The sequence below is a fragment of the Onychostruthus taczanowskii genome, unplaced genomic scaffold (assembly GCF_017590055.1).
Source record: "Onychostruthus taczanowskii isolate IOZ18803 unplaced genomic scaffold, ASM1759005v1 scaffold20, whole genome shotgun sequence".
Classification (NCBI taxonomy): domain Eukaryota; kingdom Metazoa; phylum Chordata; class Aves; order Passeriformes; family Passeridae; genus Onychostruthus; species Onychostruthus taczanowskii.
Window position 1 is genome coordinate 3,186,733 of NW_024499240.1, and position 144,179 is coordinate 3,330,911.

At 38.6% G+C, this 144,179-nt stretch overlaps 2 protein-coding genes across 3 annotated transcripts in view; one reads left to right on the plus strand and one right to left on the minus strand.

Annotated features, from left to right (window-relative positions):
- Window positions 1–1,296: 1,296 nt before the first annotated feature.
- Window positions 1,297–80,938, minus strand: STK39 (serine/threonine kinase 39). The gene is made up of 17 exons (XM_041403423.1): window positions 80,752–80,938; window positions 64,973–65,085; window positions 59,947–60,055; window positions 58,482–58,623; window positions 58,047–58,102; window positions 56,318–56,427; window positions 56,118–56,219; window positions 55,799–55,932; window positions 52,475–52,523; window positions 52,302–52,367; window positions 38,029–38,151; window positions 37,873–37,905; window positions 35,860–35,927; window positions 21,684–21,736; window positions 19,767–19,835; window positions 5,438–5,502; window positions 1,297–1,416 (listed from the first exon to the last, which is right to left on the minus strand). Exons 1-17 carry the CDS (start codon window positions 80,870–80,872, stop codon window positions 1,342–1,344), a joined length of 1,488 nt encoding a protein of 495 aa, XP_041259357.1. The 5' UTR covers window positions 80,873–80,938; the 3' UTR covers window positions 1,297–1,341.
- A 32,876-nt stretch (window positions 80,939–113,814) lies between these two features.
- CERS6 (ceramide synthase 6) overlaps window positions 113,815–144,179 on the plus strand; it is a 94,380-nt gene continuing 64,015 nt past the window's right edge. For both annotated transcript variants that reach the window (XM_041403646.1, XM_041403645.1), the window contains exon 1: window positions 113,815–114,373. In XM_041403646.1, coding sequence (XP_041259580.1) covers window positions 114,204–114,373 — 170 coding nt within the window. In that variant the 5' untranslated portion in view covers window positions 113,815–114,203. The remainder of the gene's footprint in view (window positions 114,374–144,179) is intronic.

A 144,179-nucleotide genomic window follows, 5' to 3' on the forward strand; every position in this document is an offset into this window, starting at 1 on the left:
ATCATGTAAACAGTAGGATGGGATGGGATTACATTGAGTCGAATGCAAATAGTTCTAGAACACCTCAACGATTATGACAAGGCATTATAAATAACTTCTCTTAACAATATATATTTGCCATTTTCAGTACATTAAAGAGCTGCCACTTATCTAGGATTAACTAGGAAGTAGTTTAAAGTGTAACCTCTGAGAAACATGTCTCCAAATGTGGAAGTCGTTCTAAGGTTCCCTAGCTCCATAACATCTATGTCACAGGTTAAACAGAGGACTACTTGGGTCGAAGTGTTTTCTTTGTAACAGAGTTTTACTTGATCATTGCACAAATCCCTATTATTTTCACTCCACCTTGGTATTTAGCAGAACTTCAAATAAAGCTTTAGTTCCATTCTTCAAGTTTTTATTCACTTGTATAAAACTGGTTTCTATCATTTAGGGTAAGTCAGATCAGAGATGGACACAGTAAGCGTTCTACCTTAACAGTTCACAGTAGCTCTAGCTCACAGACTCCCCAATAAAGCATAGTCAAAATACTCTAACACCTCTGCTACTGTATATCCCCTCCTCGCTCAGATAACTATATATATTTATATTTATTGTACCATATGTATGGTACCTCTAGAAAATGGAGATTATTTATATAAGCAGCCTCAGGCACATTCTTAAAACATTAATATCTGCAAGGCACCTCCCACTCCCTTGAGGATCAGTTTGTGGACTGTGACACACAACCAACAAAACCTTCCTAATGCCAGATCAAATTATTTCAAAAAACCCCTAGAAGTTACCAAATACTTCAGACATACCTGAAACTTTTTAAATAGTGGGAGATTAACTGCAAATAGCACATAATCAAGTCAAATAATTTTCTTATTACTAGTGTGTGTAATGCATAAATATATGAAAAATAAAATTCACAGTAATTTTTTAAACTAGAATTCAAGTTTGGCTAACATTTCTAAACTTTTATATGTATGTTAATTTCTAAATGTAACAGAACAGAGGCAGTATTATCAACCACAAGTACAGGTAAAATAGTATCACTCAAAGTCTGTGAAAGAAGTAAGCTTGATAGAAAGTTCCTTTTTTAACCAATAAATAAAGCCACCTGAGAGCATTTCCACAGGCTTTTCACTTTGGGAGAATCCAAATCAACTGCTAAGAGACATTTAGGAGCATTTTGAACCTTAAGAGCAGCGGTGTAGCTGTGGGCTTTGCTTGTTCTGACTTTGTGAATTGCTAGATAATGAAGCAGAACTCAGTGTGTGGTGCATTAATTTTCCTTTGCATCTAAGCTGGCTTTTTTGCAATCTCACAATTCGGCTTGGGGTCAAGGGACAGACATCAGCTGACACTTAACTGAGCAAAACCAATCAGTTTCACTTCATCAGGAATCTCAGTGCCATCACAGCCAGAGGCCTGCAAGTACAAACAGAAATGTTTAGTATATCATGCTACAAAGGAGCATTTGACAGCCAAGATATAAAATTCCCCATATCACCCAGTCAGCAAACAGCTTGATTGAAGGAAAGCTTTCAGACTGCTTCAAGTGGCCTCAGTCAGCATCAAACAATTGAATCCGTAATTTTAGCAAACTCTTATAGTCAGCACTAAAAATTATGGGAAAAAAATACTGAAATACCCCAAATCTTTAATCCAAACTTTCCAGACTGGAGCCAAATTTGCTCTTTCATTGGAGTAAACAGATTTCACTCATGAAGAGCATCCCATATACATGTATAGAACCCACTTTTTACCACTGTGCTGTACACAGCAAATGTCTCATGAGTTCAGCCAGCAAGTTAGGTCACCAACCAGATGAATTTTTAAACAAGAAACTGAAGCAGTCTTCAGTAAAGGAGTAAATACTAATATTTGCAAAAGGACAGTTCCCCCCTGACAGTACAATCCAGTACTTAAAATTGTACAGTTTAGATTCTTCAGTAAAGCCTGTCACAAAACAAATTAGCACAAGTGATCAGTTCATTTTTCATATATAACAATATAACACCATATATAAGAATATAACACCACTTTGCTCAGGACTAAACAATTAATTTAGGTCTGTTTAAAAAAAAAACATGCTGGAGGCAGAATATTTCTGTTTTGATTTTTAAAAACAGAAGTTGCTTCTGTAGGACAAAAGTGACATTTTAAATAAAGGGGTTTATACATTTTCATCTGTATGGTAGATAAGTCAAAATATTAATAGAATTAGATTAAAATGTGCAATGCTAACTTACTTATAACAGGATGCCTTCAGATTCTTTTGCGTATCACAAAATACCTCCAACACAACAATTGGTCCACCCTATAAAAATTCTTTTGATCCTTTTTTGCATTAGTAGCAGTTGACTCCTTTAATAGAACTGGTTCATGAACATGTGCTGTAAGGTTAAGAGCTCTCAGATTGTGCACAGAAGGTGCACTGACACATTCCATTGAATTTGCATGACCAGAAATAAAACTCTGTTGACACTCGTGGAATTATTACATCAGGCTACTCCTTCAAATTTACTTTGAGCAGACACAGAGGACAGAAGTTCTCTCTTCAGACAGTATTTCACATCTCTTATTCCACAGAAGCAGCAAGTTAAAGGTCTGAGATCATCACTCCTGGTTACTATTCAGATATCTGAATGGTAATTTGGATTGGGAATTTACCAAATAAATGGAGTTTGAATTTTGCATTTAAAATGTAATGCTAAAAAGTGCTACTACTACTACCACTGTTCTATACTCTAGCTAGCGATCAATCTCCTCAAAGCCATGCTAAGTAAGATGTCTAGATGCATATAGATATTTAAATGCTTCCTTATCAATAAATATTATCTTACCTCTATTTAATGCACCTGGAATCTATTAACTTATATTTTGTGCCTAGCATAAATACAAATACTATACACAAACTGCAACATAAAAGTACTTGGTAGAGACTGAACACACTCTTTCATTACTGGGTTTCTTTCCACCCTTTTTCATCAGCAAAGTCCTTACACAAAATGCAAATTATGCCGTGCAATGATTTTGTGTTTTCTTGAGTGTTTCCAGGATTATTTGTGCGTTAAAGCAGCCTCCTTCCCAAAGTGTGGACAGCTGGATCCTACAGGGAAGTTTTCATTCTGTGTTAGCCAAGACAACTAGGAGATATTTAATACTATACATGTTCTGCAGAATTACATAATTTTAAGAGCAAAGATATATTGTTTATAAAATATGCAAGAGAAGGAATCCAACCCCTGACATCAAGACACCTCACTTTAAAAATTTTCTTTACTATTTCTGTAATAATTAGATAAAAAAATAGTTAAGACATAAACTGTTCCTTTTTCACCCCAAAGATTAACAGCTTGCTGTTTGAATAGAAATATTATTTACCAGCAACAGCAACGTGTAAGCAGTGAGATACTAACCAGACTCCTTGTCCAGAAATACTAGCAACTAGTCCTAGACTAAGAAATATTTTGAATTGAATTTTCTGAATGGATATAAGCTACATTTAGATCTTTAATCCCCATTAAATATTTCCCAACAAAATGTATTTTAATCAAGTTTTATATAAGTGCTCAAATTCAGTGAGATCTTGCTAAGAGGTAACAAAGACCCAGTAGTGCATACAAAAAATGAGAGTCCTCATTGGCAACAATTCACTTAGCAACTTCATTATACAATACAGAAATAGGCAGAAGCAGAATATACATTAAATTAATCCAAGGAGAAAAATAAATTGGGATACTTCTTGTTATGGACTTTCCCCATGAAAATAGGAACTAGTGCAGGAAACCCAGGTCAAAAGTATGAGGAGGAAACTAAGGTTAAAAATGAACTTCCAGAATTCTGACCTATCCAGTGGAACTTGCCTACAGCAGGGACAAAGACATTGATTTTGGATTGTCTACTAATTCTGAGTATGGTAAGGAGTAGGATGATAGCAGCATTCAGTCACTGGAATCTGAAATTCTAGGTGACATTGACTAAACCTCAGCAATAAATCCAACTGAATCACCAAAAAATAGAAAAAAATATCCCAACCTAAATTTTCAAGTGGATTTGTTTTCAGCTTACATAACCTGGATACTATGGGATATTACATTTTGGAATCACAGGCCTCTATTTTAAGTGTGGGAATCAGAAACCCAGGCTTCTCAGAGCCTCTGGAGTATCTGTTACCTAAATGCTCTTGGTGAGATGCCATTTACTACACAATAAAGCAAAGTCAGATGTTTAGACAGCAAGAGCACAGATTAGCTGCAAAAAGAAAAGCACTAGCTTTTAAGCTATATTTATAGCAAAGGCCAGAGAAAGAAATGAAGTTGAGTTACGTGTCTTTATTCCCCTACCCCAACCCCTTCTCACAAGGAAGGTGGAAGTTCAGGGGGTTTCACTGGACTGTAGAAGAAAAATGAGTTCAAATGAGTCAGCTAAAACTCCCCAGATCTGTATAAAGAATGACATGGGATGAAGAGTCTTGAATTAATACATCATCATCAATTAGGTCCAAAAATGGCTCTCTACAGCAGCTGCCTTTATAAACAAAGCTGTGATTCTGGAGACCTGCTTATCTAACACATTCAGTCTAGTCTCTCATGTGAGAGTCACTCTCAGCAAAAGGTGCTGAAAGCTAATTGGTATTTACGTAACTAATAATTCAACAGCTTCAGGTATATACATTTTTCAACTTCATTTTAACAATAAATAAAAACACACACAGCACATCAATTCTGGCTCCATTTTTTGCAATTTAAATTTATTAATATTAAATTAAATTTATCATGCTATGATCAATATTGACCAAAATTAAGGACCCATGGTCCAGTGTACAAAATGCAGCACAGAAAGGAGTCCCAAGCCCCAACCCAGGGTCTGATGACATACATACAGAAGATAGAAAGAGGTAGAGAAGGAGAAAACAACAAAATACAGTGGGAGAAAGACCAACATGCAGGTGTGGATGGTCAACTGAAAGAAGGCTGAAAAGAAGAACTAAGGAGAAGCAAGCAGTGGAGAAGGTGACCTGCATGCAAGAAAAATGGGGGCAGGTCTTTGAAAAAATGGGATTGGAACAATATGTCCATCAGCAGAGGACACTTCAGCCAGGGTAGAGCTAAGGGAGTAGGGCTGAAGGAGTGTTAACCTAGCTATTACCGTTTTCTCTGCTTTACTTGTTTCTGCAATTCTTCCCAGGGGTTTTCTTACTGCAGCTTCTCCCCTAAACCTCAGGCTGCCTCAGAACTCATGTGACTGAACCTCCTTCACCATGCAGTTATGTCACTGTCCTTTCAAAACAGGGTTTAAGCTTTTTCTCTAATACATGGAAATTTCAGTCACTTTAGTTGTCAGCACATTTATTCAACAAAGTATCTGCAACTGAGATAGAACCCAGATTCTGTGTGAAAATTGTGATAATTTGTTTGTTTCTTCCATAGATGCTTTTACTTACCAACTTAAAAGTCAATGTTTTCAAGGCCTTTGGATCATCTACTATCTTCTGTAAGTTAGCAGCAACTGTAAAACAAGGACAAAAAATGTGATTTACAGAAAATTGCATTCAACTTGACATCAAGGCTTTTGCTGAATCTTCTACTTAATTCTACACATATATGTGCCTGTAAATTACCACTTGAATCATTTAATCCCTCTCTAGCTGTTGTTTCAGAGGGCAGTTGGGCTGCCATAAATCCTACTTCCTTTCTTTCACAGTCACTGATACTTTGTGACTATGTGAACTGATTCAGGGAGATAATCTGCATGAAAACCAAATTATAGGAAAAAACCCAATTTACTAATTCTCAGTTTAGTCTATTCCATAAATACTTAACAATCACACAAATGCAAGTGCAAGGAAGATGGGAGAATCAGACAGCCAAGGATAAGTTGATGGCTGGCATGATTTATATCATCTTTCTGCTATAGCCAGGGTCACTATCAACATCAGTTTCTAGCAGAACGCTGAGCTCACTGTCCCCTCTAACTGGTTTTATGCATGTGCTTCTCTCCCTTTTTTGGGCTGGCACTAACACAGACTTTAGGTGATATGTTACAGCTCACTAGCAGAAAAACAACAACAAAAAAAGTTAAAATATGAGAGTGACACAAAAAGAGCTGATCTTCAAACTACTCTCTTAGAAAACATGATCAAGATTTGTGATGTAACAGCAATAAACACTTTAACTGGATGAACAGAGCTTGAGTGTCCAGAAAAGGAAGGTGTAACAGAAATATCAGGAAGGAAACAATTTACTCATTGAAACAGAGGAGAATGCAGGAACTTAATAAACACTTTTCTACCAAAACACCTAAGTTACAATTTTTAATTGGTCTGTTTTAAGAATATTGCTACCGTTAGTCTTGACTCCAATCTGCTTTCAGCTTTGTATGTTTACTTAACTGGCTCCCCAACTTTGCACAGTCACAGATCCTTAACTAAATCAGACCAAATCATTAAGGACCTTTGTTCAAGACTGATATATGAGCACAAGATGTAACCAATAGGATATGAGCATGAGATAAATATTTCACACCTGGCAGAGCTGTTTAAACAAGATTATAAAAAGGAAATGAACAGGTATTAAGTAGCAGACATTTCTTAGTACACTGACTAGGTGAGTACTGTAGAGCAAAGAGGCAAGCAAGAAAATGCTGCCCATAAGTAACTCTCTCCACATCATTCATATGGTGGAAGATCACACCAAACATTTGCACATTCCATGTCCTACAGCTACAAGCTTAGGTTTCTGCTTCCTCCACCTTCTAACTTTGTGATGACATTTTCACTCCCACTGTGCCTGATCATGCATGATCCACTGTGTAATAACAGAAATTCACTTCACAGGGGGAGTACACTATCTAGCAAGGGAATTTAGAGAAGTAAACAATTAGGCCAATCTGCCACTGTTAAATGCAAATCAGTTTTCTGTGGGTCTCATTTTCTTTATACAATTAAAATGGCATCAAGGATTGTTTATACACTTGTAATAAATTTAACTGGAGATGAAAGTGTGTATGAAGTTAAAAACAGAACTTAAAAGTAAGCATAAGGTACATTTAGTAGAGAACACTTTTTGTAAAGAAAAGAATTAACCTTCATAGTTAAATGAACTCAACTACAGGCACTACAATAGGAAGTCTTTCCATTTTTAAAGCCTCATTATTAATAAAATTTTTTATTCTACCAGTTACAAACAGTTTTTTATTTTAGTCACACAATTCACTTCCACAATCTTTAAGTCAATTTTATTGCAATACCTCCTACCTGATAAAACACATGCAAATACATATCATTTGTATTAATTACAATTAATATTTAGAATCTTAGGAACATTCAGCCTTGTATCTTCTGAAGCCAGGATAGAATAGCTTCCATTTTTTATGTTTTAAAAATTTATAAAATACGATCATGCACTCAAGAGCAGCTCAGGATTATCCAAATCTCTGTAAACAATATCTTAAAACAAAAAAAAGAAAAAATTCTCCAGCTAGTGCTAGCTGGCTGCACTGAAGACAGTGCTACAAAGCCAGATAGGCATTGGATCCTAAATCCAAAGATTTCTAACTTCACCTAAATAAAATGTTACAAAAATACGAGCTTCAAGTGCATGCATATCTTTTGGAAGGACAGCCTATCATTTAATGTCAACCTGCCGTGGAACAACTAAGGCAAGTCAGCGTGCTGCTGGGCTACTCCCCCAGGAGCAAACCTTCCAGCTGCCCTTAGGCAGTTACTGGTGAAGGTATTATTACTGCTTTTGCAAACAGCAGCCCACGACCAGCAAGGGCTTTAATGAAGTAGCATACATTGGCTAAGGGGCATCAGGGATGTCACAGGTAGTATCGAGTCTTTAAAAACCCTAACACTGCTCATGACTGATTCTTTAGCAGCAAAGAAATTAAAAATTTCCAAGTAAAAATAGCAAAATTGGATTCTTCATATATGTAAATAGCTAATATTAATTACTTTGTTGTTGTTGCTGTTAAACACTGTATCAGAAATGAGTGGTATTTTAGATGGTTCTCATTCCTCAAGAAAGCCAAGAACAGTGCTCAGTAAAAGGCTATGTGACACAGTGTTATTTATTCACTTGTCTTTGCTTTTAATATGAACTCAAGTCAGAAACTTTCACATATTAAATATGCTTTATTTTTGTTTTTTTCTGACGGACCATAGCTAGAGTGGGATATGTGTAATTAAATAGAAGATTAGGAGGGTTTAAGGGCAAAATGTCACATATTTCCAGGCTGTGCTTGAAAATGAGAAAGCAGACCTATACAGAGTCCATAATATTAGAATACAGGTTTACATTAAGAATAATCACATCTGCAGTTTCCTACAGAGAGATCTTTTCAATTTTAATTGTACATACTCAGCATTTTCAAGTACAACCAGCATTTCACCTCTGACTTTAGTACTGTGTTTTACATTTTCTGGCCTTTAGAGAAAGGCAATAGAAATCATTTAGCCAAAATAATGTCATTAATCACAGTCAGTCAAGCCACCTTGAATGTAAATCCTCCCAAAAGCCTACTCTTTCTGCAATATCTGAAAGCATATGTAATTATCATCAACTAAGAGCCAAGTATTTGCACATACTTATCGAGCAAAACCATACCATCCTACTGGTATCCTTTTCATTTTTCTAACTCCTTGCTTTTGTTTTACTAGGTCTTGCCCTTATTTAGACCACAAGGGCAAAAATTAGAGGCAACTGTCTGAATTTGGATACCTAAAGTCAGTATTTCAGGAAACTCTAAAATATGGTTCATTACCTTTAGGGATGAGACAATCATTACTCTTTTCTTCTTAATGCAAGCCAAACCTTGTAGGACCTCAGTAAGTACATAGCTTTGGATGTGTCCCTCTGCACCTAAAATGTTTAAGATCTGTGTTCAAGTGGTAATTGAAATCCTTTGGAGCCTGATGAAGTCACCTAAGAAAAACATAACCCATAAACTGCAGGTGTTCATGGCATCCCTATTTTAGGTAAATTCTCTGGAAACAGAGCCTGCAGCACAAGCAGTAGAAGCCATCCAAGCAGGTGAAAGTACTTCCTGAATGCCTCCAGTCCCTTCCAGTTAATTCTCCAGAAGATCTGGGGATCCCATGCAGAGAGGATATCCTCAGAATTATAAATACAACAACATACTCTACATCTGAATGCTCATCCTACTTTAAATGCAATTAAAGATATAATTTGCAGTAAATGTAACTGACTTAGCACTCTTGTAAATATATTTCTAAAAATTTAGGACTATTACTAAACCTACACAGTTTGGACCACTAACTTTTGCAAATTTCCCCCAAAGACACCAAACAAATTCATGCCAGGCATACACTCGTGACAGTAAAGAATGCTTTCACTTGCAAGCAGTTGCTGTTACTGTTCAGCCCTACACAGAATTACTTGTCACTTCAGGCAAGTAAAAAACCCAATTATTTTTAAGTGGAACTATTAGACTTTATTGATGAAAATCTTCTGCAGCTACTGGATTTAGGCTCCTCTCATTCAGGAAAATTATTTACTAGGCCAAGACTCACTAACCCTCCTAGTACAATTCACATGCAAAGTTCTAATTTGGCTTAAATACGACAAATGAGACTAAAGTTTCTAAATGCTCAGTTTCTAAATTAACCCAATCACATCTGCAAACCACAGTGAGGAAAATAACCATCCCATTCTCACCACCTTTCCCCACCCCACAGTCCCAATAATTCTTGTGTTGCAAGTTGGTGAACAAAATCAATTTAATACAGTAACACTCCCTGAAGTGAAAAGGAGTTTCATACTAGGACTTTCTAGAGAGGCAGGAATTGTTTCCTCCGCTGACACTTAGATTATTTGGAAAAGTGAGGAGCATTGTAAAACATCTCTTTACACCTTATCTCTAAGCTAAGTATATTGCAGTTCCTATTGACAAAGCCATTTTTCTTTGAAATAATCTGAAGTCATGCCTTGCATGTTGTACTTGTGAAATTCATAGATTAGCACCTGCAAGCAGCACTTATTGATAATTAAACTCCTTTTGGGAATTCACTGTTTCTACAGGACCTGGATATCCTATACTCTTTTATTTTGCAGCATTTTCTCACTATGTTATGACCATGCACCTATAAAAGTCAGAAGAAGAAACATGAACAAGAAAAGATTAAGTGGTGATGGAAAAACCTTTGCCAGCAGTAACCTCAGGTAAATAGAGTATACTTCAAATCATGCCTTGGAGCAAAAGCTCTCTTTAGACATTAGTAGCAGTTAGGACAAGAGGCTTTTTGTTGTTTACAACAATAAATGAGGTGCTGTTCACTTTCTTCAGAAGGCTTCTGAAGGACATGTAATCAACCTACACACCACAAATCTTTCCAGGTTCTTTTGCAGGTTTTGCTCAGTGACAAATGGTTGTGCCACTCTGACAAAATAAGTGTCTGCACTTGCAGAACATGCAATAGGAGAAAAGGTCAAACCCAGCATATAAATATACACAACACAGGGTGTTAATTGCAGATGATGTAAATAAAAAACCCCATAGAACTAGAGGCTTTTGCATGTGTGTAATACAAATGACTTACTCTTTGCAATATTAGAATTTTGGCCAACAACATAAATTATTACAGTTTTTAAATGAGTGATTGATATGAGGTAACAGAACAAAAAAAGGCCACCTTCAAATCTTACAAATACAAGATAATAATAAATAATAATCAAATAATAACCAAACTTTGGGCAGTCTCAAATAGCTGTTTTTCTTCTGTGATATGGCAAAGCGCTCTCTCTGGTTACTTAAAATTCTTAGCACGGCATGAAACTTAACCCTAATGGCTTCTGAAGAGGGAAAACTTCTGGAAAAGTTAAAATTAATGAGACAGTAAATAAAGCTATATGAAGTACAGTTAAACTATTTCCAGTACAATGCCCACCCAGCCAACTAAGCCAGAGCCATCTGGCATAAACACAGACACAAGCAGAATCTAAAGCTTGAGATGATATTTCTGGGGTGCTCTCAAAAGAATAATGATTCATCTGCTTTTCCATTTTGCAAAGAATGGATGGGTAACCTCAGAAATAGCTTATGAACTCATGCTTAGGTTCAACAGTTTGCAAAGCTAGTGCATATTGTAATCCTGAAATTCAGATACGAGGAAAGGGAAGTATTATTCAGGCACAAAATTACTGTCACCAAAAAAAGAGAAAAATTATAACCTTGGAGAAAATGAAAAATATTTTTAATAAGTTAGAAGTGAAATATTTTTTATGTAGTCTAAAACTCAGTCTATAAAAAATAGCTACCTTCAACTGCTCCCTACTTCATCAACAGTATGGCTGTTAGAGAAGACAAGCTCAAACCTCCACAGATTTATTGGCTTTCCTGCTGATTGTTTCAAATATTACCTCTTTCCCAACAGCAGGCAGTTATTTTACCATTTTCATCTGATACCTGGAGCTCACCATAATTAACTGCCTTGGGAGTCTGCTGGTTTGAGGATTAATGATGTGTTCTCCTGTATAGGTCTTAGGACACAGGGTGCCTGAGTAGCAGGGAATACTTTTAAGTAGAATTATCACTTCTAAAAATTCAGCTACTGGTAGGGTTTCCCTCCAAAAGGCTGAATTTCTTATGCACCCTCTTGAGGCTCGCATATTGCAAGATGTTCATTGCAATATATGCACTCATTTATATTTCATATTACACAGTTCATGCATTTGCAAGTTCAGAATGAAGTCAAAACTAAGTTTTAAAACCTATATAGTACTGTATTATAGTATATTATGCAAACAAGGAAAACAACCAGTGTTTAGAGCTTTTGGTAACAATTCCTCCAGATCTCTGTCTTGTTATTATCTAACAGCTCACCAGTTGTCTGCCTTGAAAGATTAAAGGGCTCTTCAAAGAGAGATCAAAAAGGTCACTTAAGTGTAATGTGATTCCATTAGTTCAACCATTCACGATGCTGTGAAAAAATTCCTTCAGTTTATGTTGCTTAGTAGCAAGGGAAATGTTAAAGCACTTGAAGATCTGTGGCAGCTAACCAGCAAGTGTTTATTGCTAAAGGACTGCAAGGATCTAGACATGATTCTTGTAAGTAAGAAATAAAAGAAAACAGAAAGATCAACAGCAAACCTGGCTTCTCTTCTGAGAAAGCTATTGGACATTGATATGGCAGAAGCATTAAAAACATTTAGAAATGTATTATTTATGAACAGTGTGTCATTAGGAATTTATCAAAGGGAGATTAAGGCTCACAAATTTGTCTGAATTCTCAAAGTGTGCTGCTGAATCAGGAGGTGTAGATAAAAGACAGTGAAATGATCTATTTCAACTTTCAATACTATGGTAATTTCCTACAGCTCAATTTGCAGCCTCACCATCAGAAAACACAGATTAAAGACAGCAGGTACAGGACAACAGAAGGCCAAAGCAGTTCTGCTTTGAAAGGAACACCAAGACTGGAAATGGTCTCCCACAGCATTCCAGTGAACAGGGACCCCAGTGCACAATTTCCACATGCACTTTCCACAATATAAAGCCATTATTAACACCGCTTAAATTCTGTGGTTCATATGAGTTTTGAACCCCAATACTGGCACCAGGCTATCTTGTTCCAAAAGAAAAAAAAAAAAAAAAAAAAAAAAAAAAAAAAAAAAAAAAAAAAAAAAAAAAAAAAAAAAAAAAAAAAGAGAGAGACTTGGTTGGCACCAAAGCTTTAACAACTAACCAATTACCCTAGGTTATTCAAATGAATGGCAGAGACATCAGGGGGATATATTCCTGATTGACTTCTACCCATAAATAAAGACTTCAAATATTTACCCTTGCTCAAACTGGAAAAAAAAAAATCTCAACACATTTAGAAAATAATAGCAGACCTCAAATGTCTTCACATTAAGTGATTTAAGATTGATTACCATGTGATTACCATGGAGTATTGATATCCAGGAGTCACAGGCAAAAACTGGAAAATTGAGGATTGGTAAAGTAATATACAAGTTGTAATTTTTCTTTAGGTAACTGATGGAAAAATTCACACCCAACAGAAGCAGTATATTTTATGAAACAGGAGTACTGTATCCAAATAGAAAGTGACAGAAGTTAGTGGTAGAAGTCTACCTATATCAATTACAATAACACATTATTAAGCTCCTGAATTCTCAATTACTTAGTATGGATATCTGATTCCAAGGAAACATTTTATATTCTACAGTCTGTGAGAAGAGGGGAAAAAAAAAAAGACCATAACTGTGACAATTGGTTTTATTGATAAATTAAAATATTAATTGTTTCTGGGAAAATTGTAACTTTTCCCAGAAACTTGTGAAAAAAAGAGGGTTGATATTTCAAATTGATTTTTCTTCCCCCAGAGGATGTGAAAAATGCTTAGGGTAGCCACTGCATGTTTAAAACAAACTAAAAGGATAAATAAACAAAGTAAAAGGATATTCTACTTTCCTTTATAGAAGGATAAATTGAATTTATTTGGATAATTAAATACTTATGTATTTCAGACCTTGATTCTTCATGTGCCTAATGGAGTAGACTATTTAGGAAGGTGAGGGATGAGTATATACATATTTCATCACTTCCCCTTCATTTTGAGCAATCTAGACCTCATTCTCAAATGAACATTTATAATAAAAATTTAGACCTGCTGCCCAGCAGCAGGGCTGCTAAATAGCTAGTAGGGCTATTTAACAAGCCTGAAATATTCCAGTAAATTGTTCTCTTAAATTCTCTATACAAAAGAATGAGAGCACGAGGTTGAAAAAATCATTTCCCTGTGACTAAATGTAGAAATCAAGTGCTAGTTTTCAGGCACAGGTTTTGACAACAGTTTCATAATCATCAAGATAGTGAAGACAGCTCTAACAAGTACCTTCATCACACTGGATTAGATCTGAAATATAGGTCTATGTAGAAATAAGGCAGGTCATATTCTGCTATGCATATTATTTGCAATCTCCTTTCCCTATCAGGTCTTCACAAGTACTCCTGTCCCAAGTTCAGCTATGAATTATAGATAATGTTCTGACAAAACTATCAAGAAGATGAAATAGCAGCCAGGCTACTTTGATACCTTGTATCTGAAACTTGAAACAAGAAGAATATATTTAGAAAAGACACCCTGATGTGCCAGAGTTAGGTTCTAATAGAATACATCTAGTTTGAAGAACCTCAATAAATCCTTATTTTGACACACTAGCCCCTGGCAGAGAAGCGAATGCCAAGGAAATAAAGAACAGCAAGTAAATTACTATTGAAAACAGGAACATTACATACATTGCTGCTTTTGCAAATTCTGATTCAAATTTACAATTGTTTTTGTTTTGTTGTGTTTTGTTTTCTTCTTAACTAGAAAGGAAAGTCATTGAAACTTTGATTCAGATCTATGAGGGGCAGAGAGTTTATCACTTACTGTATCAGGCAAAACTCAAACTAATCCCACTAATAACCATTGGATTTATTCTTCATTTGCACATTTGAGTAGGAAGCAGTAGACTGCAGGTTGAAAAAAGGAACTTTCTTTGAAGGCAGTTGCCAATTCTACCTTTTTTTCCTTTAAAATAACTAAAAATTATTAGTTACTTTAATCATGGCTGTAAGACAGGCACATTCACTATGCCACATGAATGCGTGAAGAATAATTTGCACACTTGGAGAATTTCTTATATCACATATTTATAGTTCTGCTGTAACCACAGCCATGGTGATTATTCACCTAACACAAGGCTTTTTGCACCTTGAACCTTTACATTTTCACCAAACTGAAAATTCATCATGTTAGGAACTTCCATGAAACCTGCCAGCTTCACACAATACACTTCCTCCAGTGCACCTTTTACATCCAACATAGAAAGTCTAAAATAACGTAGGTGCAATTAGACACAAAATTCATTAGCTGCAGGTGTACCTCAAGCTTCCAGAACTCCTGGCAGTCTCATCATTATGAGTCACCCTTCAGTGCATTAGCTCCAAATGAGCCAGATGTGTTGAAATATTTAAGTCCTTGTTAAAGCCCCCAGGGATTTTAGAGATATTCTTCCACTTGTAATGTATTTGCATATCTTGCTAAAGAGATACTGAGTTATGTACACATGTTGAAGGCACATAGGTTTCTACAAAATGCCTTAAAATACAGTCAGGTCTTCATTAAATCTATATGTTTTCTTTCTGAATAATATATTAAAATAAACACAAAGTATTTCTCTAATTTATTTGAAATTAATTTTTATGAATCTATAAAGGCATTTTCTCATTACAAAGTTTATGGGTACTGAGCTTTGGAATAAATAAAACTGTGATACATTTAACTAAAGAATCTATAAAGGCATTTTCTCACTACAAAGTTTATGGGTACACTGAGCTTTGGAATAAATAAAACTGTGATACATTTAACTAAAAATTCAGTTATTTCACTCGGTTTGAACCACAAGTAAAACAAAGAAAATTTCTAAAAAATTTCCTAAATATTACAAAAATCAGTGCACCTCAAAATATCACTGATATTACATGACAAACCTAAGGTGCCTTCAAATGGTAGTGTTATTCCAGTTAGCCACCCATCCTACTCTTTGTGCACAAAAACACATGCAGCATGTCTTCCACTCGTGCAGCTCTGTCCCATCTCCTAAGTGCAGTAAGATGAGTTGGAATTAGTTAAACAAAATCATCACTTCATTCAGTTTCAAAGATGACTAATCTAAAAAGACAAAGTAAAACTAGGTATAAGCAAATGCAGAGCAAAACCTAGGATATTTACTGTTTAAGTCCATGGCTTTTCTAGGAATGTGGATTATCGGTGCCAACATAAGCTAACTGTACCAACAAGCTGGGCTGGTGCTTTTTCATCGTTCCATTTTAGTATCAAAGTACCTTCAGCATTAGCAGACATCACACTGTAAGACAGTCAGCTGTTTCAATTTCAAATGCTTTACTACTGTGAGTAATTGGTAACTATATATCATTGCTACAATATGTTATATATATATATATTACTGACTGTTTAGCAACCCTTCAAATAACATTATTCTGGATTTGGTCAGATACATGTTCTCTGAACTCATGGTCATTAACCTATCCACAGCCATGCTGGGCTTTCTTTATAAATGCAGATGCTAATTTAAGTTCTGTTTACTTACAAAGTAATTGTACCAAACTATTATGGTGTCTATTGTATTCACACTTATACGAAAATATTCAAGATATTGATGAAAAAGCTTGCTACTTTCAATATATAACCTTATTACAAAATACAATCTGTTGGGTTTTCAGATGGTTCTTCTAAACACATTAGGTCTTTCAGCAGGAAGCTTTATTTTTAACTGACCAAAAGCTTTTCTTCGGATTAAGTGGATATCTCAAACATCTCCAACAAAGACTTTCAGCAGTAGTTTATGTCACATGTATTTAAAAGTGAAGGTGTATCCTTCCATGATGCTCAACATATTCAGAGATAATTTTTTGACAAAAAAAATCTTTTAAAAGGTACATTAATATAGTAGAAGGCAACTGGACAGTTCTTGCTGGCATGGACATTCAAGCTTTTATTTAAGCAGTATTCAGGAAGGGAAGGGGGTGGTTGTTATGTATATACTGCAATTTAGTAACTACAAATACACCTTCAGGTTCTGAAATTTAAGCAAGGACTCCAGAAAATTAACTGTAGTCTGAGGCTTCATTTTAATTAAATGCACATCGTATATACCAGCGGAGTAGGACTGCAATTACATGATTTTTAACAGAATTGACTGTTGATATGATTTGAGTTTTCTTTATGGTATCAAAACTATAATGAAGCATTATCTGATGAACATTTACCAGCTAATATATGTGTATTACCTACAGAGACATATTATCTCAAAAAAAATTTTGAAAATATTCCAGATCTGATTTACCTGATAGATATTTCAGTACTGCATAAAAATCCCTCATCCTCAAGACACCACTGGCTCCAAGGCTCATTCCCCTCTGCAAACACAAACTCTAGTCTGCTCTTGAACAAATCTCTGTGCTGATTCCCGTGATCTAGGGACCTTCTGTGAAACAATGCTAAAGGAAAAGAAATCAGCCAATCAGAGCCAAAACCAAATATCAAGCTGTGATTTCTCCTTTTCTGCAGAACAGGCAGCTGACCTTCACGTACATCAGAAAGGAAATCTTCCTGGGAAGCCTGTGTTAAGTGAAGCAAATCCAGCAAGACTCAAAAGGTGAAGCGTGCTGATGTTTTTAAATTCTATACACCAACAGCTTCAGCTCACACATGCCATGGCCATACTTCCACAGCATCTGCTGACTCCTATCTAAATGTCCTTTCAGGAGATCGGCCAGTATGCCAACAAATTGTTGAGTTCAACATAACAACATGTATTTTCACCTTCCTCTTTTGTCCAAGTCTACATGTTTTAACATCCATGAAAAGAGTCTACAGGAACAACTTTCATGAGACTATCTCAGAATCTTGTTTTCATTCAGGTTACAGAGACTGAATTTCTGCCTGCTTCAGCTAAAAAATGAAAGGTAATTTATCACATGCTTTCAATCTGGAAAATAGTGGAATCAGTTCTTCTAGTAAAGAAGGTTAACCCTGCTTTTCTATACTATTCTCTTCTTCCTATATAAGATTTTAAACCTTTTGAGTGAATGAGGTGCTAACATAATTTCACACAGAAAATTAATTTTGTAAGCAGATTTACATTTTAAGCACCATCTGCTCTCTTATATGACCTCTGGCTTTAAACTAAAGCACTTCTTAAGATTGCACTGTTACAGTGAAATATTCTAACAAAGTGCAAATTTAATTTTTTACTTAATTAAAATCAAAATCAGATTTTGCAGAAATCTTCCTTCAATAAAATATGAAATCTGAAATAATTTTCTAGGAAGGTAACAATGTCCAAACATATCTGAAAACTTCACAGGTGAAGCAGACACAAGATTATAATACAAATTCACTCGAGAATTTGCACCTCTGGAGCTTGAGGTAAGTTACATCATAAAAAACCCACCATATAAACTAAATAAAGATTAATATAAACTAAAAATAAATTACTGACATTAAATACAAGTTGATTCATTTCATTCCATACAAGAAATTTTATTTCCTTAGATTTTTTTAGTACCACAATAAAAGATAAAACAATAAAAGATGAAAGTACAGAAGGAACCATCATAATCCTAAAAATCAAAGTCTGATGTAATTCAAAACAGGGACTAAGCAAGAAGTAAACTTTTATCACTAACTAGACAGTGTCTCTAACCAAGCCTGATAGGGAAAATCTTGTTTAAATATTTGTGCTTCTTCAAGGACCAAAATGCTATCACTGTGGGATGGGAATTTATCACATGAGGGACATCTATTTTCATTTGCATTTCCTCCACCTTGCTAGGTGATAACAAATCCCATTCATGCTGCCATTTTCACAGAAGTACTGGCACTTTGCATTGAAAGAGAATTTTGCAGCAAAGGGAAAATGAAGAAGGGAAAAGTTCTCACTGGGTCCCAGCAGGACTTGCACTGCAGCATCACCAGCTGCCAGTCAGACCTGACTGCCCAGGAAGTCAAATAACAATTCTTTTGTTATCCAGAAAAAAAAAAAGTCTTATTTTTTAAATGAAAATTCTGCCAGAAATATTATCAGTACTATGGTAATGACATTTTTCATACTGGATGTTTAAACGACAACAAACTAAGGCCAAGCAACTCCTCTTCCTGAACCCTTAAAATAACTATGCAGTAGAAGTGACTTTAAGAGTGCCTAAAGCTTGGATCATCTGCAAGCCTCCCTAAAATACTTTTTCTTCAGAAATAAAGGTAAAAGATCAGATAAGAATTCTAGTTCTTAGATCAGCTAGAGTTAATCTGTATTCTGATCATCAAAAAGCAAAAAGTACTGAATTACTGGCTTCTCTCAGAAGGAGTTTAACTACAAATGCAGTGAGAATGTATTTTAGATCATCTTCCTGGCAAGTAATGAACTTCTGGAGCTGTGAAACACTCTCATACCACTGAGGAGTTTGGTAAGGAAATCTTAACCTACTGATAAGAATTTTTTTGACCACAACACCAAAACTGACTTGGTTGTATCCCTCAATTCAGTTCTCCCTCACCTAGCATATACTATTCCCTCTCATTTTGGTAACTATACATCTACTGGTCTTGAACATCCAGAAGAAAGGAAGAAGACACAGAGAAATAAGCACTTCCAAATTAATCATCTTTATGAAGCACTAAAATTCAAGTAAAAGAAAAAAAAATCAAACATTACCAAGCCTGGAATAGAAAAATAGAGAAGCATCTTTCAGCCACCAGAAAACATTTCTGATTACCTTTTCTTTTTTTTTTTTTTTTACCATAGAAATAACATCATTAGATGCAATTTTCATAGTCCCGAACACTGTCTTACTCCTCCTTCTATAAACCCAAACAGAAGACTTACGAACTTCAGAGTTGCCAAAGCACACTCTGCAATATCCTACTGACAAATCATTTTATTGTTACACAAAAAAATGAAGTTATCACAAAAATGCTCAATCATAGAATTGTCAATAATCCTTCAGGAGATCTACATAATATCACCCCTCTCAAACCACTCAAGAGATCTGACTTCCAAAAGCAATTCTTGGACTGATATCAAAATTGCCTTGTTGATTGAAATATGCATACATGAAAGCAAAATTAGGACAAAAAAGATTTTCTGAAAACCAGCATCAGAGAAAATATTTTTTTTTCACATCCATTAACACAAACTTGTCACAAGAGCATAATTACAAACAAAAATGTAATTTACCTATAACTACATCATGGCCATCAACCAGGCCTGCAGAGAAGAGCTCCTGAGAAACGCCATCTGCTGTGTCTGTCCAAAAGGTGAAAGGAATAAGTGTAAGAGTCCACAAAAACAACAAAAAGTATCAGTCATCCAATGCACTTCAACAAAAAATATATTTTAGTTCCAAAACACCCATGGAGGCAGGATTGAATTCAAAATTATCTTTAATTAGGAGGAAAAAAAAGATAATTATCTTATCAGCCTCAGCACAGCAAATCACATAAGGTAACAACTTGATTCATTGCAAACCCCCTACAGACCTCTCCTGGCCACCAGCACTGCTCTCTTATTTAACTACATCCTCATACACATTTTGCAAGTTCAGTACCTTCACAACCAAGAAAATAAACTATGCTTTAGTGTGGTTTTCACTGTTTTCTTTATGCCCTCCATTGTTCTGCATATCTAGACAGAGATGTGATTGAGTAGGCTTTCTGATTTGTCACAAGTGGTGTAAAGGATTTACATGAACAGAGATTATTTTGAGATCTAGGTTTTAAACAGCTTTTAAGTATTGTGACTCAGGAAATTCAAAGCTTGGATGGATTTCCTATTAACTGCTGTACCTGCGTGGGTGAATTCCTAAGTCCCTGTGACTAGTACTTGCCCTGGATAAAGACCTTAGAAGGCTTAGATGTAAGCAGGCAGGAACAAGCTTAAATTCCAGCTAAATCTCAGCTGTAATCTGGCCCCAGCACCAAACATCCTAATGGAGCTCATGCTTTGAGGCAGTTACACAAAGTTTTATAATTTCCTCAAGAAACATGCACAGGTGAAAAGCAAGGTAGCTGAGCCAGCTGCAGTTTCTGGAGATGAGAGGCACAGCTGCCTTCTGGTTGTCTCAGTGACTGACTATAGGAACAGTCCTGTCTATCCTCTTATTTTTGACCAAGTAGGAATTCTCAAATGGCTTAAGTAACTGCTTCCCAAGTAATTATTTTGGCAAACCAAAATGTTCTGTGCCCAATTAAGTAACAGACCTCTTTTTTCACTCATTGCCAAAATCAATGAGAAAAGCAGGTAGACAACAGAGAATAAATCCATGCACAGAACTACTGCACATGAAAGATACTGCGACTTACTGTGAAAGAGACACCTCTTCCAACCTGGATTTAATTTTAGGTGAAAGCTCTTTGAAGGCTTCTCTAAATAAAGTGAATACTGACTTCTAAGGAATATAAAATAGGTTCATAGTTCAAAGGGTTGCAGTTTAACAAGGATGATACCTTCTTACTCAAAATATTAGCCTTCTGTGCATTTCATCCCAGTTATACCTGATTTTTTTCAAACAAAGGCAACTGTACAAGTTCTCACAGCTCTTAGCACTGGAAAGCCTAGATTTCTATAAGTGTGCAGTAGAGTTTAAAGTTTCAATACCAGAATTTCTTTCTGGTGATAATACCAAAGCTAGAGATACAGCTAAACTTTCAGCTGAAGACAGCATTTGAAAAATGGTGTGCACTTTATACTTGTTAATAGACTGTCTTTTATTATAAAAGGGAAAGAAACTTAAATATTACTACCATCACCACATACACTTTTATGGCTACTATATTCTATTTCGTATGATGTTTTCCAAATGTGAAAATGAAAATATTGCTAGGCAAGATCTTATATATACCATATAGATCATTTCAATAAGACATGAAATTGATAAAAGTATACTGTGAATAAAGTTTTCTAATATATATATTATGCAACCTTGCCACTAGAATTTACATACATTTGCAATTCTTACTCCACTGAGGTTCAGTATAAAGCTCTGCACAGTAGGAAACATTCCAGAGAGGCAGTCTGCATTAAGCATAAGCAGTAATCCATTTCTGAAATGCCTTTTTAAGCAGTAAGAGAATAATTCAGTTGCAGGAGCCTTACCTCTGCCTGGAGTAAACTCAAACCGTATGTCATTAAGTTCTTTCCTGGAGTTCCTGAAAAACAGTCAGTGCATACATTAAAATGTAATGAAGAACAGAACAACTATTCAGTTCCTACACCCAAAGAATACTGCTGGCATTGACAACCACATTTTTGTAGCATGTGTTTCCTTGAAAATACTGCTGTCCCAAAGCACCCAGACTGGAAAGACTCCACTGCATTTTCATGGCAGTATTTTGGGAAAACTAGCAGAAAAATGTGCTTAAGTTGAAAATGCATTCAGTACCATGAAAGATAAAATGAAGTCCTCTGATAAATACTTTCCTTTTCATCTTCAAAAGACATTCTGCCATATTGACTCTAATAGTTAAACACAGTTTGAGTCAGATACCTTATCCTCCAAGGACAACAGAAGATTCAGTTGGATTTAAAGCTCCCCATTTGAGGTCACATTTATACAGAGATGTTTAAGAGACAAAGTATCCAGCAAATGTTACATGCTGAAAAGTAGAAGTGATGCACAGTGACTATTAATGGGTAAATTCTTTACTCCAAATGGTCCACTGACCATCCTTGTCTCAGCAGTGAGGTTCCACCCATATATAAAATGAGCAGTAAAATATTAAATCCCAAGGTTTTTTGTCTTCCTGCTTGCCACAAAGAGTGTTTTAACCAGTTCAGTGTGTGACACAGTCTTAAGGGAGTTAATAGCAATTTTAAAGAATTTCTTTACAGCCTTATACTGTGCCCCATGCCATGCATGCTCCATTCCATGCATGTTTACAGCTTCAAGTTTAGTTAATAATTTCTTCCATCAACAAAACATTAGCCTCTGCAAAACAGACGTCCATCTCATTTTTGGAAATGACAAGTCAACTGAGCACAGGGAGAAAACCTAATTGCTGTAGCCCGCTCTTTTTCTAATGAATAGCTCAATCCACTTGAAATGCTAATAGCAACAGAATGTGTTTTGCACTTCATTATTCTTCTCCTCAGCAAGGAAACTGTATGCAAGCTTCTATTTCAGCACGCCAGGCCATGAAGTCTTGCTGTGGGAAAACTAAATCCAACAGGCAGGCATATTCAGCTGTGACTTACATCTATTACTGCTCACTAAATACTTCTAAGAATATTACAGAGCCAAACCAGCAAAATGCAGAAACACAAGAACCAGAATGATTGGCAACACACACAACAGCAAGATAGCAAACCCTGAAAAATGAGTATGCCACATGCAATGCTTAAAATGAAAAGTACTCATTTACTGAATCTACTAAATGCTTCAAAGCTAAAGGAGTTTCGGGTTCCCAAAATTCTACTCTAAATAAAGAACTATAGCAGTTTAAGATCACTAACACAAAGCTTCAGATAATGAAGCTAGCCAGCTTCATTACCAGCTTCTTTCTCTCTCTCCTAGAAAAAAGGGGATGGCTTTCTGTTAAAACAAACAACAACAACAAATAAATCATATAAAAACCATCAACTTAAGCCCTATCTCCAAGTTCCCTTTTGACAAAAACTGCTTTCCAAAAAAAAAGAAAATGCACAGAAATTTAACATGATTCTTAAATAAGAAATGTTCTGACTGAATGTGTGATGTAACTCAAACATTCTTAAATAAGAAATGTTCTGACTGAGTGTGTGATGTAACTCAAATCCTCATTCCTGCACACTTCGGAAGAAAAAAAAACAAGTGAATAAAGACTTTTGCACCTTTGCAGACATAAACCAGGAGGTAGGAACTAGATGACCTTTAAGGCCTCTTCCAAGCCAAACCATTTGTATTCTATGACCAAGAAACCTAATACATTAGGTTCTCCAATTATATCTTTCCACAGACCTCCCATAAGCAGAACACCTACCATATAAAAAGGCACCAAATAATTATGAACTCATTAAAATTGCCAGCCTTTCACAGCTGTGTGAAAGATGAGCTGCTCCTGATACCCTCTTTCCTCACACAGGATGAACAGGGGTTGTATGTTATTTTTTTTTCCAAATTCCAAAATATCCCAAATAAAAAGTTAAGGAGTCAAATCAGTTTCTTTTAGTCAAGGTGAAAATTCATTGAAGGTTGATATGTATTCAGCAGTCCAACTTTGCTATTGAGAATTACTACACTCTGAACTATTTTGAACTTAGGACACTGCTGCTTTCTCTATAATGATATACAACTATTCAGGAAAGAAAAACAATGAAAGTTTGGCAAGATTAATTTGCTAGAAGCCTGTAAGTGCTTTTGCTTATTGTTCCATTACCTGCCAGACATTTATTGATTTCCATAAATTATGTATCCCAATATATAATCCACCAAATAGCAGATGCACTTGAGTTCTCCCCTAAAAGCTCCTCATGCTCTTTTCCAGCCTTTAGACACTTTCTGGTTCTAGTTAATGTCACTGTAACTGCAAATTAGTTTGCTAGTTCCCCTGGTGAAAACAGTTTGGATTTGTTGATTTATTTGTAGGCAGAGTTTCCAAGCAGTGTTTCATTTGTTCCTTTTTTTTCTTACATCCATTACAGTCTTATCATGCAGCAGCATACAGACTTGATTTCTGCTATATAGAAATAGGATTGGAAAAAAGGCACTTAGTATCTTTGTGATTAATAATTTTATCTTCTTCATCATTTCTTAATGGTTTCTATTTTCTCAAATGCATTTTTGGAAAAGTTATTTCTGTTTTAAAATGCCGACTCAGACCTTTATACCTTCTCTTTTAATACCTCTTATGTGCTTCTAGCTCTGTGCCATTACAGACTAATATACCTTGATTATCATGGATAAAACCAGCCCATCCCTCATCTCTTTTTAAAAAGTAGTAAATTTTAAGTACTTTGTGCATTTTTATTCACTTCAATTTGATTTTCATTATGCACTCACCTCCAACAGGAAGAATTCCAAATGTTTTGAATAAAGGTGATACCAAAGCATGCCATGCTAAGACATTTTGGCAGCCATCTTACCAGCAAAGTAATTTCAGAATCTAAAACTTCCCACTTCGTGAAAGCATGTTCTGCACCTCTTCATTGTTTTTTTGTTTTCATCAGAACCACCTGATGTGCACACCAAGATTGCTACATCTGATTTTCAAGGAAATAATGCTTCCTCAAGGAAGTACAAAAAGCACAAAGGTCACCCACTTAGCCCCTCACCTACAAACTTTGGCAATCTGTCATTAGGATATAAAAGGAAGATATTCTATTTTGAAGAAAGTTATTTGCAAAACAATGCTAATATTGATCAAAATCAGGATTAGAGAATAAACAAATTATGCAACTATTCAGACTGACTTGGTTCTACTGACAAAATCATAAGAGACATTTCAAGCATTTGCACTTAAAAGACTTCAAATAATTACCTAATGGTAGCATGATTCCTGCTACAGTCAATTATCTCTGTTCTACATGATTGACAAAAGATGTGTGTTGTTGAATTAAAACAGAAAATTGCTTGTGTAATGATACAACTGTAAATTAGAGATATTAAATGTCATTATTTCTTTTGTCCTTAAAAGCAGAATGTCTGTCATGTAAGTGCAATTCAAGAAAATGAGATGCCTTGGAATTAAACTTTAGGACTCAAACATGCTGGAATGCTTTGGTTATGTATAAGCAGTAGATTTTCTTTCAGTTTTGCCACATTCTTACCCTCACAAATTTATCCATCATTTCTTATGCAGGATTATCAAAAACATCAGCTTCTATTTCACACAAGCTTCAGCATCTCCCATAGAGCCCTCAGGGAGAGTCTGTGTTCCTGGATGAGATGCATCCTACCATAGCTAAATAACTGTATATTCTTCCTTTCCGGTGTAAGAAAAAACATTTCTCGGACAAAGTAAACCAAAAGAAGCGTGTGTGCAGGTGTGTAAGAACATCCACATTCTGTCTCTGCATTGCTTGCCTAATTTTCAGACTTCAGCTACTCAATTATCACATGTGGTTTCCAGAGACTCATGTAGGGAGCAAAATGTCCAAGAATGCAGGTACTGACAGAATGGTAACCACCACAGCTGACTCATGACTGGAAGAGACAACAGCAGAATGCAGAATATGTATTCTTTTCTAGAACCAGAAATAAGCTCATCTTTAACCAAAACTGTAGAAACTTTATTATGAAAAGCACCATAACAATGGTGCCGCATGGCACCTCCACCAGTCAGTTTTCCCCCTCCTCATATTCCTAATAAGCCCTATTCCCACAGGACAGAAGCTCCCCCACCATCAGGGATTAATGACACTGGCCAAGCCAGTGAGCTTTAAGAAAAAACACATGCTTAAAAAAAACAAACAAACAAAAAATCCCAAAACCCAACAATCAGACCCACAGATGTTCCTACCATCTAAAATTTGAACTGCATTGAAACTACCATGGAAGCAAAGTTAGAATGGAAAAAACAAGACAGCATAGCCTAAGAAGCAAGGGCAAGCAGTTTGGCATTTGTACTACCTCACTGCAGTTGTTGCTGTAATTAAAACCACAGAAGAATTCAAATGACTTGCTCATTTAGACTGCAGAGAAAGCAGAAGTTCACATCAAAATGAAGTGGACTAATCACAGTGCTAGGTGGGTTTTACATCCTAGAGCTGTACTCATCCAATTTTCATTCTACATCTCTGGGGAAAGATCTTGGTGCATAGAATGCAAGAAATATAATTGAGGGGGGGAAAGCACAGAACAGTGGGGTTTGCAGGTTTGTTTAAAAGAAATTTTACTTGCATTATTTTTCTTGCTGAAAAAAAATGCCAGAGAGACAAATGTTTGGCCTCACCAAATGTCACTCAAATTTCAAAAGGTCATCTGCCTTCTCTCAATAAAGTGTCACCCATTTTTCTCTTTCACCTGCTTAAGGCAGAAAGCCCAGGATAAATACAGTTCCCACATGTAGCCTACGTAGCCTTGTTTTCACACTGTTGCTTATTTCACAGGTGTTGTAGTTTTTTATTAAAAGCAGAGTTTTAAGTATTAAATACCTGTACTGATGATCCATAGTACCTGTTTATTATCTCAGTTTTGATTAATTAAAACTTTATCTCAACTTTATTTACAGAACATAGTTAATATATACACAACACTGAAATACAAACTGGCACTTTACTTTCAATATTATTAAGAGGATGAGGGAATTAAATCTTGCAATAAACAAGTAAACATATTCATTCATGCCATATTTGAGGATTAGCCAGGTCTCAATCTTCTATACATTTATGTTCTCTGCCTTACAACTTTTTTATGCTTCAGCTGTGGAATTTAGCTATTAATCTAGGGCAGAGCAAGTGACAATCTCCTACCTAAACAGAAATCACAGTTTACTTTTTTCCTGCTCCTGCCCCCACTTTCTTGATTTCTGAAGACATGATACTATGCACACAGATGAACCAAAGCAGGAATAAGAGGAATTTATATTTATTAATGTAATTTTGTGAATTAGAACTCAAAGGCTCCTGTGGGATCATATAAACACAACAGAACAGAGCATTTGTAAAGAAGCATTAGCCTCCTGAGGATTCACCACATGCTTGTGTAAACCTCTTTATTTCTAACACTTTCATGCTCAGCTGTCATTTACTAATCAATACCCAGGCTCCTCCATTACAAATTACCATACTATCAAAAGCAGATCATGCCTGTTCAGCACTGTGGAGATGGCTCTGCTCTACTCACTTTTAATGACTTCAGGTCAATTCTAAATTAAACCAAAACCAAAACCAAAACCATTGCTGCTAACTTTTGGTAAGAGCAAAAGAGATGCTTGAATTCTCTTCTGCTTCCAGATTCCCACCAAGAAGAATGGGACTAAAATCTCTCTGTATTAATAAAATGTCGTCCCAAATAATTATTTTAAGTTCATCAAAACCTTACCATTTACCTCGGTGGTTCTGGAAAAACTCTATGATTTTACAACTTAGCTCCCTCTATAGATATCACTGGAAGAAGGAAATACATTTAGTATGTGATGTTTCACAATCAAGTTATAGGACTCAACAGTTTAATACACAAAAAAATGCCACTACTATTTAATCATCACATGATCTTGGGTAAAGAGCAGACCCCTCAGATGATGCAAACACTTGTTAATCAGTATACATTAAGAGGCAGCAGCAACACAAACAGCAAAGTATGCCCAAAATGACGCTTTCAAAAGTGGAGAACAGCCAATGCCAAAGTGAAACGCTGTCATTTGGCTGTTAAGCTGTTGGAATGAGACAGCAGAAGTTACCTGTTAAAGACTTACTGTCTCTATGCTACTATACAGAAGAGGCAAGTGCACATTAAAAAATCAGCCACCAAGGGAATTGTTATGGTCCCAGTCACATCAGCTAGGAACACTGTACAAGGCTCCAGGGCAGCTGATAGCTCCTCCCTCAGGTGGGGTCTTTACAACACTTCTATCCATAGCTGATATGTCTAAATTGCTTAAGACTCAAAAGAAACTCTAGTGCTTTCCATCTAGAAAATGGATGGGATATGATAGTGAAACTTAGAAAATGTGTGACAGAAGAAACACAAGAAAACGGATATATTTTAGAAGTGACATATATACATTAAGTCCTTTCTCTCAATCCACTGGTTTACAGCCCCAAGTCTACATATTATGACAAAGAAGTGTTAGAACTAGAGACATTTTAAATATATCTATATCCAAATATGCTGCTTCTCTTTTTCTGCAGTTGCTGATGCCAGAAGCTAAATCAGAAGAACATTAAAAGCCCTTCAATTTTTTGACTTGCTATGTTCATTTCCAGCTAAGTCAAGAAGCAAATTCTGAAACAATATTTTTTGAGTTATCAGTGACTCATTTCACTGTACAGGCAGTGAAAAGCAGTATTCACTTGCATCCAGCAAATTCTGAAACAATATTTTTTGCCTCAGTTATCAGTGACTCATTTCACTGTACAGGCAGTGAAAAGCAGTATTCACTTGCATCATCTTTTTTGAAATTCACACTTCCTACCTGCTCTCATACATCAGCAGTGGGAAGAACTTTGGCAAAAAGCTATCAGGTTTTTTTTGCAGCAGAGATGGCAATATTGATCAGAAGTTTTTTCCTCTGAAATTACTTTGAAGTAGCACAGAAGTTTTTTTTAAGAGCAGTGGTAAAGATTTAACTTCTGAAAAGCATCAGTTTCTAACAAGTACTTGAAATACAAGGAAGGGCATACACAATTATACTTAGAATTTATTAGTGTGGTAAGATCTTAATGCTGGAAACCAGAAGTGATCTAAAAAGGACTTTTTCCTAGAAGGAACTGGAATTAAGTACAGAGAACACCAGTAATGTTAAAAAAAACCAATCACCTGGAAGTATTCAGAGAATATTTCAATAACAGAGAGGACAACATGCACATAATTTGATCACTTTGTTAAACATTGCAGCACATTGTGGCTATAGATCGCTTTCTGGATTTGCCAGTAATTTAACTGATCCCCTCTGAGTGGATCTCTGTATGTTTTGATACCAAATATTATTGATCAGTGCACACTTTAAGGAAACCTGCATGACTGAAGTGATACACCATCTGCCTGACTGATAAGAAATACCAGAGCAACTTAGAGATTAAGCAAAGCCTTGCTTTGTATGCTTCTGCATGCCTGGTGCACAAGAAGAGGAATTATAACTTGTTATTCCAGTGACAAATTCTTCAAATACAGCACTGAAAACCAGCCACAGTGCTTGAAGCCAAATGTCAGTTCCTTAAATCAGAAAGCGTGAAAGGCCAATCATTGCCAGGAGGCTGGGGGTGTTTCAGAATAGAGCTCTAGAAAAGTGATTTTATTTATGAAATCAAGACAAAAGACTTACAACAAGTTCTACAGGTATATGGAGATTTTTTAATAGAACCTTGTAATTCCCCAGTGCACAAAACAGGCTTCAAGGGGAAGGCACAGAGAAACTTTTGACTTTATCCAAATCAAAGAAAGTTTTAAACATGTTGAATCAAAAACTCCCTGAAAGTCTGCATCCTTTTAATTCTGCTGGCTCAGGGTTTTACAGTGCTGATCACCTGTCAGTACATTACTGTCAAACAAAAGGAGACTTTTAGGTAAACCAGAAAGACACCTGGCCACCACAAAAATTACAATCTGTGTATTATCCATCTAAAAGTCATGCATCCTGACTAGCTTATCAAAAAGAGTGGGAAGCATGGAAAAAAGTCTAAGCTTTGTTTTAAAATCTTCAAAGGTTTAATCTGTTTATCCCACCAAACTTTCTCTTTACAGTAAATTCTCTTCATCAGCAAAGTCTGCTCCTGTTCTTGTCACACCTGTGTCCCAGTGCACCTCTTGTGGCCATTCATTTGCCCCACTACAGCAATGACAACTGTGGGGCAAAACAAAATAAATAAAATCGAGTTCATTTAAAATTTTGCCTTCCCCTCAAAAATATCAGAAGCAACAAACCAACCAACTGAAAGGTGGCTGCTTTACAGGGACCAAACACAGTCCTGAACATCCCTACCACTGGAAAGACGGAGAGCCACACCACTAAGTAGGAACACACAAAAAATTATTTCAAATGGTTTCAGCCCTGCCCAATGTACTACACCACCACATTCACAGTCATCTCTAGAGCAGATGGATGGAGATGGAAGAGTGTGATCTCTCAAGGCAAAAGAAATAATCTTAAAAGTATTAGAAAAATATCTAATTAGAATCGAATTTTGAACTATCAAAATGCAAACCCTATTACAGTTCACAATGTACATACATTAGTAATGTACATACTGTTAATAATACAAATAAAATTATTTTTAACACTGAGATTGATTCAAGCTTTAAATTGTTTCCTTTAACATAAAGAAGGTTGGGGGTGGTATTTAGGTTTCATTGTTATTTTTTATTTCTCCTCTTTTTTCTTTTGCAAATAGTACTAAAAAAAAAAAGGCAGAATGGAATAAAAAAGTCTAATGATTTTAAATTTTCACTATAAGCAACATCCCCAGATGCAATTGCCTGCATAATTTACAATCTCAGCTGTGCAGGTTAAAAGCTTAGTCCTTTCCATCTCAATATTTAGACATACAAATCTTCTTGATAACCTAAATTTAATAAGCAGAAAAAATATATTGATTCCTTGACTCAATAATTATAAATTTTACATTGTTTTGATAAAAAAAATATACCATTTTTTCTATAAATGAGTGATGGTACAGCAATTGCATACAGGATTATTTAGGTGATAATTAAAGTAAATTCTTCAATTTTTAATTTATTTTCAATAAAAATACAGCAAGGCATAAAAACATCCTTAAGTAGTGAGTAAGAAATATATAATTTACCATGTTTAAGAAGCAAGTTTTGAAGGAAATAATATATGTAAAAAGAAAAAGTAGGATTAAAATCAATAGTTTAATCAAGGGTTCCTACTTATGATTTCAGTCGTGATTTAATCACAGTTATACAGGGTATTTAAATGACATCTCCATGCTATGAAATAAAATTCAGTTCAGTAACCACATCCCCACACCTCCCAGATTCCCAGGACAAACCCCTTAGATGTGGTGACAAAATACAGCTCAATGCTGTAATCAAAGGTACATTTATTTCAAGAACCATACAAACGTTTTTGTTTATGTTTGTAACTGGATCAATTCCCAGACTATACAGAAGTTCTGCTACTTTACAGTTGTAAATCTACTCCACAGCTGGGAATGTGTTTGTGGATTTTGTCATTAAATACACTTGATAACAGAAGCCACTTGAATAGCAAAAATGTGGGTGAAAAGATATACATTAGCCCCAATTCTTACAAAAGAGATTGAAATGATGGAAGTTTTTGTTTAACATACCAAAACAAACATATAAAAATATTTTAAACAGAATGAGAACTGAGCATTTTGATTTATGGTACTAACCCAATTATCAAACTCATTCTGCCCCCAGCCAGACCAGATTTTGGGATTTGCTTGTTCATAGTTCTTGGGGGTTTATTCCTACAAATGTACGCTTCAAACTTGGGTATTAACTAACACAGGAGTAGCTCTACTAGGTACCTCCAGCCAAGTACCATTTCTTATGACTTTACATGTAATTAATATTGTAAGAAAGGGGTCAAAAAACCAGGCCAACATAAAAGCAGAAAGATCAGCACTTGAGCTTGTGCTCAGACTAGTGAGCGATACTCATCGCCTGTGTCCTGGTACTCACAGGAAATCACATTTGACTCAAGTCCTAACAACTCTGCTGCTGCAGTGCCTGCTGCCAGCTACTCCTTGGACTTGTGTCTGTCCAGATCCCCAGGAGGTATAGTTCTCAGAACTCATCAAATGCCACAGTTTCCAGCTACATTAGCAGAAGAAATATTTTTCTATTATACATACACACAAACATTTACATGCAAGTAATAGAATGACACTACAAACAATTCTGCCTTAGCATTTTCTCTACACTTCATTCAAAATAAGATATACAATAACAGAAATATCCCAATAAAATATTAGCCAGTAAAATATTTGCCCCTTTTATTCTTCCATAGGCTTAATTCATCGAACTGTATTAAATTAGGTCCTGGGACATTCCAAATTACTGTCAATAAATTATTTTCCTGTCATAGGAGCTAATTTAACCATCTTAGATTGCTTCAGATAATTTGTAATTCTTTACTATTAACCATTAACAAGTCTCCTAATTTAACATGAAATCTCTCTGTTATTAATCCAAATAGTCAAACCTCTAATAGTGACCTTCCTAAATATGTAACAGCTTGGTGGTTAGACTGTACATTTCAAATCCAGGGTGGTAATTCCTCCCCACTTGCTTTCCCTGGTGCTGTGAACAGTCCTGTTGCAGGACTAAATCACAAACAATTGCCTTGGCCTCTCTTTGTGGAGCTCCTGCCAGGGTCTGCTGCTGAGACACGCTGTGTTCACAGCCTTACTGGACACAAATTTGGATTACAGATTTCATTCCTCCCTACTCTCAAATACCACTTCCTCTTGAGGGTGAGGATACAGAAGACACAGAAGAATGCATCAGCATTTCAAAGTGACAATTGCTCAGGCTGGGTCAGCGTTGCACACGGTGGTAACAGATCCAGCCAGTGACAACCAGTATTTTCAGCACGCTGCAAAATTCAAGCACGGTCTCTTAACTACATTTGAGCTTTAAAACGCTAATGGCCCGTATTAAGCATTTAATACCAGAGCCTTTCAAGAGCTTTGCATGGAATTACCTAGAACAGCCTGCTGATAATTTCCCTTTTGGGGCAATGTACTCCAAGACACAAGACAGAAAAAGATAGAAAAAAAAATTGGAAATTGCTGTTTCCAGCCAATGAAGTAACCCTGACAGTAGAGAACTTTTTGACAAATTAGCTCACTGAAAAGTCTATGAAAACAGAAAGGTATTAAATACAAGGTAATGACAAATAAATCAGTCTGGATGGTTTTCCCTTTTCTTGAGTAGGAGAGTTAAATACCACCATTTGTATAAAGAGTACCATGGAATTCTTCAAGGATTATTTCAGACTGTGAGATGTGTTTCTGATCCCCAACAAGGCATTTGCAGTAAACAAAGGATGGAGTTAATTTAGCACACCCTACTGAATTACTCAATGAGTCCAACCCTGCTGTGACTGGGAAAAGAATAAAAGAACCTGACCCTCCAGGTAAAGAATTACTTAAGTGCATTGATTCTTTGCCAGAATTCCTCTTTCATGAAAGCAGTTTTTAATTTTTATGGGTAGTATTAACCTTGTTCTGAAACATACTGCTAGGAAAAAAAAATCAAGTTAGCATCTAAAATATGATAGGCTGTCATAGTGTAGCCTCATTGTAGAAGAGGAAAAAAGAACAAAGCAGAGAAGCACCTTCTTTCTGCCCACCTCTTGTTCCTTTTTAAGGTTGCCCATCTCCTTACCCTTTGCCCTGTCCCAAATCCCCAGGCACTACTCTTTAAATCTTATGATCCACAATCCCAAGCCTTTCTGCTCCCAAGTTGTTTCTGCTCAAAAAGCTCTAAATGATTGCATCAACTTCCAGACAAAGTCTCAACAGTGAAAAGGGTCAACAGTGAACAGGAAGCACAACTCAAGTGCTACCAAAGGTACCTTGCTAAAGATAATATATATAGACAGCCAGTGGCTGTCTGAGCTTTGGTGAATGTTCCGTAAGCAAAATAACTCTTGCCTTTAGATTAGTAAATATAAAGGAATTCTAAATATTGTCTCTGAATCTATGCTGCTGGGTGGAGATATAGGCAGCTTGTAACCCTCACGGTCAAATCAGTCCTTCACAAAGTGCCAAACAAAAGAAAAGTGTGTTACTTAGTGCAGCCCACACCCCTACACTCCCCCCAAACACACACACACACACTCTGACCCTACTCACATGCTCAGGCTGCCAGCAGAAGCAAAGCCTGTGCCAAGATTTATAACTCTGCCCCCCTCCTACCACTGCGACCAGACACAGCCAGAGCTCACATGGGACAGAGGTCTGCACCACAGAGCATTCTTCCCTCAAAAGCAGGACAGTTAAACTAACAAAACTCTGCAAAATTACACATCAGATTTTGGTTTTTTTCAATGCTGCCAACAGTGTTCCCAGGCTCAAGAGCATATCTGCTCTTCAAGACTGTTTTTTTCTGTTTAAGGGAAACTTTCTGATTCTTAAAACAGAAATTCTTGTTTTTTCCCTTCCTACCAATAACCACCTATATGTTCATAAATATAAGAAATTAACCTCATTACTACAAACTTGCTTTTAGGAAAGGTAGGGAGAAGGAATTTTTTCAAGCCATGAATTAAAGAGGATCCTTAAAAAGAACAGAAGTTCATTGTGCAAGTAAGAGCTTGGAAACTCAAGTCTCTCAGGATCAGTCCTCCTTCACTTGTGGCTTTGTGCAGCAAACTGAACGCATAATTCCTGATGTTTCACTGTACTTGCAGGTCTAAAACACTTGCCCTCTGAATATGCCAACACTGCAAATAACTGGGTAAGAAGCTAATCACTCTCTGGGATTCATGATAATTTATAGATACCCAAAGCACCTCACTGATACATCCACACAGCAGTACAAATTGGTCTGTTTGTAAATGGTTTCATCTACCTGCCAGCAGAGAGATGGAAAAGAATATTGATAGCATAACTAGGCAGTTATGTAAATTGGACTACTAAAATTATTCCAAATAATCTCTAAGTCTTTCCTATTCCCACAATAAAATTCATTAATCCTCTCTTTTGTATACAACCTTTGACAGCCATGCATTTTTTTTTTTTTGCATCTGCCACTAGAAAAGTAGTCAAAGAAAAGGGAAGAAAATAGATTTTGAAAGTTGGCACTCATTCTGTATAATTTTTTTTTCTGATTACAAACAGTGGAACCAGGACACTAACAATTTTTGATGCTACTGTTTTAAAGCTATTTGTTAAGCATAAATCTGCTATTTGTTTCTAACATACTGGTTGTAATTTTCTAATTATTTCTGACTTCTCATGTTTTTGTTAGCATTAAAAATGGTAACAATTAACTTATCTCCATAGCAATAATTAGGAATTTACAACCTCACATAGATATCCTGTCAACACAAACTGGATGTAAGCAAGTTTTAAAGTGAGTGGTAATAAGCTTTTTAAGAAAAAACATTTAAAAAGCTATCATACACATAAAAAACTGTCAAAGTTTCATATGAAGAAATCGTTTTATCCAAGCACTAGACTGCATAATTAAGCAATTCAAACCTTAGTTATAAACTTATTTTAATTAAAGGTAATCTGACTAATTTCAACTAAGTAAAAATTTAAGTCAGACAACATATTTGTATCCATTTTCTAAAATACCCATCTCTTCTCCACAGTGGCTGATCAAACTTGCCAGTGAAAAACATTTTGAGTAGGCAACTTGTAATACAGCTATGGTTTATTTCTGTCAGAGGCTGACTGCTGAAGTGTGAAAGAAACTCATTAAAAACTTCTCACTGTGATTCTGCATTATACAGAAAAACAGAGAGAAAATACTTAATGAAGGGTACACTTAGCCTGAAGACACATTCATATTCTGCTTTTCATTTTACACTATTTCAGTAAGCAATTAAAAGACAGCAATTAGTCACAGAAACACTATTCATACTGGTCATACTGGGAGATTATACACTTCAGCACTGATTTTATGTTAATATTATGAAAGTAATGAGGGAGATCAAGATAATACAGCTAAATAAATAGAAGGATCTTTTACCTTAATCTTAAGACAAGATTCACCGCACATGGAACTTCACTGTATTCCTCACTAACAGCAGGCTGAGACTATTAGAGAAAAAAGCAAAAAGTCTTGTAAAGGATGCCAAAGGAAAAAACAAATCACAAAAAACTTTCCATGCCAACAGTTTGAAGTTAGCACAGAATATTTAACACATTCTCTAACTCTCAGAAACCCTTTAAACACTTTCAGTACACAGCCTATAATATAGCTGATACCAGTAAAATTCCCATATTTCAATTACATAGAAACAAGGAATAAACAAGGTCTGCATTAAAGCACTGAGTGTAGGAGCTTATAATCCACCTTGCACCAAAGCAACAATTACCTGTCGAATAATATGCACACAGTAATAATTCCAAACTGCTACTCACATTATTTTTGTGTAAGTTTTGGTTGTTAAGGGAGTCTTACATCTACCCATATGCAAGGAACTAGCAGCACATCAAAGCAGGTATCAAGCTCAGACTATGTCTTCCACAGATAAAAATCAGGAACACTGACATCTTCCACCTGATCACTCCTCCCTCACACTGTGATATCCTCCCAGCTCTCAACTAAAATCTGTACGAAGTCTCAAGCAAAAGTGTATCCTACATACAGAATGCACCAGGCTCCTCTAACCTACTATGATTTCATACCCAACTTGGCATATTTTCACCAGTCACAGAACAGCCTGTTCAGATGTTACAAAGGGTTCAGAAGCCCTCCCAAAATAAAGACTTGCATTACAAATTTCATTTGACTTTTTTTAACAGTTTGCCATATCAAAGCTATTTTTTAAAAAAGTTATGCAAGATCTGTATTTTATTATCCGTGTATTTTCAGCAAACATAATTGAATTTTTGGAAAATTCTTTTCACAATCACTAAAATGAGAACGTTGTTTTTCCTGCTTCAATTAAATTCCTTCCATTCATACAAGCTACTATTATTTCTGCATCTTCAACAGACATGTTATGCCAGTATATAAGAACGTGGATCCCAAAGACCCAAGAGGCACACACCAACAGTGACAAAATGCACTAGTCTCAGTTCCAAGTTATCTGCTAGAGCATTTCAGGAAACAAAAATCAAAAATCAACAGAAGACTTCAAGCAAAGGGTTTTTCCTCTTTCATAAACTAAGCAACTCTTTTATTATGAGTTACCTGTATAAACCAGGTCACAAGTAGTAGAACTCTCAACATTTAAGACAGTAAGACTGTGTGGTGAAAGTCCTTTTTTTGTACCCTGCTTACATAAAGTATCTGAGATGCTGAACAGCTGTGTAAATTAGGCTTCCAATGGAGACATTGGGTCATCACAGGAGCTAACAGGACTAAATCTGGCAGGAAGCTGCTAGGTTTTTAGATTTCTCTGACACCAACGAAAATCAGAGAATCTAAAACTGCAGGTGAAGTGGCAAGGGTCATTCACTCCACGAACAGACATTTTTAAAGACCATTTAGCCTGTAAGCCATAATCCTATTAAACAATTTATTATAGCAGCAATGCATCCCACACTTAGCACAGGCCATGAAATCATATATAACATTTTATTATTCTGAATTATTTAATATGCTTCAGTACTGAACTATTTTGCTGTGTATGGAAGGAAATTTTTAATTATAAGCTACATGTCATGATATAGATACTCAGAAGAAAAAATTATTTGGAGATGTTCTGGCTACTCCTTCATTACCCTTACAGACAGTAATTAGTGTGATCTAGTTACAAAGATTCATTAAAAACAGTCATATTACCTATCTTCATAAATTTTCCTGGGCACAAACATAACGTGACTTTTAAATTCCTATCCATCTTATCCACTGTGTGCTGAAGTTCATTGTTACAGGCACAATGGCATAACAGCTCTATCCTCACAAGCACTTGCCATACAAGGCTGCAGAACAATACTCCCACCTCAATTCACATTTTTAACAGTAGACACGAAAAAGAAATCCTTTTACTCAAATGCTTGGAAGAAAAAAAATTGATAAAGACATTTTTACCTCTACGTTCTCCTCCTCTTTCAGTCTTCGTGACTGGAAAACAAATGCAGTGAGATATGAGCTATGCAGCTTTATGCAACAAAGATCCATAAATACTAACAATTAACATAAAGACAGAATGTCTTATAGAGTATAAATGTCTTGGCACAAAAATACCTTTTCCTGAGAAATAGCAGCTTTGCCTTCCTCACTCTTCTCATCCATTTCATCATCACTCCACTCCCAGTCCCCATCTTCTGTTTTATGGAGGTGACCACTGGAACCTGGCACTCGTCTGACCTACCAAAATATTGTTTACTATTACGCAGACATCTTCAGTCTTTATTGGTGTTCTGGTTAATCAGCAATTATTTGCAATTTTTATTCTGTGTGCTCTCATAAATTTGCTGCAGTGACATACATTAACATGTTCTAATAGTATCTGACCTCCTTAAGCCAATTGTGTTTCCATGCCTTGCATCATATGAGCAGTGATCAACTTGGCTCTACATTCTGTTGGTTGGTAGCAGTGATGGAAAACACAAAACAGGGAAAAAAACTAAATACAAAAATCTGAGTAGAAAAATTACCATGTTTTTCAGCATAATGAAACTTTAAAGAAAGACTAAACTGGTATTAGCCCTGCTCTAAATCCCTGTGGTTTCCTGCAAACCATAATGTGTAGAGAGATGCATCATGAAACAAATTCCAGCTGCTTCTAAATCCCATCAGGTACCACAACAGCAAGATGCATGACATGAAAATAGTTTAGAATACTTCAAGTCTGAGACCATGAGCCTCCAAGGAAACTGTGATTCAGGCATTAATGCAATTTTTCCAAAGCAGATTTTCATAGAGAGCTGGACACTTAGGTTATTCCTCTACTGGGTTTAGGCCACGCACAACTTGGAGTTGGCTGGCCTGACACAACAAGAGCATGAGTGATAGGAGCCTTCTTCCAAAACATTGTCCATACACAAACAGGTATCTTGATGTCTGTCAGGACTCTTTTCCACTCTTCACTTCCCAAACATCCACCTGCTCCTCTCCCTTCCCCTTTGCATATATAAGACTAAACCAGAGAAGAGGGTGATGTTTTCAGACCGCACCACACTTCTGCATTTTCTTCAGTCCTTACGATATTCCTCCCTTATATTTCTTCCCTGTACAGCTGAATTAGAGTGCCCTACTCAGCTTCTCCATATTTTGTTCTCATTTCTATCTGAGAAGAGGGGAAACCTATGCAGATACTGAGGGAATATCCTACTCCATCTCTTGATGGACAAATTCTGCACAATTTTCCCTGTTTCCCATACCAAGCTCCTATTGGACCAATTTTAGCCTAGCTACCTCATTTGTTTTTGGGAGGGAAGACCAGGCAGACATCAAAGCAAGCAGTAGCACAGCAATTCTTTCCTCAGCTGCAATCAGCCCAGGTACAATCAGTGGGCTCTTACTGTCTATAGCATCAGGGATCAGCACACACACAATGTAATCTAGCAGGAAATTTGCCTGCTGCTTGTGGATGTAATTTATTATCCTTCAAGGAGACTGAGGTAGGTTTTTGTTTAACAGCACAGGCATCTTCCAAATGCCTCTACGCAAACCTAGCAGAGGACATCATCCACAGCTAAAACCATGCTTTCCCAGCACAATAGGATATATTGGTTTACAGACACATTCAAACACTGCATTGTGCACTAATCAGTATCTTCTTCTTCTGCTTCCATTTTCAGTTGTTTTGAAGACTTATTCTAAACAGAATTATTTTAATGGGGCTTAATGATGCTCGCATCATTTGCAGAGGAGCGCATTTCAAGTTTTTAAATAGACTGCCTTTTAATAAAAAATAAACAAATGGCTCAAGTACAAAGCAAAATACCATGTTAAATTAAATTATTTTCTTGAGAGGTTTCTGAAAGCAGGAAAACAAGTTTACTGGTACTCTATTTCAATCAGATTGATTCCCACCAAAACACATGTTAACAGGAAAGAAATTATAATTGCAGCTAGAGCAAATTACCCAACCTATTCAACTTTCAAAAACGTGAAATTGTTGTCTAGAACATTTTTTTAATTGGTGTGTGTGCTTAGCACTTGCAACGCTTGGTGAACTAATTTGCACAATTTTTAGACTAACAAGCCTGGCTTTGATCACTCAGTTCTGGTTAAAGCCACAACAAATCAGTCACATATGGAGGGCATGTACCCTACCTAGGTGAAGGAAAGAGCACAAGTGGCAAACACCATGTCTGCAAATGAATTGTCTCTTTGTTCATAGCAAACATCTCACTCTAGTATCACATATTGGCTGGAAATATACATAATTTATATAATATATTAAATTTCTGTTCTGGCTATCATTTGAGATACTAGTAGCAGACTGATACCACAGGCAGCATGCTTGTGTTTCACTCCAATAATAACAGCATTGAGGCAACTGAGAATTATCTACATATTTCTCCTGATACCCTGCTACAGGTCTTCTATTGTACAGAAAGAAATAAAGCAGAAAACAAAGGAAGCTACAAGGGCACAAAGCAAATCCAGGACAGTGCATGGAACCTAAACAAACTTCTTGTGCATCTAGAAAAATAAGAAGTAAGTTGGTTACATTGCATGCAGTAGCCGTACAAATGTAATTTCCCCATCAGCTTCAGTCAAAATACACAACATCGATAATTCCTTATGCTGGAATTGTATATCTCTCAGAAAGTATTTCAAAGGGAAAGGAAAACAAATTAAAACATGCTCAATTCTAATTTGGACTTTTCTGATTAAAAATCTAAAGGATTCTTCCAAATAAGAACTAAACTGAATATTAGCTACATAACTGTAGCTAATAAAGAAAACAATGAAAGTTCAGTTTTACAAGACAAATTAACTCATATTAGAAAACATACTTCACATAAGTCAGAAGACACAGAGAATAAAAAATTACTTTGAATGACTGGCAGTTAAACTACAGCCAACACAAAAGCAGTTCAGAACATTGTAATGTACAACCAAAAGCTGTTTCTAGGAGGAAAAGCTTAATAAGTGACTGTCAATATCACCACAGCTGTGGAAGAAAGACATGAACATCAGTTAAAGCAGAGAATGTTGGACAAATCAGTGAGTGAAAAAAACATGACCACCACGGAATATTAAGCATTATATTAGTTGTAGTAGTATTGTTGTATATGTTGTTCCCGGTTAAAGCTTATTGCAGAATTCAATACAGTCACAAAGATTGAAGCATAAATTAAGCTGCTGACAGAACTCTTTGTCCCCACCTTTTTAAAGTAAGATACAGATAATTTAACATTCCCTGCCAATAACACCATGCACTAGCTTTCCAGGAGTATGTGTGTTAACAGATGAACAGGGCAATTGTAAATCCCACCCAGTGAAGGTCAGGCCTAATCAGCCTGACAGAGACAGAACTCCATCAGCAGAATGCAGAAGCTGCCACATTTCCCAAGGCTTGATGAAGAAGGCTACAGGGTAGAGAAGCAAAACATAAATTGTTGTCTTCTAGGCATGATGTGCTTGCTATATGTAGATGTTAGAGACTGGGGAAAGAAGAATCTATTATTCATTACTGATTCTTCAGCTGCTGCAATCTCTTTACAAGTTTATTTTTGTACAGAGACAGCAAAGGGAATGAACATTTTCTGAACACTAAGAATTTTCTACTTCCTTATTCACAACTGCTCAAAACAGAAAAGAACTGGGCCCACTTACAGATGATTTTATTTCAGTGTCTAAATTTAATAAAAAAATAAAAAGCATACACTGCAGGATACCAGTGCATACACATAAAGCATTACTGCATTTCATACATGGTACAACACATGATCTTAGACTACATTACAAATCCAGTCTATCAGTAAGAGCAATATTATACATCTACTGTTACTTTTCCTCCTGCAGGGAGATGACTGAACTAGTAACAGTTCTGAAATATTTAAGGTATTCCTATTGAAGCTCTGGCAACTGAATATTTGCCATGGAGTCCCGGAGAGATTTAAACCAGCATTTTTAAACTTAGTTCCACAGAAGGAGTTTGGTGACCTGAAAGCATGGGAAGTAAGATGCATTTGTGTAAGTAAAACTGATGGCACTAATAAGCATTAGTATAGAGTATCACCAAAGGTGCCTTGCCACCCTCCATAAACAGGTAACAGAGAGCTCAAATTTAATTTGTTCCTGAATTCCTGAAGAGTAGCAAATGTGTAGATTCCACACATTTAAAGCACATCTGCAGAAGTCTTTATGGAACCCTGACACTGCTTCCTATTAATTTCTAACTAGAGAACAGTCAGTGCTGTTGTCCAGTTTTTCCATTTGTGTATCTCTACAGAGGGCAAGCTATATTTTTTATTTTAAATTTTTAAACACATATCCTTCCAGAAATACTGCAGCTGGAGATAAAATGGTCTTTTACCACTGACTGTCTTTTATTTTACCAGAGGTACATATCCTAGTACAGTAGTGAAGATACACCAAATCCCACAGAGCAGTAATGACAAGGTGGTTATTTAAAATTTCACCTTTTTCATTTTCTGCAGTCTGTCCTCACAAAAGCCTAAATTTTATTTTCAGGCAAAAAAAAAGAAAGGCGTGTCAGCTGATGCTGTATACCTTCACCTCACACTGATTCTTAGAGGAGACTGGACTCCCACTGCTACACAGATCCCAGAAGGTCTTATAGAAAAAATATACTCTTCAAAGTATGAATATTTACTTGGTAATTGATAAGGAGAGGGTTTTTGCATAGCCAGTGTTCCCCTCCTTTTTTTTGTTTTTTTTTAATATCAAGTTTCAAGAGCTTCACTTCTCATACAACTTCATAAGAAGTATTTATAAAAGCAGTTCCATGCTAGTTATTTTATGGAAAGAACAGTGATGAGGAATAGGACATTGCTGAATAGTTTTGGGTTTAGCACCACGCTTTGCTCCATGTATTTTTCTCTCAAAATAAATACCTAGACCTATTCCTTCCATACACAGCTTAAGCTTTTAGAGCAAGCAGATTTTATAATTTTTACCTTTCACCATCTTGCAAACCTTTCCTGAATGTTTCCTAAGACAAAAAAACAAATTTTCATCTCCACCCCTATGCATTTTTTTTTTTAATTATTTCAGTGCAACAAAAAAATCAGCCTATCATTGTGTATTCAATTGTGGCACAAGTGTTTGCTTAAAATGGTTACAGCTTTAATCACAGCTTAGCTCCTGAGGTTAATGGCAGGAAGTCACTTTCTACAATATATATTAAAGTAAAAGAACACTGTTCTTTTTGCATAAGAACACTTACATTGTAACCACATTTTTGTAAAAAAAAACCAAAACCCAAACCACAAAAACCCTGAGGTTCAACACAGAACATGAATTCCCACATGTTCACATCATCCTTTGTGGAAGAGTTGAAGCACTATCTCAGGAGAAGACCAGTCTCACAGATCATGTGAATATCCTAACCCCTTCACTGCTGGCTATTCTTAAACTCCTCTGAATTCATTATATTGTGAAGTCTTATTTTTATTCTGTTGGAAGCCAAAAAACTTCTGCAAGCCTGAATGTGTTTTATGCAATTCAAACCCTTTGTTTTTCTCACCACAATTTATGCAGGCTATCGTTACTAATGGGATGTACCACTGCCTTTGTAAAAAACCACTCTGGCAATCTGCTTTGTAGAACTCAAAAAGTGATAAGATATCACAGCAATTTGGTTTTAATGTCCCCTCCTCTTAAACCAGTCTGAATGCTGCAAATATCATAATGGGAAAAAACCTTAGTCTTTTGTTTTTCTCCAACTTGGGGAAAAAGTTAGTATTTGCAGTGCTTCATACTCATATGCAGAAACTATTGGAATACTCCCTCCTAGAGGAGTCAGTTACACTGGCAGCTTAAAGTCAAGAAATACAAGATCATTATCTCTTTCTTCATGAAAGAACAGTGAATACAGGAGACTGATAATTCTACATTGAATGGGATTTCTTCAGCTTTCTACTGGATCTGGAAGAGCATCCTTTTTAAGGGATAAAAGAGCAGAAGGCAACAAAAGCCAGATCTCTGGTTAAAAAAAAAAAAAAAAAAAAGACCATTTGCTTTAAATATTTATGGAACTGGTTTGTTTTTATAAGCCAAACAGTATCATGGTTACATGATGACAAGTGTGACACCCAAGGGCATGGCCATCAGTTGAGAAGACTGCCATGAAATCTTACCTATGCTCCCAATTTAGAAATGGAATACAGTGCAGCTGTCAGTGACAGGAAAACTAAGCCATTATTAGCTGAAGAGAGATGGGATGAGGGAGCACATTCCTGCACCTCTAGAGGAAATGATGAGAAAAGTACCAGTGAATCAGTGTACCAAGTCCTCACCTGCTCTGGGAGATTCTTTGTCCAACACCCTCCCCCTTTCCACTCTTCACCAATTCTTCTATTACTGGGACAATGTTGCTCAGAGACAGCAAAATGCAGTAGCTCAAAGACATTATTTTGTTACCAAAACATCTTGTTTACAAGTGCAGGTATTCCCTGAACTCCTAATTCTGCTTTCCTTAAACATGAGGTTTTACCTAAATACCGCAAAATACTTATTATCTCTGCTTTCAGCCCGAGTCCAAAATTGGAATCTGATTTTGCTTTGAGAAATTGCAGTTTTGCTGAAATTCCAGTCACATGGGAAATATGAAATTCAGTAACTCAGTATGATTTTTGCTTTTCAGACATTATTTCTCCACTTATTAGTTCCACTATGTAAACTTCACTATTGAATGTTATTAGCTGCAAATAATTCTTTCACTCACATTTTAACAATAGTCCTTTCAGGCATGAACATGTACCTGCACTCAGGAGGATGTTTTCAATTAAAAGTGCAGAGGAGACACATTGTTCTACAAAAGTGTCACTCTGCCTTGAACACAAGGAATCCCAAATGGCTGACAGGCATGACCTGATGGCGATTTCACACATGCAGAGTGAGGCTCTTTTCTATGCTCTTTCTTTTCCCTGCCTGTTTCTCTCCACCCTTCCAATCAAATTAAGGTACATAGGCCAAGGGTACCCGGCAAGAATCAAAGAAAGCAAATCAAAGATACAGCAAATTGGTGAAGTAACTTAGTACTCTGAAAGATGATGAAGACAGATCCAGATCTTTAGAGCTTTCTTTCCTGGCTGCTCAGATGAATGCACATCATGATGGTGAATTGTGGTATTCACATACTCTCTGAAAAGAGAGAGACATAATCCTCTCTCCCAGGATTTTTCCTGGTGAAGGCAGCAAGAAAGCTCAGAGAGAGAAGAGAAAACAATTCTTATGTCTACTTGCTGCTCTTGTTGTTTGGCCCATGTGGAATGTGTTATGGAGATTGTTTACCAAAAGGGATTTGTTAAATGGACTCTGGTGATGGTTGTTTTGACTGATTGACCAATTAGGTCAAAGCTGTGTCGTGACTGACTGAAAGGGTCACAGGTTTTTCTTTAATACAGTTTAGTATAGTATAGTATGTAGTGCAATATAATACTGCAGAGCTTAATAAAGCATTTGTTCAGCCTTCTGAATCAGAGTCATTGCACATTATTCCCACGTTGGGGGCTCCCTGCATCAATAGTGAATCACTGCTAGAAGACTTTCCAATAGAGGGATCACTACAGCCACCTTGACAATCACCATTTTCCAATTCCACCATGCTTTTCTATCATCCAAGTTGTTTACTTTCTTAAAATAACCAGGGGTGAAAGGAAAGAAGACAAATACAGCCTCATGTCAAGTGTTCATTATTCAGTATTAAAAAACTCATTATAAGGTGGGTTTCACTGTCAGCATTAGAGACACAGTAAAGAATATTTAGGACAACAGTACACTACTATAGAATTCAAATAAGAAATTACTATGACTTTCACTTACTTTCAAACTCAGAGGCTTGAATTTCAAGGTGAAATTCTAATTTTTACCTTTTTCTCTTTTCTCCAAGGTTTCCAATTGCTTATGTACATAAGAGAAATTACTGTAATACACATTCTCCATTCCACACAGATTTTAAAGAGACCTGAATTTATTCAAGGTTTCTCTCAAATATTAAGGTGATCAAATTTAAACTTGCATGTAGTTCTCCAAAAAAAGGTCATAAATTAACATGAAAATGATTAACAGAGTTCTGCAATTTTTATAAAACCCGATTTTCTAAAACTCCCAGTGTGTCTATTTTAGTCAGAGATCAAGAAGCAGCATGCATTCAAACCAGCCTAGAGCATTTAAAATCCCAGAGCTGGGGGGAGATCTCCAGCCTGTGAGTGCAGACCCAGCTCAGGCATGATGGGTCCTGCCAGCAGCATGGCACTGGATGTGGCTGCCCTCTGCTGCCAGTAAATCCCACACTGCTGGCATGTGCATTCCTGACACTCCCTTTTCTCTTCCCATATTGCCTGACTTTACCTTTAGCTGCAGATGAACTGTTTGAATAACCTTCTCAAGAAGCTGTTTTTCAGAGCTAAACAGAACTATTACTGCTCCAGACCTTCTTTCTGCTCTGCTGGCCTTAATCTACTTGTTCTGGTTAAAGAACAAGTACTTTACTTGTTCTTTAAGTTTTCAGCTCCAGACACAATTTTAACTCCTTGAGACAAGAGCACTTTTCAGCTAAATTAAGTCCCCTATAGTATTATTGGGTAACACCATCTCAAGTATGTCCTTGAGATGTCCTTGTCACCTGTACTTCCACTGCAGCTCTCTTCAGGAACTTCCAAGAATATCACCAGTATCAAGCACAAGTGTAGGGGGAAAAGGAGTGTCAAAACAAATGACACACACAATTTTTTTTTGCTACTGTACTTGTAAAAGCTTTACAGGGTCTAACCAGGAAAACATGTTTACTTTACACTTCCTTCAGATTCTTGAGCTTGGCCTCTTTTTCTTTTTAATTTCCCCCACCCTCCTTTTTTTTTTCTTTTCTTTTTAAACTATGAGGGCTTAATATTTAATTTCTCCATATAAAAGCAAAAATTCTCACATACCTATTCCATCAGTCTTTAAGCAAATGGCAACAGGTGGGAATGCTGCTTCTGAGCCACTTGGCTTTTAGAGAATCCTCTTTGTAATTCATCCGCCTGCATAACTTTCCTGACAAACTTCCCAAAAATATACAAAATCACAAGTAACACACACTTCCACATCCTCCCAAAATTTCTTGTTACCTTTATGAACAAAGGCAGGAAGTTTCCAGAAAGGAAACCCCATGACAGTAAGGTGACCCAAGCTAACCATCTGATGCTGCCTGCATTGACACAATATTGATTTGGCCTATAAACTGGGAAAATTATTAAATACAAACTAATTCCATTGAGACACTTTCACTTAGGGAGCCATTCCAAATCCAAGAGAAGCGATCTGGTATTGGATGCCATGCGAGTGAAATGTTTGAGGTTTCATTTCTCAGAAGGTAAACAGGCAAAACCAGCACCTTGCTGCACATTTTCAGCAACAGAAAACCAAATCCTTACAAAACAGAGCAATAAAATAGGATTATCTTCTGCTTATTTACAAGGCTTAATCCCTGATCAAAGACTACCACCAGCTTCATACACACCCAGACTTCCTTTATCCTGTCTTGATTCTTTAATCACAACTCCTTCAACAGCACTTTTAAGAAAATCCTCCTCCAGTTCTGCAAGTTTCAACAGCTTCGATAAATGCCAAACACTTAGAACTACTGATCTAAGCAGAGAATTACTCAATACACACAACCCTCTGTCAGTCCATGTTCAAGATGTTTTTGAGCAAGTCAACAGGTCATGAACACAACATTAGCTAAGGAGCAGTTCAATTGAGACACGGACTCACTGCAAAAATGAATTCTGAAGTGGAACCATGATGGCCCATGGACTGGAACATACCTTCCAATAAGGAACAGGGCTACTTTGCAACAACTAAGATGAATCATGTACAAGCTTTTAAACTCTGGCATAATAAGTAATCCAAGTTATTTTAGATATGCATATGGCTATCTGAAGTACAAAGGCACTCAAGTAAGCCATGGTTTGTTTCAAAGCTCATTTCATTATGTAACAATTAGATCCATTTGAAAAGGCACAAAATCCAACCTCACAAGCAACCACACAGACGGTAAAAGCACGCTATGAAAGAAAAGATGGACAAACTCATAGATTGCATGAAGTTCCTTGCATCTAATGGCACAACTACATGGTAGCAAAAACACTAAACTGTCTTCTTCCTTTACATGAAATGTTAAAACAAAGCTGGTGCAACTACATGTGTCTGCCCCTTAAAAAACATTCCAATTCTACTACCCACTAATGCAGGCACTGCTTTCTTATTTGAATTGCTGTCAAATTTACATTGGACACTTGGAAGAAGTGTTTTTATTAAATTTCCCTTCCAACAACTTGTTGAAAATAAAAATATTACCTGACATGGTGTGAGGGGCAATTTCTCCTTTTTTTTTTTTTTTTAGTAATTTTCAACCATATAAATTCAGTTCCACTATTTTTTTTAAATTTGTAACAGTGTTCTGGATAACCTGAACGATTAATTCTCTGCAATGGAGGGCCCTCCCTCACACAAAGCCTTGCCAAACACATATTTATAGTTCAGCTACTGCCTTCCAGAAAAAGTGCTCCAGTGTAGCTCATGTCCATTCCCTTTATACGTCAAGATTATTTAAATGAGATTTTCTTAGACGGTAAAGAAAAGTTAATATACAATTATATTAATAATCTGAGCTCAGGTTCATGTTGCTCTCTGCTTTTCAATTCAGCTGGAGTCCAGCTGTATTAACATACATCACTGGTCAGATGTATCTATCAGATTAAATCCATTACTGAAGCAAGGAAGGGCTGCACATGTATGTCTTGCTGAGGTGCAATCATGCTGTTATAGCTGCCCAAGAAATCTGGGATATAATGATATTTTTCTCATTAAATGCAGAGGATTGATGATATCTTATGTAATGAAATATGACCATTACCTTAAAATAGCTGTACTGAGGAGCTAGAATTACAACCCATCCATAAGGGCATTTTTAGTGAAGTATAATAAAAACTGGTATCACTCACACTAATCATCTCTTCATACTGTCATAGGTTTTTCCCACTAACACAGAACTCTCAGCTCTAAAAAAAGTTTTTATTACAAGCAACTATTACAAGTTTTCCGCTAAAAGTTTCTATTACAAGCACAATGCGAAACCACCATTCCAAAAATAGAAATCAAGCCAAATTATTCATCAGGTTTTTTTTTTTATTAGCAGCACTTCAGACAGCACTAAAATTAAATGCAAATATATGTTTTTCCCTTTTTACTGTGGAGACGTGGCTGTCATGCAGGAGATTTTAAAAATAAAAAAAATAGGATTATAAAACCATAAAATTGACCAAGGGTCTTTGGGCATACAGAGTACTTAGAGTTATAATTAATTTTTTAGTGTGACAAGACTTGAAAACTGACTGTGGAACTCTAAAAGCTGTTTCAAATTTCAAATTTCTCTCTTCCAATGCAGCAATCCTAATCACAAAAGAAACAACTTAGTGTTCAGTTCAAAATTAAAACTGCTTCAGCACATGTTAATAAATCGTATATGCAAACTCTTGGTGGGCTGTTTTATGCCAGCAGTGCACACAGCCCTCATCCAAGCAGGACAGGGCAGGCTGCTCTCCCATCACACCATCTAACCAGGCACAGGCACGGGAAATCAGGGCTCCTACATTTATATCAACGACAAAAGCACGGCTTCAGAGCATGTCCCTGCTTACCCAACCATACTGAGCTTGGACCATTCCTCCCAGCCTTTTCTCCAGCTCTTCTTGACAGCACCAGTGCTCTCACAGGTGAGCAGGCCCATTAATGAAACCCAGAATTGCCAGTAAGAAGTTGCATGGTGTAACACCCATTCCTGTGGATCAGTACCAATGTGTATCCAACCAGGTCCTGCACAAGAAGAGGCAGGACATGCTCCTCCAGGGTAAGTGGTTCAGCATTATCCTTAATTACTAGGCTAGGGCAAGGAAGAAGTACATCATTTAAAATTCAGCAGAATGAAAAGCAATGGAACAGGGGAAACTTGTGCATAAACATGTCGCTTACAATTCCAATGTTACACAGTATTTTAAACACACAGTGAAAATGTTGCTCAATTATCAAATTGGAGTTTAAAGCAGGACACATCTTTAAGCACCAAATGTTTTTCTCACACATACAAGACCTGTATATTTGCTTTCCGGATTTCACAAACAGACCCAAACTCATATTTAGAAAAAAACAGATGCCAAGTATAAGCTATAAAGGCAGAAGCAAAACGTGGGAACACTATGTCAAGAGAGAAGAATTTAAAGTTAAAACTAAACTGAGGCTGGAGTTCTGGGCAACAAGGCAAAGCAATTATACATGTGGTAAATGGAAGAAAAATTAGATTACCGCAGGGCAGATCTGACATCTGTACTAGCAGTGGTGCTACAGATCATTAGTCATAGGCATTTTACAGCAAGCGCCACAGAAGATAATTTAAGCAGTGATGACACCAGCTCCTTCCTATCTATTGCCCTAGTAATAATAGTTTTTCAATTACAGGGGTTATTTCTTCCAAGAGCAACCTCTTAGACATTTTACATGTTAATGTTTAAGCAAACAAACTCAACTTACACAAGCTTTTTAAACAAAACCCCAGAGTTTTATTATTAAAGTATATTTATATTTTATGGTGTTTTAAAACAGCAGCTACATGCACAGTTCTAACAAGTGAATTAAACTTTAAATCCCCAATGAATTTTAATATTGTGTCCTTTTGAAATATAAATAATTTAGCATTTTCAGTAGCTAAAACCCAAATATTTCTCCTATTCATGATGTAATTAAAGACGTATTAATTTGTTTCCACCGCTTTGATTTCATAAGATTCACACCTCTTTCAAATTAGAAATAATTGTCAAAGAAGCAATTCAGAAAATTATTTCTGGTGGTGTACAGCAGGCTATCCTGCATTTCCTTTGCAATTCCAAGTGCTGTGTTACCCAAAGAAATATAAAGTATACGCGCGCGCAGGCATGCGCTCCCAGGCAGTCTCTGAAGCTGACCCGGGGATGCAGCAGCTGGGAGGAGGCACGGCTCTGTCACTCTGGCTGCGACCAGCACGTGTCTGGATCCCTCCTGCGCCCCCGAGGCGCGAACCGAAGCAGCGGACGGGCTTTCTGCGGCTGGATCGCGGTTTGTGTGAGCATTGCTGCCACCGCACGGCCAAACACCGAACTCCTCCTCCTCCCTTGCAGGAGCGAACCTGCTCAGCGCGACGCCCCTGCCACAAACCCTCTCAGCAGCCCTTCCTGCTCCAGCCTCTCAGAGCCCACCACCGAGTTCCCAAAATTCCTTCCTTACGAAGAAGATTCAAAGGAACTTGAAGCACTCAGTTCTTGCTGTCTCTTTCAAATGTGAGCCACCAGCTGTGAGAACATTTGAGTGTTGTAGAACTATGCTAAACCAAAGACAACAGAAAATGGTGCAGGTGCTGGAGAGGGTAGCTGCAGCCCAACTGACATGCAACAAAGGCTGAAAGAGCTCCTTTCCTAAAACAGCCTCCTCAAAACATCTCCCCAGCAAAGCCTGCTTTTAGAAGGCTGGACTCAGCACACTACTGTGTCTGTCACCTGCAGAGGCTCAGCAGTCTCTGAGCAGGCACCTCATTCTGAAGAGACATGGTGAGTTAAGTCACAAGAGAAAGGGAAAAGGGAATTCAATAATTTTTCACACACAACAGGAGTCTACATTCATTCCTGTTTCTTAGCTCTTATGAACAGCAGTTTGCTTCATATTTAAATATTTTACAACACTTACCTGTTAGGAGTCACTATTTTTTTTATTCTGCTGCACGTGACTTGGTAAGCTCATTTATACAAGTGCCAAAGGCACCAAAGAAATACAAGCATATGCCATAGCTGTGGGTTTAACTCTGCCACCTGTGGAATAAAGCTCCACTGGTCTGAAAAACTCAGCAGCACTCTTCAGAGTGCAGTTTTGACCTGACTTTTTGGGAATAACATTTGAAATAACCCACAGAACCAGGCTGTTTCCAATAAATACAATTTAAAGTATCTTCACCTTTTCTCTAGGTGATCAATGAAGATAAGAACTGTGCAGTTTATGAACCTATGTGTTTGCAGTCACCTTTTTTCCTCGCAACTACCTCACATATAGCTTTCTAAGAGGAAGTGAGAAAAAAATCATATCAAGTATGACAAACATCATGTATCATTCTGACAAGGTCAGAAAGGAAGTAAAAATGTTTCAGGGCTTCCTAGAGAAAACAAGGCTGCAGAAACCATTCATTCAACACTCACTATCTTTGAAGGACTACATAAAAAGTATGGCTCAGTAACTAAAAATGTAAGGCAACTGAGGGGTCCCTGCTTTATCTTCCACACCAGTCAAGAAAAATATGTGAATGCACTCACCTTTTTTGCTCTTTGTGCTATATTAGGTGTTCTAGTGAGAAGCTTTTCAATCAGGTATTCTCTATTCTGCAAAACCAACATTGGTTATGTTAAAAATCGATACAAGGAAAGAAACACATTTCACATAGATTTTAAGGCAGAGCAAAATTTACTCATAGGGTTAAACGTTTTACCTTGGCTTTCTGGAAAAATTTGCATTTTAAAAGTTCTGCTGCTGTGGGCCTGAAAGATCAATAATAAATTAGAACAGAAAACAAAGACCCCTCAGTGAATACAGTACAAGACGTTAGTTAAATGGTACGTCTCTAATACTTTTGAATTAGTACTGTATGAATGGGGAATGAATGATCATAGCTACTGAATTAATTCACACAAACTCACTTACCACACATGAAAAAAATTAAGCCTCTCTATGGCAAAAATACCAAAAAAGAGAGAAAAAAAATCAGTCTCTTAAGCTGCCAATTTCCCCCCTTTTTTGTTCAACACAAATTAATTTAACATTTAAAAAAAACAAATAAGACAAAAAAAACAAAAAAAAACCAAAACCACAAAGGCAGGTATTGCTTTCTTCCCCAGATGACTCTATGAATACAACTAAAACTTTGCTCCACAGCAATAAAAGCGTAATTACATTTTCCATACAGCAGCATCAGTACCTCCTATTGGCATCCTTTTACCTCATTGATGTCAGCAGATATTCTCAAGAAACTATACTGATACTATTAACAAAGAGTCATTAGGATGATCTTTCAATCAAACAGACAAATACAAACCAAAACAACAGCCGTAAGGTAAAAACTGACACACTTCATTCATTTCACTTGCAGTTCTGTTTAAGTTTGTTTCAGCATTTCCAAGAGAGAAACACCATCTCACAGCTATCAAAGTGATTCCAACAGCAGGTTTTGTCTCCCTAGATTCAGGGATCCAAAAAGCCACTTATCTAGCCAAAGCCAGACTCTGGTACTGAAGCAGACTCTGTAGAGAAAGTGAAGCATCTCTTGGGATGAGATTAAATCCTCCATCATTTCCAGTAGGAGCCCATACCACCATCCAGGACTCATTTTGACACAGCTAAATTTAGGGAAGTCAATATCTTCAAGACTCATAATTTCTAAATAAACACAAGAAACATCTGCTCTAGTTTTCCATTTGAATTCCAGCAAGAGATTGAATATAGAAAAAATTAGGTAAAACATTGAGAAATCTTCCATTTGGAAAATTTCAGTCTCAAGAAAACCTCAAAAATCTGACCTAGTTTATTTCTTTGAGGACAGATCTGTAAAGTAAGTGAGCAAAAGAGTAGTAGTAAATAGTCTGTATGTATATATCGGTTCATACTTGCAAGGAATGATGAAACAACTTGACATTAACAAAAAATTCAATTTAGACAGACAGTAGGTTCCATAGAGCACGTAGTTTTCTTTACCTCCAAAGCACCAAGCTCTACAATAAAGCAGTTCCAATCAGTAGTCCTGTGGAGACCACCAGACTTGGTAGTAATTAATACATGTATCTCGGTTGAGCAAAACGGAAGGGAATAGTATTTAAAAGAAAAACCAGCTTCTGTGCCAAAGTTTTAAGTTCTCAAAGTACAGTACCATCACATCTCATAACACTTAAAAGCTACATTTTAGTAAAGTTTTATCCAAACTAGTGTTCTCCATTCCTCTACCATTAATTACAGCAGACGCTTCTGAACTGGTCTGGACATGCTTTCTGGCCCTGTTTTTCCACACAAGCTGCAACAATGAATTGCAGCTGTGGACTGTGAGCAGCATCCTTGGCACTGGGGAGAGAGAAACACCCACAGAGATCCCAGAAAGAAAAACGTCATAGACTGAGACAATAGCAGTGCAATGCCAATCCTAGAATTTGCCACAAAGAGCAAGGACTTCTCCCACAACTGACATAATGGCTGCTGGAGGGATCTCCATGCAAAATTACATCCTGGATTCTAAGAAATATGATGACCCCCCACTATAAAAACAATTGATCTATACCTGTTTCTATCTGAACATCTATTTGCTGGTCTAATTGTTCCATTCAAGGCAATCTTGAGTATGAAGGTATTGCATGTGTTTTAATAAATGTATAAATTTAAATAAGTACCTTAAACACTGATGCCTTTACTACATGTCAGGTAACTCAACATTATGTATTCAAGGAGACAAGGAAAAATCATTTTATTTACTTCTCAATACTTGATACCACTTTAATCTTGCCCTGAAAATTACTAGATACAGGAAACTAAAAGAAGATGGATTATGAAGAGCTTGATTATCCATTATTATTATTATTATTCCTATCTGTAAGCAGCTAAACTGCAGTACTAAGCTTGAAGCATCAAGACTTGCTACTAAGACCATTAAGGGTAAGGGGGTTGAGAATCTGAAAGCATCATTGAGTGAAAAAAGTGTTTTCAAGTTTGAGAATCTGAAAGCAGTAGACAAATGATCATTGAGTGAAAAAAGTGTTTTCAAGTATTTCAAGAATAAAGACGTAGCCACAATCTTTGTTGTTAATTATACTTGTTCTCTAGTATTCCTGCTGTCACCTTTTCAATGTGACTCCCTACAACCATATCCTGGACTCGAGCTAACATTACATCAGTAATGAAGTACACACCATAAATGACACACACAATCAGGATTGCTCTCTCAGAACAATCTTTCCCCAAAAAGAGTAGCTCTGAAACTCTAGAAAACAGTGATATACTAAACACCTTAGGAAATAATGCTAATTAGAATGTGCTTCTTACAGTTCTTCAGAAAAAAAAAAAAGCCTCCAAAAATGATCTGCATAAAAATGAATAAATAAACTAATCATTCAGGGAACTTGGGATCTCAACAATGGTTTTGAAATAAATGTTTAATACTTGCATCGCCTTGGCTATTTAAAAAACACAGCAAGAAAGAACAAACAACAAAGACACCATGACATGCAGTTCCCTACATAAACATAAGGAAAATTCAACAAACTTGGACCCCCTAACTTTACAGTAAAAAAAAATACATCTTAGTAAGCAATTTTCTCTGGATATATCCCAGTTAAAAACAACACTAAGTTTATGTCACACAATAAGAAAAATCAACATAAAATTATTCACTTTTAATTTCTTTTAAAGGCCAAGAGAATTATACATTTGTTTACCAACTGTTCTGTTGCTCAATCTGAACAGTCTTGCTAGACTTGTGCACAGTATCAAGACTTATATCTTATTCAGATGAGAAATGAAGATGTAGAACAAGGACTCTTATTTGACCAACGTTTAATTCAATACTGTGTTTAAATATAAATACATTAGGTTAACAATCAGAAGAAGTAAACTTAAGGAACAGTAAAAAGGTAATTTCTTCTCCCCAGAAAGAGGTGACTGAAGGGCTGCTACTTACAAAATTCAAACCATACACTTAAAGATTATATCACTGTAACTTAAAGTAGTCCACATATTTTCAAAAATAATTATATTTTGCATGGCAGTAGTGACCTACCTTTTGGAAGGATCTTTTTGAAGGCATAATGAGATTAGTTTTCTAAAGGATTTGCCATACTTTTTCATCATCTCCTTGTCTTCTACACCTGTCTCTAAAGTGGGAGGGTCATTTTGAAGCGTTAGCATTAACACCTAAAATAAACCCAAAAATGAGGTGTCATAAGCAAAACCAATTTGAAATTTAGAAATTAAAAGAGAAAAAATACTCCACGGAATACATCTATTTAGATACTCTGAGTTGCTATTGAATAGTACTAACTATCTAGCAGCATTAATAATACAACTAACAGCATTAACAAGTACAAAGTGATTGTTACTTTCATAGGAGGGTATTTGTGATAAGGTGCTGCTCCTGTTGCTAACTCAATGGCTGTTATCCCAAAACTCCACATATCGGCCTTGAAGTCATAACCTCGCACCTGAAACAGAAGCAGAAGGGAAAACCAAGGTGGTAATGTCTCAAGTTCCAAAATTAAAAGACAAAATGTTTTAAATTTTTGATTAGCATTAGAAATACCTGCTCCATTACTTCAGGGGCCATCCAACAGGGAGTACCAACAAATGTTTTCCTTACTTTGTTACGAGTTACATCACCTCCAGTTGCTAAAAATGCACTAACACCGAAATCTGGGAAAGAGGAGAAAAGTTGAAATCTGTTAAACTGCCAGTAACAAAGCAAAAGTTTTACGTTTTAGAAATAAAGTCAGTTCCTGAAGGAATGCTTATAGAAATTCTCCATTGCAAATCTGACCTTGGCTCCACAGCATGCTGCTCATGAAATGCTATGGAATAGAAGGTGTAGCTTTATCAGGGAAATCCACACTAAAACATCCTCAAGTTTAACCTCCCAGTATGTGTCTTCCTGGATAAAGTTGCAAAGGACTCCAATACATCTGTCACCTAGGGTTTTCAAATATTCAATTTGTGCCAAGGTTTGCATCTGCTCTTGTTCAAAGACAAGGAGCTTCTTCTGCATAGCAACTAAGTATGAATGTGATTTGAACAAGAGAGAATACTATAAGTAATTTCAATTCTTACGGGAATTTGACAAACTAAAGACAACCAGAAAAGCCGTCACTAATATGTACTTAATAGTATACCAGGACATGAATAGCTTTTTCAAACTTTGAAATAGGAAAAAGAAAAAAAACAGGCTCATTGTTCTGTTAACCCATTACTACATCAATGACAGCTCTATGGGAGAGGCAGGCATGTAAGTGGATGAAAGAGCAGGTTCCCAATGTATGTAGAAATACTATCAATTTTGAATGGAGCTATATGAAGAGTATTTTCAACTGTACTATTTACAATCCAGTTATACTGAAATTTCACTACAGACTTCAATTTATTCCCTATTGCTTTCCTGTTGTTACCTGATTTTAAGGTTGAAAAGAAAGCACCTCCAGTAATTACAGAAAAATGTAGTTTTATCACTATTTGACACTGGCATATTAAAGCCCTTAAAATACATGTTGACATGGTACTTCGAAAGCACTCTTTATATAAAAATTACAATTTGTATTACTGAGGGCTCTCAGTGCCCAGTCAACCACTATCAACTGTGGAAGGCCTGGCAGTGTGCTGGGGGAAGGAGCAGGTATCACCACCTGCTCCCATTGTTTTCCAGATAATCTGGTACTAGCCTGAGGAATGGGATATGAGCCTTGCTCTTAGGAGACCAAATAATTCATTTCTTACAGACTGCAGCTCAAGAAGCACATCAGTGCAGAGGATGTTTAAGATGCTAAACTGTATCCAACAGATACCACTGCCAGAGAAATGGCAGATATGTCAAAAATAATTCTCAATGAGATTTATCTCTTGCATCTCAATGACTAGTAAATTTATAGTCAAAGTCCTTATGAAGGACAGTACACACATATTGTTGGATCCCCAAGAACTATTACAATTACTTGCAGCAAAAAATGAAATTAACAGAAATATCAGCTTCTACCATTTGCAAGCTGTTTAAGGTGCATGGGTGAATCAAATGGAAACATTAAAAGGACATTAGAAAACTTCCTTATATATTTGATGGGACATAGAGAAATACTGAATAATTTCTGAGTCAAGTATCATTAATCAAAAATCCTGAAATCTGAAAGTGGGTAACTTGTGGCTACAACACCCCAAAAGGAATAGTTAAAAGCCAACTGAAAAACTTTTCCCCTTGATACCAGTTGCCCCTGATCCAGCTGCAACTACCTTCTGCTTTTATTTATTCATTCCTCTATCACCACCATTACCTGCTATTTGTACAGAGCCATCCTCACCCAGTAGAATGTTGCCAGCCTTCAAATCTCTAGAACATACAAACAGGGGTTAGCATGAAAGTGCATACTGCACATTTTATGCAAGCAAATAAATATTGCACACTGAATAGTTTCACAAGATAGCATTTTCAAATTTGAAACAGAAAAAGGAAGCTGAGGTGTAAAATGTAATTTAATAACTTTAAAACAGAGTGTAGAACTCAAGCTCTAAGGAATTTTCACATATAAAAAGACCAGAATTCAGCTCAAGCATAAAGAAGCAAAATTCAGGGATAGATTTTAATAAGGTATATATTTAAGTTCAAAGTCTGGTTTACCATCTTTTATAAACACAGTCTCACAAACTGAAAGCCTTCAACAAGCTACAGTCAATTTTGAAAATGCTTTTCACTATGTATATGCTCCTACCTGTGAATTTGCCCATTCCTGTGTAGATAGTCTAAACCCTCCAAAACTTCTTTAAGAATTGTTGCTATTATGGGTTCTTCAAGCACACCATTTTTGTGCTCTCCTCTGTTGACAATATACTTTATTATATCAAGCATTGAACCTGTATTATAGATCCAGGAGAGAAAAAAAGCATAAACAAAGCATTATCACATCAGATTCCTTAGAAAGCTGTATTTCTTAATTCTTTCTATGCTAGTGCAATTTCAATCTTTGCATGTAAGTGTAAAAGCTTCATGTAACTAGCTCTTACAATAAAGACCACTAACCCATTCAAACGAGATACAGAGCACTGCTTTTTGTCAAAAATACAGTAACACTTAATGATCCATTAGAAAGATCTGCTAACACTTGCAAAGCAACCACTAATTAAAAATTCAGGAGTACCCCATATTTAAACAGATATGTACTGCAAAGGTCTTGGGTTATTATCCACTTTAGATCATGGTTCATGTATTCACAATGTAAACACACAGCTGCAAGACTGGAAGGAGACAAATGCAAACAAATTATAACATTCCCAGTGACACACAGTTTGACATTGAACCTCAGTCATTATACAATTCAAGGCTTTTAATGGAAACATTTTGTCTTTATCCAAGCACTATTTGACAGCTCACAGTAAATTGCTGTCATGTATCACTTGTTTCTCTCATGGTCTATGCTTGCTTTTGCTTGAACTGACCAATTCAACCAAATGCAACACAAGTGCTATGAGCACTTCCCCTCCTTGTTTTCCAGCATCATGGTGAAGCAGCCTGCTGCCATCAAGACTAATCTTGAACAACATCGTGTAACAACCAGGAACATCACATCTTATTCTGGGGCCTCTGTTTTCTAAACTACAAGCACATTAAGTTCAGTCTCCTTTTTCCTCCTCCAGAACTAAATAAGAATTTTATACCAGTAACCATTATCATTAAAAAATGCAATGAGTGTTTGGTTAGCTTAAGCAATAAAAAGGATTCAGTATGTGTAATACTTGGCCTAGGATGGATCTTGCTTGAATAAGGAATGAGTAATACTCATTATGAAATCAGATATATATGCATTTTTATAAAAATACAGAGGATTCTAGAGAAACTCCATAAAAGATCACACTGACAGAATTGAATTAATTTCAATCAGTTTTCCCTACACAGCCTTAATACAGAACTTTAATAAACTGGTTCAGAATGAAAATTAAATTCTGTGTATATACTATATTTCAGTAATTCTTAACCTGTCCTATGAATATAGATATACAAACTTCGTAAGCTTGCACATTCCTCCTTAACATGCCTACATCTCGAGGTTCATCCTATGTAGTGTCTAGCCCTTTCTCATTAGTTAGTTTAGCTCAATGTACTCACAGGTGGTACATTAGCAAAAAAAAAAAAAATCCTACAAGTGTCTTGCAGCTAAACAAGTAAAACCAGTAACTTACCCCCACTTAATAGCTTCATAACCAGCCACAGTTCATCCTTCACCACAAAAGATGTGTAATAGGTCACCACATTAGGGTGATTGCACTGACTCATTGCTTGAATTTCTTTCTGTAAGAAATACAAAGGCCAAAACAACAGAGCCAGCTATCAGTTTTGCTAATATAAAGTTTAATTTCCAAAGTGAAATACTATAACAGAACTAAAGTATGTACAGAGTATGCATCAAGGCATTAAAACATTTCAATTTACCTAAAGATCTGCATGCAAGAAAAACCATTATTGCTAAGAATATGAGGGAAGTTTGGTCATGAGATACAGGCATAGCTACATCACTTTTCTCCTGAGAACAGCAAAGAAATTACTGTTAAAGTCTCAAATTCAGAGTAAACAATGAAGAATGAGTAGTCTCCAAGAGCTGAAGATGTGGGTACAGGCTGGACAACAAAATGCAAGGAAAGGTCAAACTTTACTGCATTTTCTGTTCAAAAGGGATATGAAGAGTAGAATGGGAACAGGTAGGAAAGGAGGAGGGAAGCCGTCGAACAAAGGACACAGCACCACTGGCTCAGCTACTGTGGGACAGACAGGTAGACACCAGAGCCACACAATTAAACAGAAATAGAAAAAAGCAATATTACAGGCCAAAAGTCATAGGAAACAATTGACTAGAGGAACCCACAGTCACTAACAGATGCACAACGTGGCACTACCAAGTAACAGCATCTATGACACGCCACAGCTGTACACATTAAGAATGACTGGCTTGTGTCTGTTAATTCAAGCAGAGTTCTTTTTCTATTCACTCTTTCACATAATTGTTCTGTAACACCTTTCCAGCCACTCTCATTCTCTTGCCAATTCTTTACATTGGAGCATGAGGCCTCTTCTATACCACAGGGTTTTGCCTCACACCAATTCAAGCTGCCCCAACCCTACTTCTCCCTCTCTACCTCCAGCCACAGAGCCCCGATCCACCCCTCGTGCTACAGCACACGCTCCTGGAGGTTGAGCCAGTCTGGAAGCCAATCCAGCTAAAAAAACTCTTCTTCTTCTCCTCTCTCCCTGAAAAGCAACTGTTTGAGGTGAACTGTTTCTCTCTGACTCAACAGCACTTGTGCAAGTTACGCACTATGCAGGTCCCACTTAGGTTGATTAAAGCTGCCACAAATGCCATTTTGAACTTTAAACTTCATTTTAGCAATTGTTTGAAAGAGGTTTTTTGTTATTTGCAATGCATTCAAAATCACAGCTGGTTTCTAATAAAAAGTTAATTATATGTATTAAAGACTGGGATTTAATCTCATGGTGCTTGTAGGAGACTATTAAAGCCAGGCTGTAGTTTGACACGCATTTCAGCTTGTTCTGCTGTCCAAAGTCCTCCTCCTTAGACAATTTCTGAACCCTGAAACACAGAAGGAAGAATGCCTGGATAATGAATCAATGAGCCTGAATAATAAGAGCAATTTGCAAGATAGCTCCCTGTCATCCCCCAGAAGACAGTAGGTGAAAGACGGAAGACAGACATGTAGAATACATTTCCCTCTCCCAAAAGACATGTCATCTTAAACACAAGTCAAATTACTGCCTCATGTTCTTAATTCAACTACCCATTCCAAACCTTAACTGTAACTCCCCCAGTCCTGGTTACTATTTCATTTCTTACACTGTTTTATTATTTTCCTATGCTGATAATATAACAGTGACTCAAAAAAACAGCTGACACCACTGGGCAAAAATACATCTCCTCTCTTTTTCTCAGACATTAATAATGCAGAAATGTAACTAATTGGCTGAGATAAGCTTCACTATCTTTAACTGAAAAGTGCTTGGAATATTTTACCTCCCTGCATCAACTCATGGGCAACAACTGAGCTACCACAGTAACCATTGCCAAAGGCACCTTGCGTCTCAGCTTTCATGATTTTTTTTTTAAAAAGTCTTCGCAAAACAAAAATAAACAAACAGAAAGCACCTCATGAGAGATAAGGGATGAAATTTTAGTCAGGAAAGAATGAAATAATTTCAGACTTGCGGTTCTAGAAACTCCTATCACAAACAGAGTAGTAAGCCTCCACAGTCTTCATCTGTTTGGCTGTGGCCCACAACGTGCACAGGTGAGAAAGAAAAGCATTCACTTAAAATACACTGCCAGAGAAACAGCTTGCAGCAGAGCATTCAGGAAAAAACACTGGAGCTTTCTTCACAATTATGTCACCTCAGACATTCAACAGCAGCAAAGAAGTAACAGCAATTTAAATCTCTCCCTCATCCCTCTCTTCCCCCTGCCTTGCACTAGCACGGGCATTTGCGCGCTTCACCAGGCAATATGCCCAGGTTAAAAGCTAACCTCCTTCAGCCAGGTTATTCCTGATCCAGTTTCACAGAGCAGCTGCACAAAAATGTCTTTCAGCCTAAGGGCAGGTGGGTGACACAGTTAATAAGCAACTGCGAGACAGCTCCTTTCTGTGCGGAGCTGCCGCAGCCAGGCCGGGCCCGGCTCCCGCTGCCCAGGAGGTGCCGCCGCCGCGCGGGCCCGGCCCCGGGGCCTCCTCCACACAGCCTGCCTCCGAGGGCAGTCACCGCAGAAACTAAAACAGCCTGGAAAATCCCTTCAACCAAACACCCATTCCACAGAACAGTCTGGAGTTCGTGGACTTGAAGGTTTGATTGTTCTAAAAAACTGGAGGTAAAAGAATGGGGAGGATACCCATCCAGGACAGTACTAAGGACAGGACTCTCCTTGGCTTAGGGGGTAAAGTTACACTTAGGTTACAATAGTGAGAACACAGAACATTGCAGGAAACAGAGTATCGAATTTCAGGAGTTTGGCAGTTTGTGTAACCTCAGTAATATTTAAACTCCCTCCCACACTGCCTTTCTATTTTAATTGACACTGGCCCAAATCCTAAGCCTGCTTGCATGGGTTGATGCATTTCCACTTCTCTGAAGGCCACACAGCTGAGAATTTGTGAAGGGTGCCTGCACACAGCATTCATAAGCACTCTGCACCATCCTTCTAAAAAACAGCGTGTTCAGAGAACAGACACTTTTAGAACATTCCTGTGCCACAAAAACTGTTTCATCAGAAAAATAAGTGATTAAAAACTGATAAAACTCAAAATTTTTAGACTCAAATTCTGCCAAAACCACAAGAACATTTTAAGTACTATTAACTGAAATGAAAATGTTAGTACATTTGTAACACGAGTTTTGAAGGTCAATTATGCCTTTTTCCACAAAAAGTCTCTATTTTTCAAACAAAATTTTAAAGTTTCTCAAATAGAACTGAGTCATAAGTATACTGAACCTCACAGAACAAAGTTAATTATGTATGTGTACGCATACACATATGTGTACACACTTCTATAGCTCTCTTAACCAAGAACCAGGAAAATCCCAATTCATGTTCAGATCAAAACAGATCAACAAATTAAAGAAACTAAAAATCTGAACACAGAAAAGCAGAAATTGACTTATGTTATAAAATAAAACAGATGGTATGGACAGTTGTCTTTGTACCAAAATAAAGCAATAAAGGACCAAAAATTCAAGACCTACTGCCTCATTTGACAGACAGTGGAGACATGTCAACAGTAAAGACACTCAAGCATTTGGCAAGGTAACTTTTTACAAGCTTGTAACTAACTACAATCTTTTCTCCAGACCACAAGAATTTCTCTTGCAGACTTCTGGCAGTTTTGTCTGGTTTTGCTTGTTTGCTTGTAACATTTTAATTCATAATTCCCAGTATTAGTTCAAATTCTAACCAAAAATTTCCAATTCTGACCAATTTATCTTACAGTTATTAGTATTTATCTTTTTATAGAAATGTTCTTTGGGGACTGTAGCTGTTAACACATCATGCACAGCATCTCACCTTGGGCTTAAAGACAGTTCAGAATTATCTTTTGAGTTTTCAGTTGACAGAATTCTCACTACCTCAGAAGTAACTTCCACTACCACAATCCTCGTAAAAAGCACAACAATGTCGCATACAAGCGGTCACATAAACTGAAGGTGAATGCCATCAATCACCAGAGGAAGAGCATTTTGGGTCCTCCACTGTAAAAAAGCCATTTTATCTGAAGAAACTGGATGGACCATACCCTCTGTATCAAATTCAAGATATCTTTTGCACTGGCAATTCCCTGCTGGGGAGATCATTTCCTTCAGAGGCAGGAATTTCTGCATTAGAAAAAGCCCACAGTCTCTAGGCTGTAGTATAACCTGTGGAACAGAAGAGAGTGTTCTCACTTTTAGAATGGTTTTGTGTCCTTCAAATCTTGTTATGCTGCCTATACATAAACACACATTAGTCTTACAAGCACCTAACTAGGAACATTAGAAAGCAATAGGTTTTGTGTTTCAATAATTCTTTGTGAATTTTCTGTATTGCCATAACCAGCGCAGAGGAAAAACTCTTGCAGTTCCTTTATAAATGGCTTCTTACAGGCCCCTTTCTTCTCTGATCAGTGGCCCAAACAAATAATATTCTTCAAACATTCTTGATAATGTTTGTGTGTTACCAGCTTTAACAAGAGTTTCCTTGTGTAGATGGCAGGGTAGCCATTCCTCCTTTTCTCCTTAAAAGTTACCATTATGAAATGGTCCAACATGTTTTCGTGCTTTAGACATTTTAAGAAGACCTACTACATTTTTTCTTCATGCTTTTAATCAGTGTTTAACCAAAGGAAAATGTATTTTTCCTCAATATTAAAAAAGACAGACAACCAGACAGTAATCACTTAAAAACTGAGCTTCCAGAAAACAAGAGTTTAGGGTCTTCCCACAGTTATCCCAAGCTGATTATCCCAAGATTAAGTTTGCATATGTAATTTTTGTGACATGAAAAAATATGCATTAAAAATTATATCTTTAGGGAATAGTATAATTATTTCAGATTATTTTCAAATCCTTCTCTCATATCCTGCATAAAATTCTACCCTCACTCTTGGACCAAGCTAAAAACAGAGCCAAAATAGAAGGTAAGTCTCCATGTAACATGCTGCCCCTTTATTTACTTACAAGTAATTCATCCATACTGGTTTGGCATTTTTCTAAGTTGATCCTCTTTATTGCTACACGTTCTTGCCTGGGTTTGCAGAGCGCTGCCTGGACAACTGCTGTAGCACCACTACCTGAAAAAGGGCAGAAAAGGAACAGTCTCAGAGATTAACAGTTTAACAGATGAGTTAAACATGTGACCAGCATGAGAAGCCCATACTGACAAAGAACTTAAAAGCTGCTGTTTATCCTTTTTCAGTGCTTTCTCCACATGCATACCTTTACACTAGCAAGACACCTTTCATATGTCTCAGATGGAAAAGAAAAACCTGAATGTTTCTTTTCCATACACCACAAAAAATTCCAAAGCCAATGATATCAAATGATGTGCTCATTTATCAAGACAACCATCACCTCAATGCATTTCATAGTTCATTACACTTTTGTCTTTGGATACATCTGTTTTAATCAAGAACATGACCTGCACGGTTGATACATGGAGGGGTGGGTACTGTGAAAGCACAGACAAAGATAAATTGTTAATTTTTTTCCTGTTCTTTTAGGCCAGTCCCTGTTTAACCAGGTTTTTTGTTCCCTTATCCAATGAACAGAAAAAAAATCAGTAAACTGTACATGCCAGATCTTCTACAGTTCCACCAATGTTCATGCTCATTCATCACAACTGGACTAACACCCTTCAAAGGAGCATGCAGATCCTTGTGAAGAGCATAGGAGCACAAGTACCACACCAACAGTGAGAAGATGCAGGTTACTGAATGGCCCAGCAGAGAAAGTCACTCATGTTTACTCGGCATGCAAATCACATATGGTCACACAACCACACTGATAACAAAGCCCAGGGAAATGAACAAATGTGGGGGAAAGAAATAGAATAATTTTCTCTAGAATGCTTTATTTGTGAACCACAGGAGTCAAAGGCATTGTTGCTTCTTTTATCAGGCACCCACTAGCACTGACCCATTGCCTCACTAAATAAATGAAATGATTGCAAGTAATATTCAGAAGGAGTTTTGCTCAAGTTGCACATCTTGCTGCCACATCAAATATAACAATGTGTGCTTCCTCAAATAATTACATTGTGCTCATCCATGCAGTAATCTAAAAGCTCCCAACAAGCTTCTATCCATAAGTAATATTTCAATATAAATTATGAATTTCTGGTAAGTCATTTGAGCAACGTGTTATATTGGCCTGCTTATAAACTATGTTCTATTTATTTGGCATGTCCTAGATGAATACAAATTGTGAACAAAAAGCCTTTTGTTGTCAAGCTCTACAAACGTGGATTCAGTTACCAGCCGACTTAAGAACAATTGAGAGCTTTTCCCTCTGCACATCTGAAAACAGCACCAACAATACCTCATGACTGAAAGTTATTGTACATGTTTTAATTGCTATTTGCTTAGCTATTTTCATGTATTGTTGGTTCACACGATGTTTTCACTCAAATCACAAAGCTTTTTAACTGCATATGAATTTTGTGTCAAAATCCTGAGCTCATCTTCAAAAAAAAAAGACTCTTTAAAAAAACCTCAACAGGACTAACTAGTCATGTTTCTGCAGGATGTGGTCACAGACAAATATTGACATGTCCTGTTCTGTCTGCTTACAGAACAAAGCCTTTAAAAATTCCAATAATGTAGGTAATAAAAGAATTAAGAGATTTTAAAAATTAAATAAGACATCCCAAGGAAGAAACCACCAAGTCAGCACAATTCAGCTAAGGTAAGACTCATATACATCACTTTAATGAATTTGTCGTTCAGTAGACATCAAGACACAAATACTCTCATTACTTTGGCTACACAAACGTACATTGAAACAGGAGAAAGAGTATTTTTAGCTATTAAGTATACAGGAAAAAAAGATCAGATTTTCCTTATGTATCTTTTTCATCTATGCCAATAGTTTTATCTACTTGTAGAAAACAACCAAGATCTTTGCTTTTAAAATAGATTTGTATACAAAAGCCTCAAAAAAGACAAACAAAATAAGCACACAGAGAATTTATTCACCCAATGCCAGGATAAAATCTTGACTACTTCCTCAAGTTAAATGACAGCAAATAACACTTCAAAACATTTTGGAAAAATTAAACTACAAAAAAAAAGTATACTTTTCTGTGTTTTCTTCTCAGACAAAGGTGACTTGCAATGGGATGTTCTTCACCACATTACTAAGATGTGCTGACAATGCAAAAAGCTTTTTAGGTTTAGAGTAAAGCCAATATACCTAGTTTCTTCTTTCTTCAGCTTTTCTAATTCTTTACACAATACACTAGCTTGAGAGTAAAGTCAAATTGTGCAGTCTTCTCAGTTGGACCTACGTACATATAAAACCTGCTTGGAAAAGCAGTTTCACATACTGAAGCAGGAGCCAGAACTGAGTAGCTATATGCCTCCTTCCTCTTAAAGATGTTCTCTCCTTCTCTGGCTCACAACGTGAACAACCAGGGATAGAGATAAGGAAAACCTGCAGCTTTCACATCTGGTCAAAATGCTCCTTTTGTCTCATCTACTAAACAAGGAGAAGTGTGAAGTGTTCCATAGGAGCAGCTATTAGAGACTACCTAAATAAGCATTTCAGTTGAGAGGTAACAGAATACAGAAGTAATGCACTATCATACAGTGAAACTGAATTGTCACAGACAACCATTTAGCATAAGAAATTAGGATCACAGAAAATCATTACATAGAATAGATTACAGTCAATCATTCCTTGTCAGAAGGTAGGGCTTCCTCAGATACACTGAGCCTTGCAAGTCTTCCAAAACCCTCAAAGCAGAGAATACTAACTACAACATAACCAAAACATAGACTGGTTTAACACTCAGTCTCTGTTTAGGAAACTGATATAGTATAATGAAAGCTCAGGTTGCATAAACCATGAAGCCTTTACATCCAGTTTTCTCCCGCAGAACAAAACAAAAGTATTACCCATGGTCATACTAAAAAAAACCCAGCTTTGTAAGAACAATGGGGTTTCCCACTACTAGAAAAGTCATTCTGCTATGGACAATTCTCTTTGCCAATTTCAAAAGTTAGCAGTGAAACAATGCAATTTCAGACCACATCAAGATACCTACTACTCACATTTCACAACAGACAACAGGTCAGTTTCATCCTGTCCTGGTGTTTTTGCTGCCATCTTCTCTAGTGTAAGCACGCCCTTACAGCCAACCTGTCCCTTCATGCTACGGACCATGCACTCCCTACCACCCCGTCCTCAATGCAACAGAGCCACTAGAATTGCTTTTAACCATTGGGGTTCACACAGTAGAAACCTTCTTAAGAGCTACTGCATATAGCCACACCTCACCTCTTCTGAAAGGATGTAGCCTAAAAGCAGTTTTCTGCATTCCACTTTGCACACACTTCACAGACAGCATATAAAAACTCCACAAATACTCATCTGGGATTTAAGCTTACCCGAACAAGTTCCTTCAAGTTGTTCTAAATTTGACATAAAAGTTTTTTTTTTCCTCTCCCCTTTTTTTTTTTTTCAAACATTAATTTAACCCTTGCAGAACCTGACTCAACAAAGAGAAGAAGGATTTTTGACATTTATCTTTTAGTTTTAACTGCTCTCCACTAGTCAAGTCTCAAAAAGACAGTGAGGTGAGATGGTTGGACCATATCACTCACATATTGCACATGCCCACATCCTTCATACAAGGATGTGACACTTAATTTATTCCTTTATTGCTAAAGGTCTGATACTTTCCACTTATCATGGCACAGTAACTGTATTCAAAATCGAACACAAACATTTCTTTTCAATTTTCTTCTTCTCCTTAAAAACAAAAGCCCATTAGCCCATAATGACTCATCAGTCTCTCTTTCAGAGGCTCAGTGTTAGTCTCCACAAACTAAAAAATTTCAGCACAAACCTCTTTTAAAGATCTCTGCAGTTTAGGTCACTCTAACAAAAGAGACCTTCCCCAATACTACACTGGTTCTAATTTCTAAAGAGGAGGATGAAACTTGTTGATAATGGTAAATTTTCTTGTTGACTAGGTATCTTCAGATACCTAGGCTAGAGAACAGTTGCAATTGGAGAAGACTAAACATCTTATCTCAGAATCTATAAAGTCTTACATAGCAACCTGTGCCACCTGCATTTTTGTACACTTCTGCTCCCCCAGCCTACAGAAACCTCCTATTAATATTTAATCTCTCATGACATCCTAGTTCTGAAGAAGGCCATTGATAGTATCTACAGCAAATATTTATGTAGCTACTATACAGTATAACTGCAGGATTCCTTTTGCATGCAGCAGAATGCATTTGTACACAAAAACTGTGCACAAATCTAGATTAGGTTTCTACTCATGAATACATGTGGAGTTTTTTAATGCAATGTACAAAGCACCTGTATTACACACAAGCTTGGAAAGCTATGTTGTATGTCCTGCATGCTGCACGCAATATCGTGTGGCATATTTCCAGCATTACTAAATGTGTTATGGACCAATCAGCCCTTCAAAATATTCCATAGCAGCACTGGCCTGAACTAGTCTCTTCAGTTTCAAAAGAATTAATTCTGTTAGTGGCAAAGCAATACTTTTGGTTAACAGAGAACAAAGAATATTTAATTCCTTTCGATTTCTAAATTTTAGCCCACAATACTCTAGACAACTTTCAATATTACTCGATTTCTTTCATATTACTTCCACTAATTAAAAAAAAATTTATAAATCAGCCAGGTAAAGCCCATTTACACCTCCATACTGAACTCTAAATATTTTTGAAACTTAGCTTCTTCACAGAAAATGACCCATTATTTCCCTTTACATCTTCACATGACAAATACTTGAATTCTTAAGAACTTCATATAATTTACTAACAATTCCTGCCCACTTTGTGTTCTGAATTCATGCTGGGATCAAATCTCTCTCCTTATAGCTTGCTTGGATACTACTTTGCTTATTCTAGCAATTATGACATAATTCACTTAAATACACTAAGTGTTACATTAAATCAATGCCCACACAGAACTGTTGCTTCTGCATTTTCAACATTCAACGATTGATCTCTAACTCCTCAATGAATTTGTTTTGCAGTTGGACATTTAAAAACATTGCCATTATGGCTACAGAACCACTGGGTTACTCAGTTATTGTATTTACCTTTTTGTGGGAAATTAGCTCACACAAAATCTGAGATCTAGCTTATTCCATATTGCTCTTTAAAAGCCCATTGTATAAACAATCCAGAAAAACCTTTCCACATATGCTGTACAGATATTTCAGTGATTGCACAGAAGTAATAAATAGCCCAAATGTTGATGTCAAAATGATTATGCATCACAGAAAAGTTCTATGCAATGTTAAGACAACCTGTGCTAAGGCTAAGATAAAGCAAGCTTCAGCATTAACCAGATATCATATTCTCCATACAGAAGGAAAAAGGCAGGGGGATTCACAATCAGAAATAAACCCCCACATACATGAAAAACAGCCACAGGAGGAAATGACCTAGCTTTCTGAGATATTCTTTGTTATCTCACTAAAACAGCAAAAGAACTGGTTATAACAGAAGTTTTGCCTAGATAAATCACAGAAAATATTTTGAGGTTTGCTGTGATATAGTTCCCTGTCAAATCTGCAGAGGAGAATAAAATTTTCTGCCAAAAGCATGTGAAATAGAACTACTTTCTTGAACACAGGGGGTACCATCATCAGAGTATAGCAAACACGTGTCAATCGCAAACTAATTATTCAAGAAATATGGCAAATTGGAACTGTACAAGAAAGTAGAAATGCTCTATCAATGACCTGGAAAATACAAGTCTTACTTCCCTCCATCAGAGAGCTCAGACACACTGTATTGCAGGATCTCTTCTGAAACATCTTTCTTATCTAAAAAATAATCAGCTATCGTCACCAGCCATGGGTAAAAGAATTTTAAGAGTTCTATTGTCACTGACAAAGGTATTTAAGAAATCCCTGGCTACAAAGTGAAACCAGATATACTTAGATCTGACATAATTTTTTTTAATAGTGACTGTGTTCAGCTTTAAAATGTGATATCAGCCTAAGTGATGGCTTTTTGCTTTCAGACACTTGCTTGTTAAGGAGACTTCTACCTAGAGTCATACAGAGCTCAGGACTTGTCAAATTGATACGATGCCATCAACACACTAAGATTAGACTGAAAAGTCCAAGGATAACCATTCACTATGTTTGGGGCATTCAAGTAAACCTGTCATGGAAATGTCAGCATCACAGCTGGTAAGGAAAACCTAAAAGCAGTTCACTTTCAGTAGGTGTTATTTTCTCCCCGACTTGTCCTTTAAAATAGGTGAGTCATCTAAATAAAGTTGAAAGAGAACTGTCTAGGGAAACCCCCCATTATAAACACTGCTCAAGATTAAATTCCTTTTGCTCTGCTCCACATCTCAATTATCTTCATAAGAAGTTTTATTTATAGGTGAGAAATGTCTATATAAAAAAATCCACAATCATCACTATTTGAGACTTTGGAGTTATCAGAACTGGAATTTGCCTTGTGGAAAGGTCAGTATAAGACTTGTGTGACCCGCAGCCCTGCTCCTGACCACTTGTGAAGTGGCTGGCAGAACTAACGCCACTTTATAAGACAAGCACCCTGTGACTGAATGGGTGATTTATTAATTCCTTTCCCCCCTATTCTAAGGCACTGAAGGTCCTGTGAAACAAGTAGACAAACCAAACAGATTTCTCCTTCCTCTCCCTGCCAGTTTCAAGATTCCTGGGAATCACAGTGATTACTCCCTCATGTACAGTACTGAACGTCCCAGGTCCCAGTGCTGGTGATGAACCCATCACTGGGAAGTACAACAGCATATGGAATACTAGAACTGCCTGTAAGATCAAGCACTTACAAGTCCTGAGTAAGGAGCTTGGACTCAAGCTGCTGGTGTACAGTGAGACGCGTGACCCTTGTGGCCAGTAATGCTTTCATCATCGTCTGCTACTTCTGAGGACTGACTCGTACCTTCCATATCATCTTCCAGTCTAGATTAGGATTGTTAAATTGACACATCAAACAATGCATTGGGTTTTGACCTGATCTGCAGAGAGTTCCAGTCACTGGAAACAGTAAGCCAAATTGTATTAAAAATTCTATGACACTATGCTGGGGCTGCCATGGGATAAGGACAAAAGTGGATGTACAGTACTACACATGAATGTATCCAACAAATCCATGTTCATTCTGCATTTTTCCAACAAAAAGCATGAAAAAGAATGAAGGATACAACTTGATTAAGAATTTATGGATTTTATCTGCCATGTTATAATCCATTCATCCTCACTTGAAAAGAAACATGGATTCTGATAATTTCATTCTCCCTGTTGTTTCATCATCAATATAGAAACTATTATTCAATATACATACAACTCTAAAAATCTGGAAGGCAAAACCCATGCTGAAAATGTCTCTGTATAACTGTGGAAGAACTTGGTATCTAGTATTCACTGCGGAATCAAAAGTTACCTTACCGGGGTACCATCAGAACTCCACAGAACTCCCTTATAAAAATATAACAAATTGAAGATTTGCTATGCTGAGTCAGATCTCCTGCCTAGAAAAATAGCTGCTAAAAAAGAATTGCTATTCGTTTCTGAAGTAGCACTATAAACAAATTCTGGTGTTGATTTAGTCGGCAAATTTTATTGTTTCTCATTTAGTTTGAAAGTAAACACTTGGAATAATTGTAATACCATGAATGCAGAATTTTCCAAGTATTCCGGATGTCACCACATAGTGCATCATTCTCTTCCGAGAATGAAAAACAGCCATCTACCAAAACAAAGGCATTATTGCTACTGTAGCGTCATAAAGATCTCTAATTAATACAGCAGTGTTGAGCTACAAAGCTTCAGCTAGTTCACCCCAACAAAATGTGCCTCCTAGAATTTGAGTCTACTGTGACCACACACTACAAGCAGAAAACTTACCTATTTCTCATATATTGCTTCTCATGAAACAATGGAAGAGTTGGAGCAATATTAACACTATCATGTCATTAAATTTTTATTAGGCAATTCTAATCCAATTCTAATGATGCTCCTATTATTAGTCTGAAGTGGCTTAGACTCTGGAAGCACAAGACACTAAGAGGAATAAATTACAAGCTTAAAAATTCAGTCCCTGTAATAAAACGTCTTCAAAGCAAGAAAGTGAGAAGGAAAAAGCAACTTTATAATTAAATGGCTATGCTTCTGAGTCCAAATACATTGCTTCTCAGAAGTCTAAAGCAATAGCTCAAGTTTATGCTCTTGTTCATATTACTCCTAAAAGACAGAAGCCACAATTAACAAATACACAGTATTTTTCTTGTCAGTTAAATTAACTACATTTCTACCTCTACCTTAAACCAGGTATACTTGGCACATAGATATTCAATATGGATCTTGACTTTCAAGACCTTGAAATACACGATTCTTCTGAAAGGATGATTAGGAACACAGAAAAGCTCCAAATTTTCAGTCTGCTTCTAATTCTAATTTCTCTAAGTGCAGAAGCATAGTTCAAAAGCTATGTAGTGATTATGTTACATCAGCCTACAGGACAGTCTCAAGTTTCATCTATATTTAACTTACAATCAAAATACCTCAGAGGCATTTAGACATCCACAGGAATAATTAGGCTAATAAAATAATTCAGAAATTGTTATTTGTAAAGATAAGAAATTAATGGAGGCAGCTAATTTATCATAGTGAAGTTTCATTTCTTATAAGGAAAAAGTAACGTTTTAGAGAGAATTCTTTCCTCAAGACTTTTATACCATACCAGTCTCACCTTATTCTGCCTGATAATGCTCTTACATTTCTGCTGCATGATCATGTTCTTAAATTCACAAGCTTCAACCATGCAACCCTTGTGTACATCCAAAGACCTTCAAACTTATCAAGAAACAGTGAAATCTAGTAGAGCTGTAAGGATTTCATCCCACTGGAAAGGTTGTGCTGTAAAAGGCAGAAATACGGAAAAATCCATTCATTCAACACAGCTCATTCTTTATCTACACAGGGTAAGTATCAACATATATTAAGTATGATTTTTGGGGGATGGGAGAAACTCACTTTTAATTTTGGGCACCAGAAAATGTCCTAGTGACATATTTTTTTTTCCAAGTGCTGCAAGCATAGTACTCCTCTGCAACCTCTGCTCAGCAGTATCCCAGTGACTTCAACAAACCCAAGAAGTTAACAAGAGTAGCTAACTTAATTTAATTTTTAGGGCCCATTCTTTAAACATCAAAAATTACTATTATTACTGAAATTAAAAAAAAAAAAAAAAAAAGCCTCTATCAACTGCTGCCTTATAGTTCTAAATTATTTTGGAAGGACAAATGGAGGAAGAGAAAGAGAGAACCAAGTACACACAAGAATTAAATATGACCTAGACAAGTAGCCACTATATGAGCCACCCAGATCTCCTGTGCATGGAGAGCTAACTGTGTTTTCCCCTCAAGCCAACCAGAACAGATGTGGTTTTGTTTCCAGTTAACAAAGAGAGGCTCCATTTGACAAAGAGATTCTGGAAAAAAAGCAACTGGTGTAGGACCTAAGAGAAAGTGATTCTTCACTAAAAGAAAAAAAGTAAAGCAGTTCTTAAGTTGTTTCAGAAGAACATCTGACCCAATCTAAAATAGCTCTGCCAGGTCTGAACTTGGTCCCTGCCATCAAAGCACAGTGTTGGTTACAAAAATTAGTTCTATTCTGAAGATGCAAAGCCTTGCTGTTGTAACACTTAGCAAGGGCAAAATCACGCAATCCCTTCAAATTTCTACACGCTCACCAGTAGAGTGGCTCCTCTTGTAACATTCAAGCAAATCCTGTGGAGCCAGGACTTTGCAGGTTCCAGAGGTATTGGGCCTTAACTGTAAGAAGAGCTTGGATGGAAGGGAAACAGAAAGCACAGGGAGAAGAGAGCAACCAATATGGAAGTAGGCAGATTGGAAGAGCAGGAAAGCATATCTTCTATAAATTATCATTACACAGCACCAGCCAGCCACCTGATGTGTTGATATATGTTCCTTTACCCTTACAGTAAAAAAGGTAACTTCAAAACAAGCTTAATATCCTGGTTACTTCCAATCAGGAGAAACCCAAAGGAAGTTGCTTCTTTAAATTTTCCTTCTTTTTTTTTCTTTTTTTAACAATTTACATTAATTTTATTTTAAAATTCATTAGATAACAAAAAAAAAGCTTGAACATTGAATCAATTAAAGGTTTATTTCTATTGAACCAAATGAAAACTGCAGCTATGTACAGCCATGTCTCCAATCAGGGTATTTCTAATGCATTTCTATTAAAATAAAAAAAAAGGCACCAAGACAGTTCCCTTCACCAACACTACCACGTGGAGAAAAAGCAAATAATTAACAACTTCAAGCTCTGCACAGCCTCATTAGCAGCACAGCACTGTGAATGTTCCACAAGGTGTTTTTAAATTGCACCATGACCACCTTTACCCCGGCAACTGAATTAAAAGCCACTCCTTATTAAAATACTAAATAGGGATTTAATATTTCCACAATTTCTACAGATGGTTATTAGCAGACAGAAAATCTCAACCAATTATTTCCCAAAACATAAAATCTAATTTACAAAATTAAACTCTTCCTGCCAAGCTGCAATAGTATTAAGTTACAATTAATATTGCAAAGGCTGTATTTAATATGTGCATGTAAAATATGCTAGGCTACTGTAGTAACTTTTAAGATTTATTGGTAAGGAATAGAATTTACTTTGGAGCAGAATTAAGGCAGACAGACATGTTTCTTTTTACAAAAAGTTTTGGTAAAAAGACCTTAGGTAGCATTAAGTATTACTTATCAAATTATGCAGATTCTCATGCAAGAATTATGGAGGTTTTTCAAGAGCAAATACGAAATTTTGCCATAGCTTTAGTTGTTAGTGTGGTATTTCATTCAGTACAGTGTGATTTACTTTACAGCAGATACATAAAAACTACTGCAAAAGAAAGACCTTCAAATGTTTGAAAAAAAAATCCTGATTCAGCACAGGGATAAGACATTTTGGAAAATGTGAATGAGACATGAGCATCTGAATAACAGAAGAACAACACAGAACTGTAAGTTTACCTCTAACTACAAAGGCTTTTCAAAACAGTGTACATCACTACCAATGTGAACATGGGTTCCTGAGGATCATAAACAGAGATAGTAAAAGATCTCTGATAACAACAAATATAGGAGAGTCTATTCTCTGTCAGACAAAGTGCTATTAGCAATACAGCTAAAATGCAGCAGGAGAGAAAAAAAAAAAAAAAAGTAAATAACACCCTGGAAACACCACCAAAGACCCCAGAGCCATTAACCAAAAGCGATTCTCAGGCTGCTTATAATAAGAGCCATAGAATCAGCAGAACAGGCTCACATAGTAACTTGTTCTACTCAAAATCCCAACACATTTGACTTAGCAACACTGCACCTTGTGAGGCAACAAACCACAAGATATTTCCAAGTTCAAAGTTAGAAAAAAAGATAGACAAACACAGAAGTTCAACTAAGGTAACTTTTTAGTGATTTGCAGCCAATATAGATAATCCACCTCACAAAAGTAACCCTTTATTTCAATCTAATTCTGGTTGTTTCCCAGCCCAAATAATTTTCCAAGACAGTTGCAGCAGGAGAGAAAAATACAATTTTATAATGGAAACTAGTACCCAACCTAATCACAAGATAATCCACTGCTTCTCCATAACAGAATCCACCATCCATCAATGCAGGATGACAATAAGTTATGTCTGGCAGAGAAGCATCAACTCCAAAGTAGTTTTCCGAAATAAAGTCAAAGCTACTTGATCATACCTAAACAAAAAAAAAAAAAAAAACACCCCTCTAAAAAAAAAAAAAAAAAACCCCCCTAAAAAAAAAAAAAAAAAACCCCCCTAAAAAAAAAAAAAAAAAACACCACCCTAAATAAAACAAAAAAAAACTGACCAAGACTTAATGCTGCTTTATCTCATCTACATGATGCAGGGCTCATTACAATTTGAAAGGTAGAAAGACGATTTTAAAACTGAAAACTGAATAAAGTGTTATGCTGATTACCATTTAAATGCTTGTTCTGTGAAGATTTCTATTGCTTCTAAGGAAAAAACCTCATATGTACATGACAGATGCAAAGAAATCTATTTCAGTTATTTTATTCTGAATACTTGGTTATGAACCCAAACTGCTTAAGAACACCTCTCACAATATTGCTTTTATTAGGTGCTATTTTTTTAAGCCAAGTCATATTCATCTAACAAAAAAAAAAAAAAAAAAAAAAAAAACAACAAAATCCCCTCCACACATTAAAATCCACTGAGCATTTGAATGCATTTAAATCTTAGAGATCTCCCAGGTTCTTCACTAATTTAAATCTGGCTCTACTTTAATAGCAATTACAGTTCTTATCTCTGTAACTAGTGCCAGAAGGTTGGTTGGATCCTCCTTTCCTAATAATTAGGAATCCCATTCTAACGCCTACATGCTTTTATATATGGACAGCCTGTATTAATCTGATTTAAATGTAAAAGTTTCCTCTTTACGCTATACATTTACAGAGAGCAGTCAGTGTTTTTCTCCCACTCCAGAAAATATAAGCATCTAGGCATTAATCGGAAGAGCCTCTTCCTCTCATCAAACCTATCAATCACAAAGCCATGCAGCAAGTCAAACAGGGAATCTGATCCAGCAGAAAACTGACCCGGCAGAAGAACTAGCTCGCTGTCAGATCAATGTGATCCTTTCAGCAGCTGCCTGTTAGAGCAGATTAAATGTATCATGAAACTGCACACAAAGAGTTTACAGACAACTGCCCAGTCACCTAAAAAATAAAGCAGACTTGGAATAACATCTCATAAGAAGCACTCCTTAAAGCTAGACTTTTGTCCTCAGCAGACACTTGACTCCCAGCCATCCTGAAGGACACAACAGACAGAAGATGAAAAAAAAAAAAGCTTTTTCATTGGAAATCCATATCACATGGCCTTGGTTTTCAACATAGCATGTGGCTAGACACAGATGAGCAATAAGACATGTCCATGTTCTCACAGAAAAGAAGAATAGGACATCTTCAACTGCTAAATCCAAGGGATGGAGATGGCCCACAATTACATGGTTACAATGGTAACAATTACTTTAATTTCATAATCCCCACCAAAACTTTTAAAAATTCCTAAAACAGTTATTCCTGCATCTCTGCTTCAGTTACCAAAGAATCTAAAATCTATTCTGTCAGGAAGCATTGTGATAAACCATTACGGTGTATCTTTCCTCCTGCAAAGCCCAAAATGGAGCTCCACGGCATTGTTATTTTTTCTCATTTAACTGGGAAAAGGCTATTGTAGCTGAACTCAATTGACACTACGCAGCTCCTCAGGGAGAAGTATGTGGTGCTTTCCAGAGGTGATCAGCTCTGTTTCAGCAAGAGGTAACTACTCCTGTTTACAACCCAATTAACCCTGGCAGAGCACATGCAAAGGATTGCTGCTGAACTAAGTTCAGACTGTGTCATTCTCTCCTCCCTCAGATATAAAAAAATATTCTTTAAGAGTCCCTTACCATGTTCATTAAAGCCAACAATACTAAAACCTACAGCTCCAAAATTATGTTAGCATGTGGTCAAACACATGGAATTTACAGGGGCCTTGGTTTGGCTGGGTTTTTTTTTTAGAAAGTGGGGTGGGGTGTGTTCACTTGGGGTTTTTTTACTATTTTTAATAGTATCTAGACTAAATTTAATCTCATAGTGAGTCTCCTGTAAATTAAGAAGGTGTTAATGAAAAAGACATGTTCGTTGAAGCACAAGATTTTCTAGTCAAGTGGTACAAGATAAATCTCAGCAACTTTTAAAGAAAGTCATAGAAGAAACCGAAGTTTAGTGAAATTACAGCAGGCAAATTCAGTGTGTCCAAGAATCTGATTCAATATACCCTGACCTCAATTTACTCCCTAGGCATTCAGTTAAATAACATCAATATTTAGGAGCACCCACAGGTAACTAGCAATAAAGTTTCTCTACAGATCAGTATCTGTAAGTCAGATTTAACATCCACTCATTCAATGGATGTATATAAATATATGTTAGCAGTCAGGATTACAGTTTACATATCAAAAGATACAAGCTTTTAAGCAGAAAGAATGAAGTGGAAAGGAGGTTTTAAAGGAAATTCTCACACAGGCATTCTACAGGTACTGTAACAGAAAACAACTATTATTTAAGTAACTCATATGACTCATATTACACCCTAGACTAGGATTAATCCTACACCTTTGAGGCCTTTTTCACCTTAGAAGAGGTGAAGATACACCTTCATGCTAGTAGAATTACTTCCAGTTGGCTAATTTGATCTATTCCCCAGACAGAGGAAGACACAGTCCTCTGTCCAGTAAACCCATACTTTTGGGGGACCTTCATAGGCAACACCTGCTCAATACCAAACATAGCCAGCCACCTCCAGGGACCTGAACACCTGAACCCTCATCCCTCCTTAGTCCCTATTCACAGCCTGGAAGTACAAACAGAAACACAAAGGTACCAACTGGGTCAACAAAAAGCCATCCCATTTTAAGGAAGAAGTACTTTTCTTAACTATTTTGTTTCTGCCTGGGGAAAATAAAAAAGCTTAATGACAAAGCTGAGAACACACAACTTCCAGACTGCTAACATGCAGTTGTGATTGTCATCAACCTGACAACAATTAGGAATTAGTGTAATACTGAAGATAAGCAACAGCATCAACAGGCAAGTCACCTGGACTTTTCTCACTTAAGTGGCCTTATTTGTAAGAAACAGAAATCAGAGCTGGTCTTTGCCATCTGCAGTATTTGCTAGAAGTTTAAAATGTTACATACAAATAAAAGCAAGTTTTCCCAAAGTAGATCATTAGCAACAAGCAGCATCCAGGGCAAGAGATGAAAAACTTTCCATCGCGCATACTTTCAACAACGGTTCGCATTTCACAAAGTAAAATTCAAAATAACCTTATCCAAATAAAGGGAATGGAAACTGAACACGTCTGATCTGCATTAGCTGGATACGTGAACGAAGTGCTGAAGCACACAACCAAGAAAGTCCCCTACCTACAGGGACATGGGAGGGGGCCAGCAGACGGGTTAAACTTCCATGGCAAACCAAGCCAAAAGCAGGTTGGCTGGGGTGAAAACGAAGCTGTAATCCCCCGCTGGCCTTACGTGCCACCGACAGGTATAGGGCCGAGGGGCACAAGGAGATGCGAACAAGATGAAACGGTGAGGGAGAAGAGGAAATAGTTTAAATATGTATATACGTATATATACAGATTAAGAGAGAGAGTCATCACGTGAGCAGCAGATCTACGGGTGAGATTTACCTCCCCCATGAAAGCACCGGAAAAATGCAGAGTAATCTAAGCGGATGCACGCACATGTGCGCATCCACGGACACACACAGCGCAGACACACAAAACACACAGAGCGCATCTGCGGAGTTGCCGGGGTCCCAGCGCAAACCAGCATGTCAAGGCTGGAGTGACGATGCACCGCAGGACAGCAGCGCCTCCGCCGAGCCGCACCGGGCGGGGCACGGCGGGTTCTAGCAGGAGCCGCCGCCCCCCGGGGCCGCCCGCTGCCGGGCGGATAAAGTTTGCAGCAGCCGCCGCTGCAGTGCCGGGTGCGTCCGCCGCAGTAAACGAGCCCTGCCTGCGGGAGAGCGAGCGCCGGTAGGCCCGGAGCCGGCCGCGGCATCCCTGCCTTCCTTCCCCACCTCCGCCCCGCCGCGCCCCCGCTCCACTGACCGATCACCTCCTGCAGCTCGTAGGCGTCCCTGCAGATGGGCCAGCCGGCGGCCGGGGCGGCGGGTGCAGGCGCCGGCTGGGGCTGCTGGACGTGGACCGGCGACTCGCCCTGCTCCGCCATGATGCTGCCGGAGCGCACAGGCACCCGACGACCTTCTCCAAACTTCCCCTCCAGCAACACCTTTCAGCCGGGCTCTGCCTCCCGCCCGCCCTGCCCGAGCAGCCGGCCGCCCGCCCGCCCGGCGGAGGGAGGAGGCAGGGCACTGAGGGGGAGGAGGCAGAGGCGGGCGTCGCCGCCGGCCCCGGCCGCTCGCCCAGCGCCGCTGCGGAGAGACGGAGCCCGAGCGCGGAGCCTGGGCCCCGGGCGGTGTCGGTGCGGCGCCGGCACAGCGAGGCGGTGCCCCCTGACGCGCCCCCGCCCGAGGGAGAAGCGCTCGCAGAGGCGCCCCGCGGGAGCGGCCCCGCGCAGCCCGGTGCTCGCCGCCTCCCCCGGCACCTCGTAACCTACCTGCCCGCCTGCTGGCGGCAGCTCTGGCCATCGCCCTTCCCCGCTCATCCCGCGGCTCGCTGGGATGCTCTGTACGTCTGGAAGCACGGCGAGGTCCTGCCCAGGGCGGCGGGCTGAGCGTGTGCAGGCCACGGCCCTGCCGGCCGACTGCCGGAGCCCGCCTGGGCCGAGCGCGGGGCCGGGCGGGACGGGAGGGAGGGAGGGAAGCCGCGTCTTGTGGCGGATGCTAAAGCACCTGTTAGGCCGATAGCATAAGCACACAGGCTGCTCTGGAGCACAGCTTACTAGAAGTGTCACTGCAGAGTGCGCTGCTGCTGCTCAAGATGACTTGCATTCAAGATGACTTTGAATTTGAGGAGGTGAGGAAAGCATTTTCTTTCATCGGTGATCGTGCTGCAGTCCTGCAAAGTGTTTAAGTCGCCATATGACGAGTAGCCCTCTCCAGGACGAGTAGGACAGCTGCACCGTGTCCCTTCAGTGCAGACACTGCCTCAGCTCATGACACCGAGAAGGACCGAGGACAGTTGCAAATGCTCCCCTTGGCTAACCAGTACCAAGTGATCTAAGCAAATCAGAATCGTGATTAAACCTCTCTAGTGCTTCCCCTTATACAGTGCAAGGTTAAAAAGAAAAAACAACAACAACAACAAAATAAAACCAACCTGGGCTTAAATGAAACTCTGCTGTTAATAATAGTATGGATTTTTTTTCTTCTACACTCTTAGTAGTGTCAAATGTTCAAATGATAGCATCAGGATTTTACTTACTATGAAGTAATTTAGAGAATAGTTATTTGTGTACTCTACAGTCTCACTCCTACTTTGTATGCTTTGCATTTTAAGACTTACGGAGCTCTGAGAAGAAGAATGGTAACGTAAGATATCCATATAGCTCAAAATCTTACTTCCTGCTACAGAATGAACTTAAGGTATTTAGAACTAATACAGTATGTGAACAGGAAAGCTATAGCACTGTCTAAAAGAACAGAACCTCACAAATCCTTAGGAAGTGTGATTTAGAGTCAAGAAAAGATACATGTAACAACTAAAAGCTGTTAGCTACTTTTTTCCATTTGGGATAATGCCCTTTTACTAACTAATTTTTTGTGTGTTTGGTTAATACAGTGAGGACTCAGTTAATTGAAGGTTTTTCCAAAAAGGAAAGCAAGTTACTTCTAGTTTATTGTGTTGCTGAGAAAGCTGAAGGAAGTCCTAAACACTGCTTCATGATTCATCAGGTGTATCAGCAACTTGCAAATATTTGTGCACTGCACTTCCATTTTCTCAAAAGTTTAGCTTAGTATAGAGACTTTCAGCAGTCCAATTTAAAAATTGCACATTTTTGTGCTAAAATAATGATTGGAGTATTTTCCTATATACAAATTAGAAATTATTTGCCGCAAAACTGAAGGTCAGCAAGACTTGGAAGAGGAAGTATTAAATTGTCATTCGTCATTAAGTTTAATGCCAAGACCTTCTGCCAGAAATAGCATTAAAAAAATAGTAAAAGAGCAACAGCACAGGCCAAATCAATCAGCAGAGAAAATGGGTTACTCACTATTGATGGAAAACAGCCAACTTCTCCATCTGTACTCAGTTGTTGTTGGGGGGGAGGAGGTTGGAGGTGGTTAGTTTCTGAGCCATGAATTTGTGATGCTACTGCCATATTGCTCTTTAAATTGCTGGTTAGCATCTGATACCATTATAGTTATTTTTGTCCTGATTATTGCCCAATTTGCCCAACTAATCCCTACAATTCTGGGGATTTCTAGACAGCACCTGCACTCGCCAGGGCCGGGGGCCGCTCACCCCCGCGGCAGGGGGCTGGGAAGGGCCCTGCAGCCCCGGGCTCGGCCGCGCTCCGCCCGCAGGCAGCGCCCTTCTCCGCAAGGCTTTGCGGACACCGGAAAGAAGAGCAACCTGCCGGTTTAGAAGGTTCCAGAGAAACTGATGGGACTCATGCACAAATCATTGTTCTCCGAATTGATGACAGTTCAGAATGGTCCAGTCTGAATGTGATTTGGTCTTTCCGAGTGCCTGAAGACATAGGATTCCGTGAGATTGTCTGGGTCACTGAGTTCTGTCACCAAATGATTGATTCCAAAGTGAATAAAGGTTTTACATAGCCAGGTTACAATCAAAACTGGTGAAATAGAAAACCACATAGACCATTATGGCAGGAGAGTTAAAGCCACACTCAGACCTTTTGAAAATTCCCAGCAGTACCCTCTGCAGATGGGCCAAAAATGTGTTCAGAGCAAAATAAGTCAGACTTCTTTTCTAGGTTTGCAGAATTTAGGCAAGATAACACTGGTATTTACAATGACATTGCAGACCAACTGATCACTTTCAAACATAAGCATACCTATATAAAATCACAGACAAGCATAAGGACTGGGGTTCATAAGCAATGGTACGTATGCTAGTAGCATAGACAAGGGACAGCATCCACCCAAACTACTTTTTTTCTGAATGGAAAGGCAGCAGATGCAACCAAAACAGCAATATAGCCTACCACAGACTAACCCAGAGTGAGAAGGAACTCTTCTCTCTACTGTCACTTAGTCTACCTCAAAGAAATGAGTGAAGTAAAACCACCCTCTCTTCCCCAAATGGCCTAAAAATGCAGTTATGACTATCACATACAGCAGCACAGCTCTCTCCAATTATGTAGGTAAGGTCTGAAAGCCTCTAATTTGGTAGCACTGAGGGATGGCTGAGCTTTAAACAATGCCATGAGATATGAATGCTGACACAACAGCAGCTGGTGGTGATGGGAGCAGATTAAATGCTTTCAGCCTCCCTTTCTCCTCTAATGAATGCACAGTTAAATAGGTACCATGCCCATTATTGTTACTAGGATGCTTCCTTTCATCAAAGCTTACAGCTTAGGTTTGTTTATGCTCACAGAGAACACATGAGTATTTTCTTGGCAATTCACATTACAAAATGCATTGTACTTAATACAGAATCATTTGGGTTAGAAGAGACCTCTTGAGATCATCCAGTCCAACCCTGCCCCAACCAAGGCAGGGTCACCTAGAGCAAGTTACACAGGAATGTGTCCAGGTGGGTTTCAGATGTCTTCAGAGAAGACTTCACAACCTCCCTAGACAGTGTGTTCCAGTGCTCTGCAATACTTCACGTAAAGAAGTTGTAAAGAAGTTCTTCCTCACGTTGAGATGGAAACACTGCAACATTTACACTGAAAAGCCTTCAATGCCAATGACACTGTCACTGCAATTGGACACTAAGTGTCACTGAAGTTAATGTCCATCAAAGCATAGTGATGCTTTACAAAATAAGCCATGTCTGTTTTTTCCCTAGGTTGAAGGCCTTGATGCCTTCATCTCTTTTCTCCCTTCCCCCGCTTGTAAACCTTTGTAAGCTGTTCCACTCAGCAGATTAGTCCTTTTGAAATCCTAGGAGAAGCTATGTTCTGGATATTAATGATTATTGAGCCAACTATGATTAAGCTACATTTTGTTGCTATATAGTGAAATGGGTATTTTAATTATTTACATATGTGTCACACCCCAAGCTGTTACTGGTCCTTGCAAAAGAATTTTTTTAGTTATTTTTTGTTAACCTGGCTTTCAGGCTATAGGTAGAGGAAATGCTCACATCTTTGTCTCAACCCCTTTGAAAGTGAGAAGCCCTGACAGGCATATTGAAGACATAACTTAAAAAGAATAAGAGAGCCTGGGTGAACTTCTCTGCAGAGAGCAGATGCAGCCTGTGTGTTTTCAGAGCTTGTTCCTCAGTGTCACAGCTGGCTTTGCATGCTGGGAACCCCTGTTACAGCAGCTAAGCCTCCACTCCTGCCCATCCAGCTTTTCAAACCAGGCCATGGGAACACACTGTGCTGTTAACTTGCTCTTGCTGCCAAACCACCCAAAACTTTAAAATCACCCGATAAATATTACTAGCTCATTCCAGCACCATGAGTCCCAGTGGCTAATTACCTAAATCATGATGGCACATCAATCATTATACATTTCAAACATTCAAAATTCAGAATTTTGCATGCATTTAGAATATTTACATGCTAGCCATTCATGTATCGGCAACATAGCCTTTTTGGAACCTGCAGGAATCACAATCTCCACAATCATTATTTGAATGAATTTAGGATACAGTCACCATGAAAATGACCGTGAACTAAATATTATTGTTGCTTTTGAACTACAGTCTAATATAATTAAGATGTTGTGGATGTGTCCAGCTTACTGAAGCTTTTAGCAGGAATAAACTCCCCATTGTTGTGAATGAATAAAATTCAAATATATAAAGGATTTGATCTAGGAACTTCTATGGCTTTCATCACTGTAGAATATGAACATCTCATGCATATTAATAAATTAAGTTTCACATACAAAAGGACTGGGGAATATAATTACCTCAGTTCACAAGGGGAAGCAGAAAAAGCTTAAGGGATTTGCTAAAGGTCATAAAAGAACTGGGTAGCAAAACTGTGGGAGTGTAATAGGTATTTCCTAAGGATGAGATTTCACACAGCCTCATGAGACCAGGGATGTAATCTTGTTGACAGCTAGTTCCAGTTTGGTTCATCTGAAAACATTGGCTGGTCACTGGTTAGCCGAACAAGCCATAGACAGGATAAACAAGGGAGACCTGAAAAAAATGTGGCCAATAGTGGGGAATAGGAAATGCCACCATTTTAGCAGAAGAACAGTTTTAGCTTTGTTAGATGATCATAGAATGACCAATACCTCAATTAGAAAAGGCTATTCATCATTTGAGTAAATGATCCTAGCCTTTTTTAATTTTCTTTTTATAGTATCAGGGAAGAAACAGTCCATATTTTCCTGGAAACCTACCAGCTTCAATGCAGCAATATTTATAATGTGCTTGAGTTCTTGGGATTTAAAAATTCCTAAACGTTTTCCTTTTAGTTTTGGGGATGTACGTTGAAATGGTTTTGTAATCTAAATGCCGTAAGTGTACCTGTATATGAAACTCAACCATTAAACTTAAACAAAAAACTGTGATTACATTTAGATGTTCTTTTTTTTTTCTTCTGGTGTGTTTTTTTTGTTTTGTTTTCTTTTTTAGTTTTTGTTTTTTGTTGGTTTTTGTTTGTTTGGTTTGGTTTGGGGTCTTTTTGTTTGATGTTTTGTTGTTTTTTTTGTTTTCCTGGAATATTTGGGCTCTGATGAGCAGGGCTTCCTGGGAAATCAAAATGGCACTTAAAACCAAAATAAACTTTGCTCATATTTTATAATTTCTCTCTAACATTATGATTTACAAATGAGAAATTAAATTGTCCAATGCTGCTGCATAAATTTCTCTTCAAGTAAGTCAACAAGATTCCCAGTCAAACTTGAGCATTATAAAAACCTCAGGCTCCCATCTCTCAGGGCAGCTCGCTTGGCTTTTACAGGACTGGCAGAGCTCCTAAGTCTAGGTCACCCTTGAGGAAGAAAGGTGTTTAATGAAGAGCTTCTGTCTGAGCAAGTCATGTCAGCGAGCAACAAGGGCTGGGCTGCCCTGGAGGCCAGGAGCCACAAGTACCAGTGAGGCAGCAGGGCCAGTGGCCACACCAAGCAGAGACATCCTGCCAGGAGCCCAGACAGACCCAGGGGCAGCAGCCAGAATCAGCTAACAGTCCAGTGACTGCCAGCTGAGTCTAGGGACAGGGCAGGTCCAAGCTGCACCTAGAGAGCTCAGCCAGCAGGCAGGGTCAGGATCATCTACGTGCAAGACTGGGTTTGGCTTCTGTGTATGTAGGGAGGCAAGGACCAAGCACAGCCATGGCATTCCTCAGGCAAGAACCACAGGCAAAGGTAGGAGCTTGAACACAGCAGAGGATCCAGGCAAGACTTCTCATACCTCTGTCTTGCAACTTGGCTGCTTTCACAGCACCTCGATCTGAGATTACAGAGCAGCACCATGTCTGAGCTGGCCTTGAGTAGAGACAGTAAAACTCTAGGTGTAGGGAAAGAGGTAGCAAATCCAGCCGGTGTGCTCAGAGCCCTGGCAACGTGGACTTAGCATCAAGAACCTGAGTGTTTCTCTTATTAGGAGTGTTTGCCATACCCACCATTAATTTCCAGAGTCACGTGACAGATCAAAAGTACTGTCAGTGTAGGTTCAGACTTTAATTCAGAAAATTGCCTATTGCTCTAATTCCCTCTACTTTAATAAAGTGCTGAAACATTGCAAGAAACTACCCAAAGGAGAAAGTACAGAAGTTACCATCCTTTCCTGTGTATCAGCTAAATCTCATAAATCTTCCTGGATTAAGACAAGCTATGGAATAATGTCTGAAACAAAACCCCAGCAACACAGCGTAAATCCACCAAATGAGCAGCCTCTACTCTAGGAAGATTAAAATACCAGTTAAGGCATTAAAAATAGAACTCAAACTAAATAAAAATCTTCCTCAAAACAGTGAGGTGCTTTAGAATTCCTGAACACTTCTTTCTCTCCTCTCTGTATCTCTTAGGATGTTCACAGTATTAAAAAAACCCAAACATTTGTTGACTAAAAAATTAAGGTGTGAGTCTTCTTTTAAAGACTATTAACAATTGCTTTGGGTCTGGCACAATTTGTGTAATTCACAAAAAGAATTTAAATGTAGAAGTAAAAATAATATTTTTTTCTAACACATCTCTTATTGTTTTTATGATTTCTTTAAAAATCTAATGTATACAAAATAACACAAGAATAACAATGTTGGTTGGTTTAAACTAACCAACACTGGTTTTTTTTACATGAGAAACAGAAATTAGGCAGGTTAGGTGCAACAAATTTTAAGTTGTACTGGCATATCATCAAAATATACAAAGTATACTGACATCATTATTCACAGATGATGTACTCATAAAATCCTTACTTTTAGCATATACCACTAGGTATAACATGCCAAGACAGAACTCTTAATTTTGTTTCCTGCTTTACCAATAGTAGAATCAACTGTGCACAAATATCAGCTACTCTAGTTTAAGCAGGCTTTGCTGTTACATCCTATAATGCATCCCCTGCAAATACAGCAAAGTCCCCACTGACCTGGCATTCTGGCCAGTACAATTGTACCTACAAAACTAGGTATAGCTGCAGAAGCCACACTTTGACTAGTTCTGTTTGTCGTGCTTATGTAAGGGTGCTTGTTGTATTGATATAAAAGCCTGATTTTGCCAATATACTGAAAAACATACTAGGAAATGGTGCCAGTAAAATGAAAATGATAATTTGCTGTTGGTAAACATGTCCTAGCATAGGCACAGCTGTTTTTTGGTTTTTTTTTACCAGTGATTACACCACCAACACATGGCTTAGTGCTGGTATGAAAGTACTCACTGATCTAGGTCATACCACAAAGCCAAAGCATCAGCAGGAGAGGTGTAGTTCTGGGATGTGGTCTTTGAGTGGCACCAGAGAGAGCTGTATGGGAAGAGGATGCTACAAGCCAGGGCAGCAGGCACAGCTTGCTCTGGCATGTGTACGGTCCAGGGAGAATATTGAGGGGTAACAGTCAAAAGGCAAGAATGGTATTTCATGGCAAGAATGGTATTTCATGGCAAGAATGGGGTACCTGGAAGCTCTGATACAAGTGAATATCTAGATAATGATCTTCAGAGGTCCCTTCTATCCCTAACAATTCTGTGGTTCTCTGATTCTGTGATCCAGCAGTACAAATGACAACAGGAAGATACTTAAAGGGAAATTTCATCTGAATCTGTACTATTAGTGTGGGGAAAAAAACAAAGAAAAAAACTCTTGGGATATCAGCTCATTTCCTACAGTAGCACCTCAGATATGATTTACTTAGAATAAGTTTACTATGAAATTTTATTACAAAGACTTGAGCAGTGTATTACACATATTTTTGAAATGTACATGTGGGATATCTTTTAACCAAAGGAAAGATGCAACCTGTCTAAGCTGTGTGCCTTTATGGACTTATCCTGATTTTTTACAGTTGAATGGGCTGTGGCTGGAAGTGTGAACAGAAGCATCATTCCCAGTCTTTCAATAGTCCAGAATCTTGGTTAGCCTGCTGACATGCTGAGACAGCTGAAGTTATCCACTCTAGGAAGAAATCTGCAGAGGGTGGAAAACATGGCACTGAGAACTAGGACAGTCTTGAGGGAGGAAAGGTGGCAGAGCTCTAATTCCAGCTGGCTGAGCTCTAAATCCAGGAAGACTGCCAGGTATTCCTAACAGTAGCACTGAACATCATGAAAGCCCTGAAAGCCTTGGCCTCCATGAGTGAAGAAAAGTAAAAGGCAAGCAGGTAAATAATTATTAGACTAAAAAAACCTAAACAAACCAGAAAACTGCCTTGAAGAAAACTTGGGCTGTGATTGTAAAAAATAATATTCTTAAGGGCACACCTTACAAAGCTAAAGCCATTAGCACAAACGGGGACAGGAGGTGCCCAGCTCCACTTAACAATTCTGGAGCAAGATCCTACTGATATGCTAATTTTAATTTTTGTATAAGACAGCAGAGATCTGATCTTTAAGATCAAAATGTATTAAAAATTATAGGCTACATGTGGATTTCAAAAGCAAACAAGATATGCCACAACACAAGTTCAATGGAGACAAAAGAGTATTTCCTGAAGACAAAAAGAGGAAAAAAAAGGCGTGGGTAAAATCTTTCATAGACCTGTGTATGTTGATCCCGAAAATACACAATTTAATATTCTCAATTTTCTGGAATAGATATGCTAAAGGAGTATCTCAGCTAAGCAGCTGATTGACAAAGTCAGCCTTTTTGAGCTACATAAATATTCTAAGTTGACTTTTGTGTGGCAGAAGTTTGGGCAGATCACAGTAAAGTTGATTGTCTTTATGTCTTTATTTAGTAGGTTGCTGAAAGTCCCTTGCCAGCACAAAGTATAATTTGACAGGTATCATTTGGTGGTAACCCGCAGACATTTTTGATAGAAAACTCTCAACTAGAATACTTACAATGAAGGAAGCTGGAGGCAGAAGAGATGGGAACAGGTATCAGAGATGACAAGTAGATCTGATCTTCTACCAGAGATAGGCAAAGAAAAAAGGAACATGTGGAACCTTATCCAGCTCCCAGAAAGGTGTGAGGCCAAACACATACAAAATGAGATGTAAGAATAATGGCTTGCTGCAGAATTGAGGCAAGACCACCAAATCTCCTGATATAAAACAAGCAGAACAAATGAATTTTCTGTATCAGTAATGGCAGTGGTATTTCAGCTGAGAATCACTGTCATTTCAAAGTTATTAGACATCTAAGTAAACTCCATTTATAACATGAAATTTTTAAAATATTCATATTTTTTAATCTGCCCACAAAGAAACTTGAAGCATTAAAAACAGCTAAGGACTTCCCTGTGGTCATTTACACCACCCCAACTGAAGGCTAGAAACTCCTTTCTCTGCCACAAGCTTTTTAGCAAGCAGATGTTTGAATGTATTCCAAGAATGTATTAATACCATGGTTAAGGAAGCTCAGTGGGTTTTTGCTTCAAATAGGATAGTTTTTCTCTAATAGGCAGAAACATGTAGCCTTTAATAATGGCAAAAGAAATTAATATTTCCTTCGCTGCCTTGTCAAGCAAAGAATAAGATATGAGTTTGGTTTTGTTAACGCTTCCAAGTCTCCCAGCAAGTGACAATACATAAAGGGCTTTTTGTTGTCTCCCACTTAAAGGGACCAGTTTATGTTGTCTCTTTGATGTACTCCTGAAGTTATACATTAATATATTTCACTGCTTGAAAAAGTACAATAAGTAAACTCAAAATATGCAGGAGTTATAACATTTGTAAGAATTCTCTATTCTGCTGTACTAAAATGCCACTATTTTTAATAAAATAAACAGCACAAAAGCTTTCTTTTAATACAAATTGTGTGCATATTTATTGCTATTCCCTGACAGATTATGCAGTACACATGCTATATTGAACAATTAGAAGAAGAGCATATTGAGAAAATATGTTTACTTTTTAAATTCAGATCTTGTCCTCCAAATGTCTTAAATCAAATAATAAAGACTTACACTTTTAATTAGTGTTGTAGATTCTGGGCTGCAAAGTAAACATTATAACAAAAAATTAACTGCTCTAGGCTTATGCAAGATTTTCCTCTAATAAGAATAAAATAGTTTTGGTTATGTTTGCTTGAATTAACATTTGAACTGCACATAATACTAGTCTTCTTCAAAGCTGCCTAGAGATTCTGGTAAAGTCTTTATCCAACTATGTAACTTTCATGAAGCATAGTCAAAAATGAGGAGGAAGGTCTTAAATCAGTTTAAGTATTTTTAATCCCAAACCAATAATACAGATTGAAAACAAAAAAGAAATAAATAATTGCCAGCTATATTTGCAGGGAATGCAAAGGTGACTTGTGAGAGGTGCAGGACTCAGTCCTACTGTCTGAGGCACACTGGGCACAGTACAGTGATGCACCAGCATATGAATGATGAACCCTTCAGGAAACTCTCCCTGCCACAATGACCCCGAGCTGGAAATAGTGCTGCTCATTCACCATCATCACTAGGGCTTTTCTCAGGGCACACATTGAAACATTAAAAAACCTGTGTACAGGTTGGCAATATTGAACGACAATATGAAATCTCTCAACAAGCCTCAAAACTCACTATTACTTTTAAATGAATATCTTATATTCTGCAGAGCCTGGCATGGATTCAAGTACTAGACAAATATATTAGCCAGGCTGCCTTCAGCCATGGGAATTGCAACCTGGCACACATTATGAATCAGGAAAGTAACTTGTATTGATTTATATTAGTGCTGATCCTATATTCCTCAGCAAGTTTCAGGTGACATTTCCTCTCTCTTGATGAATTATAAGTTCATACTTCTTGTAGAGACAAGTCAGACAAACAAAGAACTATCACTTTCAAATGAGAGGTTTCAAAACAGAAAGAGCTAATGTTTTCTCCGGTTTTGAAGCATTTTAACCTTGTGGCCCAAAAGTTGCCAAGTTGGCTAGCCTGGATGCTAGAATCACTTAATTAATGGAGGAAGAGTAATACTTTAAGGCAGACAGACAGGCTTCCTATGGTTGCATTATCAACACAGTTCCAGGCTCCACCACCCCATCAATCTTCAAGGTCTCTGCAGAGACTGCCACACAGCAACATTTAGCAGTGCCCCCAAACTGCAAGGAGAAAACGAACTGATTTCTCTCTGCCAGGTGACAATGCCAGGGACACTCTGTAATCAGCGGCAAATAGACCTTCCTAACCTGCAGACTGTCAGTTTCTAGGCTTGAAGGTTGATCAATGCTCTATAAAAGATGTAATCTCTCATATTTGTCCCACTATAGCTTTACAATGCCATTCCTTACTCTTCCATAAACCTTGACTACTTTTACCCATGGGCTTAATCCTGGAATTTACCACAGACCACGGGGTGAGGACACACCATTTAGGTGCATACAAGGGAGAATATATTTTCTGGTTTTGTTTAGCTTTGGCTGTACTCCCAGACTTGAAGCTTTCTGGAAGGTGACTGTGCACATCTGCATCAATCAGGGTGCAGCAAGGACAGGGTAATCTGGGAGCTCTGGGTGCCAGCAGGGCCAGTGGCAGGGGCAGTCTGGCATGACCCCAGCCAGGGGAGGAGGGCAGGTCCAGCTTTCACAGCAGGCTGGTGAGCTCACCAAGCCATGCTGTGTCAGAGTGGGCCTCGAGCACAGGCAGAGCAATCCCTGAAAGGTAACAATGCGTGGGGAAGGACTCAAGGCCTTAACAGTCATGGCTTTGTTTTAGCTCAGGTCCGTCCATTGGGAGTTGAGGTTTGCAAAGGACAGGGCCTGCTTCTGGGACCTATAGTCAAAGAAGAAGCAGTGCTCCTTCACTTGGGTCCATCAGGTCTAACAGAGCTCTAAAGTTTGGGATCTCACAAGTGCAGTAATGTTGAAGAGAAGCTGATGCAGGTTAACATTCTGTACTAGTTATATTGTGCTTAATGGTAATCAAACCAAAAACTTCAGTGGCCATCTGTGTGTAACAGCAGAATTTTCAGAATTCCATTAACGCACAGGGATCCAGAAAGTTCACAGCTGTGTCTGGCTCTTTCTAGCACTCTCTAACACTGGTCAGAAAATGTGTGTCAATGTGTTTCTTCCAATGTGTATCAGTCCACTGCTGTTTTATTTATTTAATAATACTTTTATCCTATTCTCATCATATCACCTGATTTTTAAGTCATCTTCCCGTGTTCCTTCCTTATCTTTTCCTTGTCTTTAGACCAAAAAAAAAGTAATAAATTAACAGCAGAATTTGAATGCTGAGAGCTACCATCTAAAATATTTTCCTTTAACCATAAAGAACATCTACATTGACATGCCTGAAACAAGTCTTATAAAGACCCATATTGAGATAACAGAGGGAGAAAGAATTGCTGCAGGTTTGCTTGTTCAAGAAAGTTTTCAGAGTATTTGTTTGCAGCAGCTTTATTCCCTGGTGGATACGTGCATGCATAAGGAATGTGCAACATAATTTTTTTTGGTATCCAGTGCAGTTAACAAAGCTCTTTGTAAAAGAGCTACAAAACCAGATGGATTGTTAATGTGAGGGTACTCAGAGAAGTTGCAAGCTACTGGAATTACCCTACCACCTTCTGTCCCTAACATTCTCCTTGGAGGGTTAAATAGTTGTTTTGCAAAGCTCTTGGAAGTGTGTAAAAATCCATCCCACCATCATGCCAGCATACCAAAAAGATAAATCCTTACACAGTTTACTTTACTTCAAATACAGTATTTGGCATTAAATGCTTTGTTTAAACTACTTCTAATGCTTTGATTTTTTTCTTCGAAAGATACCCCAGTCTAGAGTTTACTGTTGGACTTAAAGCACTCCTCTGAGTGCAGAGGGATGGGAGAACAGAGACACCGGTTTCTCCCAGAAAAGCCCAGTCCTCCTGCCTCGGTGGGGAAGGGGTAAGATTAGACACAGACAAGTGAGACAAATATAAAACAGAGTCACAAAAAGCAAAGCCCTTCCATTACCACCATCCTGTGGTATGCTTGCTGAGATGTGCCAATGGCTGTGGGAGTTGCTGCTCAGAGCACGGGGGAGCTGCATTTTGCTTCCCAGAGGAGCTCGTTCCATCTCCTGGAGTCAGGGGCATCTGCACTGCACCAGGCACTGCTGAGAGCTGCGAGGACTTCCAGCCTGGCACTGTGCAACAGAGCAGGGCTGTGTTTTTCTCTGATTGTACCAAATTAAACTGGGATTATGGAGCTGAAATTTATATCTATTTCATTATTGATTTAATAAAATCTTCTATTGGAAAGCAGAAATCGTGGGCCATGCAACACTTAAACTGATAAATTACTTAAATAGGAGCTGAGAAGGAAGAAGTAACTTTTAATTAATTACCAACTCTGAAAATTCTGTCCCCAGTTTTTCATTGTGGTGTATGTTTTAGGTCTGTTTATGGCTTCTACTGTAAGAACTGCCTCAACAGAACTCTCATGCACCACAAATCTTAGAATCAACCAGGCAATCTCTCTGCAGTGTCATTATGGCAACTTAAGTGACCATCATAAAATTTAAAAGTAAAAATACTTTCCTTTATGTTCCAATCATCATTATTATGACTCAAGTGTTGGAGAGAGTGAGGGAAAGAAGAGAAAACGGAAATCACTTCACCTTCCAAATTCATAGTTAATGAATCATCGTTAATCACAGTGGGACTCCATGATCTTAAAGGTGTTTTCCACCCTTAACAATTCTATGATTCTAAGGCATGTATTTATTTTAATCAGTATTACTGTAATTTGGACCAAGGTTATTTAAAACCTGTCTCTTGCTATTTGTCTGCATTTTGCTTTTGGAATACAGTCTTTTGGGGTGGCACAGACTGACCAGATAAAATGCTTCTGGAGGCACATGGGGGCTTTATCTGACTAGATTTCACTTGGTGTAATGGTGCTTCTAACAGGTATCCCAGGGTGCCTCAGCTCTCCATGACCAAGGAATCTGGTGTGACTGAGGGTTAGACCTGAGCAACAAGCTACCATGTGCAGTTACTGTTACAGGAGGCAGAGTCTATCAATGTCTGCCAGTCAGTGAAACACTTCTAAGGATAAATACAGGCAGGTCCCAGGGATAGTTTAAGAACACTGAAGATCTGAGCCAGATCCTGCCTCCACTGAAAATGCAAGAGATCAAGCTAGAAATGGTACCCGAATTCTGTACAGACCAAGAAGATTTGGATGCACAGCAGATCCAAATTTCAGGACGAATTATCAAGAGTCCTAGTGGACTTCAGGACTCTGCCAGTAACATCATACACTACCACACCACCTATTTACTGTGGAAATTACATTTTTTTCCTGTTCTGCAGACTAAAATTATCCCTGTTTGACAGCTGGAGAGGAAGCAGAACTACAGTGATGTGAAGCAATTTGTCTAAGGCCATGATGTCCTTTCACAGACATAAAAACATGAATTCATATTCTTTAGCTTTCAAGCTAGTTCTGGTTCCAATTCTTATTCTTACATCTTAATCAAGTGATCATTTTTTAATCTTTTTACAAATTTCTCCTCCTGACACAATGAGAAGTGATTGTAAGCATTTAAGTATCTTGCTAACCTTCTGTTTTGAGACAGCAGTGGAATGTACTTGAAATAAAGGCCAGAATCAATTTCTGAAAGCTGAAATTAAGATACAGAAGGAGTTCACTCATCTGATAGAAGTACTTTTATGGCCAGTTGTTAGGCAGCTCTGCTAAACTGGTTTCACAAAAGTATTTCATAGTGTACTCATGATGAGAAGTGCTGCTGAACGGTTCATTTTGTGTAGGGCAAAGCACTTAATTCTCAGCTTCAAGGAAATCTTTGATCAGATTGTTCACACAAGTGTTATTGAAGGCTTGTCATACCTGATATGGCCAGAAAGTATCAAGCAAGGAGGGTAAGCACATATGCTCTGGTATCACTGAAGTTATCAGAATTTTCCCATTAATATACTAATAAAACAGCATCATTAGGTTTAATTTAGGTAACTAATAAGAAGTTATTTGTCATATTTTTTTTAAAGGTTAAAAAAAAGTACATTTCATTAATTGAATACATTTGACTTAGTGGGGGTCCTAAATCAATTTTTAAGTAAGGTTTTAAAAATCTTACAGCAAACAGGCTTGTTCCATAATTGCCAAAAAAGATAGTATTAGTATTAAAATAGCTTTAAAAACTTACCCTACAATTCCCCCAGACTCCTAATTTTGTTGCACATTTTATGTTGTGAAATTGTAATATAAAGGTAAATAAAGAGGTTTTTTAAAAAAATTATGTTTTCTTTTTATCACCCCAGTTTACTTCCACAACAGAAAAGAAGCTGAAATTATCTAAGAGGTCATCATGTAGGAAATTATCTAGGAGAAATCATAGCTTATGAAAAGAGAGTTGAATATTCTAAAATGGTCTCTTTGAAGTTTGTCAGATGAGACAGAATAGATTTTTCAGTGTTGAAATATGCAATCTACTGCAGATTGGAAATGAAAATTAAACTAGTCATATGTTTCATAGAAGTCCAAACTAATTTACAACCTAAAATGAAGCATCACTGCAGGTTACTCAATGGGCATTGGTGGCCAAAAGAGCAAAGAAGTCACTAAAGGGGAAGAAAATAAATAGCAAATACACTGAGATGGAAAAAAAATCTGTCATTGTTTGTATTGACACTGCAGCATCAGCTGCATAGTCTTCATAACTACATTTCAAAAAGGATGTCACAGAAAAAGTAGTTTCAGAAAAAAAAGTAGGTAAATAAAAAAGATGGGAATGGAATCAAGGGAATGGAAAAACTCTCTCATGGAGACAAATTAAAAATACATTATATGTTTGCTTTAATGTGAAGATAAATAAGAATGTAGTAGATAAAAATAATATTATGAACTTACTTGAAGCTTTCTGTCTGCAGTACTTTTACAGGAAAGAACAAGGCAGCATTCATTTACATTAACTAATGGGCATACAAAAGTAATGAGGCTCTACACTGGGCAGCTAATATAATCTTTGTGTTCCTCCAGCATGAGGAAAATTAAGAAGACTGACAAGTGATAGTCAGAATTTCTCTAAATAACAAATAGCCAGAGTTTTAACTATGGTCAAAGCTCTCTGAAAGTTATTTTTAGGTATTTAAAAAAATCTCTATTAGATCAGGAAGAAATCTAAAGCATGTGCAGAGTGAGAATAGAAGACACAATGTTTCCCTCATACACTGGCTGCAAAGTTCTTATATATTCTTCTGAAACACCTTGTGCTGACTGCTGGCAGACAAAAAGAATCCTTGGTCTGATTCAGCTGCCAAGTTCTTGATTTGTTCTGGGACACATCAAAATATTAAGTTTTTAACCTTACCTTTCAGAAATGTATTAATTGCTTTAACTGCACTGACAATCAATCATCATGATACAAAATCCTAAAGTAGCATGTGCCTGATGATGAATTTCAGGCACAAATTTAGAAGGCTGGAATGCACCTTTAAGTCTGTTTGCAATGGCCTGCACTATGTGTCAGAAGAGCTGCAGAGCCTTGTCTCAGGCCACCTGCAAAGGCTGTATCTGCCCTGAACCCGCTGGGCTGCATTCTCACCACGTGGCATGTGTTTTTCTTCAGCCTCCTGCAGCCGTCAGCTCTAGAGCCTCTGCTCTGTCCTCCTGCAGGTCTCCTGGTAGAGCAGACCAAAGGATTAGGAGAGGATCTCCCAGCAAAGCAGGATTTCTTGTGCAGAAGTTATCTTAAAGCCTCAAACAGGAGAGGCCTCTCTAAAACTGTGCCAAAGGGAAGTGTCCTCTGGCTGTAGCTGCTTGAATTTTTGAGGTATCTTTGCTCTTTTTCAGCAGGGATATTGCTTTGTATTTGGGACAAGAGCGGGGTGCTGGGACAGTCTCCCTTTAAGTGAGGAGCAGGCTAGGTGTGGGTGGAAGGAAATAGTTTCAAACTATTTGTGTTTCAGAGGTCTCCAATTAAAACACATCAGAATACAAATTGCTCAGCTTATGTTAGTATTTCCAAACAAAGCAGTTCTTGAAAAATGAATACACTTAATCTAGATATTATTATTCCTAGCACAATATTTAAATGGTGAGCAATCACCCAGTAACTGCTTGTGTTCTGGTACAATGACAGTCTGTAGTTTATATGCTGTTAGCTTTTCAAGCTAAATCCTAGACCTTATGCTAGGGTTAATTTTAACCTGCTCATGACTGCAAACTTTTCACAGCTTGGTTTACACTAGGATTTGAAAAGGTGTTAATAAACAGTGCATGTTAAACTGAAGCTTTCTCCAGCAGAGTGTCAGTAGGGTAAGCATAGCCACAGGGTACATAAGGATAGCAGCTGCCAATTGAACTGAAGGATTTCTCATGATGGGGTATCCCTGTCTCCCCATTCCCAGCCTGGCAAGATGGATATGATCTTGCTGCCAGCAAATGCCACTGCCCGAAACTCTTGCATGCCAGAAAGCTGTCTATTTGCAACACTCAGTTTCCAAACAGCATGTGCACAAGGAGGCCAGATTTCCAAACAGCAGAGTTTGCCTTACAGGTGAGGCCGCATCACTCAAACTTCCAGGGAGTTACACAATACCCATAACAGCCTCCTACCTTCCTGCCAGAACATGGTCTCCAGAGTCCCTAAGGTTGATGGCTTGGCTTTTTTTTGATTGTGCCCTCAATTTTGCATAATGCTCTCCTGGACATCTAGCCCTTGTGCTAACTTTAAGGTATGGTAGATATTGCACATTCTTCACTAAATTATCTGCTATTGTGAAGTCAGGAGGAATGTCCCAGGAGAAGACTGTGTCTTTGCTATGGGAATGTATGCAAAGCAATTGGAGTAAAATGACTTCTCCCCTGGGGAAATCTGTCACAGAAAAGAACTCCATATGTAATGACGCCTACAAGGGTGAATACAAAGTGAATGACTGTGGGACAGTCCCACTGTGCCTTACAGAACCCGGGCATGTGGGCAGCATGTGGGCTGCAGCTGTTGCTCATCCCTGTGGCATGTTTCCCTCCTGGCATGTTCACACAGGTGGCGTTGCAGTGCACAGTTTTCTTTGGAAGTATGTGACTCTACTTGTTTGTGTTTAATTAGTGTATTCCTCATTCATCATCAGCTGCAAAAGGAAGTGGACCCCCTGCCCCTTGCCCTGCTGTCCCATTAGCAGGAGGCAGGAAGGCAGCACCTGTGGGAGCCCAGGGTTAGGTGAGAGGACAGGGCAGCATGGGCTGTGCTGCACCAAAGCCAGGTGCTCCACCAAGGCCACCCCTGTGGTGGGGCACCAGGCACCCTTGTAGCAGCGACAGGTAGAAGTCAATCAAGAAGTCGATCATTTCTGTCCCCCCCGAGATGCCTGATGAGCCACAGCCTGCTCTCCCCCAGGTTATGGCAACTGAAGACAAAGAATTCAAAAGGTCCATTAAACAGATTTTTCCCTGAGTAAATCCCAGTCTAGAAGCCTGAAGCATAATGAAGTGGCAAGTCAATTATTTTTCTTCCAACTGCTAATCTTCCTTAGCTTCTGGCTGTCTTTTTGCTGATTCTCAGAAAGGGTGATTTGTAGGTGTTTATTGCTGGAATTTAAAGTGATTTAAAATGAATGATTAAATGTAGCATGACTTTCAGAACTAAGGTATTAATATATTACTAATTTTCTAAGCAGTTAATACTTTTTAAGGACTCTTAAAATTTACTAGCACACTTCATATATTATAGTTTATGCAGAAATGCCAATTAACCCACAAAATGTGCAGTCAAGATAGATGAGGATTAAGTCCCTGCAGCCACTGTAATAGAAGAGATGCAATGACCTGAAAATTGTGTCCTTAGTTCCTTTGCCTGTAATTAATATAAATTCACCAGTCAAGTGCCTTTCCTCTTTTTATTAATCCCTTCTCTACAGTCCTGGATGTCTGTTGTTCAAGCAGTTAAGACAGATGGCATATGTTTTCTTGATTCTTCAGATCTGACTTCAGTCTTGCAAGGGCTGCGCAGCCAGGCTTGATAATCTGGGGGCTTGGGAACAGGATACAGCCATCCTGGATATGTGCCACAATTTCCAGTTATGCAGAAAATACCAAGGCATGAGAACAACCAGCTCTCCAGCTCCTATTTTGTGTGCATTTGTCTTCCTTGCACATCTCTGAATACACATTATGTCTCTTCTTCTTTACTCAGTGTCAGCCCTTCCACATTAAATTTTTTTTGTTGCTGTCCGCTAGGCCACAAGTAAAAGAATCAGTGCAGGACTATGGAGGATGTTCTTTTGGGCCCGGAGCAGAAGCTGAGAATGAAGACTCATGATCTTGTCTGCAGTCACAGAGGCATGGATCAGGACAGGATGGCAAAAATATTTTAACAGGGAGCAGAAGTTACTGCTTCCATGCTGTTCTCCTTGTTTCCAGAGGCACATGATAAAAGTAAAATCCTACCGTTCTGACTCCGGTTGCTGTGGACTGCTCACATTTTCACACATACTTTGTTTCTGATTTGCATTTCAGAGCTACACAGCTGTCACTGGAACTAGGGAAATGAGTAGAGCTGTACGTGCATGTGGTTAGCTGACTCAGAGAATATTTGAAACTGCTCAAATCCTGATGTGGCTATCAGCCACACAACTCAGGATATCAGAAAAAAAAGGCATAACTAACAGAGGTTCTGAAAGACCAGCTGTGGTGAATGCTCTAAGGTAATTCAGATTTCAGGCTGGCAAAGAATTTCATTACACTTTTCCTTTTCTCCCTGTGAAATTAGTTAAGATTTAGCCTCAAAAGAAAAAAAAAATGTTTCTGCTGTTTACAAATGTAAAAATTAAGGGAGGTAGCAGGACCTCACTGAGACAATAGAATTTCAGAAGTAATAGGATGCTAATGCTGCTTAGAGTTGAAGGAAGACTAAGCTGTGTTTTGGTTTAGAAAGCTTGCCCCATCAGCTGAGTTATTTATAACATTACACTCCCTAATGCATGTCCTTATATATAGCTTTTTTTAAGAAGGAGGGGGTCTTAAAACTGATAGAATATTCCTTTGAGAACTTCCTAACTCAAGAAGTACTAGAAATCTACAGTAAAATTAAATGACGGGGAAGGCACGAATGTGTTGGGAAACAAGCCAAGAGTCATGGTGACAAAAGGATCTCTTAGTCACCATCTCACAATCCCATAGTAGGTCTATGGAAGGAAATACATCTAGTGACTTAATAGTGACAAAATTGATAGGATTAGATCAGTGCTGAGAAGCAGCTGTAGAGTCATATGTATAAGATGGAATTACATTAAAAGTAGAAGATCAGAGGATTTAAGGATTTGTAATATTAAGCTTAGAAAAATGGCAAAGTCAGAAGTCAAAGCTGCTAGACAGTTGGTCTTTGGCACAGTATCAGTTACTGCACCAGGGGAAGAATAGTGGCATTTAATTGGCATAGCTATGTAGTTTTGAGCTATGTAAAGAGATGCATTTGTCCTGCTTGTAAAACCACCAAAGTATCTTCAAGTTATGCATACTTTTTTTTTTAAGGCCTTTAATGGCTAGCCTGGGAAGGCAAAGATTGTTAAGAATTTTTTATTCAATATCCATCCTGATACGTGTCAACAGCAGTAGACAAGATGAGAAGAAACTTGCTAATAATTGCTGGAAAATACCATGGTACTCATGGTCATTTCTGTAATGACAGTGGAACAGTTCACTGTTAACAAAAGGTAGATCTGCTTTCCATTTATGTTTTCTATACAGGTAAAACAGACATGCTGTCAGCTGTCTCCCAATATTAGGACATGGCCAACCCACACAGGGGCACTCAGTGGTTGCTCTACTAGCAAATCTCATTCATGGGTCATGGCTCCATAAGGTTTTTTTGTAGTGCTTTCAGCTACTAGATTGGGAAATAGCATATGAAGTATCCCTTAAGGTAAGTGCTGTGCTGTGGACAAGCCACTGATCTCTACTCCTGCCAGGCAGACAGGAGCCTTATCACCCTTAAATAATTTATTGTCAGGTGCAGTTCCTTTCATATCTTCTTCACCTGATCCTTGAGTCAATCTGAGTTACCATCAGAGCTCAGGCTTCTGCTACTGCTGCTTCCTGTTCCTGTGAAGTCAGTGGCAACAAAATCCTGCTGCTGGGAGTGTTTCTCATGCACCTTTCAGTCACTCTTTTTCTCTGTTACCTCAGCTTTTTTGCAGAATTAACAGCAAATGCTGAGGTAGACAAAGAATGAAAGATGAGGTTTTAAAAAACACAAATCCATTTATCTCCTTGGCAATATACATTCATTATGGCTGGTACCTTTTTCCATACTAAAATTGAAAATCTGGTAATATTGTTTCACATTGGATGCATCCTTACTCATATTTTCCTTGCTGGCTTATGTGATGACTAAACATGCTGAAAACGTTTTGGTAGACAGGACAATTATCTTCAGTATTTCTGGGTGAGTGATTTTAAAAGCATATTTTAACACCCTCTTAATTCCTATTTAAATCAGCCTCTACCTCTATACTATTTGCTGGTTTCTTTCTGTTCCTAGGATAATCTAGTAATCAAATCAGCATAAAGTAAAACATCATAATTCTGTGATTGCAATAATAAACACAGTAAATGTTTCAAATAATACTTCAGTAAAAAAATACATATTTTCATGAGTTAAATTTATTGAACATAGTGTTTGAATAATAAGCGAGTGGGAAAATGACCACATACACAGGAAAGAACAGAAGAGAAGCAGGCAAGTGAGAAAGAACAAATGGCATAGAAGCTAAAAAAAAGTCTGCTGAAAGAAAGCATTAAGAAATTGTTGATGCAGAAAGTCAAGGAAATAAATAGCAATTACAGATTTAAATACGTAATTAATGTTATCTTGTTACAAAAGAACACCTGCAAAGCACTGGCGGCTGGTCTTTTTACACTTACTGATTGGTGGAGTAAAAATAAAAGGAGAAAATTGTCACTGCCAAGTGTGGTTAAAAGGAGTTGACAAATTGACATTGTCCTCCCTCACATAGTGACTATCCACACTGTTATTAGCTCAGCCCATCCTTGCAGATGCTTGCACTCTGTTTACTGCTCAGTGTTATGATCCCTTAATTCCTCCTCAGTTTGTTGTAGATCATATAATAGGTTTGGTGAAACACAATTCAACACAATAAACTAAATTTAGCAAAGGAAAAGGAGGAAAGGTTTTCCTATTTTACTATATTTCCTTTAATTATATAAGTATATATATAAGTATATAGATACTGACAAAATACTTGCATTTTTGAAGGGGGATTTTTCTACATTTTATAATACTACAGAGCCTGAGTCAATATACTGTAGTGTATAACTCTTAGAAGATATGTGTTGAGGCTTTAATCCCAAGACCTTGTTTGGACCCTCTACATTCAGACTGACTTATGGAATATTATTGTAGTGAAATAAAGGCTGTTATGGTACATGGAAAATCGTGCATACATACTGGAACAAGCAGAGGATTACAGCAGTTGTATTGTGACTGTACCTGCTGACTAACTTCAAACAGGCTGTAAACACTCATGTAGCAGGAAGGCACCGCATATGATCCAAAATAACATGCCAGAGAGTTTTTATTTTGCTTTTCAGTGAAAACTCAAGGTAGAAACTACACAATATTTTCATTAAAATGGTAGAACTGTGCGCATCCTGTCCCCATCATGCAATAGCCTGCCCTTCCTCTAGAGGACTTGAAAGACATGACACAGCATTAATGTGTTTTAAGGAAGTGTCATTTATTTAAAGACAGGCAAACTGGGGGGGAGGAGGGGTTTGGTTGGTATATTTTGGAATTCAATGCAGCTCTGTGTGTCTGCCTGTGCTTAACCACAGCTCATGTAAAGAGTTTTTGTGTTTGAAATTATATAGCTACAGGATACTGCCTGTCTTGCCCTATCATTTCCTGAAAAAGTTTGCTATGGTGTGGGCACATCTTATTCCAAAATTGAGGCAGCAGCTCTATTCCCCATTTGTAAGGGCCACAGCATATCACGAGCAGCACAAACTGAGCTCTGAAAAAGAAGACTGAAGAACCTGAACTTGTTGTGGCAAGATTGGAGAGCACTGACCTCATTGAAGAGATGTAGGTTCAGCTGTAATAAAGTCAGAGTGTTTCTTTTCCTGAGGGCAGAACAAAACTAAGTTGCACTTGGTGATCAAATCCACTGGAAGGTGCAACAGGATAAAGAAAGATAGTATTTACCTCACTTAAACTATGCTCCTGTCACTCCCTTTCCTACTCCCCCTGCCAACACTATAGCACCAAGTCAGCTGCATCTTCATCCTCTGCTGATATCCTAAGTGCACAGTTAGAAATGAGTGCATTGTGGTTTGCATTATTTCATTTGTTTCTGTGACGAGTTCTAGAAGCAGCATTTTCTTACTGAGGTTTAATTACTTAGGGTTTTAGTAAATGAAAGTCTCTTTCATTGATAAACAATAGCAAATAATGACAGTGATGAAAATGCCAGTTAAAAGATTATTATTAAAATTAAATTATACCTTTTTTCCCTATGGAATATCCTCTCCAAGAAAAAGTCATTGTATTGACTGAAACTCCAGGGAATTTTTTTTTAAAGGAAAGTCTGCCAATGTTAATCGATATTATTCAGCTACCTTCATTTGCTTGGTTCAGAGTACTCCTATTTAATTTAGCTGTCTTGATGTGGACCTTATCTACCACAGAAACTCCTGAACTTTTGCAGCTGTATTTATTCTGATCTTTTATGAAGTGGGTTGGCTAACAAAAAGTAGTTTTCAATGTACAGTTTGTGTTTGCAAAGTACCCAAATTCCAGCCAGGCCCCCTTCATTGTGCAGAAGGAAAAGCTTCCTCAGCACTGCAACAAAAGCCAAAGAGTAAGGAGGCCACATTAGCATGAGCAGTGTTTTGCAGCAGTGCTGATCAGCATGTAGTGTGATACCTGAATTATCAGGTTAGCCTGGAATGAACACCACCCACCTCAAGAATATCTTTAACAATCCTCAACAATAACTTTAATTTGGAAATGAATGAAATTGTACAACTGTGCTGCATATGGCAAAAGGGTGCCCTCCACCAAAATTCTACTTCCAGAAAGTTATTCATTGGTGTACCTGGTTTGTTCAGGTCAGTTTTATAGAAATTCATTAGATGTTACATCTAATCAATTACAATAGCCTTCTACTATTTTTTAGTTTCCAATTTATACACTAGTTACAGTAAAATAACAACAGCCTGATGACAGAGAAAAAATAAGCTCAGCCCCTGCCTTTTCTATGAGTCTGGTAATATTCCTTAGAAATCAAAGACAAAACTGTCACTGACTTCAGAAATGGATTGCAAGGTGTTTGGCAACAATGTCAAAAGTCTTCAGCAAGGCTTTCAACACTGTGTCTCACAATAGTTTCATAGGCAAACTCAGGAAATTTGGACTGGATGAGTGGACAGTGAGGTGGGTTGAAAACTGACTGAATGGCACATCCCGAAGGGTTATAATCAGTGGCATGGGATCTAGTTGGAGGCTTGTCACTGGTGGTAGACTCAACAGTGAATAACAACGTATTTGTCAGTGATTTGGATGAAGGGGCAGATGCCTACTTAACAAGTTCACTGATGAGAGAAAGCTGGGAGGAGCAACTGATACCTCAGAGGGCTGCACAGCCCTTCAGGAGCTTGACTGGTTGGAGAGATGGGCAGAAAAGAACTGAAATGCAAAAAAAGCAAAATGCAGGATCTCTTAATCCTGCACCTGTGAGAGAATAACCCCACAGACCAGTACAGACTGGGGACCTGGGGATCCTGGTGGACAACATGCTGTCCATAAGCCAGCAGTATGTCTTTGTGGCCAGGATGGCAAAGATATCCTGGATTACATTGGGAAATACACAGAAACTGATGCACAGGAAGTTCCACCTGAATATAAGGAAGAACTTTTTTACTGTGTGGGTAACCACACACTGGAACAGATTGCCAAGAAAGGTTGTGGAGTCTCCTTCACTGGAAGTATTCAAGAACCCTCTAGATGCAATCATGTGCTCTAGGATGAGCCTGCTTGAGCAGGGAGGTTAGACCACATGACCTGCTGTGGTCCCTTCCAACTTGACCCATTCTGTGATTGTACACAAATGATATAAAGCCACAAAATATTAATATCTAGGTTTTTTGGGTTTTTTTCTTAACATTGCATGCTTTTAAGAACTCTGGCTTCTAGGTTAAAAGAGACAAAGACATTAGAGCTTTGGAATCTTTTCTTAAAAAAAATCACCTCAACTCTACATACATATATTGTGCTAAAAATAAGTTTTTAATAACCACTTTTAGTCCTGTTTGATAAAATGTTGATATAGTTAAATATGCAGATTATAAACTTATAGATGCATGTCTTTCTAAGTACTTGTTGGGTTCACTAAGCTGAATGAGAAATTTCAGAGCCTTCCATACCATTCCTCGAGGCTGTCTGGGATGCAGTCACTTTAGAATCAGCCTGATTTTACAGAGCAGAAGGAGCCTTGATCATACCAGGATTTTCCCCTACACTTGAGAAAAGTAAGCAACTGAGTCCAAGTTTTCAGAATCTCTTTCTTTCTCTTGGTGTAAAATGCAATGGGGAAAATCCCATAAAAAATTCACCCAGAAATTAAGTCAATTCTACCTTTTCAAGAAGGTAGTATTGAAGAAGTGTTACTTCAGAAAATATAGTCTTTCATACTAATAAGAAAAGTTTTAGTAACAAGGATCCAGGAAAAAATCATTCCTCTTGGTTGATCTTCTCTGGATCTTTTTTATAAATTAATGTTTCAAGCATATCAAAAGCCAGCATTGCACATATGGTTTTGATAAATTTATTCTTAATGAAGTTGCCATAAAACAATTTTAGTGATTCCTTTGGAGCCCTGTGAAATGTAAAATTATTGAAAAAACTTCTCCAGCTTTGCCTTGTCTTTCCAGTAAATATCCCCCAGACATCATTATGGTGCTATTCCTGGGCCCTTGGAAACAGTAGTGCTGAGATGTTGTGCAGCATCAGCAAGAGTATACCAGCTTATTTGCTGCAAATTTCTGCAGTCTTGTATCACACTGGCAATCCAAGACTTCTGGCAGTGAGGACCTTTTGTACTCATTTGATTCCTCAGTATTCAGTTTATACATCAAACACTGAGGTAGTAGCAACTGCATGGATTTTTTAGACACATCCAACATGAATTATACTAATTGCATTAAATTCTGGACAAATTCTCTCCCTTACAGCAAACAACAGTAAGGGCAGCTCTGATGGTCTGTATATCACATGTGTCATGGTCAGTGGGTACAGGGGGAATGGCTGAGGTTATTCCCTCTTTTACTGGCACACCTCAGGATAAATTAATTGGGATTCCTCTAGATCCTTACTTCCAGATGAGGTGGTTACTGGGCGATTGCACAAAGCAATGTACTCAGTTTTACTCATATTTAATATTACATTATCTGTGCAGGCTTCCTATTTCTGTACGCAGCAAGACCATGTGATGGTGAAAACCCCCCTCATCTTGTCTCCTGGATGCTGGAACTGACATTTATAGATCTTTACACTTTTTATCAAAAACACAGTTGCTAAACAGCTAAGCCAATATTTATCCCCCCAAAAAAGGCACTGTGGATGAGAATAAATTGAAGGAGAGATAGACGCCTGAACAGATTTTGCTTCTGTGTCCATGCTGCTGTGCCTGGACACAAAGCAGCTATTAGCCTGGGTTGACCAGCTGATTTGGAGGGTGGATGACAGCTTTGGGTATCAAGATGGAGACAAAGGCTCTGAAGAATACAAATGGGCTGCAGCCACTAACCAGAGGAGTGTTACCCATAAGAAGAGGTAAAATGATTACACTGGTCAAAGACTTAATACAACACTTAAATCAAGGTATAAATATAATGTTTTGTGTAATAATATAGTACCTATACACATAACCTGGCAGACAAAGTGTGTTGGTTCTTTTTGTTTTCATAGGAGGGATAAAAACAACCCCTTTTTCATAGCTGAGATGAAGGTACTCTCATTTTTCTGTTGATTAATTATCCCCCATAAACTTGTAAAAGAAAGAGAGAACACATGCAGGGAAAACTTGAAATGTTGTTCTCTGGTTTTGCCTCTCCACAAGTCCAGAGAAAACAGAAATAGAGTATTGTATTTCCAACTCAGAAAATGCTTAAAGCCATGCCTAACTAATCCTCTGTGTCAGTGCCCATCAAAGATGTGGCCTGTATCAGAGGGAAGAGATAAGATAGTCAGCTTCCATTTTTGGAGTCAGGACTGTATTTACAGGACACAGTAAGTTGTCATATTCACTACAGAGCATAAACAGTGGTAGTTACTGCAGCATGGAGTGTGGCCTATTGAGTTATCACTTCAGCTTTCTGGTATCTTTTCCACTTAACTGATTTAAGTGCAATAATGTGTGACCTATAATCTTGAGAATTTTGACACAGTCAGTAAAGCTAAGGGAATATTTAATTACTATCTAGAGCTTTAAAGATAAACTTGTATCAAACAATTGTTGTGTGTCTGATTTTACCCAGTCCTTTGATTTGTATTTTACTTCCAAGTCACATAAAAAAATGAAATAACCTTACTCCTGCAATGTCATTATGAAATAAAAAACAGATGCTTTGGTTTAAAAATGTCAGAATACATACATAATATGTATAATAATATGTGGAAATTAAAATGTTAATTTAATAATTTCAGCATTAATTTAGCAATATTTTCAGCCAACCCAAATGTATATTTTGGGTGAAAAAAAAATTCTGTACAGCTGTGACATAAGTATAGTGAAATTCATAAGGAAGATACTTAAAACTGTGATAAGAAAATACAAATTTATTGCTAGCCTGTTAACTGTCCCCTTAGGCTCCTAGGAAAATAGTAATTTACAGATGGGGGTCTTAAAACCAAATACTAAATAGCATTGTCTTCATTCAGATATGAACACAAAGTATTACCAGGTAGCTACCAGATGACATTGTGACAGTGATGTTAAATGAACTTTGAAGAAAAATCTGAGATGACCAGGTGAATATTCTTCTGAGTAGAATGTAATTACCTTGGAAGCTGTCTGAAAATGACTAGAGAATAAGAAAATTTAGCTCTGACAGTAATTTCTGGAGTTTTTGGGACTGTGGTTTAATAAGACAGCAAATGACTCCCAGGATGACAGGACTGGAACACAGCTTGCAGCCACGAGATGGGAGGTACTGATCTCGCAGAAGTTCCCACTGACAATGCAAATTCCCTGTAAATGATATGACAGGTCAGCATTGTAGTAGCTGACTTTTTATGCTAGATTAGAGCTCCCATTGCATGGAGAGGCAGGTCTGTCCCCTCACAGCTGACACAAAGCTGGCAGAGACTCCAGATTGCATGTTCATTGGCAAGTGGGGCACACCAGTGCGGTTGGTCAGATTTCACTGAGCATTGGAGACAAGGCCTGGCTGCTGCAAGTCTGCAGTCCCGTGGACTGTGTCTGGATGCTGGGGAAATAAGATGCATACAGTATACAATATATTTTGGTATAATGCAGATCTGAAAATCCCTTTACTAAGCAAATTCTAATGTGACTCTACAGCCCAAACCTGGCCACGTGAATAGGCATGCAGCAGAAGTTTCTGAAGGGCCAGTTAAAGTGTGACACAATGTGTCTAGTTTAAGATAAAACCAGCACTTTTTCCAGCTGCCTGTCTTTGCTCAGAGTTGTGCAAACTTCATTACAAGTTTTTTTTCATGATAATTTATTTAAAATTGGTATGGAAGACTCTGACTACTCTTACTGTAGTTTGAGTGGGCCTAGTTCAGTGTAGTATACATTTGGGTATTAAGCAACATTGCAATCAAGTGAACTATGATGGTATCATGATTAGGACATACATTTTCACACACTTCCTTTAGAAATCTAGAGCAGGAAGCCAAATCAAAGTGAACAATGAAAACAAATGAAGCATGGAGACATACTGACTCAGGCAATCCCTGCTTCCTCCTCTCCTTCTGAACTGTCCTCACAGGGCAGTTCTGCTTTAGCTCTTGACTGTAATTGGAGCTCAGCACAAAGCAAAAACCATCCCAAGGCTTGTAAACCTTTCTTTCAGCTAGGGCTATTTGTCCACATATCTTTCTGTGGCAGCCAAACTAATTACCATGGCATGTCTTTCCAAGTAACAAAACCTGCTTGTCTGCCAAGATAAAACATTTGGAAGGCTGTGAAGTGATGTAACCTGGGGACACCTTTGTATTGCTATATTTTAAGTGCTATTACACAGAGCTCTGCTAGTGATTTGAATTCAGGGCATGTTATTTGATAATTGGGTGAAGCCAGACTGGTCTCATCAGACTAATACAACCCCACATAGGAGTCAGGACTGGCAGAAGTTTTGTAATGAAGACTGCTGCTCTGTTAGTGTGATTCTTAGGTGAAATTATTAGAAGAGCTGGCAAAACTAGTAGCACAAGAAGCTAGAAGGGAGCACAAAGCAGCCGGGACCAGCAGGTAGAAGACATGTTAGAAGAATGGCAGCTCATTGCCATGACTTGCACAGCCACTTTCCCTGGGCCCATGGTCCTTCATGTTCTCCAGGTGGGCACAGAGCAGTCACACAACACCCAGGCAGTCCTTGGCCCTTCTGCTTGGTACATCATTAGCAGTCTAGTGATACTGACCTATGGAAATGGGATTGGCACTAATGCTTTTATAAGTATCAACCACAGCCATCTCTTCTGCTTAGGAGCAATGCAGTTCAGATTTGGATAACAAGAAGTCTCAGTGGATTGTGTCATTGGCACCTGTACTACCCAGTTCATTAAAGGGACTGGTCCAGAGTCTTATCACAGTTGCCTATTTGCGAGTGTGATGCTACTCCAGAAATACAGTAGACTAAATGAGATATTTTTTTAATTGGCTGATTGCTTCCAAATCTACAGCAATCTTTTAAAATCAAGAGGTTTTTCTGAAGCTTCTCTTTTAGTGGACAAACTCCTCCAGGTGGCCAACAATATGGCTCAAGGTCTTGAACTAGCAACGTGTAGGCTGTCAGTTTTCTCTTCTTCTTTTTGGAATGGTAACATAAGATCAGTAATTTTGCAGAATCCATGTATCTGTTTTTGTTTAGTTATTACTAACTCTTGTTAGTAATTACAAAGTGTCCAGGCTGAGCTTTTGAAGAACCAGTCTCAGTTTCAGCCCTTTACCTTCTTTTAGGACAGCCAAGTTTTAGCACTATCTTGGAGTAAGTTCCTTCAAGGTAGGAGACCACAGTTTTTAAAGTTCTACTGGGCTCCATTTTGTGGGGGACAGGAAAGAAAAACACCGTGGTAAGATCTCCCTTCAAAGCACAATATTCAAGCATTCTTATTCCACAGTCATATCTTGGCTACAGCTACAGTTTGAATTCAACTAAAAGCTTTTAATTGGTCATCCTTCCAAACATTTCCAAACTGTCATTCATTTTCAGGTACGCCTAGAGATCTATTGTCCTAACATAATAAAAAAAAATTAGTCTGAGACAGAAGTCAATTACACTAATTGTTCAGCAGGAATTAACCTCTTATGCATCATCAGATTATTACTGTTGCTAGGTTCATTTTGCAAAGATCTTTCCTTTATCTGTACATAAGCAAAGCTAAGCACCAGGACTTGTGAGTCTCAGTACTGACTGGGAAATAACTACTTTATTGGAATGAGAACAGACATGTATATTGAATGTACTTCTAAACTCACTGGAATATTGAAATAGGCTGCAAAAAGGTCACCTTCAGCTATGGGATAATGACACCAATTGTCTGACTAAAAATAGCTTTGCCATAAACACAATTATTAACAAAGTAAATGGTTATCTGTGTGTTGACAGATATTAAAACAATACCTAAAGAACTTTTAACCAAAGTTGATGCTTCTGAGGTCGTTCTGAGGATGTGCCCTCATACCTCCATTTAAAACTCACTTATGCACATCCATTCAGAAAATGGAGTGATCTGGATGATTTGAGAGGTGTATGTGTACGTGCAGGAGCCAGCTCAGGTGTATGTGAGAATGTGCTGAAAGATAAGCTCCCAGGGGAAATTCTAGGGGAGTTCTAGGTCAGCTGGAAGAGAGGTGAAATCTGACTGTGAGGACAAGGCAGAGAAGTTGGAAGGAAGGATAGGCAATTTTTTGGTACTGGATGAAAGGACTCTTGACGATTTGAGTGAATAAATATTTTCCTATGCTCAGAAAAATATTATTTTTATGTGAGTAAAACTTCATTGGGGTGTGGAACTCATGGTCTGCTTTCCCTCTGAACTGAAATTCCAGCAAAGCCCTGGATTTTGACAGGTCATGTCAGAGAAGAATCCTGAGACAAAGTGAAGGAAGAGCTGGGGCCAGGCAGATCTGGCAGTGGTGCTAGAACTCACACTTTTTTCCAGACAATTTGAAGGAGAGACTGTACTCTCTCCCCTAGAAGCAACCACAAGGACTGAATTGGAATAATAATACAGCCACTTAGGAAATTGTCTCATCAATAAAACAGAAACATTCACTGGCAGGTTTACCTGCATGGCTCATCAGCCATCCTGCCAAAGTATTTCCTGAAATTTCCCTGAAATGTCCTAGATGGAAATTATCTCCATATACAGAAGTTGTTTGCTTCCTTTTAATTGAGTGACATTTTCCACAGCATTATGTTTGACTTATGATTTTATTCAGCACATAAATGTCAGCACAGACACGAGGAGCTGTGCAATTCATTTTTCAGGAAGGGCAAATAGAGCCAGTGGGGTAAAAAGAGCAAGTTAGCATAAAACATAAAAGTGGATGATAAAACTCTGAAGTGTGTGCAGAGGTCTGGGTCTCAGTATTCAATAGCCTGACGGAAAGTATGATGATACAGTGAAGAAAACAGAAGGCATCTAAGATAAACTGAGGCGGGGCAGAAAAAAAGTGATGTTACAGGAGCTACTAGTTCAAGTAATTCTGTGTGTGCCAGGACCACCACACGTACAGTCCTGTGGCTATAGCTATATTAAAGCCTGCTGTAAAGTTTAGTCAAATTGTAGTTTTCCTCTTGCAGCATATCTCTAGCAAGACATGGCAATGAGATAAGGAATCAGAAGTAAAAATCTATGTAAAACGAGAAAGGTTTTTTTTAGCCAGGAATGCAAAGCCATAGTCCTAACCTCTATCTTGTTGCTGATGAGTCGCGTGCTTTTCCATGCCACATTTACACGTGTTTGCTGTACCCGCGTTCAGAGTAAAGTCTTTGAATGTTTCAGAGTCCTTCCACCGGGACAGCCCCGTCCGCGATTGAACACCTCAGCCGAGAGGGCCGGGAGCAGCGCTCCGGGCAGGGGATACTCTCGGGGACCGGACTGCGGAAGCCGACCCCGGCCCGCCTGGCTGTGCAGAATTCATAGAGGGCTTTTCACTCCTGCCCCCTGCCTACTCCTACCGGGCGACAGCCTTTCCAGGCTCGCCGGGACCCCGGCTGGGCGGCGAAAGGGCGGGTGGGTGACACGGAGCGGAGCCGCCAGGGCGGCGGGCCCCGGGCCGGCACTGAGGCGGAGGCTGCCCCGGTGGGCACAGCGCTGCTGCCGGCAACCTCGGCCGCGGTGAGTTCCCCGGGGATGGGGTCTCTCTTGCTCGGGTTGCGTCTCTTCATTTTCGGGCTTCGGTGCGGTCTTTAGGCAGGGGAAAGGGGCGGGGGAAGGCGGCTCCGGACCGCCCGGCGGGGCCCCGAGCAGCGGCGGGCGCGGGCGGGAGCCAATGGGTGCCGGCGCGGCTGTGTGACAGGCGGGGCGGCCGCTGCCCCCGCCGGGCGGGGAACCTGCACGGCGGCGCTTGGCAGCATCATCCGCGGCTGCGGGGCTGACACACGCCTCCATCCTCCTCTCTCCCGGCAGCCGCTCACACGCGCCTCGCCGCGGGCGGAGCGGAGCGAGGGGCGCCGCGGCAGACAAAGCAAAGATGGCAGGGATCCTCGCCTGGTTCTGGAACGAGCGGTTCTGGCTGCCGCACAACGTCACCTGGGCGGACCTGCAGAGCACGGAGGAAGCCGCCTTCCCGCAGGCGGAGGACCTCTACCTCGCCTTTCCCCTGGCCTTCTGCATCTTCATGATCCGGCTGCTCTTCGAAAGGTAACGCCGAGCCCCTCACGCCGCCGCGGGCTTGGCTGGGCGGGCCCAAGGGCGGCCGAGGAGCTTTGTCAGCCCAGCGTCTTCCCTCGCCGCTGCTTCTCTGCCGGCCTTGCCTGGCCCTTACGTTATCCCTGCCCCCTCGGCTGGTCACGTAGCGGGCCCGATGCGGGAAGGTGGAGGGGTTCGAGAGGCAGCCAACACGCCGTTCCCGCTGTCTGCAGCGCGGCCCGGTGCGGGCGCTAGGAGGCGAGGTCCGCCCGGGAATGGGCGCAGCCCTCCCGCCACCTGCGCCGGCCGAGGCGGGCGGGAGAGAAGGGCCCTCCGGCACCTGTGCGGCTTAGGGCGCTTGCCCGCGACCCACGGGCTGCGGCGGGGTCCTGTCTGCCCCCCTCACGGAAGCTCCGCAGAAGAGTGGCGACCGGCCGCGGCGGGAAGTGGTCCCGGCAGGAGAGTTTGCCCGCGCCCCCGCCGCAGGGCCGCTCTCCACAGCGAAGCCCGCGCTGGGTCCGCTGCGCGGCCGGGAGCGGCGCTGGGAGCTGGGGCCGGCGGCTGTTCAGCTGTTCCGCGTGGGGCCTCAGGTGGGAAGGGGCAGTTCTTGGTGAGGGCAGCCCGGAGCAGCGGGGCTGAGCAGAGCTGTGCGTGGCCAGTGCAGATGGTGTCGGTGAGCGGTCCGTGCCGAGTGTCGGAACACTGTCAGAATGTGGAAGCTCAGTGATGGAACGCGCTAGGCGCTGTTCGTCTCTGAACCAAACTCACCGTTCTTCGAGGCTGCTGGACTCATAAACCACGTTTCACGAATACATTTATGTATGTATATGTATACTTAAACATAAGGCGTCAGAGTAGCGCTCGGTCAGCAGGGACGGTATTTTCTGTGGGTGTTCCCGAGCGGGTGCTGGGCAGGGGCCGCCTGTCTCGGGCACGCAGCAGGAGCCAAGCGGGTGCTCCCTTGAGCACGCTGCTGCGCCGCCTGACAAAGGTGCTGCTCCCTCAACAGCGGAGAACAAAAGACGGCTCCTTATGCCAACACCTACGTGTTTTCAGTGTTGTTTTCTTAGGCATGCTATTAGGGTAGTCAAGGAAGATAAAGGAAGACCGGTAGTTACTACATGCCAGAGAAGGGCTGTAAAAGATACTTTAAAAATTATAAAAGAGCTTATCTGCCAGGTACCACTTCAAATTTCCTAAGCATTCCCTCTCCCTGGTTAGAACTTGCCTGTATTCCTTGCTTGGTTGAGAGGACCATATTTGTTTTGAAAAATAAGCTGTCACGGGCTGTTGTAATCTTCTGTGTTGCTTTACAGATTTACTGAACAGCAAAAATTGTCATCTGTCTGAAAATCTGAGGTTGTGAAAAGTTAATTGAAGCAATTGAGTTAAATACTGCAATATAGTTACAAGTGGAGTAATAAGCACAATTACAAGTATTTAGATTATATCACAAAATTTTTTTTTGAAATCTGTGTGATGTGTACTTTTGAGTGTTGAAAGCAGGTGCATGATATTGCATCTCTTATGTGATGAACTGCAGTAAGCATCACAGCAGGACTGTGTTTTGATGGAGGAACACCTAGTCAGAGAGATAAACTTGAGGCTGAAACTAACTCACATTTCTGCTATTCCTGATGTGGCTATTGTTTGCATTGCAGAAGCTACTCTGATTATGTCGTAGTTTGTGTCCACTTACTCTGGTTATTTTTCTTCATTCATTTAAACTAATGTTTAATTTTGAAATGCATTACATTTTAAAGTGTTAGTTATACATATAGATGAGAATACCAGTATTGTTTAAATTCTCTTGTATTCATTAGGCAGATTTTGAAATTTATATCTAGAAATGTGTTCTGCTAACCTGACTGTAGGTGAGAGACCTCCAAAGATGTTTTACTAACAATTACTTAGGTATGTGTTTTTTCCTTTTAAAATTAAAATAAATTCCATAACTCCGCTGTGAGAGTAGGATCAGGCTGTTTTGTGTGGGATTAATTCACATGGCATGGTACAACAGTGATTTTTCATGTAGAGCATTTTATTAAAGCAGGCTGAGCGAAAGCAACTGGACCTGTTTCCACTGATGAAAGCAGGGGGATTGTGTATGACTTTGAATGGGGGAATGATCAAGCTTTATTATTGCTTAGTGTTAATTGTTTTTTTCAGATTTCTGTGCTTTTGTTGTTGGGAGCTACAGAAATCCTTCATGCACATCATCAATTAAAGGTCTGAAATTATCCACGATTAGAAGGGGGAAGAGAGGAATATCTTTAAAACTGATTTTTTCTTTCTTCTCAGTATTAGAACATGGGGTTTTTTTTAAACTCAAGTTGTGGATGACTGATGTATGTGATGCATCCTGCAACATACTCCTACATATGTTTAGCCGTTGCAATGATAGCAGCTAAAGAAGAAATAAGAATAGATTCTGTTACACATTTAAAAAAAACATGTAGATTTATTTTAGATCTATGACTGTACTGGAGCATTTGTAACATCAATGTATTCGCTCTTTTGTTTTGGAAGATACCCTAATACAGGTGCTCTTGTAATTCTGTACACTGGTTGGTAAGCAGACACAAGGTGTTAAGAATCTGATTATGTTTTTTATATCCATTATTTTCAGACTGCTTCATAGCAGCTGACTGCTGGGCTGCTGTAGCAGTATGGTTTATTCCTCTGCTTCATAGGAATGGTTACTAACTTCATGAATGCTCACAATAGTAAGAAATACAGTTTGGGGGAGTTGGACTTTACGTGTTTGCTCACAAAGTTCTTGACATGTTTGGGGGATGCAACTTGCAATGCTGAAAGTTGACATTATGTTTATATTCTATATACATATGTGTTTGTGTGTACATATTTGCAGGTGGAATTGAAATTACAGAACTTGGAAATTTTGTTCTCTACATATACACGTATTATTTACAGAGTTAATCCTAGGAGGATTGCTGTTGTTGTTTGTTACTGGTTTGGTGAATCAGCTAATCAAGCCAAGAAAATAATCTAGACGCTTCTTCATTTTTTCTTTCTCCTTTCAAATGGGTTATTTTTTTGTTGATTTCCTTGTCCTGCTATCCCTGACCAGCCCTCTTGAATGAATGGAAAAGGTAGATTAGAACATTAATGGTATGTTCAGTCACCTCAGCAAGTGGATCTGATGATGATGAGCTCTCCTGAAATAAGCTTTGGTCTGAGGTACAATCTCACAGTCATGAGATTTAGCGGATGTATCTGCTGAGGTTATCATAGTTATGGATGAGGTGTTAAAATACTTTAACAGCCTTGTTTCCCTTCCTTCTCATTCATCTTTCTTTGAACACAAAGTACATTTTAGAAAATTACAATAACTAAGCACAAAGATAGTGTTACCTAGTAATTTGGAAGATGGCAGAAGTTTAGCAATGCAGTGAGTAATGTGGGAACATATTTCCCCCAAGTATGTATCCATTTTGTGTGTCTTACTATGTTTTCTAAAGGCATGTAACAATTAAGGATACCCCTTGTACTATACAATGCCTTCAGGTGATGTAAATGCTCAATAGTATGTCTCTGTCTCCCTGGATCCTTTTCAGTTCTAGTGTGGGAAAGACAGCTTAAAGCTGAATTGAAACTGACCTTACTAAGAGCAGGGTGTTGTAGTTTTCATTGGCCTAAAAAAAAATAAATAAACACCTGTTGTTCTGGGTAAATACAATTTTTCTTCTTTTGTTTATGTGCTAGTATAAACTTCTTTTGTTCTGTGCTAGCACTGCTCAGAAGCAGCATCCTTTCCTAAACTCCTAAGCATGTCCTCTCCAAGGAGTGTGTGCTTCTACAAAAACTGTATTCACTCAGCAATCAGTGTGCTTGTTGGACACAAAGCACGAGGGTAACGCTCCTGTTTTAGAGACTTCTCTCAAGGGAGAAATTGACTGAATCCTCCAAAAGAATTCGTCATGAAATAGATTTCTGATGTGGTCCAGCAATCTTCTGAGTCAAGTAGTCTTATATTGCTGCTTTCTTTACAGTTGGCTCACTTATTGAAGTCACTCATAGTTCATCTTTGCACTGTAGTTGCACTGTATTTTATTTCCCTCATCTTGTAAGCAGCAGTTTGGGCTCAGACCTAATGAAATCACTCAATGAATCAGCAGACTGCTTATACTGCTTTTATTGTAATCTGGCCTTGATGAGGAGCAGTTGTCAAAGGTGATGCTGATATTCTGCAGTTGATGGAATGGCTCATAAGGTCAGAGATAGCTTGATTATATATAGCAACAGCCCTCCAGCTGCACTGACTTGAGCTGAGCCAGCCACATCATTTACTATTACTCTGATCAAGATACTGTAGACACTGAGCATATGGAAATTCATGGCTTTTATTTGAAACTGCTTTTGTAATGATAATTCAGTCTCAAAGGTAACCTCAGCTGATTTTCATTTAGCATGACACAGTAGAATACCTAGTGGATCTCGGTGACATGATACAATGACTGTATGGGCATGTATATATATATATTTTTGCTAACTAGAAAAATTAATTTGGATGTCAATACATACAATCTTATGAGTTTTTCTGGTGTGTAGTGTATACATACAAATTTTATTTTTGTGCTCCATAGGACAGCTAGTATTGGTGGGTTTTTTACAACAAAAAAGAGGCTAGACAGGATACAAATTTTGAAAGTGAGTGTACAAACCTCCAGTACTTCCAGCAGCCCAAAACCATTGGGAGAGGTTGGGTGGAGCACTGATGGTTATTTCTGTGAAAACGTTTTTCTAGGCTGTGATATTTACACATTTTTTGCTTACTTCCCTTTGTGTTAGGCAAAATCTGATCATTCAGGTGTAATTCATTTGTAAGTGGATGCATGTGTTCTGACAATAACTTTCTCAGTTCTTTCTTTACCTTTTTTTTTAATATAATTTCTTTTTTTCCATAAGATGACATGTAGGGCTTTTTGCTTGATTGCTATTTACTAAGTGCTTGATTCTGTCAAAATTGAATAGGATATTGAAATTGCTAACGTGTATGAAAAGACAGACCCTGGAAAGAAAATAACTAAAGAACTACTTCTTTTCATCTTTAAATCAATTTTATTTTAAAAAGTAACAATAGAGCCTTAGCAGTAAATAGCTTTAAAATGCATTTATATCTTGCTGATTGTACTATTCATTTGTCTGTGTTTCTTTAAGCTACGAATTTTCTGTCATTTATCTTTTTCTTTATATAACCAGTTTTTGTTTCCTAGGGTTGCAGGGTTGAGCTTCAGCCACTAACACTTGCAGACTAACACTTGCCAACAAAAGGATTGTTTTACCTGCAGAGCTGTTGTCTGTCTTGCCTGGTCTCTTACCAGCTCGGACCAGTGCAGTGTATGTTCTCACACGCTGGTTCTGCTGCCGTGAGAGCAGTGCTGGCTGGTACTGTCTCAGTTGCATAATGCAGTTGTGTGTTCACGCATAGGCTTAGAGTGTTCCTTTGAAAGAAGGTGGAGTGGATAAAATGCACACTATATGAATGTCCTTCATATAAGACCATTTACAGATGTGCATTAGTCTCTGTCTTAAAATTAGGAGTTAAATGGGAAATGCGTGCTGAGCTCCAGAAGAGAATGCCATTAAAAGTGATTCCTAAAATATCCATGTGAGAGAAGTGTGACAGCTAAACCACAGCTCTGCCAACAGAAAGTTTTCAGTGACAGGTCACTAGTGGGTGCTGGGAGCCTGTTAGTGAGGTAGAGCCACATTTAGTGGGGTTTTATCTGAGTGCAGGTTCCAGTTAATGTAGCAACTCCAGTTTCATTCCTGCCTGGATTCCTGCAACCATGCAATTGGATCCAAATTACCTGTGTTGTGTCTTTTTCTGCTGCCCTGCTTCTGCCTCTGTCACTGATTAATAGGCGTTTGCCAAGGATTTGTTTTTGGGAAAAGAATAGCTTCCGGTATGCTGCCCATTTCTATGCATCTGCAGACCAGTGTCTTATTAGTCCTTACAAAATATGTAGTAAATTAACATTTGGGATATTCTGTTCCCTTAAATCTATCACTGTTACTGTCAACAGGGTTGATGCCTGAGCTGAACAGTGTTTATTTGACTATATTTTGGGGGGGAGGCTTGTTCTTTTTTCTCAAGTTGTTAAATATCCCATGCCTGCTGTAGTTTATTAGCGTGTGGTGTTTCTGTGCCTGTCTCTAGATGGTCTTGGAGTTTTGAGAAGAAAGTTAAAATTACAGCATAAAACTATATAGCTTTTGTAAGTGATGTAACCTTATATAATATCCAGTTGTATGCTTAAGACTGTGGTTGGTGCCTGATGGACAATCAGATGCATAAGATGTTTATCAACAGTTCCTTGGAGGAGTTGATCTAACACCTGGATTGCTTTGTGTCTCCCCCCAGAGTGACTTCCTTCACTCACTGGGCACTTGCAGATTTTGGGGGACAGCCAAGGGAAAGGAAGGGTCTCTGATCATGAAACATGTGGGTCTCTGATTATTTGGAACAGGAGGAATTACTAATGTCTTGCTTTAAGGCGAGCAAAGTTTCTGACAATCAGATGGGCTGAGAACTTCTGTCTTCTGGGGGGAAATGTTTTTAGCACATAGTCCTTATGGAGGACTAACTGCACCATATGGCATCCAGCAGTTTCTGGTTATGCCTTTCTGGTTATTGTGAAGTAGTCAAACTGCAGCCAGGGTGAGAGAACTGGAGTGTTTAGCACAGTCAGTTGAAATCTTAGAAATGGTTTTTGTAACACAAAGTTGTGACTTCTGCACATAAAAAGGAGAGTAAACTGTATTTTTTTCCCCTATGTAGTTAATACCTCTCTTGATAGCAAATTCTGCTGTTGTTAAGGTTTAATATTTCTGAGCAATTGTAAAGCCTCATGTAACTATTACTGATGTAGCACAATCAAATTTTAACTCTCAAGATAATTGTACAATTACTAAGAAAATTTAAGAGTTGTAAAGGAGTGTTACATCCAATTAACCATGTCATGTATATTGGCTATTAATCCAAATTATGTTTTGCACAGGGAGGAATGAAATGTTGAGGGTCTCCAGACTACCTTGTATTAATGAAGTATCTTTCAGGTTCACTAACCTAAAACTCATTTTAATATTATAAATTATGCACATTAAAGTTTGGTCTGAAGTGATGAAAAGCCTTCTTTGTGCTCACAGGTCACACTAGAATAGTTAAATCAAAATACCTAAATCACTTGTATTTTTTCACAGTGCAAGTGCAGTAGAAGCTTCCTTTTAATAATATCTTCACTGTACTGGTTTCTCCTGTATGGATGAGGGCAATAGCCTATAGTACTATACTAAAAGAAATAAATCTAGCTGACATAGAACAGAACACTTGTGCACAAACACAGGTTAGAGCTTGGAATGTGTTCATTGGCATAAAATCTTACATTCTTGAGGCTATTTGAGTATTTGTGCTTGCAGTGGTGTTTATCATTTGCAAAAGCTAGTAGCTCTATTTTTATCAGTAGTGAAATAACATAACATGTGGTGTCATCAAATCTACTCACTGCGCATTTGCCATCCTCTGAGGTAAACTTAGTATTTTTTAGTTCCACAAGCAGAAAGAGAAAAAGGCTTAATAGAAATGATGCTGAAATCCTCACTTCAGCATTGGGATCTCTTCACTCCCTTTTCACCTCTATTTCTGACTGATTTCAGTTCTATATGACATTGAAAAAGTTCAGATACCTGATTATTTTTTCATTGGGACTGCTGTTTACCATGTCTGTGGGACTCCTATCTTTTCACTGAGAAGACAGTGGAAGCGAAGACTACTCTCAGTTTATACTTTCCTAAGGTGTTTGACAGAACTTTAAACTATGAAAACTGCTTTTGTACCAATACTGTCTACCTTGAAATGGTACAAACAGCTAAACTGCCTAGACTAATGAGAGATGCATTCCTGCAGTGGCAGGAAATTGCTTATTTGGAAATAAGACTTTGCTCTATAGCTCAAAGTAAAGAGCTTACTCCAAAGGAGTCCCTGATCACAGAAGTAATGTGAAAGGAAGATCAGAGTGGTGCATTGTAATATCCCTTGTGCTTGCTCTTCCTCGTGTCTGTTGTGACTGTGTGCTGTATGTATTGCTGAGACACAGTTGTCTCCACAGTTAGAGATAGACAGCTTGGTGTGCTTTTTTTTAAGGGGACTGCTCGGACAAGGTATGTTCCTTAAGGTGCACAGAAATTAGCCTTGATATGGCAACTGCTAAAACATAGTAAGTGGGCAGTGTAAATGTGAAATGCTAGTGTAAACCAGTGGGCATTACAGTGTGACAAAGCAGACAAAATTAAATCTACATTAAATGAAAGTGAGCTCAGACATTTTTGGGGTGGTGGGTGAACTCAGGTAGCACTTCTCAACCAGGAGGGTGAACTCAGGTAGCACTTCTCAACTTCTCACTGTGCAGCTGGGGTGCTGGAGGGCTCCAGTCTTTCATCAGCTGACTTATCAAGGCTACAGCTCTTCGGAGCTCTGCTGTAGCAGATGAGATCAGTGCTTTGCCAGGACCAGAATCCCCCTTACAACTGGAAAGACCAGTTGTTTCTGTTGAAAACAAAGTTCTAGGAAATGAGTGGGTCATGAGTATGTGCCTGTTGACAAGCTTTCCTGCATTTGTCCATTAGCTTTTCCTGCTTCAGTACTTGTGGTTGTCCAAAGCATGCTGCTGGATGAGACGATCAGGTCCAGTTGGGTATAATTGATTCCTGTTATGGGCATCATGTTGGAAAGAAATTCTTGAGAAAAAGAAATGCAGGTGGTTAGACCACAAGCAGAAACGTGCTGTGTATATACTGAAGCAATAATTGAGTGGTTGATTCTTATCTGTCAGGTTTTCCCACACAGTAGTATGAGAGGAGGGTGAGAACTGATATGATAAGAGAGTAGCCTGAAAATAATTCAGTAGCTCCGGCGCCAAACATTTCCCAGTGTTACAACACTTGTACTAAATTAACAGTGATTGCGTTGTTATGATGATGACAAATTGAACTGTAGATGGAGTTCTGGGAGTGCTGGTGGACACAGATTCTTCTTAGTGGTGTACAGTGAAAGGACAAGAGGCAACAAGCAATTGATAGGCATAAAATTCTGTTTAAACAAACTTTTTGTTGGGATGGTTGTGAAACACTATGACAGGTTACTCGGAGAAGCTGTGGAGTCCAGTTGTGGATGTACTTGGAGAACATGGGCATAGTTCTGCACTGATTGACCATCCAGCAGACTTGGTGATCTCCAGAGGTCTCTTCCAACCTTGGTGGTTGTGTGAGATCATCAACCTCACAGAATGACATAGGTGCAGGCCTCTAGGGCGCTCCTGAGACCTATGTCTGGATGAAGTTTGTAAACTGTATTGGAAAACTGAATAGGAGAGGATTAAGTTGAAGTTTACTGGAAGCTTACAGAAGAAAATTCAGGCAGCGCACATAACATTTGATTGAATGGACATCTGGACTTTCCATTTCCTGTAGGATGGATATTTTGATTTTTATTGTAGGCTGGTATGTGAACAGATGGGATGTAAATTGGGGAATAGGTGTGGACCTCCTCTACCTAAGACAGGAATTACCTTATGGGTACCCAGAATGAAGTTTGAGTTGCTTTGAAATAAATACATTCTGTCCCCCTTCTAGGATCAATGCTTTGAGTCTCCTACAGCATAAAATTTGATTATAACAGGCCATTTTGAGGATAATTTTAGTTTTGTTCCACTTGTTTCTTCTCAACACTGCAATATCTTTAAGATAATTTTGGGTTTGAAAAAATTCATGGAAAAAGGTGCTTAGATGACAGAAAACAGAAATCACATGCCTCACTGGAAAAACTTTTATTCCCTTTGTGTTCAGGATAATAAGAGTAAATCAGACTTAGGGGAAAAAAGAGAGAAGGCAGTCTTTAGTCTCGTTCACTAATTCTTTATATTGGTAATAAACTGCATAGTTGAAAATACATTTGTATATGTGTGTGACAGAGAGTAATATATATGCCACAGTGGCATCATGTCATTCTGATGCAATGTGCTTTTTTCTATTTTGTTTTTAATATCCTTACATCAAAAAATAGTTGTAAGGTGTGCATGTAAAATATTGAGTGCTCTAGAAAATGAGATATTTTGAAATGTCACTTTTTGGGGTGATAATGAAACAGTTTGATATTTGACACAAGAAACATACCTTTTCTCCTAATTAGAGGTCCTATCATGTGTGCTAATCTGGAATTGTTATTTTCTAGATCATTTACAGGAAACATGAAAAATACTTGATTTTCTTCCAGTTTGGAATGAAATGGAAAGTTAGAAATGTCAAAATTTCATCAGGAGCAGATGTCCTGACTTTCAGCCAACACTGACTGATAAATGAGTTTGGTTAGAAGACAAGGATGTAGAGATAAAAATGAGATCTCTATAGCATTGCCAGCCTTCAGAATCACACATTCTTTGCCGGAGTTAACCAGTTTGTATCATGCATGATACACAGAAAATTTTATTGTATTTTTCTATTTGTTTTGTGTTTTGTTGGAGGAAAAAATACCCCTTAACAGGTAACCTGTAAAATCACCTCTTAACAGGTTGATTTTTTTGAAAATTGGCTGATGGTTTGTTAGAATCATGGCAAGAGTTTGAATCTATAGCCTGACATTTACCTTCAGTTGTCAAAAGTGTGCTGGCAGAAATAGGACACTACTTCATCTTGCTTACTCTTCCACCAAGAGCTGCCTCTGAGGTTTGAAGAGAGCCCAGCTGCTTGTATCCATCGCATGAGTATTCCTTGTGTTTTGCCTCGTTTCCCAAATAATTCAGGTGTAACACGAGAGCGGTTTAGAGCTTTAAATACTAATAACAAACCTCTTAAGTAAGTTGCCTCAAAGGAAAGAAAACTTCAAATTTACCTTGAAGGATTTGCTTTTACACTTATTTTTAAGGGTTCTCAAGGATTTCAAGCTGATCCTAATTTTGTCAAGGGTCTTTCTCAGTTTGGTGGAAAAACAATGCGTTGGTCATCTTCATCTCAAAACCCTTCATGTGCTCATCAGGAAAAAAACCATAGCTTCTTTCACATTTTCTTTCTGTAAAGTCCTGTATCTATACCAGGAAATAGTTTTTTTTAATGGTTTTTAAATAACCCAAGTGCATTGACTAAGAAAATGACATCTGCTAAATAATCTGCCTTCCTCTTCCAGCTCTCAGACTAGAGCACAGCACATTGAGAAACTATATACAGAAAGGATGTATCTGTCAAAGCACGGATGTTGCCAGCTATGTGGTCCATAAAGTGATGCGTTGATTTCAGTCCTCCATATCCAGTGTTCTGTGTATAATATGCAAGGGACCTCTGCTTCCCTTGAATACCCATGGCTCAGTTGAGACCTTGGCCACAATAGGAAGGTGTTACTATGGATTTTGTTTGACTTTTTTGTTTATTTGTGGTGGTGGGTTTCTGTCTTGGGGAAGGCTTGTTGGAATGAAGAGCCAAGGCACTAGTACCCAACATCTTACCTTCTTGTTCACATGTAGAAATTTCAAATAAAAAGCAAGATTAGTTCATCTTCATATATAAAAACAATCCTTAGAATCCAGATATTACCACTTGCATCTTGTCTTCTTTTTCAGACTTGTATTAACTTCACCTGTCCTATGAATCTCTTGAAAAGCTTTAGGCCTGCCTGGTGCACATGGACTGGTAAATCCTAAGTCCTACATGAAAAAATATGGGCCAGGGGTTTTCATGCTCCCATCCCAGTGACTTCATAGAGTTTGCTGTGAAACATCCTGGATTCCATACATCAGGCTAGTTGTTGGTCTTCCAACATTAGCATTTGTTTCCCTCTATGAATTTTAATGTAGAAAGAGCATTAATTTTGTGAAACTGTATTACACGCATCAAGAGTTTTGTCACACAATCTTACCGGGTTATTGCAAACAGTAAGATGTGCGGGAGGTGTAAATTATAGTGTCTTTGAGGGGGATTGAACTGATTTGAGGATCTGTATTACACTTGAATATAATTTATTTACTCGTATGTCCTGAGTTTGATCTTCTGCCAATATAAATTAGAAATCAACTTTTGCTGAGTTCTGGTGTTTTGTCAGCATACATCTTCTGTGAAAGACCAGAAGTTTTATGACGTTATGCATTGTCATGTGTATCCATGGAATTTTAGTAATACAGTAACCTAATCTAATAATTAGGTTGCTGTTTTAGTAATTATGAAGCAGAAACAATTCTTTCTCTATATCTATATATACATATATATAAATATATAAAAAATATATTTTTGCATTGCATTTTTCTTTCCTTTACTAAGTGCCAAATTTTCCTCCTTCTTCCATTTTTTCATGAGTAGTAGTATGTATGCAGCCAAAAAGTATTAATTTTGTCTGAAAATCCTCACACAAAGAAGGTTGGTTAACATTTCATGTCAACTAGAATGACTTGTCCTTTTTTCACAGAGTGAGAAGTGCTCCTGCATTCTGTAGGGTGATGGAGCAGTGAAAAGGACCACATGCTAGCCTTGCTACTCCTTCCTTCAGCCCCTTTAACAAAAACAGCTCCAATAGTGACTGAAGACTGAGGCTGCTGCTTGGTGGCAGGCTGCTGGTACGCACCTTGTGGACAGCTTTTCTGCGTCCTGCCTCAGTTCCGCTCTTGCACAAAGCTGCTTTATGGTGGAGAAGACGGTCTGGTACATCTGTGCCGTGGTTGTAGCTCCTCTCTACATGTGTAGGGTGGCTGGAAGTAGTATTCAGGTGTTGCCCTAGCAGGCAGTGTGCTGCAATGTGCTGCAACTGCATTGCTGTCAGTCCATGTGACAGGTAGTTTAATGTGAGCCCAGGCATTCTATGTAAACTGCAGTCACTGCCAGAGTAACAATGTAAGCAGCTATTAAGAGCTTTGAGTGCAAACAAACAGAAAAAGAAAAGTGTTGTCCTTATGATGATGATGTTTGTTCCACATGTGATGATTTTGTGATTTAGAGAGTACAACAGGGTGTGTGTACATGTTGATATTAAAATAGGTTGTAATGACGATCTCCATGACTGTCTCAACAAGTCTGCCACTCTGCTTCACAACAAGGCTTTTTTTGCCTTGCCTGATACTGCTGCAGGTATTTGTTTATACTGAATGACATAAAGAGGCCTCTGAATGGGTACACTTGCATAATGAACAGTGCATTCATTGGATCCACCCTGTATTTTTTTACAGCTTCCATTCACTGAGCTTTCTTCAATTGAAGGCTTGGCAAATGTTCCCTCTCAGCTTTGCCTACAGAAGAGCTGTTACCAACCAGCAAACTTAATCACAGGGGTGGGCCTTGCATCCTTCTGGCCCTCCACACTTCTGGCCTGTGAGGAAGTCATGAGAAGTATTTTGGTCTGGTTTTGCTGTTGATATTGAAAGAGTGAGGCTCCTGATCTCAGGAGGTCTAAATTTGAATATTATAGTCAAGTAGAGGACTAAAACTTAGTGTGCTTGTGTTTTCTGCTGATTATTTTGAATAATCTATCACGGGGCCTTGGATCCTTTTTTTATGATATGAGCATAATTACAGTAACTCCTTATTACTTCTAAGACCTTTTCATACTTTTTAGTGAGAACTATCACAGATAACAAGAAGTTTTTAGAACTTAATGCAAGTGAGCCATCCTACTGAACTCAAAGCTCCTTTCCCCTTGGACATTTTGCTCTAGTCTTACAGGTGCAGTTGCTTCTGTCCTAGGATAATTTCAGGATGTGTCTGGGATATGTGAGGATAGAGCAGAAGCAAGAAGGTGGAAAATTTCACCTTCACACTGCAGTTTTATGGGATAATTTTCTCCGCCTCTCTTAAATAACACTTACGTGTATAAGGTCTCAGTGATAGGCAGTGACCCTCAACTGTGTGAAGCATCCACTTCTAAGGGAGCACCATTAATCAGTCCCATTCGTGGTTTGACAAGGGCAGATGTGGAAGATGAAACTACAAAACATGCAGGGCTTGTGGGAGTCCTTACCAGAAATCTGTTTTGGAGAATTCAAATCTTGAAAAAAGGCACTTCCAGCTCTAAGCTCTAACAGCCACTGAAGAGTTAATTTTTTTTATAACTTCTTAACACCTTCTTGAATATTGTCTTGCCTGGAAATTTTCTAGTTTATTACTTAGAAGAAACAAAGGAAACTCTTCATGGTTGCAAAATGCAAGCTGTCAGGCTATCTTAATTTTAATAGTATCACCTTGTTCATCCATTTATGGTGTGGCCAGAAGAGTCATAGGCATTTTTCTTTCTCATTTCTTACCTGAGAAATTATATTGAAAGCATAGTAATAACAGCAATAGTAATAGTGGAGTTGACTATTTGCCTGTTTTGAAGGGGCGTTTCTGATGCAGGTCTATAAAGTGAACTTAATGCACATGAACAGTTGAGAAAGGTCTGAACAATAATACGATGGCTGCATCACTGCCTGTGTCTAACAAGGCTGTGTAAAAGTGAAAAACCACCAGAAGGAAATGCTAATGCTCTTCTACATGAATCATGGGATAATGCTTGGCATGATCTGTGAGTGGAGGAGGGCTGCTGTGTGTGGCAGTGCTCTGTACCACAGGGATGTGTCCTCTTTATTTGGCTAGAAATAAATAAATTTTGTAGCTCACTAAAAGTATGGATTTTAGTAATGCTTTTGGACACCTGAATGTTATCTAGGACACAAAAGAAAAAATACTCACAAAGTTATTCTCTTGTAATTGTTGTACTTTAATTAAGAACTTTTAGGCTTTATTTATGACAATAGCACGCTAGTGGAATGTGCTTCAGCTCTGAGTTTGTAGTTCCATGTTTAGATCTTTCTTCTGCAGCTGGATTATTTATGGTATAAACAAAATGATAAGTTCTTTTGGCCCTACTGCAGAACAAGCTGAGTGAATTTGGCATTCCAAAGCCTCTTTAACAGCGTTAAAAGAATGAGTTATAAAAGCAGAAGTTGGAATACTTCTGTGCCATCAATAAATATTTGCATCTCAGATGACAGATCACGACAAGTCAACCCCCTCATGAGTGTGAGTAATGTAGATAATTTTTGTGGAGATGCAGTGCAGCAGCCACATGACTTGTGGTATGACAATCTGCTGCTCTTCAATATCTTGACACTTCTATTGCTTACTTGGAATTTAAAGTTTAGAGAACTAATTGCTCACCAAACTCTTCCTGTACTTGCTAGGTAAAAATCGTTAATAGAGAGGTTGAGGACCAGAGGTAGGAATGGGGCAGAGAAGTAGAAGTGGAAGGAGCACACAGGTGTCTTCTGTAGTGTGGGAGAGGGGAGTGGGACTACAGACACACTATATGTGGAGAAAACATGACTGTGATGTAAGGCTGTGCACCTGGGCGGAATGTGGTGTAACCAGGCATGCCTGTTTGTTTGTGTCACCAGCAACAATGTGTTTGCAACTATTCCCTTCAGATATGCTTCTAAATTCCAAGGTATATTAGAGCACTTATATCCTAAGCAAGGAAGAGGCTTAGTGGATGTATGTCTTGTCTTCCTCAAGTTGTTAATGAAACAGACCTGAAAATTCTTCAGAAGAATTAAAATTTTACTTTTTTTTTTCTTTTTTCCTTTTTTTTGGCAGTAAGAAAGGCATAGTGTTTGTATCATTGCACTCTGGTCCCACGTGGAAAGGTGTAGCATGCCCAGGCACCCCACCCACCTTCTTGCAAAATCATTGATGAAGACAGATGACAACTAAGAGATGCCAGCTGGGTCAAAATGATAATGGACAGGTATATATTTAGCTCTTCTGATGACATCTAGAAGTCTGTTATTTGGGAGGAACAGCACCCTTTCTTCTCTTTCCAAAATAAGTCAATTAATAACCTTCCAGGTTTGGCTGGAAAATGTAGGTACTGTTATTTCTGGAAGATCTTAGTGGTAGATTAGATCCTTGTCATTCAGCAGAACCCTGGAGGGTCAGTGACACCAGGAAGTGGTCTGAAAGGTAGCTGAAAGGAAATAAAGGAGATTTATGTTAAGTGTCATTGGGGAAAGTGATTTGCATCTGTAAAGGTTAAAAATAGTATTAAAATGAGACAATTTCTGATTGGTGAGCTGGGAGTTCCAAGAACAGAGGAGTTACAGCTGAGGTGACAAACCTCAATATACCCAAGAACAATGGGAGACCTTGAGCATGGAGCAAGTAGGTGAAGTTGCCTTTTGCAAGAAAGAGAAATACTGCTATTGTTAGTTGTCTAAAGTGGACTTTTCTTTGCCCATTGCAACTGCCTAACAAACTGCTGTTGGCAAACCAGGACTGATAAAAGGATTCTTGATTTTAAGATAAAGAACATTTCCAAGCAGCTAGGCAAGGCATCCTTCATGTTCTTAAGCTATCACAGTGCAAAAGTACTGCTTAAATCATCTGGGGAGCCTAATAGCGTGCTACTCCTATGACTTGAATAGCACGCAAAGTTTCTTTTGTGACATTAAGAATATTACCAAAGAATTGTTCTTGTTTTATGATGTGCTCTAAGGGGGGGATGTGTGCCTGTGTGTGTGAGAGAAATGGTAATGTTCTCTAGTAACCCAGAACAGTTATGATTGCCTGGATCATCTAGAAGCACAAGATGTTTTTAGCAATTAATTTATAGACTGAGCAGATGTTCATTATGGCAAGAACCCAATAAAGGACTAGAGCTGTTCTCTGAAAGACTCACAGATATTTTCCCAATAACTGAGGTTTAGAGAAAAAAATCTGCAGATTTCATTTCCTTATTGAGAAACACCTATTTCATAAAGGAGATCTTCTGTTAAGTTTGTCATTAGACTATGAGTCATAAGATACATTAATGATCTAACACAAGGAATTTAAACAATTGGAAAAATTCACTTTACTTACAAGTTTAAGTGTTCTTGAGAGCTATTGTTAAAGTGTATAAAACATTCGTTTGAGTAGCTTTTTAAATAAATGAAGGAGAAGGTAATTTCCATCTTAATTTTTTTAATTTCAGACAGTATTTTAGAAGTAAAAATAAACCTGGCATCATATCGGAAGCAAACTTAGCTGACAGTGTTGATCTGCTAGACATCATTAAATAACAGCACAGTTTCTGATGGATTTGGGGAAAAAGAAAGATAAATGAAGGAAGTATCATTTAGATAAATACAGACATACTGTCTCACGACTGTTCAAAGGATTAACACAAAACGTGCTTTGCATTTTTCTAGAAGCAAAAGATCTGTTTTAGAACATAATGCATGAGCACAGCTCAAGGAGAAACACTGGGCATTAAAGTACAGGCTTTAAAACAGTAAATAAGCCAAATGTTGCTACCTGACAATGTAGTGGTTTCAGAATGTTTTTAGTTTGGCAATTCTCTTGCAAATGCTTGTTTTTCCTACCTTACTTTGTCAACTCCTCATATCTCCCTCAAGAATTCTGTCCTTGCATTTCTTTGCTTACCTTCTGATCCAGTATACATTCAACAGAGGTTTCCTAATGTCTTTTTGGGTTCAGGTCCAAGATGCTTCCCCCCTCTAAATGTGCCACTGTCGAAAAACCTGATGAAACAAACATGAACCAGTCAGCCCAAAAGAGAACCCAAATGTTTTCCTCAGGATTTCCAGGGTTGTTTATCTAAGTACTGAGGCAATAATTGTTTATGGCTTGCTGAGTTAAGGGTGAAAAATTATTCAAGACAATGAAAGTTCAGCTATAGATAAGATACTACTCAGAAACAAAGGCTAAATGGGGCTGGTTTAGATGAGTTATGTGTAGCATAGCCTTAGCTTCAAAGGAATTTAGCCAAAGGCAGGAATGGTAAAAGTAAAAAAAATATCAAAGGCTCCCTGTGCACATTCTTGGATTTAGGATGCAGTCTGTGTAGTCTGCTACTCAGCTGCATACTGTGCTCCAAATGGCTTTTCTGGGTGGTCTGTGATAGTCCTGGGTTTGCTGGTGAGAGAGAATGGCTTTAGCAGCACAATATACACTTTACATAGCACCTGTGTGGAAAGTGAAATGATGATGATTTCCATTGATTCGAACTAAAAGGGCTCAAGACTGGTTGTGAATTTTGCCAGCCGGATCTGCATGTGTCACATTCCTCAATGGTCATTCTTTTCCACCAAAGTAAATGAACGAGGCACTCCTGCCTGACAGTAGCACCCTCCCCTCTACCCCCAGCACTTGCTTGCCCACCACTGAGTCCCTTGGCTGCTTCCCAATCCTCCTAACATGGAAGGCAGCAACAGCAGCAGCGCACAAGGCTGCTGGCACCACATGGCTGGAGGAGGTACTTGCCAGTAAGAGTTGGGACTGGTCCACCCCAGCCTTCAACTGTCAGTCAGCAGTCCTGTGGCCCTGTGGCATTCAGCCGTGTGAAGGCTGTGGTATGAGGCTTGCCAAACCAGTTGAGTTGGCCGTCACTGCAGAATGTCAGGAAGTTGATTTCTTCACCTTCTTGCACAAACTTGTCCGGTGGCATATTGCATTTGGTGGAAAAAGGGCTCAAGAGTGATTTGTTTTAGTATTTGCCTGATACAAAATGGCAATTTTTTTTTAATGATAATGAAATAAGAGTTCCTTCTGTCTGCAACAGAAGGAGAGAAATGAGTAAAAATGAGTAAGCTGCAAGTGGACTGACTTAGTCCCTACATTTTGTGAAAATTTAAAAACCCACTTAATGCCTTTGTGACAGTGAATATATGAATTCCAGTGTGTGAGTCCTTTTTTCCAGACAAGAATTGTTTAAACATACAGAGGGTGATGAGTAGATAAAAACTTAGTATTATAGTTTCTCTTTGAAATCTAGTGTCAAAATGGATATATTTATGAGATTTCTAAAACTGTTCACCAGGAAGCTGTACAAAATACACTAGCAAGATGTCATTAAAAGCAGCAGATGCTATTATGGTTTTGCTTGCAAGCACAGCAAAAGTGAAAGCACAGTAATTTCTCTATTTTTGCCTCTTTCTAGCCTATATTTGTCTGTCTCTTGCCCCTTTCCTTCTACATCTATTTTCTGACATGCATCATTTATTTGATTGCTAATGGATCCTAGTAGCATTGAGTACGGGTGCTCTAGGATTAGGATTTGTGAATAGGAAGGACTATAATGATTTAATTTTCCCCTCTTCCATCTGTAGTTGCACAGATGACCCCCCTGATATGTACCAGGCAGAAACAATTCTAGACCTGCATGACAGGTCTGTTAATTGATTCCTTCAATAACTGCTGAAATCTAAAGGGGGAGGAGGGCTGGGGAGGAATGGCAGTGAGGTTAACTAGCAAAAGATTTGACCTAGTTTTTTCAATCTGCATGGCTGTTCAGACAGACTCAATTATAAATCTGCTGCTTTAGAAGAGCTTTTTTTTTTTCCTTATGTGAACAGCTGCATTGATTTTGAATGTCTAAATTTGGTGTGTTAAAACAAAATTTTGTCATCATTGTATGTAGTGTCATGAAATATGCATGTGTGGTGAGGGAGTAAGGGAAGTCACCTACTTCTGGTGTATTGCTGTGGGGTTTGCTGCTTTCTGCCCTGCTGCTCGATCTTCTCCTGCGTGACATTCCATGCTTGACTTTTTGTCCTGCCTGCAGTATTAATATATATGTGAAATACACTCACTCTTTACTTTGCATAGGAGCTATGTGGTACTGCTTTGCACACAAAGCTAAAAGAGGCTGAAAGACTTTTGTTTTAAATTTTTTGATAGCATCTCTAAACTAATAATTTGGCCTTCTTATATCTATTTATACCACTTGCCCTGGCCTTTGCTTGGTTTGCTTGTTTGTTTATTTTTCTTTCCTTATTTAGCAGTGAAGCACCAGGGATTAGTACTAAATTCTGCAGCAGCGTGGGGATTCATGACAGGCTTTGACCAGAGCTTTGATCCTCCAGATGCTCTGAATGAACATGACGACAGACATTTGAAGGGGGATATTCATTTGCTGAATAGATTTATGGATAATGTTTTTCTTCCTTTTGATTACAGATTCCTTCTAGAGTGCCTGGTTTACTGAAGGCATGGCTCTGGGGTTGGCCAGCCCAATGAGGGATTTTTTACCTGTTCTGCATTTCTTAATAACTGGTTTCATTCTTGAGCTGTTTGCATCTGCTACAGGAAAACCATAACCAGCTGAAAACCAGGAAACTGACTTCTGTTCCTGAAGCTGCTGTGAGATACAGCTGAAATGGTATCAGGAGACTGCATAAACCCATCCGTGCTGGTTAGAGCCTGGCTTCCTAGCTTTCTGACTGGAGGCTCTCTTTCATTGTGCTGTAGGCAATGGCCTTGGAACATGGCTTTATGCTGCTTTTCAGTTTCTCACTGCTTGCTTGTGATCTCTGCTCTCTTATGGCACTGGCTGTGGCTCCAGTGTTGGTTTGTGCTAGCTGGAGAGGCTCTTGAAAGGGCAAGAGTTTGCAGCTCTCAGCTGGCAAGGAGGGGGCCAGTGATGGGGAAAGAGCAAAGCAAAGCTGGTGCTTGGACCAGGGGAGGTTCTGTAGGCTTCATGGGACCTCCTTCCTTAGCCAGCCTGTATGTGTCAGTCAACACCATTGCCCTGCATTAGGCTTGGAACTGGATACATGCTGCTGTGCCCTTGGTGTAACACCATTCATCAGACTTCCTTCTTCCTCCCCACTTTAGTTTGCCAGTGCTTCTCTCTGAAGCTGAAAGGCTGTCCCTGTAGGTAGAAGCTGATCTTGCAGGGGAATAATTTTGTCACTGTTTCCTATTCTAAAGGAAAATCTGGAATTATGCCATAGTCCCGGATATTCTGAAGACTTTTGCTTTTCTTTGTGTGCCTGGCTGTAGCTGGTGGAGACAGCAGTCATGCTTTTTGTGAGCCAGGCTGTGTCAGTAATATTTCTCTAGGGGATGATGGCTAACACGCATGTCAAGAAGGTGACTGCCAGCCCCAGGAGCTGAAAGGAGGTGCCTGCTCACAGGAGCTGCTCTGAGTATCTTTCTTTGGCATCATACCTGCTGGCCTGACATTTCCAGTCCTGCTCTGAGCAATGGTCTTAGGCTGAGGTACTTGGTCCTGTATCTTGGATATAGACATCATGTCTAATTTGTTCTCAAGGGAAGACAGAGTTTGATATGTGATTCTCTGTAAAATCACTAATTACCATGTCCTCAGTGCTTGTAAAGCCTCGCTGCAGTTCAGGCACTGTGCAGATACTTAACTGATGTGCATGCTGAGTGTTTTGGAAGTGTGAGGGTCTTGGCAGCACACTGACCAAGTGCATGTGGTGGGCTGTAACATCTGCATTTGCCTGGGCAAATAGACTGTTATGGGCACGGCTTCAAAAGGGTTCCTGCAGTAACTCCTGCCTTGATATTTCTCCTCCCTATTCCATCTTCTCCTTTCTTTGTCCTCTTGCCAAGTGTAGAGCACTCCACAGTTCAAATGCAGCAATATTCCACATGGCTAATCTCTAACCCAGCTGGGTGAGAGACTGGCTGTCGCTTCCATTTGAATTGTCAGATGAACAAACTAGATAACATTCTGGACAGACTTTGTGCTTTTTTGGCTGAGGTGCCTCATAATTGTCCATGTGCACCAGAATGCTCAGTTTACTGCAGTACCCAGAGCAGTGGGAAGAGCTCTGAAGACCTGTGGAAGAGCTGATCCCCAACAAGGCAGTGTATTTGTGTCTTGTGTTCTGCTGGGAGGGTTTTGGTGGTTGGGCAAGCTTTGTCTGTGCTTTCAGAAGTATGTACACACTGCTGCTTTGCTCAAACTGCACCCAGACATTGCCATCAGAGCTTGTTGTAAGGGAAATTTTTTTCTTTTTCAGTTATAGTCTTAAATAAGAATTATTCAGTGACTAAAAATTATGTTTCTTGCCATTAAAAAAAATGTAACTGACAATCTACAATTGTCTAAAAATCTGCTATAATTATGTAACTCGTATGGGTTCCTGGTTTTGGTTTGCATCCCAAGCAGCATGCATTGTGGCATGTTTAAAAACAGATAAATAAGCAAGACAATTCTAATGACACAAAGGAGGTGAAAATGGCACCCTAAACAGGAATACAAAGAGTAACAAATACTTGCCACTTGAAGATTTTGAGTAACCATTTATTTTTCACGTAGTTTGTGACCAGCCAGGGCAGATAGGTGCTCTGTCTAGTTTTCATCATGAGGCACCCTTCTTCTCCTTTTTTTTCAAATTCTTAATAGTAAAAAGCCACCTTTTCTGTTACTATCTTAGCATCACTTATTTGAGGTGCCTAATAGCAACCACTGGGGAACAACGTTACAGTGTCAGGTCAGGCTTCCTCAAGTACCCACCTGCTGGTAGAGGTGGGCATTTATGTTGCAATACTATTAGGGAACCGTGTTTTAGTCAGGTGTCCTTTGAAATTGTAGTGTTCAAAGTTGCTGAGAAAAATCTTGTAATGAGCTAAAAGAAAATATGATTGCAACAGTTTCTTATGTGTTTGGATGTAGAAAATAAATTTGCTTATAGATTCAAAGTGTAAATCATTCAGCAATACCCAAGATATGAGATTACTTCTTTTCTTTCATTTGACACATGCTGCAGCATGTTCAAATTCTGTCAGAACCGGTGGGCCAGCACTGTTGTTGCATGGTGAGCTCCTCTAGATGGCTGGTAGCTGTGCATGCAGCTCACCAGTGCGGCCTGCGGCGTGGCTCCCTTCCTTGGCTGAGGTTTCTGGCTGCAGCAGCCCTGGGAGTTGTTTCCAAAGTGTCCTTTGGGTGATCCGCTAACAAATCCCATTATTTGTTAATAGGATTTGTTCTTGCACTGTTTGGTCCGATCACTAATTGTTTATCACGCATTAGGACTACAGTGAGATGCCTGTCAGCTGTGTTTTGAGCTTTTTGTGTGCAAGACGCATTGTTTGCCTGTGATGGCAGGTTTTGCTTTGGGACAGCCTTAGTGTGGAAGGCAGAAAACATAAGGCTCTGCATTTCAAGCACTGCAGTGTAGTAATTCCTGTGCTATGGTGGGCACTAGTTTCCCCAGCTCCCCAGGACAGGGTCAGAGGGTCAGTAAACTCATTTGGAGGGCTGAGTGTTCTGCACTTTTGCATACAGAGCTGCAGCTGCCTTCCAGATTGCTTCCCTGCCTTTCTGAGACAGTGTCCTGTTGAGCTGGCAATTAAACAAGAAAGCTTTAAGAATATTCAGTAATAGAATAGAAAGGTGAAAATGTACAGGAAGACTTGGAAGCTAGTGAGGCCTTGCTTTTTGTCTTTGTTGAGTATTTTGATCAGTTCATATGGTATTTAATGATCATACAATGCAGGTAGAAACTACTTCCTAAAAGGGGTCCATCTGAGCTGGTTTTTGAGATTTTAGGTGTGAGCACTTGTGTAGGTATTTTAATAAATCTTTCGCTGAAGAACTTATTTTGGGAAAAAAATATAAATCTTTGAATTATAGGTATCCTATTATGTTTTTAAATCCTTTTTCTCAGAAGAGAATACATTGTAAGAAATACAAAATCAAATTTCCAAAGCAGAATCTGTATATGGTCCTGTCATGGCTTAAATTGAGCATCTGGAGAGTTCACCTTCAAGTTTGCCAGTGACTCAGTTTAGTGATGCTGTGTTGATAGAGTGATTCGAATCAGATCACTGATCCTGCTGAAAAGTCCATGCTTTTCTGGGTGTTGTGCAGTGATAGTCTTCAGTTTCTTGAAGGCCAAATCTTCTTCTGTGGCTGCAGTAAAAAGTGGCAGAAAGGGACAAGTGAGGGAGAGGGAGCCCCAGCACCTCAGGTGGCTGCCCTTGCTTAGGGTGTGGTATCTGGGCAGGTAGGAATGGGTCAGACCAGCCTGCCCCATTCTGTCTGTGAATTTTGAACAGTCCTTATTTTCTTAAGTAATACCAATTTAAGGATAAAACAGGGAAAATAATTCATTGCGTCGTTTGGCTGTATGCTTCTTTAGGAATAGGTTTCCTGAATATATACGTATATCTTTTATCTTTTTGTATTGGTAGATAATCAGAAATAAACTGAGGAGCTAGATTTTTTTTTGTACCAGATAGGAACTGGGTTTTGTTCTGAGTTTGTGTAAAGTGTCTGGAAAGAAATAAGGCTCTAATTCATGTATTTTAGTACAAGACACTGTGCTGAAGTTTGACTCTATATGTATAATATATTAAATATGTATGCACACACAAATATATAAAAATATGTGCTATTACACATGTTTTATGTATGTATGCTTGTTTCAGTGTACATATGTATTTGTGTTCATATATATATATACAGAAAATACAGTGAATTAATACTATTGTGATCGTTTTTTGTGGATAATAGCTGCTAGCCAGAATGAAAATTGGTTCCTCTTGAAGCTCCTGCAAAAGATTTGATGATTTTGTGACCTAGCTCTTGGAATCAAAGCTTAACCTCCAAGTCAAACCAACCATCCCTATTTCCAGTACTTACTGAACTACAGCCATCCTGCAGGGAGGTATCCATGACCTATTCCCTCTACAAAGGGAACAGAATAAAGATTTAGTGTGAGCGCTCTACTCAGAGCAGGAAAATTCCTGAAACATGCCCTGCCTTCTGAGGCAGGGAAATAGGATTTGCACCAGAGGTAGCAGTTTGCCCATAAGATTGAGGCACATATTGAAATTCTCTGTCTTATGCCATGACAGCCCACCAGCAGTACAGAAGCTAAACTCACACAAGGACAAAGAGAAAGCTTGAAAATATTTAAGTCCTGTATTGTGTGTGCTTGTCTTAAGTTTGTGCCACTGCCAGGTAGTGTAATGACAATATTCAGGAGCAGAGCATGCCTTCAAGTTATGCAGGCAGGCTGGGTCATTTGCTCAAACACAAATGCACACTTGGAGCAGACAGACAGAGGTTTGGGCTTTACTTTTCTTGGAGCCCCTGCCCTTGCTCAGGGCCTGGCTGCATAACCCATGGAGCAGGGCAGGAGGTAGGATACTTGTGCCCCTCAAGCCCTGAAATATTTTAGGGACTTAAATTTTTTTTTATGTTCCATTGAATATAAAGCATTATTTATCTTCTCTGCTTTCAGAAAAGGTTTTCTAACGTGATGTAACTTAATAAGTTTCTGTTCTTGGTGAACAGTATAATTTCCCAACATTTCAGATATGTTAATATTTTCCATGTTAATATTTTCCAGGAAGTTGTTGCTGAACTCTTCAAGTGCTGTTCTGTGACTTGGTAAGATCTTTAGTAATAATATCAGACTGTTTGTTGTTAGTGATTGCTAGGGGTTTTTAACAACATCCTTCGTTATTTGGCCTTCTGGTAGTAAATAGATCATAAAGCAAATACATTAGAATTTAAGGGCACATTGATGAGACAAGTTACCACATGCTGATTAGGCTAAGACCTACCATGGTGGAACCTGGAGGACTAGCATTGACTTTCTAGTGGACAGATCTATGTTATTTATCAAAATGACTGCTCAGGCTTTTGCTTTAAACAGTTGCTATAAGCCACTTAGCAACTTCTGGGTCTTGCCCAAGGGGCAGGTAATTGCTGTTTGTTCTGCACCTTGGAATCTGCCTTGGTAGATGAAGGAGAACTGCAGTACAAGAGTGTGCACCTATCAAGAGGCCAGTGGATGGCATGCCTTTTCTGTAGACATGGGGATCAGTCACAATTTAAAAAAAATTTTTTGCTCATGTTAAAGATGTGACCAAAGTAAAATATTAAGTAATGCTGTGGGGCCTGGAGGATTAGAACAGTGTCATTGTGTTAGGGTAACCTACTGCAATTTAAAAATTAATTTGTCAGTCTTTAATTTCTTTCTGTGCTGCCTCCCTGCCCTTTTCCCTGTCCAGCATCAAATCCCATTTGGACCATGTGTCTTTTCATATGTAGATGTTTTATGGTTGGTTCTTTGCTTTGGTTGTCCCACACCTGCCGAAATGAAGCAACTTATCAGCTCTGTATTTTAGAAGTGGAAAAGGAGAGTACAAAATCTCTAGTTGCAGGAGTGACAAAGGATGCTTTGGGATTGACTGTTCATTTTTACCCAGTGCAAGAAATAAAAAAGCAAAACCAAAACTGACTGGCCAGCAGTGAGTTCAAAATGAAGTGGAATGGTTATCCTCACAGAGTCTGAATATTCACTGGAGAGCTCTGCCATAGACTGTGGAAAGTTTTCAGAAGCTCAATGAGCTACTAGTGCAGCTTGGGGAGGAAGGGTCAGCTCTTTGGGGACTGCTATGTGCAAAGATGCCTTTTTTGGTCTAAAAAGTCCCTAAGCCACAACTTTCTAGAAGTTGGGAGAATATTTTTGTCTTCATTGACCTTTAGCAGTAGGCTACAATTTTGGAGCCTGAATTTTACCATTGACCCTCACTTGTGTGTCCTGATTCTAGTGCAGAAAGGGTGAGAGTGTTACCTTCAGAATTGTATTATCCATACGTTCTACAGCCTTGGTGATGCTGGTGGAGGGCAGCTGAGAGAAGGCACCATGTGTTAGAGGTGAGGGGACTGGAGTCTATCACCCCTTCTCTTCCTTCTCCCTTTCCCTGATCTGTGCTTGGAAAGTTACAGAGTGACTAAACTTTATTTTTAGAGATTACAAAGAAAGAAAGCATTAGACAGCTGGCTGCAAAAATATTTATTTGTGACCTTTGTCTACATTTGTGCAGTGCTTGTTGCTATTCTGGAGCATGTAGTTCCCCTGATTTCAGTCTTAGAGTTTAAGGAGAAACTGAAATGCTTAAAGCTTTATACATATGTATATTTTTTAAAAATTGCTTCCATATTTGGAAAAAAGGACTACTTCTGTTTGTAAAGTGCTGGCCTTATTTGCTTCCCATTTTTGTAGTAACATATGGACTGGAAAAGCAACTGGAGCACTGCTGGTAGAGGTTGGGCTGTAGTAGTCCCTTATTGGTGGCAGAACACCTCCTGCATGAGTCAGTCCTATTATGAACTAACCTGGAGAAAGGATTAAATAGATTTTCCAACTCTGTGGGGCACAAAGAATTAGCAGCATGTGTGAACAGGGTCTGGAATTGGGTCAGTGATCAGTGGGGTCTGACCTCCAGCTTGTGATGGGAGCTAGCAGGTGTGCAAAGGTAGCTCAAACCACATGTTACTGGTCATGGTTTTTGTTATTGCATCAAAATCTTCAGAAAATGGGAGTATTTTTAACTTTGCACCATGAGGAAATGTGTCTTCTAGAGATGTATTTTCAGTCAAAAAGACAGCATAATATAAATGTGAGAAATCCACTGCAAAGATGAAACAGTTTTACAGTGATTGAAAGAAAGGTATGGGTCCGTCATATCAGTTGTGTTTCTTAAGAATAACTCTGTTAGGACAAAGCTTTTCCTAATACTGCTGTCAAGTGATAAGGATAATTTGTTTTATTTGCTTAAAATTTTGTGGTTTTGCTCTGTACTAACCAGTAAGTCTGAAAGCCGAAATACGAATACTAAATCTGGTTTTTTACACAGCTGCCTTTTACCTTAGCTTTTGTTTTTTGGAAACACGTGTGGATTGCACCATATAGTTTTTAGTTTGTATAATTTAATGTGAGGTATGGGATAATGATGCCGGAGAGGAGAGGAGAGGAGGAAAAGCACTGAACATCTCAGATGAAAGGCAGGTGCGTGTGCTTTTCTGAAGTCATTGCAGTAGGGTTTGGAATAGGTCCCTCTGGAAAGGTTGGCTCTGTGCTGTCCTTTACACTGCCCTCTGAGATGCTGCTTGGGATGCTCTGTGGGAGAAGGCTCTTGCTGACGTACAGAGTTATGTGCTTGGCTTTTTGCTTGGCCAAACAGGTTCTTTACTTTGAAAAGGTTTCATTGTGGAAGTTCTGACCCAATTTCTCAGCACATCCAAAACAGTTCAGTGAAGTTAACTTTCCTGTGTACATACATTTTGGATGAGATTGCCTCCATTAAGAGCCCTGCCTGTGCTTCAGACATTGTGTCATATTGGATCTTCTACAACATAAGTTGTTGTGGAAATAAAGCCAAAATCGCTGCTGGGATAGGTATGCTGAAGTGACAGCCCTGTTTATCTACTGATTTTGTTCTGGAACTGTTAAGATTTTTCTAGGTTTTGTGGGGGGTTTTGTTTGTTTTATTTTAATTATTGCTAATACAAGTAACTTCTGAGTTAAGTAGGTCAACTTGACAAATTCAGTCATTGTTTTTGAATGTTGTGGCAGGAAATTGGTTGAGCATCTGCTCAGACACAAGCCTCTTCTGCTTTTACTCATCCTCTGAGCAAATATAGATTGTTTCTGTTTAAAACCAGCAAGCAATGTTCAACAAGTTAGACAATTGTAATCATAAATCCCTGGAATAATCTGTGTTTAGTGAGCATAAAGTAGATGAGCTGGGAAAATTTGCTCTGCATCACTCTTTCAAAAAAGGAGCCAGATTCCTCTAAACAGATCTTTAGCACAGAGAGGAGTTTTTTCCTGGTTTAACTGCCTTCCCTGATATTTTTAAGTGTACTGGTAGGAAACTGAGATTTTGTGGACATATTTGATTGGCAAGGAATAGTTTGCTTGTTTGTTTTTTGGGCTTTTTGGGAGCTCATAGCTGGCTGGTGTTAGCAACATGAGCAGCCTTTTATGCAAGCATCACCTGAACTATGCCAGTGTCTGAGAGTTTTTACCTGTTTCACAGACATACTGAATGTATGTAATCAGAGCCTATCACTTAACTAGAGTTTGGTATCCCAGAATGGTTGCAGTGGGAAGGGACCTGTGGAGATCTTCTAGTTATGCTTGGGATGACTCAGAGATGTGCTGCAGACCTTAACATTCACCACAGTTTTTTCACTACTGTACATAGATGCATGCTCAGCACAGGAAGAGGAGACTCGACTCTAATTGTGCGTTGACAAATAATTAACTCAAATGTTTTTGTGGACATGAAAGGCTAAAACAACCCTGCATATTCTCAGGGTACATGGGGACTTCATAGCCTGTTTGCTCCATTTTATTTTTTATCTGTTAGCAGAGGTCATGCAGGAGCAGTCTCCAGGGCAATTTTGTGCAGATCCTTTGTGCCATGCTGAGGTATCCTCTCAGAAAATAGATTAGTTAGGGGATGGATGGTATGTAATAACAGGCCTTTAGTCCTGTCTTTTGGTCTATAACGTGACCTACTTTTGATAAAAATGAATGACAAAAGTGACTGATTTAAGCTGTGATTAACCAAGATATTTTAGGAAAGTGTGAAATATGCACTGGCTTAGCTTTTCTCACTTGCACTAATGAAAATTTCTGAGTGGGCTTCTGTATTGAAGTTGGCCACAAAATAAAGTTACTTAAGTGAGGGAAGGAACTTTGTGTGGTTAAAATACTGCAAGGGAAAAAAAAAAGCTTTACTAATGTGCGGGATGATGTGTACCTAAATAATAATAATAATAGTAGTATTGTTATTATTTAAAAATATAAACTTACTTTGCCAGTTATTGCTGGGTTTGGGACCTGGTAAGACTCTTGCATATCCTTCCCTCTGAGGATGTCTTATTTTAGACATGCCAGTTTTAAGTGCAGAGTATAAGGGTTTTTTCATCTGTAACACCCTAGGAGCAAGTGGTAAGATCACTGATACATTGCATGTATTTTTGAATATTTGTCTTCTCACTCTCAGTCAATCACTAACATAATTTCAGGCTATAGAATTGCCTTTCATGTGGAATTGTGTCAATGTATCAAGAATTTTTCTCCAGGAAAACAGGGTAGTCTGGCATCACCCATCTTTCTTTATCACTACCACTTTACCACTTTGACTACCACAGGTATTGCTGTAACCACTATCACATTGATTAGGACTTAATTCCCTTTAATCAGTGGTACTGTCTTAAACATGG

Excerpts from the sequence above, each read along its gene's own strand:
- STK39 (XM_041403423.1), bottom strand. The coding sequence starts at position 80,872 with ATGGCGGAGCAGGGCGAGTCGCCGGTCCACGTCCAGCAGCCCCAGCCG. Across the intron at positions 58,624-59,946 it reads TATGAAGCTATTAAGTGGGG|GTTCAATGCTTGATATAATA; the intron begins GTAAGTTACTGG and ends TCTATAATACAG. Across the intron at positions 19,836-21,683 it reads TGAGTTTACTCCAGGCAGAG|ACACAGCAGATGGCGTTTCT; the intron begins GTAAGGCTCCTG and ends CCTTTTGGACAG.